Source organism: Papilio machaon, chromosome 1 (assembly GCF_912999745.1).
Source record: "Papilio machaon chromosome 1, ilPapMach1.1, whole genome shotgun sequence".
Taxonomy (NCBI): Eukaryota; Metazoa; Arthropoda; class Insecta; order Lepidoptera; family Papilionidae; genus Papilio; species Papilio machaon.
This window is the reverse complement of record NC_059986.1, coordinates 10,412,555-10,525,653: the sequence shown is the minus strand read 5'-3', so window position 1 is coordinate 10,525,653 and position 113,099 is coordinate 10,412,555. Positions and strand designations below refer to the sequence as shown.

Genomic DNA, 113,099 nt, shown 5'->3' with positions numbered 1-113,099 from the left:
GCCGAGCTGTGGTCGGAGTACTCGGCTATTTACGAGTATTCCCCTACTAGGAATGCTAAACTAGGAGCGAGTAGTAATAGCTTAAGTTATCTGACCGCAGAAGACGTTAAAAGTTATGCCTCCGAAGGCGCTCATCTTCCAACTACTATGATTTTCTTTTAGGAGGGTATGTGATCCTTTTTTACCTCGCTGATTTTGTCAATCAGAATAATTTTAATGCTTCGGAATGTGAACATGTCACAGAGTGCCGGCACATCCCGCTAACGAGGCGTATTTGCAAGCGATCTTTACACGGCTTAGATTTATAGAAAATATCTAATAGCGGTGTACGCAGTACGATGATGTGAAATATAGGTAACAAGTTGAAGAACAAATGACAAACTCTGTTTTAAACTTTTATAGTGATGGATTAAATGTTATAAACTAATTACCCTGATTATTATCCAGTAGTTGGTGAACACGTATAAAGTTTACGCTTGCTCTGATGTAATAAAACTGTGCCGCGTCGCGGCCACTTGTCACAATATATACCAGTGGGGCACGCGACCGCGAGCCTCGAGCCGCGTGCCGCGAGTCGCGACCGTCGCTCGCCGCGCCGCCGTGTCCTTACATTATGGGTACATTTACGTCGTTGTTATACTTAATTAAAAGTTTTGATTTAACAGAAATAATGATATGGATCTAAATATTATTATTATTGTACATAGCAGTATCATGAATGACACGTATACCTGCTTCAATTTATTCATCTTGATCCCACCGACTTTTTATCTTTTTCAGTAGGAATCAATAATACGATAAGAAGACTGCCAAAACTTCATCAACGAATAAATTTTATTAAGATATAATTTGATAAGTATAGATGAAACAGAATATGAAATTCTAAGAAAAGCCAAATATAATAAAGTAAGAAACCAGTTGGTTTAAAAAATTAAACAGTTTGCTTGTGTACTTTGCACTAAGTATATGTTAACAACAAACTGTTCTCGTAATAGGAACTGATTATGTTAATGCGTGTTACTTGACAAAACAACTTGTATTTTGCTTATTTAATTACAACTCCTTTTTTTTTTTAACTCCGTTTGCCTCATAGCTCCTGTCCCAGTGGAATCGCTGGTGATCCGTTTGCTGGAAGCAAAATCATTTAAGAAAATAGGTTATTATTTGTATTGATTTTTGCTACTATTTTAACTAAATTTAAACTTTTTCGTACATTAAATATCACGTTTCAAAAAGAAAAAAACTACAGAAAATAATAAAAACTAAATTACAAAATTAGTAAGTTATTATAAATAGGAGTAAGTATACTATATCAAGTAACAAGAATCAGCAACTCTGTCATATTATTGACAAAATTAACTATATGATCTCGTACAAGTAAACGGTGCTCGTGATGAAAATATACTGCGTTCGTGGACGCACGCGCCGCTAATTAAATTATATCATCTCTGCTTTGTAGTCGCAAGACTACAAAGCAGAGATGATTCCGCGTAATCTAATAGTCATTAGCCGATCCTTTTGTGTGATGTTCCGGCGGTATTCATTATTGATACACGAATGAAGTAGGCTGTGCCGATATCGCGAGCCCCTTGTGAACCCGCTTCGATATTGTTGTCAGCAACATGTCCACCAAGTGGGAACAGATCAAGCTGTTTATAATTATTTATTCTAATTAACTTTTGTACGTCGCCAGTGATCTTACTAATATTGTAAATACGAATGTTTAGATGGATGAACGGATGTTTGTTTGAAAGTATCTCCAAAACGGTACAACGGATCTAGCTGAAATTTGGCATAGATGTAGAACATAGTCTGGAAGAACACAAAGGCTACTAATTGCGTTTATTTTTAATTCCACGCGTACGGAGTTGCGGGCTACAGTTAGTTATAAATATTTATACTGAATGAATGAATTCAACAGGGTAACAATATATGGCAGAAGTATTACACATAAACCTTTTTGACTACTTTTCTAACTATCCCTTTTAAGCATTTATATGAAAAAATTACATATTGTCTACCTCAAATACGAGTAGCACATCGGGCAGGACATCGTGAGTCTATTGGCACTTCAGTGACGTTTCTGGCTGCGTAAGGAAACGGCCTAAATTAAAAGTGGATCGTGCTCTATCGCCCGCCACAAATAACGCATTTAATGTACTTTACTCAGGGAACCTTCCTCCCGCCCAACAAATTAAACCGTAAAATATTTTGGAAAAATAACTTTAAATACAACTTTTTATATCTTTTATTTCATAATATTCATTCAGTTCATATCAGTTGTGAGTGTACTCGTATATGTTTACGACATCATAATGAAGTGTTGTTTATAACATTAAAATAACCCGTGAGTCAAAATGACTGGGACTGCATTATCGCTACATGTTTTTGTTGTTCCTCATTGACGGGCTAATAGCTGCGAAAGTAGGGGATTTATTTTATGACGGCGACGGGAAAAGGCAAGCGGACCCTTCCCCGCGGACACTCCTGCTCCCCCTCCCCCTCCACCCCCCCGGCACTCATTACACCTTCATAGCATATAAAAAGGATTTAGTCGGTCACAAATGTCGCTACTAACGTCCTAATGGCACACTAACTTTGACTTTGTGACAAATATAGTTTTTTTTTCCTAAAGGTTTTGCATTGCTCATTCTTAAATGTTATTTTTAAGTTTTTGTTTTATTAATGTTTAAATTTCATGCATTTTTACTACATATGTTCTAATCTGATGGCTCAGCCAGTAAGCAGAAACTACTTTAGTACTACGTTACGTAACGTAAATTAAGTGAATTCTTAAAGTCGTATACCTAATAATTGTTACTTATTCGTGGATATTATAATCTTTGTACATATAGCATACTGTAATTAAACATTTCATGTTTAAGTTAACGTGACTACTGTTATAAATAATTAGTATTTATAAAACGAGAACTTAATTTATTACTTCTATTGACAAGATTGTAGAAATAACTTCAAGTTAAGATGCGAGTGGAATCCGCCGAAGTTAATCTGATGTTAGCCGCCGCGCCATATGTAACTTTTTATAAACTGTGCGTCTCATAAAATAACTGTAAAAACCGGAAGGCTTTTTGCAGCGCCACGCGAGCTTCTCACGATCTCTGTTTTTCTTTATTTTCTATCGTAACCTTATAAAAAGGGAAGTTGCAAAGCTAAGCTTTGTCGAGGTAAATAACTTTTTTCACCAGACTATTATTGTGGCTCGATTTACACTTCTTTTATTACATTCGTCTAACTTGAACTAAGACAAGACATTTCGTGTATTGTTTATTTAAAAATATCTGAATGTTTTAGAAGTAACGAGACAGATGCTATCCATCTATGTATTGAGTAAGGTATTTTGAGATCTCTAGAAAAACATTTGTATAATGTTACCAACATGTTACGATGTCTCTGGCGAAGCGGCGGTGCGGCGGCGCGCAGTCCTGCCGCCTCCGGCCGAGGCTCATCATTACGCATTATGGTACATCGTTTAAATACAAAGTACATTTTCGTGTAACGCGCATTAACATAACGAATTTTATTTCGCAAAACCTCGATAAAAGCGTTTACGAGGAATGTGGGTCCACTAATTCAATTTGATGGTTAATTTTCTTTGACAAGCCGAGCATTTTATGGTCATTAAGTGATTGTGGAGTAATTTGGTACTTAGCGTTAAATTTGACTCTGGTAATGTTTGCTGAGATATACACGAGACAGCAGCAAGCGCGGCACGGGATACACGGGGTAAGCCAGAGCCGTCAGTTCACCCACTAAGTTTTACTTCCAACACGTATAGACTACTTTGCACAAAATATTGAACATCTTTAAGGTGAAATAAGCCCTGATAAAATTTTGCTGTTGCAACAATGATCCGAATTTTCTTAATTTTTTCCTAAGTACGAGTAGATATTCTCTCTAACAGCTTTGATTTTTTCCGACATTGTTGCAAAAGCAACCAAATTTTATATTACATATTTTACTATAAGTTTTATCAGAGGCAAATGTTAAGTAAGTCGGCGGCGGGCGAGCAGACGAGCGGGCGAGCGGCGGCCGTCTGAGTTGTGCCTCACAATGCCGACAGAAGCAAAGACGCCAAATGAAAAGTAAGATGTGCACTCACTCCGCTGTTTTCTTTTTAAATTTCATTTTGAAGATGAGTCGTGTTGTGCGGCCGCTCCCGCACCTCCCCCGCGCACCCCCGCACACGCCCCGTGCCCCGCGCCCTGTCGCCCCAATCTACAGAGCTTCCATTTGTCGATTGATGTTTACGAAGCGAAACAGAATTTCAATTGATTCCGCTTTAACATTTTTTATTTAGCCTCTTTGAAATCGTGCTCTTTCTCAGAAGTAAACCAATAAAAACTTCGCGTCGTTGAATCGGACAACAAATCATACTTATTGAATTTAATATTTCTTGTATTTCAAAATATTTCTAAGAACTAAATACGAAGAATTCTAAGAAAGTTTATTTAGAATGAAATTTTCGGAAGTACTTGCAGTAAAGGTGACAGACATAAAAAAACGTATCGTAACAAAAACTGTGTCACCGCTCGTATACTAGTAGTATGTCTACACCTCACACCTCACAGTCAAATGTTCCGATAGCATTTGCAATAACTTTGTACATAAAGGCACCTACATAATACCCGTATTAACGCCTGTGAGGGCTGCGGAGTGCGGGGTGCGCGGTGCGGGGTGCGCGGTGCGGGGTACAGGGTGCGGGGGTTGCTGAGGGCGGGGTGCGGCGATTTACAATTCAGTGCCGGTGCGCGTAACGTCTCATCTGACCTTTTTCAAACTGCTGACCATAAATTTACGTACGGGATGAAATATCACATGTAAGTTAACGCGGCCCCGAGCGAGACCACTTTTTCCTTTGTTTTATTATGTTACAATTTATGCGTTAATCGGATATTATAAGTACCCAAAATTCTACGAGTAAATTCGGAATATTTATAATTGTACAATTAAATGCTAAACGCGACAGCTCACTGTGTTTTATAGCAATCCTAAGTAATGCTCTAAGTCTTTTAAAATTCTTTTTTGTATCCATTTTTAATTAACCAGATGTAAAAGAATCGTTTTAGCTCAATGTTTCCTTAGCATTTGTATCACTGCTGTGAAGATAGAGTTGGAGGTATTACGAATAAGTATTTATTTAAAATGTATTTCCGAACCAAAAATACGTTGCGAGCGACAACATAATTATTATGTATTTGCGTTAGTGAAATTCACATAATTATGGATATTAATATGCCGCGATCCGCTCACAGTAATAATGTTACCTTCTACGATAATCAAATTACCAAACTAACTATCGGACTGTGTTTAGCTAGCGGAAGACATGGCACTATACGCGTCTTTTCCTGTTAGTTTATCCATCTACATGTCTAATCTAAAACATATTTCTAACACGAAACTATGTATATGCGAAAGGATACTAAGACAGCAATCAAATAGTAAAATAATATTAAATACTTACCTTGAGAAAGCATATTGAAAAACCATATTACGTATAAACATATTGAAAGTTAATTTACCTTATTCGTTGCCTTCGCATTGAATGTCAGTCCAATTGGGTTTCGATGCTTTAAACGGAACCGGCCAAAATAGCCCATATCCGCTCAATGCTCTCTGGCATTTTCATTTTGCAGGTAAAAGAAAATTACCCCTATCCATCTACAGATAAAGCTCACAATTCTTTGAAAAAATACGCTCGCGTTTACCAATATCATCAATATAATCAGACGGAACTGGTAATAATCACCTGCGTTTTATCTGGCTGATTTATTGAGTGCGGTGGCTGTTCTCGTATCGTTATTCATTTGGCGCAGTGTCCGTGAAATGTTTTCGTCATTGAACTTATGTAAAACGTACAAACAAACATACACACCCGATGCCGCCGCCGTCCACTGATTTGACACCGAGACACACACAGGTAAACACAGGGGGCATACTTTGCTTCTTCAAGTCAGGATTATTGTAGTGTAGGTGCAAATTACTGAATTTGAAGAAAACGATTTTTTAATTGATATCATTTATAAATACAAATCTTTGCCTTTTAATTTTAGTATAATTTATAAGGTATAATTTCTTATTCTCGTAAGAGCAAAGTACTCGTAATAAGATGGCACCTGCATTGACCAGTGTCTATTACTGGTCAATGCAGGAGGCGTTGAAACAAATATTTTCAATAAAACAAAATTATTTTTATTCCGTATCCTATTTGTGTACTTTGAGTATTTGTGTATCCTTCATTCGCATCTGAAGAGCTCATTGTTGTTCCTTTTAGAGTAAACATTATTATCCAGCTGGGTGTGGATGTGGGCGTAGAAATGTTTATTTTTATTTTCGGCAACAACCAAGGATTAAATTAAGGATTATTTATGTTTCCTCCTCAAAAAAAAAATATTTTTGAGGATCTGTATCTAATATATTTTATTTTTGTTATTATCAAACCGCCAATTTAAATAGAACGTCTGAAGCTGGCTTGTGGTGCAGAAAAGACCCAAAACCGTACAAATTACCCTGTCGAGTAGAAAACTGTTAAAAACTAGAACATAACGTCAGCAAAGCATTACAAAGTATAGTATTAAGAATATACTATGTCACAGGTGATGAAGTAAGTGTGACAAGTAGATATTATGAAATATACTTGATGAAGGATCGCCGTTTTCAAATTAAAAGCAATAAAATTTCGTGAACGTTAAACAGTAGCGGCGTAAATGTGAGCCTTTTCACGCCACCTTTGTAACTGTATGTCTACAAATGTAAGACTTAAAACCTTTAGAAACTTTGAATTTTAAAATGCTTAGTAAAATAAAAATTATCTAATTTTAACTGTAATATGCTCAAATTTATTTTCCTATTAAATTCTTATACTGGGACACTTTAGTGAGTAAAAATACTCAAAGAAAGAATTCAACTTTATTATTCATGTGTGTGTAAGTGTGAATACCAGCTCATAATCGCAGCACGATCGCTGCTAAATGTATAAACAGTGATATAAGTAAGGTGAGCTATTCGGTTTGGTAACATTGACCTTACATAAAAATGCCATGAAAATGTTAATGGCGTCGTTGTTCGCACTCCACGCGGCCGCTGGGGGGCGCTGCGTACGTGCGATATGATGTATTGAACGGAAAGTTCTATAACAACCTAATCTAAATATCTTAGTTTCGATCACATGCTTTAATTTGCAGTATAATTATGGAAAAAAGTGTTTTTTTACATAAAAATTCAGTTAATCGTCTACTAATCTTGCTACTCCTTTTATTCTTCAACACCACTACGCCAGCGCTGCGATCACAAAAATCGGCGTAGGTACGTCAATAAGCATTAAAACGATGATCTATGTAAGCTTATTTATGCTTTTTTTACAGCTGGATCTAAGAAATAACCTGATCTTACTCAACAGGGAACAATTTAGTTAGTTAACTGCTGCTTGCTATTGGATGTAAATTTGATTCGTCAGAGGTACAATTCTAACAATATACATTAAGCATACATGCAACAGCAACTGCTGAGTTAACAGGTCCGCTGTGCGTGTGCTCGCGCGGCTCTACAGTGCGGCGCTTCACAACACAGGTGCGACGCAGACGTTTTTGTCTCATGGAAACGTTGTGCGGTTTCTGTAATGTACTACAGCAATTGATGGCTCGTTTACTACTTAATCTATAAAGTGAAGTTTTAATTTTATTTTAGTTTTAATAATAAATTTCAATTGTAATATTAAAATAATACCCTTCATTAATAAGGTACAATGTTTCTTGTTTGCTAAAATTTCAACTATAGAAAAAGGATATTATAGAGGTCTTTGTAGAGAATATGAAATAGAAGCTATTAAATTAATATGAGGAGTTCAATAATGACTTTAATTCACAACGATAGGACGAACAGAATGTCGCCACAATATAAAATGATGTTCATAGACTCACCCAGGGGATAATTATGTTTACAAGCTACTGTTTGACATCGGAATTACGTGTGGCTGCATTACCCACACTGATAGAATTTTTGTATCGCGTTTACTTATCTCTACGGCATGTAATGTCGAATGTATTTTAAATAGTGTAAGGTGTATTTTAAATAGTATATTAATCTCTTACTCTTACACTTTAAGTAATATAATAAAGCGGTAGATATATTTCATTAGAAGTAATGTAATTGAATATTTATTTTAGCAGCGCTGCGTACGTTCCGCCACAGTTCCGCAACATGGCAGTGCGAGCGCAGTCGGACTTAGAAAACGAAGTTCTCGTTAAGTAGAAAATTTTCAACAAACAGATAAATGGGGTGACCCAGTTTGTGCGGCGGAATTTTCTTCATGTTGTTCGCAGTACACTACCAGGAAGTGCCGCGAACAAAGCGCTCTTTATTGTTATTAGTCGCTATGGCAACTTACACTCATTGCAATTAATGTGCTCTTACTTGTACGTTTTTGTGAAAGTCGTTGTTGTTTAAATAATATGAAATTAATATATGTATTCTATTAGTTAAATATCCTGATGATATCTTTGTGATTTGTTTGCGTATATATCAACTAGGGCAGATACAGATGTTGTTTAATAAATATAATTAAATAACTGTACTCAATGAAAAACAATAACATCAATACTGCTTAAATAAAACTTGAAAAGTAGTGTAAAATATTTGTAGCTTTTTAAAAACTCACTTCCTAAAAAAATACTATTTTCATTGTGAAAAAATAATTACAAAATATGAACAGAATTTGAGTCTGCACTTGAAAATGTTGCAAGTACTTCTCGACCTACTGTGAGGAGTGAACTTATCTACGAAACTAAATTCTGCGTGCCTTCGGCGTGGTGGCGGGGCATTTGTTGCTGAGAGAAGTTGTTGTGATGTGCTCGCTGGCTCCTGTACAATTATCACTTATGTTTTGTGAACTATTATTTACTTAAGTGAAACATAACTATTTATGAGTCAGCTCAACAGTGCTCCTTTTTAATTTAAAGTATTGCAGGTAACTTGTGGCCACGAACTAATAGTTTTTTTTTTTACTAAGAGGAGTTTTTCAAATGGTGACGGAATATGTTAGTAAACGTTACTTTAACGTGATGAATTACATAAAAATATCATCAGATATTCCTATTTTATTGTATGTTATATTGAAGTACACAGGATTAGGGCGTTGATGTGGACAAAAGCGATTATGGTTATTTACATCATGTTAGAGTCGAGGTGTTCTGTTTGTGACGTCATCCAACCTATGTAATCTGTCGCCGTGTCGGCGTCGTGTCGGGAGCTGTGTCAATGTTGTATGAGACACCACTCCGCCTGATTGAGTCAACAATTGCTCTGTGTAATTTGCTAATGCAACACTGATTCCTGTATAGTTATAGTTAGTACAAATAAAAAATGTTACGCTACGATATTAAAGGCTCAGGATAAAAAAAAAAAACTGTGGTTACTGAAGTATTACTAAGTATCATTCCACTGCAGAGAACGCGTCACAGCCATGCCTGCGTTAGCTTTTCACCTCCAAGCATTTGCCAACACCGTTCCGGTCATCTAGTAAGCCAGTGGCCTCTATAACTTTGTCCCGGTGGCCAGCGAGCGGCTAGTAGCCCGTCCTGATACTTCTGTAACCTTCCGTCGTCGCTAACAAGAAAGTGGATTCGACATTGATATTGGAGATAATATCTCAATAAAACAGAGACACGCTAATATTTTCAAAGTAGACAACAAAGGATGAACATAGAGCTGGATATAAATATCATAGCCGGCCGCGGCGGTTGGTTCCGACATTCATTCGGGTGATCATCAAAGGCCTTCCATTAATATCGTATGCAATGAATAATGACAGGGAAAAGGCTCGGCGGCCATTAATCAGTTGATGCAACGCAGGTGATTGCTAACAGCGCCGTTCGATTAACATTAGTTCATCTGTAGAAGCGTTTTCAATCGAATCATGTACAATTTAGAACCTAAACTTGTAACACATAAGGTCGAAATCGACTCGGCAGTCAATTTGTGAGGGTAAATTAATAGCTTTAGGCCGATACGGAGTACAGTAGTTGCCTCCGCTTAAAACATCAAAACCCAATCGTGCTTATATTCGATACGGGCTTGTGCAATCTAAATTTAACCCCTTTGTTTGGTGCTCTAGTGCTGCAGCCTCGTTGCTTAATCCAACATCATGGACCACCAGGTTGATAAATATTTAGTCGACCTATTGAATCTAAAAACAGACCTTTGTTAGTGATTGTGCTTTAAGTTTTGTGGAACTTTTGTCATAATTAGCAAATAACAAGTGCTGTGTAATGTTCACGACGAGGCGTAGCAGCCAGCGACATGATGTCACGGAGAGCACATAAAGCAAGCGCTATGGCCGGCGTAGCAGCGTAGCGCGGGCGGCGTAGCGGCCTATCTAACTGCTATAAATCTTCACATAATATGACTGCTATTCGCGAACACATCGTACATTAATTTTATTCGCCATCACGTGTTTCGATACAGAAATATTAAATATCCTATGCAATGTACCAACGTGTCGTGTCGTCTACGTTAGTAATATTTTTACAACATCAATTTTAGGGTTCCGTACCTCGAAAGGAAAAATCGGACCTTTATAGGATAACTTTCTTGTCTGTCCGTCTGTTCGTCAAAACGCGTGGAGGTATCAAGCTGGATTTTTTTTTATTTCATAATCACGTTGTAAGAATATAATATCCCTAAACCATTTATTCAAGTACTCTCCGCTAGCTTTTTCCCTTGTGAAATAACAAATACTTCCCCCAAGTTAAAGCAAAACTTGAAGCGTCACAGTTCTGTATACCAATACTCATTCCTGTAGCTCCGAAATTTAAGATCGTTCCAAAGAAATAAAATTGGAATTACAATTGCAAAAAGACTTCGTTTTATTGCAGCCCAGCTGGTTTGCGGCACTCATTTGATCGTTTTACGATATCGCCCTTACTTTTTTAGATGCGTACTCTTCCTTGTCGGATTTTTATTGTTATTTTACTTTGTTAAATTGAGTCTCAACCATAATTCTTTTTGTCCTTATTTAGTTGTATCCGTCAACTTGTTATTTTAACATGTTCCGGTCGCTGTGGTATATTTATTATTTATAGTTAACAACTTTCATATGTTTATAATGAACAAATTTAATAATTAGAAAATACGTGAAATGCATTTAGAGTTAAAAAGTAAATTTTCATCAAGCTAATATGAAATATTGTGACCTTTTGCTAGTGGTAGTGGCTACGACTATAAGTAGGTTACGCGCTACTCGCAGTCTGACAGTTAACAATACCACATTGAAATAACACGTTGTTGTACATTTTTAATGATGTGGTTTATACAAAACAAACACGTAACATAACCTTCTCTTTTAATTTGAAAACATTCTAAAACTTGTTAGTGTTGCGTCACATAATTATTACGAAATGGAACCGGACACACGACCACGCGGCTGTCTTCTTTGTTCCCGACCCAGTGTAATTGTGTACAAGAGATAACGGTGGCCTTCAGGCTTAATTACATTCCATGAATTATATTTAAAATTTGAATCTATCAAAATTCTGATCTACTATTTCACCAACGTTTGTAGAGCCTTTTTATAATTAGAATAAAAAATAATTCTGCTGATACTTTTTGGCTAAAGGGAACAACATTACGTTATCTATGCTCTCATGTTTAGAAATGACATACTAAGAGTAAGAATGTATGTCTATATTGTTATTACTTAAAGTAGAAAACAATTTGTTGGCGACTTAATAAGCATAAGTTCAACTATATTTATTTTGCTTTCATATATTTAAAAATTTGAAATGAAGCAAGTAAGTTCACTATAACTAGTAGGCAGGCTAAGACAAACGTTTCCCATGAACATGATTATACGTCGACGTCGCTTTATGAATCGTCTTATGTGCGCCTGATCGCTACGAGAGGCTCTCTGCAACTGGGCTAAGTGAACACAGACCACCTCCCCCCGCGCCCCATCCCCGCGCAATCACCCACTACTAAACTAAAGTGCCTCTAATTTTGGACGTTACCGCATACAGATTTACGTATGAAATATTCACCCCACGAATGAAATAATGATAGACTTAGCCTTATTGTGATTATTATCTTTTTGTTTGTCGGCTGTGAAAGTGTTAATTACGTGGTTGACTTTCTTTCAGCTTTGTTCCGTTTTAGTTTAGTTTGATATATGTGATTTTCGTAGTAATTGTCGTAATAAAGTGTCGTAGTAATATTTCGTTCTGAAGGAATCTATGGTGCTTTAACAAGACATATATCATCATCATCATCATCATCATCATCATCATCATCGCCCTGTCCTTGTCCCAATTACGTAGGGTCGGCGCACCAGGTTTCCATCCTCCAGTTTTATCTATCTTCCGGTATCTCAGACCTACCTTTACCGGTGTACTCCTCTAAACTTGTCCTTGTCACATGCGAGGCTTTCCTCCTTATAACATGCTCATACCACTCTAACCTTTTACTTCTCAATATTTTTTATTACTGGTGTTACTTTCAGACTTCCGCTAATATACTCATTACTTATCCTATCCATTCTTGTTACTCCACACGTCTATCTTAATATTCGCGTTTCTGTCACATGTACTCTATTTTCATCCGTACATTTAACGACCCAACATTTGGATCCATACATTATGATGTACTATGTAAGTAGTTATCGTTTGACATATATAACGCAAATATGTCAAACATTTACCACTTAGCTTTTTGTTTCACTAAGTTTAGAGTCACCTGTTGTTATTGTGTTTGCACTTAAATAGGTTTTGTTAAAAAAGAGGAATAATGATGTAGAAACAAATAATTTTGTTAGTGTCCGGGCGGATGTCGTCAGTAAGATGTGGCATGTTTGGGTGCGTGTGTGCGCGCAGATCGACCTGATAGCGTTGAAAAGGTCCCGGATTAAAATTACAGCGTCGACCAAAGCTTGTGTTGTACAAATTAATATAATAAAAGTTTTATAAACATAGATTATACGGCGGTACACAAATGTTGCGTCGGCACGCAACCAGCTTGTGTAATTAAAATTGTGACAAGATAATTAACAAACCTATGTTACTTTATATTGCTGTACATTAGTAGTAGAGGATTTGGGGATTTCGCTTACAAATTTGAAGGTTAGTTTTGAGTAGGTTTTACTTTTTTAATGGTTAAAGAAAAAGTTTTTTTTATAATAATAATTTAAATTAAGTGAAACATAATAATTTAAATAAAAATTAAGCAACAGACTTTTGTAACTTCCGGTCACTGTAACAGATATCAGTTGGGGATAGGCAGCAGTGACTCGCTATCCCGTCTATAACGGGAACATCTTCGCGTCGTGAAGGTCGTGCGCCTATCACCATAGGCAGCTTCTCGGGGGAACGCACCTCTCTACTTCGACAAATGGGAAAGTCTTGTGATGAAAATAACAACCTATCCCTTTTATATAATGAATTCTGTGAAATCCGTCTACATAAATCTAGAGTTCAATTTTCTAGTTTCGTTACCGTTTCTATACTTACATTAAGAGTGAAGTAAAAAACTTATTGGGGTGCAGGATAATAATAAAATTTTTAGAGCAAATTTGAAATTATTATTTCAAATGTTTATTTAAATTAGTAAATCATGTAAAGCTGAAAGGGTGTAGATAAAGTTTCGTAAGTACATTAACTGAAAGTTGCAGCAAAGGCACAATTAAGTGGAGTCAATGTAACATGGCAGCCGCCGGCCGTCGCGAGACACGCAGGAACACGACGGCACAAAAAATCTGTTTCAAATCATGTTATATTTATAAATTAGAATGTAAGAATTTTTTGAATTTCAAATACAATATTGTATTGAATTTAAGTATAAAATACATTTAACAGTGTAGGAATACTTACATAGTTGACGTAATCATACATATCACCTACTGAGAGCGAACAATACACATCTAATAATGCTGAGCGCTCCGAGTATAGTCTAGAAAGAAAGTAAAAGTATACTCAGTATTATTTAGAAAGTATTGTGTTTAAAATATGATATGATAAGGCTTCTTTTTGCTCTTAATTAGGAAGATGTATTAAACCATAGGTAGACAATAAAGATGTTAATAAATGTCCACGTACAGAAAATGGTTTCAGTAAAACTAAGCATGTACCAAGAATGGACAGATCAAACGGCCATCGAATAAGTGCCGGCGGCGGCGGTGGTTGTTTACTTGGAAATCGTCCTCATTAACTAAATCGTTCAATAAATTTGAAAGAGGCCATTACTCCTAATTCACTTCACGCAAACGGCCCAGAGTCGGCACCGCCAATTTTAACGAACCTTTAAATAGAATTTGTGATTTCTGTTACGAAATTAAAATTTGTTTCAATAAAAATAAATCCCGTAACATTTTGTACTCCGAATTTTATTTTAACTATATAGACGTATAATCCCGTTACGTTTCAAGTTGTTTCATTTCCTCGTTAAATGTTCACGGTTCATACGACAGCGCCAGCGACACGCCAGCTACACGCCAGCACCACGCCAGCACCACGCCAGCACCACGCCAGCACCACGCCAGCACCACGCCCACTGGCTCGAGTATAATTTGGGAAGACACAGGGACAGGCCACATTTTCAATAAGGCATAAATAAAAAGCGTCGGTGGCTCGGGAGTTTAAGCACTTGACTTGCAATCTGCAGGTCCTGGGTTCGAATCCCGCCATGTACCAATGTGTTTTTCGATTTTCGATTTACATATGTACATTTATCCGACGTTCTTACGGTGAAGGAAAACATCGTGATGCAACCTGCACATGTCTGAGAAGAAATTCAATGATATGTGTGAAGTCAACCAACCCGCACTTGGCCAGCGTGGTTGACTATGGCCTAGTCACCCCTAACTTGGGGTAGGCTCCGAGCCCCTCGGTGGGGACGTATAGTGAGCTGATGATGATGATGATGATGATGATAAATAAAAAAACTGTTGATTTTATTTTTGTTTATGTTTGACCACCAAATTACAACCGGCTGCATTACCGTGAAAGAAAACAACATACAGTTTCCTGAAAAAAAAAAAAGGTATTAAAAAACTGGAAGGAAATATAGGATTTGAAATGTGCACTACAAAACCACCGGCGGAACGAGATTATTTTGACAATGAGCAATGGCGAACGTTACTGCTGCCAAGGGCCGTGGAGGAAATTAAACGTCCGTAAAAGAAATTACATGTCCCCAGGATGCAGGCGCCAGTATATTACATTTACTTCAAATATCGTGTGTTTACTCAGAGTTTTATTAAAAGTAACTGCGAGTTAATATGATGACTAAATATAGTTCCACTTTCACAACATCTATGAAAACGTTTATATGATTAACGCTATCTTATATAATGAGGTAACGACAACGGTTTGTATTTTGTAGCCTCCCTTCGTGTGTTGAACAGTCTGAGCACCAAATACATAAAATTTGCAAGTTAGTCAAAGTCGCACCGAATTCTGACTTAATGAACCTCTTAACATATGTGAACATAATTTTCTATAAGCGACGAGATGTAATCAAGTGCGGGGTTACGCAACGCGAATGGTAAATATTTTTTCTTGGTTCAATAAACGAAATCAATCATGAGTATGTTTGTGAGAGCGGCGGGGTATGGGGGCGTGGGGCGTGGGGGGGAGGGCGTGGGGGGTCACGTGCTCGCGAGGAGTTCTCAATTGACAATTCGTTTTCTCTACGCCAAATAAATTAATTTAAAGAAATAAATCAATATAAAGAGTGTTCTCGAACCGTACACGAATTTAATTTGTGTTTGGCACAATGTAGTTCAGAATTAAACAAAATTGAATATTTGCAGTATTGCAAATATATGGTATATAACTACTGCTGAAATATATAATTACATTACGTATATAATATATACATCGCAGTAGGTAGGTGCGGCCTACATGTGGTGACGTCGACTAAGCGGCCACTGGCGCAATTACTTGCCCCACTGGCGAAGTGCTTCTCGAAATCATCGAGCGAACGCACTCTGCTTCAGTCACTGACGCTTATACAAACGATTACATAATAATACGTATGCAATATATATACACTAGCACATTATTATGTATTTTTTCCTATTTTCCGAGTTCAAATAATCAGACTAAAGATGAGTTTATACAAAGTTTTCTTAGTGGGCAGTGGGACAACTGGTTTAGATAAGTATTGTGTGAAGGCTGTGTAAATCTATATATATAAAAGAAAGTCGTGTTAGTTACACCATTTATAACTCAAGAACGGCTGAATCGATTTGACTGAAACTTGGTGGGCAGGTAGCTTAGAACCAGGAAACGGACATAGGATAATTTTTACCCCGTTTTCTATTTTTTTTTATTCCGCGCGGACGGAGTCGCGGGTAAAAGCTAGTATGGATATAAAAAGAACACAACAAATCCAGGATAGTGCACGAATTGGCCGGCTCGATCGGTAAAATACCACGACCACACAGAAGACAGGCGTGAAGTGGAAGTAATTCCGCGTTTCGTGTGAGTGTGCGTACCGGATGCCGTATTTTTAGTTCACCATCCCTTCCAACCCTCTTCTTCTAAGGAAATGATGGGAAGGGAAAGTGAACTTGGCAGTCGACACATGAGAAGGGGAGATATTCTCTTTCTGTGTATTCCTTCCTCCGCTGAGTAAAGGTAAGCAACGTATCTGCTATTGCGGCTGTCTATGAGCAGCGGTCGCTTCGCCGTTTAGACGAATTTAGGTGACCGCTTGCTCGTTTGCTACCTTATAATGCATTAAAAAATCATTACTAATTTAAAAAAAACAACATATTTTCAAAAAGTTTTCTTTTGCTACGCTCGTACTGACTTGAGTCGTAGTACTATAATTTTAAGCGGTGATTCAATTTTTAGAGTTACCGTTGTTTAGCTAAATTTATTGCAAAGCATAAAAATTGTTTTTATTGTCTTGAATTAAAAAAAAGAAAGAAGTCGATGTTGGAAATAACATTAAATATAAAATCGCTACTCATTTTGTATTTTCACTGAAGACTGTAAAAATGTACAGGTTATTGTCTTTTTTATTTTGTCATAAAATTTGATGACAGCACTGTATTTTACGTCATGTTTTAATTCAAAACTTTGCGTCTGCATTAGGTAAAGACAGTACATCTAAAAAACTCTAAATAGCGATGATTTTAGCGACATTTGCTAAAATAAAGAGTTAGGTTTTAAAATAAGAATTGGTTGTACATAGATATAAGAATTTTGTATTTTAATCAATGGATGTTGAATTACTCGTAAGTATGAGCAATGATCTTATGTTGAGCGACATGACATATTAATTTGTAACATTGTGGTACTGTGACGTGACGTTACTCGTCAGTCATCGCGCACGAGTGCGAGATGTCGTGCCGCGCTGTTACTGACGCACGAGCACTGGCACGAGTGGGACGTGTCGTGTCGTACGAACTCTCTCCTGAGCTGCACTCGAGCGCGATCTGCGACTGACACATAATTTCCTTCACGTTCGCCGTCTGATGTATACGTGGGCGAATAATTTCTCGACTGGGACCAGCTTACGTTGTAAAAATGTAATTTGTATGTTAAATTAATTTGGGCATTACACTCAAACATAAACGCTTCGTTGATTTTAGCATTACGCGCGACTTTTGCTTTTCACTAATTTAATAATGGTTCGTGACGGATATTTTTACATGTACCGGTACAAGTTTACATTGAGTTTTCACTGCTGAAACATGTGTACAAAATCATTCCGTAATGTCTGTCATTATTTATTTTATATTGTGATTCCAGCGAAGTATTTACAGTAGTCGTTTATGTTCGTGACACGTAATCTCTGTATCTGTGTCACGATTACGTTGTACTCGTATATAATTTAAATAAAACTACATAAATACACAATACAGCCAGGAGAGTTTCAAGAATACATCCGTTAAATCCACATAACTTTGAAAACCACCAATAAAAACGTACTTACTTGAAACAAATTTGCACAAATCCTCGGCTAAGGCGCTCCCCCGCGCACCCGCTCCCCTCTCTCCGGCCGCCGCAAAACTTTTGATGGTCTGATCGAGATTTTTCATCTCGGTATAATTTGAAATTAAAATTTTGCCGCAAAGAAATCAAATCAAAATTCCATTTAAACTCGGAATTTCAATATTTGTTTTGTACACAGATGTTCGTTATGGTAATGCCGGGTCCACTTGCCCTCTTTGATATGATGCCTTTCATTGTTCCAACAACTCACTCTTGTCGTCTTAACTACGAGTATTGATGAAAGTGTTATTGGCCGAGTACTATGTAGACACAAGCAGAGAGATGTTCTATCTGCATACATGCATGTGTTCACTTGTGCTAAGCGGCAACCTGTGTAGCTGACGGCTGCAAATATTAGTTTATGCACCGAAATAATAGTAAGATAGATTACGACAGAGGTCAGGACAGGACAACCTCTTAAATATTACTTTAAATCTACTGCTGGTATGTATGAGCCTTTGCGGTATTAATACGTTGAAGAAATTATAATGTGATCGTTAGCTTTTGCCGTTTCTTAAACTAAATTGGTTTTAATTTATTTAAATGTAAAAGGGGTAGTTGTCCGGTGTGGTGTTAGCTTAGCGGAGTAATAATAAGCTGAGGCAGTGAGCCGCGCGGCCCTCGCGTATCCCCGCGTATGCCCGCCTGCCTGGCCGCGCTCCACTGGGTTATCGAAACCGTATTTTAGCCCAAATCCATTAGACTGGCCCTCGTTGTGTTCAATGGCAAATAAAGATACTAAAACGCCTTTTTTGGATCGGATTTTGCGAATGGGATTAAATAAATGTTCGGACAATTTATTTACGATTATGAGGCGAAAGAGAAATGCGGCCACTGATAAAAAGAATAGAAAATACGGATTTTTCTCACGCACACGCCTCTTCTGTCGGTAGCAAATTAACACCAATTTTAAGGTGAAATTCAACAATAAAGAAAAGTATTTTTTATTTTGTTTTCTTAGTAATGGGTTATTTGTTAAATTCTTCACCGGGATATTTGCTCCAAGCAAACGTTTCAAGAAATATACTTCGATAAAACATTCTATGAGAGTTGGACTTGTCTGGTTTAAAGATATACTAAGACGCTGTGTAATGGATATTTTCAAATGTTCATTTAATTAAAATTCAAGAAATAGCTGTGTTATTAGTATAAAGTTACGTATTTGTTACTATTATTGTGTCATATTGGAATAAGCAGCTGATTTTAGAAAATACCTCGTCACCGGTTAGATGTCCTGATATTGTTTTTTTATACACATATAGCTGTCAGTTGTCATTTACCATGTTTAGTAAGAATGACACAAAGATAACGAACAGCATTGAAAATATAAACAACGGTATGAGTATCTCAGTGTTACAAAATATAAGATGACTTTGTTACATAACGTCGTGTTGCGAGAATTGCGTAAGCATATATTACATTTATTTACCAAACCGTATCATCTTTTACCGCATACTTGTTAAGGAAAAAAGGCTAAAATAAATTTAAGCTCACTATGAAGAAAAAAGTTTTTCCTTCCAAAAAATGACAGCGCATTTTTACATCTTATAGCCGTTTACATTATTTAAGGTTTGCGCGCAGGCCGCTATCCGCGGGGGCCATTATGATTCATTTCAGCGGCGCCGCCCTAACGACTCTCCTCGTGTCCCTTCCTATTATTATCCACTTACCCTCAAAACAAAGCAATAGCGCCAAGCTAAACTAGACCTTATGGATTTGGGAAACCTTTGTTATCTTTGATACTTTTTTATAAAGTTTTATATCATCCTCTGTGGATCTAACGCTAGTTATGTAATTTAAGGCTGAAAAGCTAAAATAGTTAATGATGTACCGTATAAAGCGGATTTTGAGGCCCGGTACAAGTTGCAATCACAGCGGCGCAAGGTGTAGCGATCATAATTACAAGAGCAGTGCAATTCTCATTTGCATTATATACACTCGTCCGAACTGGCGAAGGGAAACGACACCAATGTAACTATATATCACATATTATGGTATACACTCCTCTGGACGACACAACAGACCACCAGATACCATCCACACCAGATGGTTGGCGTTTTCGCACAGTCGCTTTGTGGAATGATCTGTCTACGGCGGTATTTTCAAACCTTATGAACGGTATTTCCGATATTTTGCACCCTTCTTATATGAAAAAAGCGTTTCGCTATTTCTTTCGAGATTTCTTATTTCGTAGCGCGAAGACAGTTTTTCTAATATTTAAAAGTCAACTACCTCTTATATTCATAAATTATTATTAACCTTTAGTTATGTTAGTGCCAAAGTAAGGAAACATAATTTAATTTCTCTTCTAACTACCTTATTTCGGATTTAGTAAAACGGACTTATCTATTCTATAAATTGTATATAAAAACAACATTCTCTTCCAAGACAACCTTTATTCTCTTCAAAAATAAATAAGTCAACAGTAGGGCGAACTCTTTGAGTTTGTTTAAACTTTATAATAACAAATCACTTCTTACTTATAAATAAAATTACCTAAGGATAGTTTTAATTCGCTATTCCCACCAAGATCAGTCGGTCGACATCAATTGTGTCTCGAGAGCGCCTTCGCCTCCGCCTACACCTTGATATGATCGACAACGATATGTTAGTCTGTGGTCTGTTACAAAATGCACGAGCCACTTCAATATGCAACGCATGTAAACATGATATGTGAAACAAATTGATAATGAATTAGGACACTTTGAACTTTGACATATCTGAGTTTAATGCTCGAATCTGTAGGACACAATATTAAACTCAACACTTTGTTTCCTCGATACTTGATACGTTATTTATATATCGCTATATATATTTAAGTCTGTATGAGGTCAAGGTAAAATATTAGATTTTTGTACATACTTTACAAACTCGCTTTTTGCGATAAAACGAAACTGGCGTGGTTGTAAAATAAACCCCAGCCATTAAAGTTTGCGGATAAAGGAAAGTATTTCTTACTTCTTTAGCTCGAGACAATTTGTAACGAGAGCTGTCTGTCTGCGCCTGTACCGACATCACTTTGTCTATTTGTAACTCTCTCGAGCCGACTTTAAACTATCAGAGTCAAGTACAAATTCTATTTACAAAACAAAATATTCAATATTTATACAGATCACGACGAATTCATTCACGTATTTTTATTATTATTAATTAACTAATAATATTATCTAGAGTTCACTGACATGTAAAAAAGTGGCAAAGTATCAGTCGCTTACAACCTATTATTTACATCACAAAGAGTTTTTAAAACAAAATTACAGTTTAAAGTCTTCAATTTTTACAAAATAACATCGGGAGAATCCAATTTCGCTCCAATGGTTTCGTTTAATCAAAAAGATTTACTTCCGGAATGGATCGAATGGGAGAATTTTTCGAAATTGGATACTCAGTAGTGTTAGGGGGGAGTTGTGACGAATAACCTCATCGGTAAAAGGCTCTATCTACATCTCATTTACATAGGACAGTGTTTAGGACAAAACACGAGTCGAGTTCCGCAACGTGCACGCGACATGTCCGCGATGTGATCGTGACGTGCCCGTGACGTTCCGCCGGCTGCCCGCGCACTAGACGCAGGACTCGGGGATCCGGTTGTCCAGCAGCTTCTCCTTGATGGCGTCCACGTTGAGGTCCGCGGCGCGCAGCGAGCCCGACGCGCTGCGCGGCGCCCACGTGCTCACCTGACACAACACCCACGCGCTCAGTGTCAATTATATTAAAACTTATAATGCTATCAACTATTATATAATCTATACTACGAGTATAAGCCACTGAGTGCCTTACTACGAAAAAGCCACAGGTTTAATATAAGAAAGAAATTGTAAGATTACCTATGTGTCATTTTAAAGTTCAATAAACAATATAACAAGACTAATAATTCCATAACTCTTATATATTTTTACAACGCATGTCTTTTCATTGAACTAATAAGTTTTTTTTTGTATAAAACATTAAGTGGCACAGTACTTAGCATAGCAAGATACAATAAAAGTGTGTCGATGGTCCTAAAGTGTCCATCCAATCAGTGGACGCTTCAAGTTTATTTTAGTGCGGGAGTGGCGGGAGTGGTCGCAAAGCCCGCACGATACTGCCTCGATATCGGGATATCGCATCGCTTATTCTAAACTAACTCAGACAGACACGCTAAAGGAGTGTCAATGGGTAGTTTCCAAAAAAATAACAGCAACAAAGAATAAAATATGAATTTTCTCCGTCGCGTTGCGCTTCTTTTTACGCATTGCGTATGGAATTATAGTGCCATTATCTGTGGGTATGACTAAACAAAAATATTGAAAATACGAAAGCTATCGCGTAAATGGCGACCTCATTTTGGAGAATGCCTTCACTGTAGAAAAGAATAACGTTTTCACAGCGGTGACGAAACAATTTAAATTAAAACTGTTTTTAACGTATTTTGTCCTACATATTTTTTTGTTAAATGAAATAATTATAAGAAGTAAATAACGTATAATAAGGTCGTTTATTTTACTTTGTGGTTTGCTTGCTTAGTGTACTATGTTACTGTGATCAAACATATTACGTAATTAATATATCTTATGAGGGAGACTATAATACGAGTATAGTTAAACTTATTCAAATAGAGAATACGTGAAAAAATAACGGTTTATGAAAAGACAAGCTTAGCCGTCGTCGCATTATTCGGGAGGTGGCTCCTTTATTTCCTTTCTATAAAAGTCTAAAGAAGAAGGAAATCTTTTCTTCCCGCGAACAACAACCATTCAAGGACGACAAAAATAACGTCAACGGAGTATAAATAAGGAAAGCAAAAAGGATCTTAAGAGTTGGAAAGACGTTCGTATACAAAAAGGTTGTTGACATTTTGTAATGTCGATGTTAAGCAAATATTGAGTTGAATGTAATCTTGGTCCCACCCCCAACCACGATTTGACACTCTACATATTTATGTCGATGTAACCGTGAAAATCCACTGCTACAAAAATTGTGATACTTATATTTTGGGGCATTATTCATTAATTGAATATACATAAGGCGCCCGAGAGTAAAATAAGCCCTCAAACCTAGTACATCCATTGGTTACGGGACGTACGGTACGGCGACCGGACGTCCCGCACCTCGTGTACCCCTGCGCGAAGGCTCACTGGTGGCAAAGGTCCCTGGTAACTGGTTAATTTATACGTACGGGCGTAGCAAGCGGCGTGGTGAGCGGCACGACGAGCGGCGCGGCCAGCGGCGCCGACAATGACGACGGCGTGTTGCGAGCCGGCGCGCTCGATGACTCACCTGACAACATTGACATTTGTATACTGCATATCCTGACATTATTAGAACAAATCTTGTAAGTTATTGAATGTTTTCACACTAATTTCGAACAACAACAATAACATAACTCACGCCCGTAATTCTGAGGGGCAAACAGAGACCACATTTGCGCGGTCCTACATTCATATATCTATGCTTACATGTACGTTACGAAAGTAACACCTGCTTCTCTAACAAAAACAAGTCAATCTTAATCATTGATATATAAAATGGATTATAAAGAGTATGATTCTATGATAGATACATTATATATGAGAAATGCTCGGCTTATTTTATAAGTTTTCAATACAGCATAAGGAAATTGTGAGATTGGAAAGATAGGGAGAGATCAATACGATTAATCCGTCGCCGCGAGGCTTCCGTTATCTGGTGTGTAGAGCGGAGATGCTCTACAAATGTGCCTAACATAATATATTACACAGTTGTAGTTTCATACAAATGTATAGTAATAAGCTTTGAGAACTATATAAGTCGTACGGAGGCAGATAAACTTTATCATGCAAAACCGGTTGTAGACTTTTTTATTCTGTACCCCTAGTTTAATTCAATCACGTCGAGTGTTTCACTGAACATTTTGTAGACATTATCCCCATGCCGCAGAGTAAACCTCTACAATTTATATTAATCTATGCTCCGGCGTATTTGGTATTAAAAGCTCAAGTACTTCAGGGAAACACTTTCGGGCGCTTTAAAATTTGATGTTATTTATACGTCGGACAAGTCTTGCGCTTCGTGCCGGTCGCTCTCTAGCGCAGCCTGCACTACATGACGTAGTTAACAATATGCCGCTGACGTGACCTGATCTATTTTTAATTGATAGAGTAGTTTTATATTACAGCTAAGCATCAAATAATTTGTATTGTGTTATAAATATGGCCAACACAAGTGAGGTGAATCGCTACGAATAGAGCACAGCGGATTATTATTATAAAGTTTTTTTGGAAAACAAGGTGCTCCATTACAACCTTTGAGAATAATATTTGGCGAGAGTAAAATTATGCGCCTCACATACACCCCCCGCTCTCCCGCTCCCCCGCAGGCCCCGCACTCCATCCGGGCGCGATATCTAATAACTTTTATTTGAGGAAAATTGCTTCCATTTCGCTAATAACACCCTTGTGTTTTAACCAGAAAATATTTGTTCGCGAAGATATCGCTTTCAAATGATACAGTTATTGTATTTCTGATATCAATACTAATACGATAGCGAAGGAATGTCCCGCAATGTATTGTGTCCAAGATACTTAGTTATAAGTTAAGTTATAACTTGAAAGTGTTACTATGACAAACTTTTACATAAGAAGGAGAATAAACTATTTGCCTTCAGCGTGGTTGTGTTTGTAAGCTTGATGAAATCTTATGTGTTTAAGAACAGGCCTCTAATTTCATCATAAAACTATAAATTTAAAAGGCATACTAAAAATCTGTAATACTCTTTAGCATATAGTTACTAGTATTTCTAATATGTACTATAGCAATTCTTACAAATCACCAATAACACAAACCATGGAATAATGGAGGAAGCAAACAATAGCATAAGAATATGTATCGCAGCTGCTGCACAATTTTCAAATTGTAAAGCAAAAAATGCTCATTTTGGGCTTAAATTAAATTCAAGGAAAATCTGTAGACATTTCATCTCAAATCGGTGAAGTTCGATTTCATTACATAGCAATAGTGTGCGCGTTGATAATTGTTCCTTTACAAATTGTAATCTGTATAAAGAATGATGCCATCTTGAAGCCAAAATCCTGAATGTTATATTTTGTACAGGTTTTGACCAAAACGTGACATCTCTCATGTCACGAATTGTGGCAAAATTAAAAAAAGAAATGTGGAATTTTAGTGTCTTTGTTACAATTCTACACCAGAACATAATTTGTTAACATTTGTTTAATGCTACCTCACCTTGGCTCAGGTGGTTTAAAATGTACTTTTTCACGATACCATGATAGGCCCACGATCATAGTACAGAACCGCTCCACTCGTCTGACGGAATACGACTGTCTTGGTCTGACACCGAAAGTGTACTCAAGAGACAACTAAGACAGAAGTCACTACAATGATAATTTGACAGAAACTAATCTATCTTACTCGTATAATGGTCGTGTTCCCTATACGAGTACTTACAACCTGAATACCAATCTAAAAAAGAAACTATTGATGATACAACTCGTGTCTAATGCAAACGAGAAGTCATAAGATAGTAGCATATTGGCTTTTGTATCAATGTTGGAACATCTCTATCGCTCCGAAGAAATTGAGAGAGACAGAGCGCAGCAAAATCAATATAGTGTGTGTACGCTATGAAATAGGAAGGAAGGAGTAATGCGCGCTGTCTTCTACGAGATGAAGTATATTCCAGTTCCAGTAAAAAGTTTCATCTTAGCGAAGTAGCGCTCTCGAGACCGCCTGCAACCTTTTATTTACTTTGTATCTTTGAAACGTGCGGGTAACGAGAGAAACTTTTTAAAAGTATGCTCCAATTTTAAGTTCACGTGAGAATAAGTTGGACTGAACGCGAGATTTCACTCTATTTTATTCCAATATCTTAAAGATTCTCAAATTTTGATTTAAACTACGGTCTGGAACAATATTTAATACCGGAATAGTTCTGAAGGAAAGGTTTGAGTCTGTTACTTCTTGTTAATTTTATATGATCGTTTATTAACTTTGATAAAAAAATACTAAATTCTCACATAATAAGATCTTTGCCTTTTTCAAACGTTAAATAGACATAACTTGACGTTACAAAATGTTGACAGTTAACTGCTGACGCCTTTATGAGTAATTATTTTCGACTACAATCTTAATCTTCTTCCGAGCAGAAACGAGCGTTTTAACCTCAAATTCTTACTGTTCAAATTTTCTAGCAACGTCAAAATTTCGACTTCGTTGCGAACGTTCATATTTTTAATATATTCATAGATCTATACAGGAAACACGGGGAAGTTGGAAGTGAGGTTTTTTTAAGCAAAACACAGTTTGGCGGATACGAAGTTTCCGAAAGAAATTTTGATTAATATCAAAGTAGCGGTAGTCAATTACACCAATGAACACGCGTAGAAAGTTAATTGCTAATTATATTATACGAGTTATTTTTTTAAGTAGACTACGGCACAACTAGAGTAGATTTTTTTTGACATTAATTTGAGAGCTTTTTTAAATTTATAAAGGCAATCTTGAAATTTGCGTCGAGATCTATATTTGAGTCGAGTTGAAGTGCGGAGATGCAGTCGACTCGCCACTCGCCTTATTGTACTACACAATTAACTATTTTATCATGAACATTTCTATTTATCACGACCTCATATACTCGTAATGTTTAAATAAATCCTTTCTCTGTCTTAACATTGCAATTCTGTAATAATTATTATCCGACTAATTTGTTACAAATCGTCTTCTGTCAGATCAAGGCAAAAACCTAGTTAAATTATTATGTAAATAAAATTAGAAGTCTCAAGGCAGTTTTGAATCATTTGTCGGCTGAGGAGCGAACCTGTTTGTTGAGGTCTATCTCACGATGTGATATGAAACCGGACTCGCACAACCTTTGTTTGTACTATTGTGGTACATGACAAACGTAATTATATTACAAAACAAAGGTTCTGTCACTTTTGTTTCAATTGTTTTATTGTTAATAATCCCCATAAAATATTTTTGTGTTTAAATCTTACTAATGTTATAAATGCGAATGTTTAGATGGATGTATAGATAGATGGATGGATGTTTTTTTGAAGGTATCTCCGGAACGGGATAACAGATCCTGATGAAATTTGGCACAGATGTAGAATATAATCTGGTCCAACACATAGGCTACTGATAATTTTTTTTAATTCCCGCGACTCCATTCGCGCGGAAATTATCGGAGTCTAATAAGCCCATTTAATTGAAGAAAAACTAAGTTAGTTTTGAAAGATAAATGGAAGACGCAAGCAGTACCGCTGTTGAGTTGTAACTGCCTCACTTATCGATTTGATGCTTGTCCAAATACCTTATATGTCGTGGCAGAGACTGTTATACACTATCGTTTAGATTATTATTTGTCACATAAACGTTTTTGTTTGTGTTAAATATTCGTAGATAATTACATTGTAATGTACCAATATCGTATATTATGTATTTTAAAATAATATAACAATAGCGAAGACACGTGCACAAATGCTACTCCAGTGGCGTGGACTGTGACAAGAATAAGTCAGCTGAAGAAAGCGAGAGGACGTTGTTATTTCATAGGTCGCGATCGCCTCACTTTGGCTCGGCACGGCAGGCTTTGGTGCGGAACCTAATCACTACTTATAAAATTAGTACTTACGTTATCAATTGTTACACAACATACTCGAATAATGTAGTAGCAAGTTACAACAAATATTAAAGTGTTGTAAAGATATTTTTCTATAACTAGGGTCATTAAAACATGAAGAAAACGTGTCCGAATACAATCGTTTAAATTGATTTAAAATAACACGTGTCATCGTTTGTACAAATGGCAAATGTAGGCTGCTTCAATGTCGTAGTGAAAAGCTAAAGAATATTGTAACTTTAATCCTCCGGCTCCGGTGCGACGTCGGCGCCTCGGAGTCTTAACAGCTTAAGTACTTTTGGGAACCGTTTCTATTCGCGTGAAAATCTCAACGTTAAGCGGAACATCTGTGAGACGTCTTTAACGAAATCGCCTTTACACCGATCTCCTAGTAGCCGACTATTCTCTCACACTCGCTGTTAACAAATGAATTTGAAAATAAATATAAAAATGTATGCATTTACTAAAACTAACATTATCTTTATATTAAGATAATCGGTAATAATATAATAAATAAAACGTAACCGTTAAAAGCCCACAAAAATTGATATTCAAGCATGATTTTTATTCATTTTTCTGAAAATGTATTATTATAAAAATATTCTAACTTATTTCTAAGAAGACTGTAACAGTATAATCAAAAATAGATTGCTTATTTCAAAGAAACTATCACATTATCTTCCAAAATATTGTGGCAATACAAATAATAATAAACGTAACAAATGTATGAGATACACGAGGTGGTTGTGTTCAATAATAGTGCTCTATCAGAGCCTCAGTAGCGCTACTCGCAATAAAAGCTCACATTAAACTAATGCCGCCTCTGCGTCGCGGTGCTCAACACAACACTTCTTCATTTACAAAGAGATGAAGTAGAGATTATTCGGTACATTCGCTAAAACCATGCTTTATAATCTCATGTGCAATAATATGGACATAATCTAAGCTCAGAGCTTTCATATCCAATAACTGAGATGAAAGGATTTATCTTCATAGTAAACCGTTATTACGAAGTCCGTACTTTGGACATTAATATGATCAGCAAAATAAGTTATCTTGTAATAATGTTCCCTAAAGTAAACCTGAAATATTCTGTTTCAGGAAGTTTGAAAGAGGGTCACTGCTGAACTTCCGAACAGTTTCAAAAATAGAACTGCTTTTAAATCAATTACAGTCAAGTTGGTCAATCTGAAGCTATATTAGAGCGAACGAAAGCCGTCAGCACCATTAATGTTCGCTTCCATACGTCACATGACATGTCTGTCGGAAATTCGAAACTGACAGAAGATTTGAAATAGAAACAGTCGAGTGCGAGCGACCGCCTGCCGCGCAGCCCGCCGCTGCCGCCACCGCCGCCGCTCGCTCGCTCGCGTGACGCACGCCACTGCGACGTTTCTATTAACTTAATAGCCTGATTGTAGCGAATTGAATCTCGGTTAAAAATTATATAGCACTGCCGCTACCGCTGCCGGCACTAGCGGCGCAGTCAGCCCGCAGTCGACTTTGCTCGCTGTATGCAGTCATAAGCATTTAGGTAGCTGTACACTGCCACGTGCAGTTTATAAAAAGATGCAATTCATAGGAATTTTTGAAATGTAAACTTAGAAAGACACGAATGCATTAGATTACATATTTTCTCGAAGTATGAATAAAGAGTGCCGACTCAGAAGTATATAAGCGGAAACTTGTAAATATAACTTGAATGCATGTATGGTTGTAATGCACGTATGTGAATGAGAACTACATACAACAATACGAGCATGTAAAATATTTTATATAGTAGAAAAAACTAATGGTAAAGCGGTTAAATTACACGCAAGTAAATTCTAATCGTTATAATTGCAATTAACGTTCTAGTGAAGTCAAAGCTAATCATCTGTTAGGCAAAGTGAGTAGCGAGCGGTCGACTAGTGACTGCGACGGAGATTCGCTGGGAGTTCCAGCCAAGGTAGCTGTGTTTATCCAGGCGGTAAACATCCGCGCGGCAGTTACCCTTCACTAAGTACCGCTTACGTTCGTTTCTTGATACTTAAACTTGATTTAACACGATAGTGGATAGATTCTCTAATGCCACTTTGGCTATGAAACTAACGACGGATTTTCGTAGCGCGTGCATTCTACGGAGCTACGGAGATTACTTAACGGAGCTTAACAATAAAATGAATAAGTATAATTAGTAGAACTGTATCTATTCGGTCGGATTATAAATTGACGCTTAAAATAAATGTTATAAAATTTAAAATGACACACGAAGATCCAATTACATAATAATTATTACACGAAATATTGAAAACACATAAAAATCAGAGACCACATCAAGAATTATTATTACTAATAACATTTTAATTAAATTCGAATGTAATGTACAGTATATAATGTAAAGCATTATGTAAAGGCAACAAAACGGGCGCGTGTAATTAAATGTGACGAAAATACCATTTCAATGTTAATACTAATTACGTATTCTGGAAACAGACAATTTTTTTTTATTTCCATGATTACTAGGTTTTTATGCATACATTAACTATATTTTTTTTGGATAGACATACATTTTTACACATTAGTTTCAGTTTAGAAGTAAATTTACAAAGTTACAAAAATATTTTTGCATACGCGTGGCTATCATATGTGACTTGATAAAATATTCCTAAGAATAACGCTAACGTTACGTTTCAAGGCTCACCAAAAACTGTAACATATAATACAAACTGTAACATATAATACAAAATACACACGCAAAATACGCGCTAGCCGTGGAGTTGCGGAAAACGAGCCCTTACAACATAATACAAAATCATACATCGCCTCACTGAAATGTAAGAAATGAACTGTATTTGTAAGAGCTACTTTTTAATCAATTTAATTAATTTTTGTGATCCTAGTCCAAATCCCCTGCGGAAAACAGGTTCCGGGAGGGATATGTAAATGTTAAATACTCAGTGCTACTTGTACAGTTTGCAATGTTCAGATTTAACCAAAAAACAGATGTAACTGCGCACTGAATGCACCAGTTAAAATGATTGTGTTGTGAGAACGAGGTCGTAAATGCAATCAAAGCCCCGATTGGGGAACGTTATCCGACAAATATATTTAAAGGCCAATGAAGATAGCGCGCGTAATACAGCGAATGTGTAAACTATTACAACAAAAACTGACTCGGTAACGCGCGAAACGTTTACCCTCGGAATTGCTGCATTTAAAACATCCTTCGCTTTCTACACGATATTTGCAATTTGCAGTTAATCTGTTTTCGATCAGCGGCCGGCACGCCAGCGCCGCCGCTCATGTTATTGGCGATTTCATTTTAATTTTATTCACGTTTGAAAAACACATTAGCATTTAGTTTGGATGATATTTCATCGGCACAAAGCGCGCCGCACACATTATATGTTAATTATGAGGCTCGAATCACATTTATGCAACAGACTGATTGCGCGCTTTCAATTTTAAGCCTTATGAAATATTTACATAATATCTTTACTTATTGTCAACATCAGAACAATTTCCCTTTTTAACTCTTTTTCAATTTTATTTATATTAGTATATATGAGTCGTAATAATGGTTATATCGTTAGGGCCTTTAAGAAGAATTATGAAGCTTTAAATTATGGCTGGCGACAATCATTTCTCGCGGGTTGAATCAATAACTAATTTGTGGTATCGATAGCAAACAAAACTTGTTGTTAAAACTTACAGTAATTATTGGGTATTAGGTCGGGCTCGGCGTCGTCGTGATCGCTGGGTTTGTGTGCGCGGGCGGTGTGCGTGGCGTGCGCTGGGTGTGCGGGTGGTGCGGCGGGTTTGGCGGGCGGAGCACGTCGGCGGCGGGCGGCGCGGCATGCACACGCCAACAACGCCAGAGCCGCGCCCGCGCCCGCCGCGCCAGCGCTCGCCGCCCCCGCAGCGCCCGCGCCTAGCCCGCTCTCTGATGCTGCCGACACAACTCTCTGTTACTCCTTCTACGTCATGTTTTATTTATTAATATTATGCCTGGTTTACATTGTGCTAGTGTAATAGGACAGTATCAGACTCAAAATCTGCTCTAGCATACAACTGGCATAATCTAAACACTAACTGGCGCCAGTGAGCTCATACAGTCCATGCCAGGCCAGCGCTGTCCTTATCACTGGGTGTATCTTACTTTACGTCGAAATGAGTTACGACTGCAATGTAAAGAAGCAAGTAGCAGCATGCCTTGCGGACCTCGAGAATAGTGTTCGCATCAATCTGGTGTCGACCGATAATAGTTTAATTACATCGAGCGTCCAGCCTTTGACCGTCGGCCGAGTTCCCGCAGCCTGCGCCCGGTTTCACACACATTTTATTAATATTAATATCGGCTACAAATTTCATCATGGTATTATGTTTGTGTGCGGAACTATCACATAGTAAATATATAATTTTCGAAGCATGTATAGTATAGTTAATTTGTATTAAAATATTTTATGATGATGAACAAAATAAAAAAATAAAAACTATTTAGAACTTAACATACTTTAAAAACATTTTTGGCTCTGTACTATAGAAATGTATTTATAGTGAACTATACTCGAATGTGTAGAACAGGGTGCAGGTTGCAGGGCGTAGGGCGAGATGTCTGGGGACATTATTGAAATTTTTATGTGAATGGAGGAACGTAACCCGAGTCATAAAACGATCCGTTTATTTGATTTGTAGCGAGCGACCTTCATAATATATTTTGACAGTCGACTTGCGGCGCGACGCCTTTTATGTTTCATTACTTTTCTCTAAATGGATTTTATATTAAATTGATAGGACAACTAAAGGGTTCCTTACTCTATCAACTGTATTTTCGAAATGGATATAAAAAGCGGCATTTATAAAATAAGTGTTTGTGAATAATCGACTTGTAGATATTTATTTCTCTGTAACGAGTTGTAAAAATTACATTTCACACTTTTTTGCCTAATTTTAGAACAGCTTTAATAAGAAAGTAAGTAACTTAAAGTAAACTCCTTGGCTCCTTTAGCACTCAGATTAATGCCAGAATAACACTACACTACAGCAACTTTAGAAAAGACGCCAAAACTACGAGATGATAAACAAAAGCGATAATTTTGTAACACATTTTTTTTAGCGGTAACAGGACTTTTAGTTTAAAAAGTAGCACTAGATCACTGTCAGCTGGAATACGGTGACGTCACGACAGCCGATATATCAACGCTATGATTGTTGATGAAAAATTCACAACTTCCCGTCAATACACATACTACCTTACAATCATAACTTATAATATATTCATGAATAAGTAAAACTTGTGAAAAACTTGCAACACTTTACTCAATTTTTCTTGTATGACTTTTAAACTACTTAAATTGATGTCGGACGGACATTGCTCGTTACGTCATGTCGCTAAGAAGTTCTGAATTGATCATTGAGTGACGTAAAATAACACGGCTTACCTGTTCGTTTCTCCGGGTCCCTGAAGAGCACATCATCTAGTAGCGCGGGGGGCGACCGACCCTTGGCGTTCACGGCCACGGCGGCCAGCCGGAAACGCACGTCCCACTCCAGCCCTCGTACCGTCCACACCGGCTCCGACGACGACAAATTCACTCTGCGGTACAATGAAGCTTTGTATTTGGTTATTGATACGCTAGCGATCATCAATACTGGAATATGTTTTCTCGAAGTTAGATTATTTGTGTATCTTCGAGTAGAATTCTCCTTACTTTAGTAATTGCACTGAGATTGAAATGCCCGCTATAGGTCTCTAGGACTGTTATCGGATCGCATTAACCATTCTAAAGAAAAGGTTCTCAGTATTTATTTTCAAATTGTATATCATAACGAAAGAAGAGAATATATTTTTTTTAAAAGTTTCGTGTAATTATTTCTTTATACAAACAATTATTTAACTCAGCAACAGATGGATTACATGTACAAGGAGTATATTACAGCTGCGGCGGTGGTCACATTGCGAGCACGACATTGCTGTGTATTTATTTTATGCATGATATAGTTTGAAAACTATTTAACATTTTTCTTGTTTAATTTCTGTTTTCTTTTTTATAACCTCTAAGCAGGTAATATGATATTTTTGCAGTAAATCCATGAAAAATGTTCATAAACATTTTTGTTCCAGTAGGAGGTGATATAAATGGTACAAGAACCACTCCCCCCGCCCCCGCCCCCGCACCCGCACCCGCGCATTCTCCGGCAGCTGGTGCACGAGCATCGTAACAACTTCATCTCAGTAACGGCGCGTAATTACTACAATCCTCATTTTTAAATTTAAGCTTCATATAAAAATGTTTAAAGAATGACGAGCCTTCACAACTGTGTAGTACTAAAGGAAGTAAACATAAGTACATGACATTTCGAATGGCTGCATCATTCTTATTAAAGCTTGATGTGCCGATTTAAAAAAGAAAAGGACAACAAGAGTAATTAATGATGAGCGGTGTGTTTATTTAAGCTAAGGCGGCGGGCAATTCGTAGCCGGATCATTATGACGAACAATTTCTCCACAAAGGATCGTCGTTAATAAAAATTACACGACAGAATTTCTTTCGTTGCCAAATTTGTACGGAGCTCGCGTCGAAGGACAAAATAAAACTTTTGCCATTTTTATTCTTCACAAGAATGAAGGTCGAAATTCCTGAACACATCTAAATTCTCGTTAGGAGCCATTGTCCGTTGATGTACCACCGTCATCGTCGTATTTATCCCGTGTCCCCCGCATAACGCCCGCCGTCCCCCGCTCAAGGACCCCCGTTATAACGCTTAATATTAGATGGAACCCTTTTTTCATCCCAACACCTCCGACGAGACTCGTAACTCACGTTTATTTTGCAAGTTTCCTTCGCGCGGACCAATTTGTGAGCTCTGCGATTCGAGCGGGGAATTACTTTTAAATTAAGCTGCTCTTTTGAGATTACTAATCTTCTTTGCATGTTGTTTCGACACAAATAATTTAAAGCCAAATAGAAACAATATTTTCCTGCAAATTTTTCTTATAGAATTTGTTTTTGCACAAATAAAAAGCAATTTTAACCCTAAGGGTGGCCTGCGATTACCTGGGCACGGTGTCGTCCCCGGAGTAGAGCTCGAGCAGAAAGCGCTGCGGCAGGCCGCCGTCGAAGCCCGGCGCGCACGACACCTCCACTGAGTCTGCCGTCTGGTTCCACAGCGAACAGTTGCGCGGCGCCTGCGGCTTGCCTGTGCACCGCGCAGATTAAACATATAAGAAAACCTCGATAATCAAGTATAGCTGTATAAAAAAATCGGTAATATCTGTTAATATGCGTGTACAAACAATTCAACGCGTTTCAAACATATTTATGTTTTTTTTGTTAAGTCGAGCAGATAATACTTGTTATCTTACCTGCAGCCACCATTTGAAAGACGCAGGGCGCGAGTTGACTGCCGACTTCATTGGATGCGGAACATGACAGCGTGCCATAGTCCAAGTCCGCTACTGGGGTGTACCTGATTATGTTATCATTATTTAGTAGAGTTATTTCATTATATATTGTATTTATTTAAGACTCGGTATGGTTGTGTGGTTGCAGGTATATTTAGTATTTCAGAGTGGAGGAGCGCCGCGCCGCCGTCTCGCAATAACCCGCACGTACAATCTCGTACAAATATAAACATCAAATACCCAGAAGCGGATGGCACTCGACTAGAAAATACGGACCAATTTTAAATTCTGCATTTCCTATTCAGGGGAAAAATATTGCTTTTTCACATGGATTAAATTTGAGTTTTCGAAAAAAGGTATGCATGAGAAAATTATAAAATTTTCTTCTATGTAATTGTTTTGTTACGAAAGTTGATTTTACTTTGACTAGATTTCATGTTCTGCGGCAAATCATGTTCACTTAAATATGTTATGTCACTGGATCAATGGAAACAGATGACTCGATTATTATAGGTATAAAAATTTCCTACTACTTATTTGTAAATCTGAATCGCAACAAATTTATTGTCATGTCATAAGCATGTCACAAAACACATAACGTCAATGGAAAGCCTCGTATTGTATGTTTAGTACTAACAAATTTCAAAGGATTGTATTGTAAGAGAAAGCATTATTACATAATGTCTCCCATCTCCGCAAAACTCGTTACAACTCGATACACATTCCAAATCCTAAATTCAAAGGAGTGCTCCTGTAAGAAGCCGCGAGCCACCGCCGTGAGCACAAGGTTGCCTCCCTCATGAACCTACAGCTCGTTGTACACGTTTCAAATTACGAATGTCTCGATTTTTCTGCCAGGATCGGAGCACACGTAATTGACGAAATAAAATTACGTCTCCATTTCATATCGTCTTCGAAAATAAGACTGGAATGAAAAGGAGAAGGAACTAATCATTATTTTGTGAATTTGTAACTTCTGTAAATTGAAAAATTTCTGTAAATTGAAACTGTATCGAGATCATGGTACTTCTGTTACATTGGTTTAATAAAAGTCAAAATTAAATGAAAGATGAGACATGATGGTAGGGTATTAGGGGGGGAGCAATCATTTACTTGAGGCTGGAGGCGCTTCCGTTGGAGGTGTATCTGTCGGCGGCGACGTCTAGAGTTTCTCCGGAGTTGTTGAACTTCCATTTGAAGACGGCGGCGGGCGGGTCTGCGTCCACCTCGCACACTATTACCACGGACTCGCCGCGCGCTGCTCCAACCACCGCCACACCTCCGCTGCGGCACGACGGCGCGTCTGTACACACCGACTCGTACAGCAATCATCAATAACATCTTTAGACAAAAATGTGTACACACCATTAAGTCTTTTTGGCTATCAAGATGACATTGCTTGACGGTAAAAATCAAATCTTGGGAATCGTTACGATGAGATGAAACTGTGCATCCACACCAGTATTATAGTATCATCATACAAGCTGTGTGTTTGCATTTACAAAATATCGCTTCCTCCTGTTGGTATCTAACAAGCAATCTATATATCCACTTTGTAAGCGTTTAACGCCTTTGTGGAGCGGAATTGCGGTATAGGTTACATCAATAAATCTAAAAGTTCCCAGAAACAGTGTGAAAATGATTCTTTAAAATGCAATAAGAGACTTGGAGTGTGGTGAGGTTGTGGTGCCGCGATGCAGCTGTTTGCTAACCTTGTCACATATAGGTAAAGAGCTAGAGTACATAAAAATGCTTATGTTTTTGTAACACAGAAGTATACGTCGAGTGTTTTCGCCTTTGCATAAAAAAACAAGATCTAGGTTATTCAAACATCACGCCACAAAAATATTCCAGTCACAATATTCTGGAGTGGATCGGGAAATTTGAATTTTGGTGACTGCTGAAATATGTGTCTGTTACATAACTTTACTGTTTATATAAATTCTCCCCACTGTGTACTTTGAAAATGACTTAGTGTCGAACGTTGATCAAATATAATTTCTATCTTTCAATGTTACATTACGTACGGATATTGTTGAACATAGTGCTGACTATTGCAAAAAAGAATTTAGGTATTTGTGATGCAGGGTGCGAGGTGCGGGGTGCAGGGTGTGCGGAGGCTACGGCGATATGTCCACGTGACGCGATGTCGGGTCATTGGCGAGCTGCGAGCTGCGAGCTGGTGCTGATTGTCTGCTTGCCGAAACATGTCACGTGCTCGCCGCCCATAGCCGCCCCGTAGCCGCCTCGTGGCCGCTCGCAGCTTCTCCCCAGCCAAAAATTGTTTCTGATATATTGTTAGGATAGGCTTTGACAGCTTTTTATACGATAATTCGTTGCATTATGTTTGTAAAATAATCATAGCGTGTTTTTGCATTTTAAGTTGATCCAATCCCACCTTTCTATACTGATTTCGAAGTAAATAAACAAGTATTATTAAACTAGTAATTAATATTTTATGACTTTTTTCATTTAAGAACAAAAATTTTATAATAATTTCACCGCTGGACAATAAAGCGGTGAAACGTGATCTAAATTATAACAAGAGTACAGTTTTAAAAATATTCCTATAGTATCGTCTTGTTCTTTTTTGTAGTAGTTCATTTACAACTCAAATAATATTCTTGTCGCTACTGTTGTTTTTGGACAATACATGTTGATCTAATATCGTAGGAAGCTTTGCTGCTAATGTACCGTCGTCCACAAAGCGCAACGTTCACCTGGGTATTGATCACTCGTGCGCTCATGCTTCATAAGTCTCGTTCAATTCATGCTAATGTATTCAAGTCCCGGCAATCTTCGTAGGCGCGTTCTTGCCGGCCATTGTTAGGTCCTCTTTTGTTCGTTAATTTAAGGCGGGAAAAATTATGTTTTTAAATTAGGTCATTTTGGAACGTCACGGTGATTTCATTGTTTAATGACACAATTTTCCCGAGCGAAATTTTAAAACGTGTTTGCACTTTTACTTTTTCTTTGTTCGTTGTTTGATTTAAAAAGTTAAATAATTGAATTCCGATTATTGTTGTAAGAAATAATTGGATTATGATTGAATTTTAATTTAAATTCTTTGAAGCTCTCCAATTTTTTAAAAAGCATCAGAATGTATTGTTGCCGAAGTCAGAGTTGATGTGGCTATCATAACAATATGACGGTGATATTTGACAAGTCTCGATTCAGGTAAAACAATCCGTACTGAGGTACTAGCACGAATATACATGAGAACGTTTTTGTAAATCAAAATTTATGCAGCGCAGATATATATATATATATATTTTAATGTTATTGTCACATTAAGATAACTTCTCATTCATCAAGAATTTAACGGTATGCTAAAGATATTCACGACTTACTTGTACATACATATATTTTTGTTTATTCTTTCCTTGAATATATACAACATGTGAATAATATACCATTTTGACGAGCCTACTGTATTTTAAGTCGGTTGCCTTTGTAAAAATTAAAAATAAAAATATTTGAAAAAAGGACTTACACTTGACTCTGAAGTACAGCTCGTTGGAGACGGTCTCGCCCTCGGCGTTGAGCGCGGAGCAGGCGTAGCGGCCGCTGCTTCTCCGCGTCACCTTCTGCAGCACGAGGCTCTGGTTGCTGTGGAATACCCGCGCGGACGCGTTGTGCACCAGCGGCAAATCCTACAACAAACATAACTACATCATAAAGTATTTGTAAGGTTACTAGGATAAAGAAAATATTTCCATATTCATTATAACACTGAAAACTGATGATGTTAGAAATGTAAGAAAGATGATATGGTTAACGAGAGAAATTTAAAACATTACCATCGTGATGAATATGACAATGTTACTTTTTACTATTAACATACTACTTATTGATAATATAAATGCGAATGTTTACATGTTTGTTACTAGGTATCTCCAGAACGATAAAATGGAAAATTTGGCACAGATGTAGAACATAGTCTGGAAAAACACATAGACTACTAATGAAGTTTTTTTTCTACTTCCGTGCGGACGGAGACGCGGGCGAAAGCTCAACTAGCTTTAAATAAAATAACATCTAATACAACTATTAATGCTATGTAAATTAGTCATGTCTTTGTATAATTTGTAATAGCAATAAGAGTTAATATGTTAATACAACAAAAGTAAAAAGCCGTACAAATCGAAATTAATTAAATCTGAAATAACAAAATATGATTCGGTGTGCTGACAAAGGAGGCTATTGTGCCTTGAGGGACTTACTATTCCCAGTACGGAATCAAGTAAGAGGATTAATAATTGTTAAAGCAGTTGCAACTTGTCCAGATGTATAAATTCGCGACGAGCGGGGCGGGGTGGGGGCGGGCGGGGGCAACTAGCATCTCCCGCCGGCTCACAATGTTACTTGGCTTTGCTTAAATTATAATTTTATGTTTTTTTACCGCTTACAGAGAAATGACATTTTTGTGATCACTATGAAATTACTTCGAAAAATTGTTATTGCAACATTCATACATACATACATACATGCGCGCTGCATAGGTCATGCCAAAACTATGATGGTGACAATTTACTAGAAGAAATGCGAGCTTCCGCGAGAAGCGATTTTAATTCTTTGGCTGCAAGTTACGAAAATAAGTTAAGAAAAATATAACTTTATTTATTTATTGTCAACCTTAGAAGTAAATTGGATTCGTTAGAGAATAGTGCGCCGCCTAGCGTCGAGTGCGAGGCGACGGCATTAAATGTTGTCGAGTGCATCAAATTCGAACGTCCATTAAAACCGCAACAAGTTCTATCGCGGCACTACATCTGGCAGACTATCATGCCGATGGCTGAGGGCGCCACTAGCGACGCGGTTGGCTTCAACACACCATGCTGATAAATATTGTAACTGTATACATGACAACATCGTTAGCGTGAAATTAAAAAAAAAAAACTGCTTATGCTTTCCTCTTTATAAAATGTTGTTTGCTTCTGTATAAATGTTTCGTGTAATCGAAATAATACTGTAGGTATTTATTTCATTTTGTATTTGTAACGGTCTGGAATAGTTTGGTCGAAATACAAAATATACAGTTACATACTCGTATATATCAAGGCTAGTTTCAAACTACTCTATTCATTATGTGAATTTTTTTTACAAAAATCAAGCTTTGGAATTGCTCAAAAAACTATACATTCGTTAGACCGCGCTTGTTTTCGTCAGCTGTATCGAAACTGAAATATCAAAAATACTCCAATTGTATGTGTATTCATTTCTAACACAAAGCTTTATAAAGCCAAGGTAGAAACTAACGTCCAATTTTGCTATGATTTCCAATATATAGAGTGAGTGGTTTTTGTAACAACTAAAGTTTTGTTCGAAGTTGAATTGAATGAAACCAAACCACGTGAAACATTATAATGAGCATCGAGATGAAACAAAGAAAATGGTTCATTTATGGACTAGACAGCGACAGTCTGGTGACACTAAAATACTACAAACTACTTATAAAATGAGAAATAACCGGAATGTTTCAGTAACAATATTTAGTTAGTTTTAAATTAAATTAATGTATTACACGCCGTTTTACAATAAACGAGAGAAACGAGGTAAATGGTTACACGTTAGGTATTAAGGAATTCGTTTTCCCAACCCATGATATTGATATGAGCGAAAATTGCGCATACTTTTGTATCATCAAAACTAAAAGCTGCGTCGTTTTCGCGGCCGCAGCGATCAAGAGGCGGAGGCCGACGAAAGCTGCACAAAAGAATGTAAATGTTTTGGTAATTAGTGCGCGAGCGAGATGAGGTGAGGCGAGGCGGCACAAAGAGTTTGCGACAAGTTACTCGCCCCTTCGCTTTTTTTGTGGGCCTATTATCGCTCACTCTCTCTTAACGCCGACAACTTATTCCAATAATTTGCAATACGCACAAAGGACAATGATTATATGATCTATAAACAATTCGTGAAATACATATATGTTCTACATATGTAATATGTATATGCATATTTATGTCTAGAAAATAATAATTATCTTTAAATTACACAAAAAAAAATATAAACCTATCCAATTGTATTCGTCTAAAGTTAAATCTACGAAGATAAATGGCGTTAAAGAAATAAGGAGGGCACCGGAACATGTGTCTAGCGAGAGACACCCCGCGCCCGTTGCGACTGCGACTGCGACATCAACTACAATTGTGACTGCAACTGTGCAATCTATTTTTCATGCAGGAGGACGACAAGTAGGTGAAAAAGTGACTAAAATATGTATCGCCCGCTGCCGCCCTGACGCTGTACACAAAGGATCACCTTGTAACACTCCAGTCTTTTCTATTTCTAGAATTTCGTATTTTTCACTGTCTTGTTACATTATAAGCAAAGTTTTGAACTGCATCTTTTATATTTTACTTTTCAAAATACTAGAAAATTCTAAGGAAAGTATCAACCTGAATTGATTGTAAAGGGCAGCTGCCTACCTTACCTACTTTTGAAATATCGCGATAACTAGTCAAACATTTTGAATAGAAAGTAATTTAATAGTAACATCATAAATTACATATTCAGTACGACGGAAGGTAGAAAATCTGAAAATCAAAACTGTTTCACGTAGCCTTATTGAGACGTGTGTGCTCAGATCTCGCAAAGTGCTTTTCGGATTAATCATACACAATAGACCACGAAATTGAACATCGCTCGACATGTCGTACTCCAGTGTTTCGATACCGAGCGCTTTGTTGAAGGCTCATGGATAGATAGCCTCTATACTTACGTACTTACTTGAAGCTGCCTTACTCTATTATTTGATATTTCTTTAGTTATGCCGCCATTGATATTTATTATGCATGCTTTTAGGATTTTACTGTAAAACATTATTTTTGATTTACAATGCATCTATTGATGTAACATTCTGGTCTATTCTGTTTTAGTGTTATTAAAACATGTTACACATAGGATAATTACACAAATTATTGTTTACAATAATTCGACTTATTGACATTATTAATTTTCAAATAGGCATCTTTGAACTCTCTACTTTTAAGGTAAGATAAAATTATGCTCGTTAAAATCTTTCCACTTTTCCCATCAATTTTAATTTGGGGTCCAATTTGGGTGCTGCAGAGAAATATATAAAGACATTTCTTATTTAAATCCAACGGTAACCCTAAATCCGTTGGATTGGAGTGCGGGGCGGGGGCGAGGGGGGGGTATGAGGGGCAGGACAGGCGGTAACGAGGCCACCTAATCCAATTTGCATTTCTTTTCATTTTCACAATCTTCAGAATTCACTCGACATCTGCGACATCAATTTTATAAGACATTTTATCTCGTTAGAACATTGTAAAGTTACTATACTTTACATAAAAACAGACTAATCGTATAGTTTAAAAATCTCAATATCTTCTAAATTACCTAAGAACTAAATATCTTTTTATATGACATTTAATCAGCTCACATAGCTCAACAATGTTTAATAATGTATTTAGTGCCATTTTTACATACTTATATTTGATACTATCTCCTCAGGTTCTGATGGCAACTTACAGCCAGTTTGACTGAAAGCAATTTTTTAGATACTATGGAATATTCCCTTCGTGTACTTGCTGTACTATTATTGTTAAAAATGAGAATACATGTTTTTACAGAGATTTCTTTTGTGTTGTTTATAATTTTCTGACTAAACAGTGAGTTTTAATTATCCGTCTATTATTATTTGTCGTTTATGTCACAAACCATTAAAATATTTGTTTCAAACATGAACATAACATATAACAATTTACAAATAAAATCTTTGCCAATTAAAGAAAATTATGTTGTTAGTGATTAAAGTACCTAACGAGTGGTGTGCGTTGGCGCGCGGTAGAGGCCTACTAATTGCCCCAAACACAGCAGCCGCGCTCTCGATCCGAAATGAGCGCAAGATATACCTTGATAATTATAATAAGTAAGAGTTTTTGCTGTGTATTTATTCTGGCTCTTTTATCCTTGTTATATAAAATTTTGTCGAGGCCCTAATTTAATTTACTTATCTCTTCTTTATGTTTTTCTTTCTGTACTTGTCCCATTATAGTTTGAGTTGTTTCATTTAAAGCGTAGTGAGTATTCGAAGTACAGACGAGTAGTTCACTCCTTGGAAACTAAAAGTGAAAATTGTAATAACAAAATACAGCATGAGACAAGTATCTACAAACTTAGTGTAGGTATTCCAATTAATGACGAAAACATATTGCACCGCATATGAACTTCGAGAATGGCTAGAGAGGCCATATTACGTGGGGATGATTTTTGTGCATCTCTAAGCCACTTCAAATTTGGGGAGGCGGCAGAGTGTGACGACTTATGTACGTACTATGTATTGCTACTCTAATTATTTTTTTGTTTGACGTGTGGTATGTTTGAGGGATGAGGTACGAGGGATGGGGGATGACTCACGTCGTGCAGCCAGGAGAGCTTGCGCGCGGGAGGGTTGGCGCGCACGTGACACTCGAAGTACACGTCGTCTCCCTCTTTGATGTCGCCCGCCGCCAGCGAGCTGCCCAGCCGCAGGCGCACCACCGGCGGGTCTGTGAGATTCCCCGTGTATTAGTGTATATATAACAATTATATGTGATATCATAATGTTGGTATCAATTACCGGAACAGCTCTGCAAAAACATGTTGTAATCGCTCTCATGTTCTCTGGAAAAATAGCAGAGTAACAATATGTTTTGGCAATGGAAACTGCTGTAAGTTACGGGCGAATAGTTCAACAAAAGATTAATCACAGGTTAACTATAAACTGTTTCTTCAGCATTATTGTCACATAGTTGGAAATCCCATTAGCCAAATAAAACATTTTGGTATCTAATATTTAAAAGGGTATATTTGGAGTATAAAATTCACTGCTAAACAATCAGTTCATGTTCAAAAAAGGTGTGATACTGACAGACGACGCTGATGAGCCAGGAGGTTTCGAGGAAGAGCGCGGAGACGTTGGGGTTCTGCGCGCGGCACACGAGCGGCTTGCCGTCGTCGTCCAGCGTCGGCACGAAGCTCATCACGCTCACCGTCAGGTTGTCGCGCAGCTCCTCCTGCACCCAACATACATTACTTTTAGGATCGCCACTGTAAAGGAGTACCTATCAAAGAATGTTCGTTCTTTTATATGTGCACTTTAACTTGTTTCTTCACGTTCAAATAACTGTTAATACCATAGTAGTCATCGCTATTCAATTTCACCTGGTGCAATGCACGTATTCACAGTATCCATACACACAAAGTTGTATTCAATGATTTAGTTTGAAACTCGGCCGCGGCTGCATCATACAATAACCATACAAACAAATCTGCGCTGAACGATTTGGAACAAAGGAAACTTGGCGCCGAGGCGATATTGAAAGTTTAGTGAGCCGAGTAAACGTTCGCTGCACACATACATACACAAATATGTACATACATAGTGTTATGAACGTATATGATACGTGGAGCTTTATTCAATTTTACTCAACATTTCGTTTTAATCTTTATATTTACTTCAGGCGCATTGAAACAATGAATACAGGAAATGTACAACAGAAAGTTATAAAGAGACATGCGGAGAGGGAAAGGAATGTAGAAATAGGGAGAGAAGTGTGTCAGGAATAGGCCAAATATCTGTGCTAAAATCGCGGCTGCTCTTTTTATTACTTTTTGTTGTTTTTTAAATAACAGTTTGGAAGTGAAGCTTCCAAACGGACCATTGGGGCGTCTGCAGGACGAATTCATTCGAACGGGTTGCGAGGGGGGAGGGCTGGATTAAATGGTTTTTTTTTTTGCAAAATTTGCTGAATAAATTACTTTAGTATTTGCACTAATTTACGCTTATTTTCTACACTTTATACTATAAAGCTTCGCTTTCTCTTTCATTATCTGAACGGAACTATTGGTACATCCGCATGGCATGCGTTCATTAGTGTCTCGTGTATGAATGATGGCGAGCGCGGGGCGAGAGGCGCGGGGTGAGGTGATTCTATTAACTTTGCTCCGTTAGTACTCTCACGTAATTGATTATCCGGCATTGGCCGGCCCGCGCTTCACTATTTGTAATATTTTTATTTTACTACTCTATTGAAAAATACGAATGAAAACGATGCATCTGATTGCATAACGTATTACTACTGTAAAATCTGATTTTCAGTACTCGTATTATGACATCTTTTCAGTTCAGGTTTGTATTTAATGTATTTTCATGAAGTTGTGAATTGGTAAAGAAATATTTTTTTCCTACATAAATGTAAAATGTAGCGTGATCTGAGATAATGGCAGTCTCAATGCGGGCTGTGCACCTGTGCCGGCTCACAGCTCGCGACATTCATAATAATCGATTACTTTGAGAAAATTTTGCTTTCATGTTTATAACAATGATAACAGAAATATGGAAATCATGATAATTTCAACATAGAAATTCTGTCAACCAAATTTATTTATAGAGTCGTGGTCTCACAAATATACAAATGGTGTATTTTTATAAATATGGATGATGGACTATAAGATGAAATCTGGAATAAGTTGGTGCTCCGCGACACCACGCGACGCAAATCGCCGTCACGTTCCAGTGTGGACGTGTACAGTCGTTGATTCCCAACTCGAGGACGAAATCTTATTTGAATTTTACTACACCAATTCAAAGACAATTTTGACGTCGTAATTTTTCGAATTGTAAGTTAACAAAAAGTGAGTTTTTTTTAAAAGCGAGATAATCTGTCAAATGTTATATAACTCACTCTTGTGAAGAAAACGTAATGAAGTGGACCGGTCGTTAAAAAGAGTTAGGGTTGTTGGGATTGTAAGGGCTATGCGGGGCACGTTGGGGGTGTGGGGAGCGCGCGGGGTGTGCGTCAATACAACCTCCTTGACCGCATATCGACGTGAGTGATGGATTGTTCAGTTGACCGTCTCCACGGAGGCGACTGCGGCGGGCCATTATATTTCATGGATTATATACGAAAGAGGCAAACATTGTTATCACCGGGGAGTGCGAGTGTGCGATGATGATAAAATTGACGGACATCATACTGTCTCGAACTCTATTTTGTTAAATATTTACTTACATACATACAGCTACTTAATATTTAGACTCAAAGTAGATTACTAAATTAAAACATTTTTTTTTAAATTATAAGGTGGCAAATGAGCAAGGGCCCACTTGAATTCACCGAAATAGCGAAACGAACGCTGCCCATTGACATCCGCAATTACAGAATCGTTGCCTACCTTAATTTAGTGGAGGATCGGACATACAGAAAGATGATATTCCTTTTCGTAGTCGTCCCCTCCTCCCCCAAATCCACTTCCCTTTCCCATCAAAAGAGGGTCGAAAAGATAACGTAGACATAAATATTGTTTACTCAAATCTTCATAATTCTATTACAATAATCTACAAATTCAACATTTAAACAAAAACGGGTATCAATTACAATAACATACTTGGCATGCAATGTTCAAAGTGCGACCTCCTATCACCAGTCTCATCGCGAAGCTCACGCGCGCACGATAAATTGTCGCTTTTGCAAATTCGAGTGCGAGTGCGTGTTTCATTGTTACGTTCAATAGGACCTCCATGTCATTATATTATAATATTAAAATATATCCTAACTCTGATATAAGCTTTTATAGTTACATTATAAACATTAAAATACAAATATTCTAAACACAAACAATGAAAATATTTCACACAACAATTAAAATATTTTTTTAAAGACATTTTATGAGATTCGAGCATTGCTATAAAGTGAGACGTCACTTTGTAACAAACTCGCGACTTGTGAACGCGTATAATTAAAGTAAATTCGAAGTAAAGTGTAACATCTTAATTAGAAGTAATAAATACTTTTACATATTTTAAATGAAAAACACTTAGTTAAAGAGAAATTGCTCTCCATTAAAAACGAAATGAGGAGGAATATTTTGTCATGGCAACGCTCGCTAAGTTTTTGAGCGGACCGCAGTGGGCGGACCCCTTAAGCCGCTCTGAGAGGCTTCTTTCTCTGGTTATAATCCTTTCTGAGGTAAGTAAATATTTTTACAAAATTAGAAATATCGTTGCCATTTATTTAACAGTGAAATTTAATAAGTTTAGTTTAATAGCACGGATTTTGAAATATATAGATTATAAAGTTAATCTTTTAAACATTGTGTTTTTATTATAATTTAAAGTTTTTAACTGAATTAAAATGTTACAAAATACAAAACTAACAAAGCACACAAACTAGTAACTCTTATTAACGAGTGCGCGTCGGCAAATGGATTGATCTGTATGGTAAAGAGATAAATGTACGTGTAACATTTGAATTGCAAATCGAAGTTGATTGTGGCCGCGGACGCGGACGCCGACAGCTACTTACTCTATTTTGTTTAATTACATTTTTGTATTAGCTATAATTTACATCTATTAACAACATGTTGAACTCCTTAAAATGAATTCTGAATGTTTATATGTCTATCTACGAGTATACATTTACATATATTGTTCTATGTACCTATACATATTACAAAGTAAAAACACTCTAAAATCTATATCATTTCTTGTAGTAACGAAAGCTAAAGAAAATATTAAGTTACCTTACATTTTAGAGCTGCTATCAGTTACTTGAGAAAGACAAAGACAAAACCATTAAATGTAAATTTCAGCAACAATTTCATTTCAATTGCCGTTGTAGCCGGCACGGTTGTCTAGAATTGTTTTACACGACAATGGAGTGTCTTGCATTCCGATAGAGGGCGCTACATCGCAGGATGCTCTTAGCAGGGGCAGGGGCAGTAAATAGCAGTGAGAGAGTCGGCCGGCAGAGCTCCGGCGGGCGCCGGGCACATGTCAGTTAATCAGTGCTCGAGGACAGGTCCCGTAATATACAGACTGCCACCATATACTGTCCAATAAAATAAATTGAAAGTAATAGAGGGAATTGGAGAATAAAGAAAAATAAAATTTCGTTTTCATTTAGTACTAAGGAAAGTTTAAAATATTATGTACATCAGGACTTAGCAACCGAGTTGTTCTAAGTTTTTTAATGAAAATGTTTATCAGTTTTCTAAGGGTTGTTTTCTTTTTGGCCGACTTCAAAAAAAACGAGGTTATCAATTCGACTGTATTTTTTTATGAGTGTTACTGCGAATCTCCGCCCCTGGTGGTCCTTATTTTGATAAAAATTATTTTAATCGAAAGGAAGTGCTTGCAGATGGGTCCAATTTTTTGATTTTTTTTAAGACTAGTAGACTTTTTCTAATAGGTATAATTTATTAAATTAAGATTTATGCGTGCAATTGCAATGGTAGCTTGAGCAATTCGGCCAATTCGAACAGAAGAGATATAATCTATTGAAGCACGTGTTGAGAGTTTGGTGCTGTTCTTTCTAAGCGCGGGCTATAATTCAGCTGCTTGCTGGGCACGAGACACCAGACACAAGGCACATGGCACGTGGCCTGTTGTGGCAGTACGTGCTTTCGTGTATACTTCACTAGCGAGCGTTACACGAAATTTTACAACAATATTGTTTTGTAGAGATGCATTTAGGGAGGGAATAAACGTATCGTATTTGTCCATTCCCTCTGCTTTTATTCGGGTGAAACATTAAAGCGCAGAGGTTCACTTGGCAAATTCGCTTTTATCCCTCGGGCGGTGTAATGTTGGATTTCATGTTAGAGTGATAAATGTGCATGTTGTTTCTAGATACAATTCTAAGCCAAGAATTGCTACACAACTGAATTTGAAATTTGTTTTATTTTAATAACATTTAGTGTATCGTAAACTTTGACAAGAGTTTTTGCAAAATAAAGAAGAATTTTTACATTATTTGTCATAACATTGAATATTGATAGAATTAATGTTGGCCAAATACAGAAATATGATCATAAGAATAATAGTTATCTAAATATGCTTTATCTATAAAGTAAACTAAATATAAAGGAACAAGCTCCTGCTATAATTGATAAAATAAAGATTAAAAAGATAGAAGATAAGAAAAGATAGATGTTGATTAGCATTTCCAAGCCGCGCCGTCATAATTTGCTATTGGTTATGCAAATTTGTTGAATAAACATTATACAGGAAGATTTTGCATGAATAAAATGTATTGAATATTTTCTTAACAGAATATTCTTATTTCTGTCAGTTATTGTTAGTTCGCTTCGTTTGATAGGTAAAAGGAAATATGAAAGATAAATGTGCGCCAAGTACACAGTAATATATACATACTCTAGCTCTAGACTGTAAGAGATTATTTAATAATCGCAAACATAATATTTTTTTCTGAACATATCTGTATCATTGATATTGAAAAGTTTACATCCAATGGTTGAAGACAAATTAAGTTCATAAATAAATATAACTAGATCACTAAGATATTATAATTTTTACATGTGAAATAAATTTGATTCAATCATTGGTATATATATTATGCGTAGTAATTATAATTACAATGTTAATGGGGTCAATAAACACTAATTAGCTTCAATTATGTGTGATAACGTGTGAGAGGTGGTGAGGGGTGGCGAGGGGTGGAGGGGGTGGTGAGGTGGTGAGATAATATCGTCAATACAGTGCGTATTGATTGCGCCGAACATGTTTGTGTCGATCGTATCTTTGACAAACTGCGCCTCGTCCCCTCTGTAAACATACTCTATGTTTGCTTGTTTGTGATCGGACTGAATTATTAGAGCAATTCTAACACCTCGAGATTGTAATTTAGTCATTGTTATAGCTTCTCATTAAATCTACCGAATTCTCATAAATTTATATTTGTAAATACGCAAATGTTGTTATAATATTTTATGAAAAGTCTTTGAAATATTGCGTACTTATACTTCATTTCCAACTTTAGCAAACATTTCGAGATCAAGTTCCAATAACTAGTTCACTGTTTGTACTCATTTGCACTAGGCGAGCTATTTGTAATCGTAGTGTTACTGGGATATCATTGTATATCCTTTACATTGAGCGGCGGTACATTCACATTCAATGGCCGCTCCGGTAGCGAGGTGTCAGTTAATCAGGAGAACACAAGCTTTGAAACATTTAACCTGCATCCGAAGTGTCTGAGATAACTGATCAATCCACTGCATTAAATGCAGGATATGAAAATAGAATCATTTGCCTATTTCTAGAACTATCTGGGATCGTAGGAATATTTTCCACGTGATAGCATCTGCAAGATTGCCATTGTAATTTTTTACAAAACAGTTACTTTCCGTTCATCCATAAATTCGACGAAAAATAATTTTTTAAGGCGCAAATAATTTCTAGAATTATTATAATACGTTTGATAATCTAAGCTTGATTAAAAAAATCTCTGTAAGAATAACACTAATATTAAATGAAATAGCGGAGAGGCTGAACAAGCAAGCAGTGGGCTATATAAAGTCATATCGCCCCTTTGAGAAGCGGCGCCACCTAATTGCATCCGAACGTAAACATACACGTATGAGAGCCGAGTTCCTAAACAAATATATTTTATAGGTATAAAACTTGTTGGTCTACGATGTTTAATATATATAATTACGATGAACTACTATTTTATTGATAATTTCTTGAACGAGATAAAGCCTGAAAATAGATTTTTAGTCGCTAAATTCGCGCACACTAAATTATCTTCAGTGTTATGACGAGATATTCTTCATGTGTTGTATAAAGTCTTCTTGCACATCTCTGTTAAACATGTTTCCCATCTTAAGAATACGACCAAATTCCTCTTAAATGAAGACAATATTTCAGTTGTATTGCACGTGTTACGAGGCCTGCACTTCGTCCCAACGACTCTCACAGTTTACAGCAAATGGCGCACGAATAAAATTGTCCCGCTGACTTACAATTGGCGCGTGACGCGACGCCAGCGCTCCCGCCACGACCCCGCATTGCAATGCTCAACGAGGAATATTTTTTTAAATAAATTCAGTTCAAGTTTCTTTTTAAAAACTCCACAGTTGTAAAGGCTTGTCTCCGTCACTACGTCGTCATCGCTGTGCATTGCACGTCACGTCAACGTGCCAAGAAAACTAAGTAATGTTATGTAAAAACTGAAGTAAATAAAATCGTAAAATTTAATAGAAAAATCATACAAATTTAATTTATCATCGATAGATGCTGAAGAATACGTTGGCAGTTGCAGCAATAAGCTCTTGCAATACGCTTTCTGTTCCTGCAATTCGCCTGACTGTTGGGTGATTACTCTTGAAAGAGCGCTTCAAACGAAAACATCAGCCGGGGAATACTCAGTCGCTTTGAATGAGTTTCTATTTTAATCGTGAAGCCTGTAAAAAACGCTAATTAACTATTTGTTCGTAGAAATTTTCTTTTAAAGGATTGACAACTAGTTTATGTATAAATTCAAAAGATACAATAATTCTAATCTGAATAAAACAGCGAATAAAATTTTCCTTGCACTTATATTGATGATGAAATAGACGTAACGCGCTACAAATCGCCTCCATTGAAACTACCTTTGTATTAGTTGCTTTCAATAAGTTTTTACTTAATTCCTACCTTGTTTGATGACATATCAATGAATGATTCTGATATCCATCAGAATAACAGTATTTTATACAGTCTATGTCGTAAATATAGGATCTGTATACGAACGAATGGTCGGATATTCAAATATTAAGTACAATAAGATAAGATAATATGCGTAAAATTAGTTTAACTTTCATAAACGTTGTAATATCTTAATAGCAATTATTATGATTAATGAATATGGTTATTTAGATTAGCTCGGACATTCAGTGTACAGTCAGCTTCATAAATATAGTGGCAGTCAAGATATCCAAATATATAGTAACACCTAAAGTGATCAATTATATAAGTACAACCAAAGTTATCAAATTAATTGAAGCATCCACTCTGCTCAAAAACACCGGAGCGTTCACATCGTCATATATATGAGTACATTCAAAGTGCCCATAATTATAGTAACAGACATAGCGTCAATAGTAACGAAGCATCGAAAGTATGCAAAAATATCGTAACATTTGACAAAATTGAACTCTATCTCTATTTACTTAAGATACACTTTGAAATATACTACTTCTGTTAAATTCATTTGACATTTTATATCAAAACATTTTTTGCTATTTACTTCAAGTTTACGTCCCGCATGACAGATAGGTACGAGATAGATAAGCAATATCAAATTTTGTCACCATATATGCCAGTTTGGCCTTACGGCTTAACTGTTCGCTGTAATACGCAGTTTTGGCGATTCGAATCCCAAACTTATTTTTACATTTTTAAGGTTTTTAATTTTTTTATCAAAGCGTTATATAAAATTGAACTTTATCGCAACAATTATTGTTTACTATTCGACTTCTTTAAAAATTAAGGAACCACAATATTCCTTGTCCCTTTTTTTAATCGAGACGTCATTAGCATGTTTTTTTATTGTTCACATTTGTAATTGTAAGTTTCGTCATTTAATTCCGCGCGGACTGTCACTGGCGACATCGAATACGTGTAATAAATCTATGCTTGGAAAATTCTACTGCAACCGGACTGAAGATACCTAACAGGAAGAGAAAAATATTTTGATACAAATTGTCAATTAATTTAACAGAAGTTGTGTAGATGGCCGAACCTAATCGTTATTAATTTTATTTAAATATTTAATACCCCAAAAATAAAAATTTAAAATTGTTTTTGTTAAGTAAAAAACATATTCTAAGTAAATTACTAGATTTTTCCTTTTCATTAAAAATAAATCAAGCTCTATACATATATTGATAATATTGAAAAATAAAAACCTTGTAAGCCTGGGATTCGAACCATTAAACTTACGTACTGCGGCGAAAATAGTAAAACAATGAAACTAGCACATATTGTGACAGAATAAAATTTGATATTACTTACTAGCTTTTACCCGCGACTTCGTCCGCGCGGAATAAAAAAAATGCTCACAAGATAAAAAGTTCTTATGTCCGTCTCCTAGTTCTAAGCTACCTCCCCATCAATTTTCAGCTAAATCAGTTCGACCGAACTTAAGTTATAAACAGTGTAACTAACACGACTTTCTTTTATATATATAGATAGATAGATTAGGTATCTGTCATGTATCGTAAATTTATAAATTTTAAGCGTTTATAATAAGAAGAAGAAAAATGTTGGGTTGTCCGATAAGTTCGTGCCCATTTTTAAGGGAAATTTTAAAGGCCCTTAAGTTTTGGCATACGTCTTCTAAATTATATTTGTTCGATTCTATAGCAAAAAGTCTTATGTATTTCGGCAAAAATTAAGTCAATCAGTTTTTATAAAACTGGTAGAAAAGAACGAATCGTGTCCTACCATTTGTCAAAATATGGCTGAAGTTAAGCTTTTCAGTATGTATGTGTTATGTAAACATGTCATATGTTTTCAATAATTGTAATATATTCGGGTCTATTCTAAGATACCTATTGAAAATCGGAACGAACTTATTGGACAACCTATTATGTTGATACAAAGCGTCAAATGAATTTAACAGAAGTAGTATATTTCAAAGTGTATCTTAAGTAAATTGAGATAGAGTTCAATTTTGTCAAATGTTACGATATTTTTGCATACTTTCGATGCTTCGTTACTATTGACGCTATGTCTGTTACTATAATTATGGGCACTTTGAATGTACTCATATATATGACGATGTGAACGCTCCGGTGTTTTTGAGCAGAGTGGATGCTTCAATTAATTTGATAACTTTGGTTGTACTTATATAATTGATCACTTTAGGTGTTCCTATATATTTGGATATCTTGACTGCCACTATATTTATGAAGCTGACTGTACCATCAATATATCAATATCAGTAATAAGTATTTGCAAACAATGTACATAACCAATTTTATTTAAAACTAGCTTTTACCCGCGACTCCGTCCGCGCGGAATAATAGATGTTGGCTGATTCTCAGACCTATTGAATATGCTCACAAAATTTCATGAGAATCGGTCAAGCCGTTTCGGAGGAGTTCAAGTTCGAACCCCGTGACACGAGAATTTTATATATTAGAAGCTAGATTAATCTAATAAGATATTGTAGCACACAGTAAAAGTCTGTTATTTAATAGTATTCGAGGAAAAGCAATTTTAATTGGTACACAAAAGTTTGTCTGTGTGTTTGTTTGTTGTTTAGAGTCGGTTGGTTTTAGTAAGTATGTTTGAAGACGATTCTTCCCGGGAATGGGTTGGCAAACAGGTCGCGAGGGGCATGCGGAGCGCGGGGTGGCGTGTTTGCCCGCTGCTCAGAGAGCGACATCGGATTCAGGGATTGCCTTCACATAGCTCAAGATTGCTTTTAAATTTACAAATGTTTGCATTTAATTTAGTTTTCACTCGGAATTGATTAAAGTGTACTTTCGGATAATCCTTTTCGGAGGTTTTACTCTTAATTCTATAATTTACAATGTAAATGCGTTCGTTATAAAAATGAGCTTACAAGAATACAGGTCGCGATTTTCTCATAAAATCGTTTTAGTTTAATACTATCTGAAATATTATATAATCTTTAGGCGCTTAATTTAAAGATTCCATGAAACAAAAGAGAACGTAATTTAAACATTTTAACATAATTTAAAGAAAAATATCTATTAATATGGGATATATCAGGTTTTAATTTTGTTAACAGATGGCGTTAGGAGTAAATTAAAATACAAACGCAATATAGTTTTTGAGATAGATAAAAAGATATAAAGTGAAATTACTGAGCCAAAGCACAAATGTGAAAGAGTAATATTTTCTTATTAAAGTTTACGAAAAAAGTGTAAATAATATGTACAGGGCACTCTTCGCTCGCCCTGAGCACATCAACTTTTGTAATAAGGTAAAAAGATTGTTGTCTACGGAGACGCGACATTGCAGTGCTACAGTCGACAGTGCCGAGGCGCTGGCGCACCGCCAACCAACAAAAATACTATGTTTTCCAATGCAGGTACCTGATTAAGTTTTAAACTCAAGATTATTTTTTCATGGCATTTTTAAATAAGATAACATAGTTTTTTGAAAAAATGTCAATTTGATGACTTTACACTAGATATTTTGCTACATAGAGCACTTGATACAAATTCATCATTAAGATAAAATATTATAACATGCGTTGAATTGTTTTATCATTAATGAACATCAATTATGGCATCGAGCCATCAAATAAACAAAACTCAAAATAAAATAAGAATGAATTAACTCTTATATTTAGTACAAACGAAACGAAACATTGAAACAAAACAGACAAACCTCAAACAGTTGTCGAAGATATTATTAGTAGAGCAACAATGTTATTATATTACCTCGAGCAAAAAGTTTCCCATCGTCGACGTCTTCAAAGGAAACGAATTCAATATTAAAAGAGTAAGTAGGAAAGGGAACACTTCCCAGTTCGACGGTATTCCAATATTTACATGATTTAAAAGCATCGCTGTCTCGTTGTGTACATACCTTAGTACAGGCAACTTGTTTCTTTACCTCGTTACGAGCGCAAACGTTCGTCATAACTTTGTGCTAGAGGCGAGGGCTACTGCCAAAATAATGAGCATATTTTGATTCAAAGAAATGCTACAAACTTTGTTTACAATCAGACCTGCTGATATCGATTATGTAAATTTTGAAAATAGTTTTTGGAGAATTAAAACAATACTCAAAACTAAAATAAGAAACCGAATTTGAAGTTATATAATATTTATATATTGAAAATAAATTACGATAAAAAATTACAATACGAGACGAGAGACATTTTAGTGATCACGCAAAGATCAAACTTCAAAGCTTAAAACCGGAAGTTAAAACACCCCTAAGCCTTTAGAAGAGATAAATGTGACTCAAGCTATAAATATGTATATGCGGGGTCATTATTATTCATAGGCAATTTTCTTGTAAAAGAGCATGCAATTTCTTATGTGGTTTAAAGATAAATGTTGTATTAAAAAGAAGACTCTTTCTACACGTGAAGATTAACTCGTTACAACCGCACTGCTCAAATTCTAGACATAGTTGTTGTTTGCTGAAAATGCTTAAAATGAACCCGGTAAACTGACAAACTTAGATGCTGCCTTATTTTCTAAAACTTTAGGTGAAGTTCAGGTGAACGTGAGCAGTTTGAAATGGATAAATAAAAACCGATTTAAAAATGTAAGGTCAGGTATTAATGTAACACAAGATCCCACGGTTGAAATAGATCGAAACAGCAGTGGACATTGTACGAATAAAGTGGCGATGTAAAAAGGCACGTAAAATTAACGTGATTCAATCTGGATACACGTATAAATGTAGACCAACAACATAAATCGAATTTATCTGATTTTAAATTGAGTTAAAGGAAGCTAACGGAAGAGATATGTAGCAAAGTTGGAAAAATGATACGGCTATTACGAGATCTGAGCGGGGTTAATAACGTCGATAAGGAATTGGCTGCTTTCATCTCGCTGCCGCTGCCGCTGCTGTAGCCGCGGCCGCCGGTACCGGTTGCCGGCTGCGGGGGATCGATCAGGCGTCGCGCTTGGCAGTTCGCCAGCCGCTCCCGTCACCTCTCTAATTACACCTAACTACCGGACACATTCAGCGTATTATGTAACCAGGACTTTATAAACCGCACTGCCGTTGCATTCGTCCGATTTACTTACCTTGTTATCTAAACTCGTCTCTTAATTTACTTTTTGATATCATTTTTTCTTGTGAATACGAAAATTCTTTGAAGACCTTTTAATGTAACATTTTTATTTATATTTTAACAAGCATGCGGCCACCTGAAATTGCACCGCTTGAATAGCGACCACTGCACGTGCCCATATTCTATAGGAAATTATGCTGAAGATCTTGTCCGACCATCAACTTACCTTACTTACGATGTCAAACTTATCACAAGGATTTTACATTTATGGCAATCATATTATATCATTCATTATTGAAAAAATTGGCATCTGTTTCATGATAGAGCCTGATGAAGCTGTATCTAAATTTAACAACAATTTGGATTGCGGTCGAGTTCTGGAATTGGTATTATAAAAAGATAAACTTATTTCATTATCAGACAATTTATGTGAAGTTGAACGCGCGCCAACTTTTGTGCAAAGCTCGTAATGTTAATAGCGTTTAATTCAGTAGCATTATCTACCCAAAAATATTTACTCTAGTAATTTATATACCACATTTAACGCTAAGTTCAAGTTTTTTTATTTTGTTTTACATGATCTAACAGTTACTTTGGAAGAGAGGTTAGTTAATCAGTTTGACAAAGATTGTGTATAACTAGAGGATGGTGGTAATCAAACAAGCAGGTACGAGCTGCTTGCTATGTATACTAAATTTTAAAGAGTACTTGCACATTTATGTCCAACAAGTTCACGTATCTACTAATAAAGGGGTTAGATTAGAGAGTAGGGTCGCTATTATGACGAAAGGGAACATAAAGTGTGAGTACTTTACTCAACGCTGGTTTTTGTGAAATTTGAAGTATTTCCATAATTTTTCCAGTTACACCAAATGGATTATTGGTTTGATGAATTATTTTATTTTCAGTGATTATTTTTTCGTTTGAATAGTCATTTCAACTTTTAGCCATCTCCATGAAATAATAAAACAGTGACGTAGAATTAAAATTAAAAAATACGACAGCTCTAAAAAGACTATAATGAAGCTCTGTGGCAATCCTGCGACCTAGTTCACAATATTTTTACAATTAAAACCGGCATGGGCACTGACCGTGATTCTTTTGAGTTGCCTCTTGCCCTTGTGCCAGGTGAGGAGTGCGGGCGGGCGGCTGCCAGCGGACTCGCAGGCTACCTCGTAGCGACGCTCCGCCGTCAGCTCACCCCCCTCGCCCACCTCTGCCGGCCGCCGGATCTCAACGGTGAGCGGCCGCACTGCAATGCCAGCTGTCTCATTAAACCCGTTCGCGAATGAAGCACTTGAACTGTTAAATAGCCGCTCCCGGCTTTGTTGCGCTCTCAATTGCTGCTGTTTTGGAAGTATCATTTCGTAATTGAATACACATTGAGAGTCGGTTTTTCCTGTGCAGACTTTTTCAGCAATACTTCGAGTTGCCGAGAGATACAATTATATAAGCAAAGATATTTAAGTTACATACGACATTGTACATTAATTAAGGATATGACAATTTTAATCTATAGTAACATTGCAAGTGCTAAAAACATTTGTTTTTTAAGTTAACACGTGGTTTTTTAAGAAAGAAAAAAATCTTTAGAAACTCTTTTCGTATCATATCGTGATCTCATTTATAACTTACGGAACATATCGAGCACTAGCGAGAGCTCTTTAGGCGGTACGAGGTGTGAGTTGGCAGCCTGGCAAGTGAAGACGGCGGCGTAGTCGGCGCGGCGTACAGCCGGCCAAAGCAATCGGTTCTCGATCACGTCGCCCGTGTTGTGCTCGTACTCCTCATCCACCAGCACGCCGTTAACTAGCCACCGCACCGACGGTTCCGGGCGACCTGCGCCGTCACAACATCGAACAAACGTTAAATCCTCTAAAACATTCCATCTATTCTCTCGTTTCTTTAATTTTATAATTATTCTGTTTGTTTGCTGTTTTACCAAACGTCTTTTTTTGTTTTATTTTTCAATGATACATAAACTTTTTGATAACGGATGTAAGTAACATTTTTTAGATTACTTCAAAATTTTATTTTGTTACTAAAATACTTCCATGAAAAATACCTAAAACCTAATTAAAAGCGATTCCAAAAAAAATTGGGAAACTTTATCGTATGTCATCAGACACCCGTCAGTTACGCGAGAATTATTTTTTGCCAGCCGTCTCTACGACGTTGGCCGCAATCAATGTTTCGATTATGTAAATTCCCAGCCCCGAGGGTCTAATCTTGTTTTGATATTTATTCAAAAAATATCGACTTTACTTTTACGGGTTTTCATAAAAAGACATGTTTATCTGTTGTCTTTCTTAAAATATAATCAGTCAAAGTAAAATATATATAAAAATAAGAAGTGGTTGCGTTGTTGAACAAATGTAACAAGTTATGTGCGCTAGCGCTTTAATTAATCGAACTCTACTCTTGTGCTCCACTTTAACGGAAATGGTTACTCGCCAAAGGCGATGCATGTACTTATGTGGTGTTGTAATGTTGTGAAATAGAATAGGACTGACCTCCGAGCACCCGGCAGGTGAGCAGCACGTCGTCGCCCTCCTCGTGAGGGCCGAGCGTGGTGGTGTTGATGATTCGCCCCCATCGGTCTACCACGACCGGCTTCTCCGGCGGCACTGCAATCAAATTACTGGTGTAATCGTAGCTTTGAATTATAAAAGCGAAATTCGAGAAACAGTCAATGTGCTGTTCCTTTTACGCTATTTTCTGTAATTTTTTTAAATGTTTTTTTCTTTTTTATTTTGACTCAATTTACAGCAACAAACGTAACATGAAATCAGTCGTCCATAAATGGACGACAGGCTGTTACGTAAAGCGCGAATTCGAGTAACGAATTCCAAAATCCGAGGAGGAATCGAAGTGAAAACGAACCGAGAATATAAAACAGGCAAAATAAATGTTCCGGCCATAAGGCTGAATGATCAAATTTCAATAAAGAAATGTCGAGAGAGTGAGCAGAGAATAAAACGACGTTATTTAATTAAAGGGACAAGTGGCGTGAAGACAACCTGATCCCGTTCCAGGAGGGACACGATGACGAAATGCAAGTGATGAATTCAAATAAACTATGAAAAAGTAACTTCGACAAAACTATATATTTTTAAGATAAATTACCAATTAAACACGTAACCGTAATTTTTTTCAAATAGGCCTTTATTTAATTTAACATCTTATAAAAAGTCGCTTTTTGTGACCTTCGTTGGCTTGTAAGTTCTGCTTAGCCACAAAACTGATCAAAATACGATTTTCACCATCTTGTTGATTAATTATTACAGATGCGTCGTGTATGTTTTTCATTGTGAATAAAGTTTATTATACTATGAACAAAAACGTTAGCGATGAGATCTCTATCTTTTATGGTTTTCTCACAGTAACTTTTTTTGTTAATCGCACTTTACTTGCAGCACTATTCTTTGCTGTTGTAAACGTATTCGTTGTGAGGAAAATTAAATGTAGATTAAAATTAGACAAATAGTTGTGAAAATATTACGATCACAAACTATAAGCGTAACAAAAAATAAACAGTTCACGGTTGAAGTGCGGCCGTTTTACAAGGTTTTTGCTAATCGATGAGAGATCACTGGCAGGGGTAACCGGAAAAAGTCAGGACGGGTAGCTAGTATTTAAAAAACTATTTTTGATAAGAGATAGATTTCTAAAACCTAATTGGTTGTGTCGTATCGAATGAACCGTCTAAAATGATTATCGTTACATTTGGGATTTGACCCGCGGCCGCACAATTCCCACGAGGATTAACTAACTGGCCAGTATCATGACTAAATCCGAACAACATTTATAAAAGCTCAACTAAAAGCTTGTATAAATGTTAAACTGGTCACAATTAAAAGCAACGTATGCCGATAGTGTAAATAAAGTCACATATATGTATCAGTAAAAAGCAAGCGAATCATTGAGACGGATAAATTGATTTGCGCGCAAGAAGCGAATGTGCTGTCGTGTCAAAATTTAATTAATCACAGTTAGCGTCGGGGTAACGAGTAGATACGTAACGATGGGTCTGATCAAATTATTGAACATTTCATAGCGGTGTTAATGAATATGGAGCACCTCGGCGCAAGTCGGCGTCGGGCGGTGATTGAATATTCTGCAAGAAACTTTAACGACTACAATGCTCTTGACACCCAGAGGACTTGTTAAATTATACATTTATATGAATTCTACAACTGTAAAGAGACCCAACTAATTAGTTTTGGGACTTGCGACGATAAACTACAGTCAAAATTTGATTTACTTATTTAAAGTTTAATCAAAAACTTGAGTCTTGCGTCTCGTCTCGGGTCCAACGGCTTCTATAATTTGTATAGGCTGATAAATATTTCATTGCAAGCAAAGTATGAAAGTAGGATTGTAAGATTACATGAAGAGTATTTCTGCCAATCATCATAAGTAAGGACAAAAAATGATGGAACTGAGACTGGTATTTCAATCTAGTATCAATCATGTCAACTAAACTTGTAAGTGGTAGCTTGAAAGATAATTTTCGGTGAAGCTGGGTGATACGTTACCGACGACAGTGAGGTTGTATCGGAAGCTGGTTGTTTGGGTATTGCGGAAGTCGATGCGGCAGCGGTAGACGCCCTCGTCGCGCCGTTTTACGTCGCGCACGAGCAGCGCGGCGGGCGGTGGGGAAGTCGAGAAGTGCGCTCGCGGCCCGAACACCTCCGGCGCGGACCAATGTCGCGCCTCCGACAGGTGCTTGCCGCGCACGTCGAAGCTGCAACAAAACATCATGTTCTATATTGACAAGGAATGACGTTATGTAAAAAAAACGAACTAGGAGCTTTTTATCTTAATGTTTCAGAGAAAAACCACTGGATAAAGCTGGAAGTCAACCTTTCTCAACAATAAATGGAGAAACCAAAGAAAAGTATTCAGAATCCCGTACCAAAATGAAGTTATTTTGTATCAAGCAATGATAGCGTAAGCGCACAAAAATAAGAGAAATGCCATCGCCATATTTTAGCGCTCAATTTTCGATCAACGAATTTCTGAGCTAAGCTGCGAATGGCTTTCATTTCAAATGGACAAAATCGCATCACACGTGCACAATATCTGCCGCCGCCGCCGCTGGCCGCAAACCGCGCCTCTGTTCGACCAGATTCACGTCGAGATATTTCTGATATTGGCCGGTAGTCGCAAATAGCTATTGTATGTAAGCTCCTCAGGTATGTTCGCTGGCTATCGACGATATTTTAGGTTTACTATCGTGATCTGAAAATGTCAGAAGCGAATAGAATCATTTATCCGATACCAGACATCGACACGTACAAAAACTTTCCTTTGACATTCGATCTTGATAGAATATCGACAAGGGATCACGGAAATAAATTTAAAAGTTATTTAGTTTTTGTGACTTTGCGCCTTCTCTACTGAATGATGGAGCGTTTACACATGGTAATTTATTCTATAATGACTCTTGTTCATGATGTCAGATTGAAAAAATTTAATGACAGAACACAACATACTTGTCATGAGACATTTTCTATTAAATCTCATAAGTCAAAGCATTTATTTTATATTCCTGCTACAAATTTTCATGTCATCGTAAAGGTAATAACAATGATGATAAATTAAAATCAAGACAGGTGAAATTCGAAGCTTCGTGTCAGTTGTGAAAAACCGTTGTAACGTTTGGTGCCCGCCGCCCCCCGGCCCCCGCGACCTCACTGCTTGCCCCTGCACGACCGAGCCCCTGTTTGCGCAAACCGTCGCCGTTTCAATTTAATCCGTCATCACTCATAACATTTCGACGACCCAAAAAAATATTGAATAGTTTATGGGTAGGCCGCAACGGGAATTCGTATGGCATGAAAATACGGGTAACTCGGATCTCTGGCAAATTTGCTGACTATAAAAAATATTATTTTCCTGCACAAGTATTCCTCGTGAAAACGTTGGATTACTGTGTAACGTCATATATATTTTATGTACGAGTACTTCATAATTCTGTATTTGTTTTATGTTTTTGTATAACATGCGAAAAGTGATCGATGTCTTGTATACGTGTAGTGAATCAAATCAATATTTTATTCAGGAAAGTAACGAAGTCAGTCAATGTGGATAGTCAATGCGGCGTTTGAAGTCTAAAGAAAGGCTGTGCAATAACTAATTAATCGTAAATAGTTACGTTGGCAAAACAATCCGGTCCACAAAGTGTAATCCAAGACTTTCTCATTCAAAGGTTTTCTCAACATTTAATGATATTCAACGATCTTAAATTTAAACTGTTACAATTGTATACACAGTTATTTGTGTTTCCATACGAAGTTTGCGAATACATTACACCGGAGCCCTCAGGGTTGCCACAACTGCTGACGTCACGTCAAGGCAGGGCGGCATCAATCAACATATTAAGTTTAGTCGAAGTCTTACTTTGCAAAGATATAAATTAATATCAATATTAGTTAAAATTTCTTCTTCTGCTAAAATAAATTCTTAAAATGATAATGTTGAATGGTATTCTGTAAGTTGTATAACAAATAAGACTTTTCAACTAAAATAATAAAAGCTCTTACGAAGGCCTGTAAGCCTTACCCTTTGGTTAAGCTTCGTCTTTTATGATTTCTCTGGCGGATAGAAAAGTAAAGACATTTTATTTCGAAAAATAAATATTTGATTATTATTTCTTTTACCAAAGTTACGCAATGTGACCTTATTTACACCAAATAAAGGAACATGCGAATTATTTATTTTATTTATCACGTCCTTTTACAGACAGTTTTAATATGAAATTTTCAGATAAATTTTTGTCATTTTCCGATGCATCGAGCAATGGAGTTGGAATGACTACGAAACACATCTAAATAGCAACAAGTTTGCGCTGCGCTGACAGTTGACATGAAATATTTTGCCAAGTTGGATGCACCTGTTTCTACTCGTACTGCTTTACTAATGCACGATGTTTGTCGCTTACGACGGATATGTATAGGATAGTGGCAAGGAAATTTCTAGATTGTTTTACGTACAAAAGGTTACAGTTAAGAGATTCGTTGATTTTGTTTGATTATAACGGCAGAGAATTAATTATATGTGTGCATAATTTGTAATCAATACATATTCTTCATAATCGGTCGAATTGCGTCTCTTACCGTTGGTTTCTGAGACCAAAATCTCCGTTTAAAACGTATTGTTATCTTTGTTCTGTCAAAGATAAAATATCCTTGTTATTTTGTTACATTATCAAAATCGTGTCATAATTTAAAGATAGAATTTTATTGAAAGTTGTTAGTATATACAGATTGTTATGATTATAAAATCAATATTTTTTTTATGAATAATTTTCATTATATTCACAGGCAACATTTACCTAGGCAGGGCGCGACAGATTTAGGCTTAATTCAATACATCAAAAGCAGCCGGCGTGTCGACAGATTTATGAAGGTAAAGTATGAACGAAAACACTAGCAAACTTTTTTCCGCTTTTGTGTAAAATATGACGAGGTGCTATTTTTTTGGTATATGAGCTTATCGCGCCAAAACGAAATGAGCCCATGAAAGGAAAACAACGACTCGATTTTCCAACTTTTGACGTCTATAAAATAATTATTATATTTTTTTAATAAACAAAAATAACAAAAATGCTAACTGTGAACAAAACTTAATAATTTACTTGATTTGATGGCTCCCAATTTTAATTACCGCCAGCTGGATACTTCGATCTAGTTCTCACATCATCGCATCAATTCATTTTTTGGTTAAAGTATTATACCTATTTTACTTTAATTTACATGAAAATGAAAGCCTTTAAAATTCCCTCGGCAAAGTCAAAAATTACCCTAAACCTGCTTTGCTCGACAAGGTTTTTAAGTTTGTAAAATGTTGTTGCCTGCCAGCGATGTCTTTCAAAGTTTCATTGAATTTCCTCACAGTCTTTTGAATCTTTCATTTCAAAGTTATAATACTATTTAAGAATACACTTTTGAACTTAACTTATACTTTTAATAATATTTTACAGCCTAAATACAAACTTTATATTGGTCAACTTGTTGAATTTTGCAAGTTTTACGTTTAAAAGCTTATTTACAAAATACAATAAATAAGTTACACTTCAAGATATTTAAAAAGGTTAAACAATTATGTGTGTCGTGATTGGAGACAATTATCGTTATAATATATTCAATATCACGTGCAAATTTAGTACACATTTTTCAAAATAATTCTTACGAATGTAGTAAATGATATAACAACAATATAATGTGTGTTTTATCATGTGATTTAAACATTTTCTCCTTTTATTTTTGTACCCTTATAAATCTGTCACATCGATGGCCGCCTTTGATATATTGGATAACATTCAAAACTTATTGCTGCTCCACTCTATGCCAACGAACTTGAATCCTTTCATAATATAGTCAGATTTTATACGACTTATTAAGATTAAATTAAGATAAGCAATGCACATTAAGTTATATTTGTAAAGCAAATGGTAAATTTCAAAAACAGATTACAGAAACGAAACCGTTTTTGTAAAAGAACTTAAATTTATAAAATCATTAAAGAAAATCCATAGTAGAAACGGCTAACGTATAAAATCTAATTTGTATAAGAAAGCCCAATATAAAACCAAACAATACAATAGTTGAGAAGTGTTTGCTGTGAAGCTCGACGAGGCGAATCGTTTGCGAGCTTCACAAATTCTCGCTGCGGTTGCAATTTTTTGACTGTTCCATATTTTGAAACGTGAAAATGTTAAAAGTGCTGAGTGATATAGTGATACAGCGAGGCGCGGGTTCATTCAATGGATCTCGTATCTGGTCTATTTGTTCTGATCGAAAATGAAACTTTTTCGTATTGTTGCATGGAAGTATCGCGATGTTAAAACTGGGACTCAATTCTCTGCTCAGGTATTCTGGATTGATTACGAACTTTGATTTATACTGACATTTTTGTTTATCATATTCATTTTTAAATTACAAAGGAACATACATACATATTTTCTTATTGGTAGTATTTAAAGGTGTCATTTTAAAACATAATATATTTAATTATTAGAATTATACTCTTAATCCGTGAAGTATCGACCGTGAAGGTATCGATTTAGTGTGGAATTATATAAATAATTTACTGGGGTGTCCCAGAAGTAAAGAGACAATTGAATGAAATTTTTTTTGTATGAAAAATTGTAAGTCAACTGTTCAGTGTGTCATTATAAATTATGCATAATAATAATAAAAATACAATCTATATCAAATTTGATCCTGCGATGCCTTTATAGCCGATTTTTCTCAAATTAATGCATGCACGTCTCATGACTGCTTTTCAAGAAGTTTTTTAGCCAATATAGTCCATCTTTGTTTGAAAGATGTCAACATTTTTGATTTTTCTGAATACTTTATATATTCCTTTTTACACAGAGCCCAAAACATTTCGATATTTCGAGCTTGAGAAACATTTGGAGTATTGTTTTGCGTCGATATGAATTCGACGCCTATAGATTGCAAATATCGAGTGACTTCAGACTCATAATAACACGAAGCCATATCCGGCTAGAATACAACGTCTACCCTCCGATAATACTTGTCTATAAACGGTTTTAATCGCATCATAATACAGTCTCGAAAATAAATTTGTGAGTTCATAGACCGTGTTCAGATAAATGGTTCGGAAACATTGCCGTTTTCGTCCATAGCTTGCCAACCAGATACTTCTTAAAAAATTTAGCATTTGTTTTAACTTTTTCACTGTAATCCAACTCACCACGACTGTCTGTCTGTCGAATATCAGAGGGTCAACCGGTACGTAAATTTCATCAACAATTATGAGAATTTTTTTCAAAAATTTTTGGTAAACTCGACGGCAACCTCGCTTAGCACGCACTTCTTGGTCTTTCACGTACAATCGCGGAACTTCCCGGTGTTCCACCTCTAGGGCTATAGTCGTTTCGTACGCATTGAGACTACGACGCGGAAACAATAACCAATATAATATATATCGATGGCCCCAACGAATAAACGTGTAAGAGCTCTTACCCAAAAATTTTTTTTTCGTATTTTTCGTTTGCTTGGCCTATTATACACCTATATTTTTTTTTTTTTAATATTTTAGACTTCGAATAAGCCTTTTTATAGCACAATATTTCTTTATTGTACGGAAAAAAAAATTTACATATCACATGAATAATAAAACATGCGCTTATTGCCGATTATTAGTTTATTTGAGTTCACCAGAATAAACTTGTTAAATCAATCTGTCGCTCGTGTCTATCCTTTCCTTTGGGTAATAACTCTTGCACGATTTTTCGTGTAAAAACGCAAGCGACTTTTATCAGTAATGCCTCATTGCAGGCGGCAAAACTTTGAATATAATAATTACAGCTATGCTATTGTCTTTTAACATTTTCTCTTGTTTTTTCTACTATTGTAAAGGTTTAAGCCCTAATATTATTCGATCATGAATTTGAAGTTATTGGTAGTAACCGTTTAATAAACGGTTACTTTCCCAATAGTGTCTATTGCAATCGCTCGTTACAAAAGGGGCGAAGCGGGGGCGGGGTATGTAAGATGCGCGTGACATCGCTAGACCCCGTAAGGTCAGTCCGGATGCGAACTTGCTCGAGTTATTACGTAATTTCGTATGTTTACTGGGCACATGCATTGTTGTTAATATTCATATTAAATCATTAATGAGTGATAAGTATAATTATGAATAGACACAGAGGTACTTCAAGTCGTTGCAGAAAGATATTAAAATTGGTGAACTATAAAATACACGGTATGTATGTACCTACATATTATTGATTAACTACTTTTGTAAGTAAGAGGATACACACTTTAATCAATGGAAATTGGATTCTTATTATTCTTTCCCTTTATAACAGGTGGTACCATGTTATGTGGACTCCGACAACTTTTTTAGTTAAATGTAATAAGAACGAAAATCACCTGACACAGGCACCGCGCGGCAGTTGCCCATTATTTAGCTAATTTATTGTCTTATGTATTACCTATGTAACTATTCGCTTTAGAAGGATTATTTGCTTTTACAGGTTCAGCTGATATTGTATATATATTGTATATTGTATCGAGTAAACATTTTTTGATCCATGTTAAGTACTTTTTTTTTTCAGACAATATTATTAATGAAGACGACAGTAGTATTGAACTTGAAAAACAAAATGAAATTAAAGGTGAGAATGATGAAACTTTTTCTTTGGTTGTTGGTTAGATATAATCCTCCTATAAGTTTTATATATATATATATATATATATATATACTTACCAAGGGCTGCGTAAGGGGTGAGGGGCTGAGTATAAATGTAAGTAAATAGTTATTGAAAACATAGTAATGTAGTCATTTGAGTAATTTGTTTCAGAAAATTTCACATATCTTTCGCGAAGTTCTTTCCCCATTGATGGCATATCAGACCTAAAAGAAGTCAACTCAGAACCTGATGATTTTATTACACCGGCTCCACTAATAGTAGTAAATGTATCTCCACATGATAATAATGCCTCACCACCAAATGTACCAACAAATGACATTTTAGATATTTCTCATAATGTTATTGAATCATTACTACCTGAAATGGAATACCCTACTCCATTGCAATCTGTAAATAATAATGATGATTTACATACTACTGATAATTCTATTGTAATGACTCCATCAACCCAACAAAAAATAGATTTTGTAGCCACGCCGACTGTTTTATACATTAATAATGATTACGATCTAAGAAATATTTCCGACTTAGAGGGTTTTTTACATAGTATTGAAACACAAAATATATCACAGGATATTGTAACTACAGAATCGGAGGAAAGACCCGTCACTCCTATAGAACCGCTTACGAAAAAGAGAAAAATAGATCCTAATTTATGGAAAGATCGCAAAAATAAAACTCTTAAAAATTCTGGTAAAAGTTATGAAAGTGTTAGAACTAAAAAGAAAAACGTAGAAAAATCTATAGGTCCACCATGCAACTGCAAACTGAAATGTTACGAAAAGATACAGCAAAATATGAGGAGTAAAATTTTTAAAAATTTTTGGGCTATCGGGGACCACGAAAGACAGTGGGATTTTATTAACCGCCATGTAAAAAAAGAAAACGTCAAAAAAATTACAGTTGAACGTAAAAATAATCGTACTCAAACATTAACATATCAACTATTCGATGATACTAATTCCATGATTAAAGTTTGTAAAATTATGTTTTTAAGTACCTTGTCTATTACACAGCAAGTAGTATACACAGCTATTGATAAATTGGGAGATGACAATTATTTAAAAGATTACAGAGGAACTCATAAGAATAGGCCAAGAAGAATGTCAGAAGAGACTGAGAAAAGTATAATTGACCATGTAAATCTATTTGAAAGAGTTGAATCACACTATACTCGTAAAGATAGTCAAAAGCAATATCTGTGTGAAACATTGAATGTCTCTAAAATGCACCGATTATATTTAGAATGGATAGATACAAACCACCAGTACAATGAAACATGCAAAGCAACTAAACGGCAATATGAAATAATATTTAATACGAAGTTTAACCTATCCTTTCACAAACCTAAAAAAGATTTATGTGAAATATGTTCAATTTACCAAAATTCTGATGATATTAGAAAAGAAAAGTTAAAAGCTGTTCAGGTGACAGTGTTGTAGCATGTTTTGATCTGGAAAAGGTGTTAAATATCCCCCAAAGTGAAGTAGGCATATTTCATTATAAACGAAAGTATCCTGTATACAATTTCACGATTTATAATATCTTAGAGAAGAAAGGTTACTGCTACGTCTGGCATTGTCAAATTGCGAAAAGGGGTGCGATAGAAATAGCTAGTTGTCTTTGGTCATTTATCCAGGCACACGTTGAATTAGGAATAAAAAACATATCCTTTTATTCTGATTCATGCGCAGGGCAAAATCGTAATCGTTTCGTATTCGCCATGTTTTCTTTAGCGGCGAAGAAATACAAGATAAAAATAACACATAGGTTTTTGGAGAAAGGTCATAGCCAATCGGAGGGCGATTCTATGCATGCTGCTATTGAGCGTTCTAAGAAAAAGCATACTATCTACACACCTGACCAAATGTATTCCTTGATAGAGAATGCCAAAGTTACCGGGCATAAGTATCAAGTAAAACAAATGACGCAAGCTGATTTCATAGATTTTAAAGAATTAATTAAAGGGAAGAATTGGTTAAAAGATACAGATGGTAATAAAATTTACTGGAGCAAAATTAAAGAAGTAGTTTTTCCTTATAATCAACCTGATACAGTTTACTTTAGATACAGTTTTGAAGACGAATTACAAGAGATGCAAGCTATTACGAGGACTAACTCACGAAGGCGACGAGGGGAACCTATAGAACACGCTGAAAACCTAAAACTCGCATACACTGGAATGCTACCCATACCTCTTCCTTTATATAGAGATTTAATAAGTCTGTGTGACTCGGGAGCCATACCAAACCATTACCAGTGTTTTTACAGAAATCTAGTGCCATTAAATTCCACCTCAGTTACCAACGATAGTGACGAGGAGAATTATTAGTAACCACTTATTAATTGTTTTCTGCTAGATTTTTCTTGTTTTTGTTTTAGTAATAATATACTTGATAAGTACCTACTTCGTTCTAAATTGGATAAATAAATAGTAATTATTCTTATTAACAATATTTTTTATTGAACCTTCCACAAAAAAAAATAGCTAATTTACATTATTTACCATGCACTAATAAAGTCGTATTACATAAATATTGAGTCGATCTTGTTAACACAAATATACGGGCCTTTATCTTTACAAAAATGTAAAAGCAACAAAATATACAAGAATAAGTGTGTAGATGACCAGAGCTAGGCTCAGGGAAAAAAAAATATACGTGGAATAACCATGCAACATTTCACTACACTTGTTTAAGCTTCATTTATGACACGAATAAACGTGCAGTGATACAATAATGTTAACAAGTCACATATTATTCACTAGAATAATAATTTAATACGGTTTTTCTTAAATAATGTAGTAAACCGATAATATTTCATTTATAATAAATATATGAGCTGAAAGATATCTTTTTTACCTTTAATTTCATCACACATTATATTTGTCTATTTATTATGTAATTAAAGTTATGTGATTCCAAACGTTTTTATATCTTCCTGAAAAGTTGTCGTTTTTCGATTGCACGTTTATTCGTTGGGGCCATCGATATATATTACCAATATAATATATAATAATAAGGGTGCAGTCTTTAACTCTAATGTTCGAACACGGTCTGTGAATGGTCAGCGTTGTAATAATAGACTCAATAAAAATATTATTTTCTTTGTTGTCGTTCGAAACGAAAGCAGCGTTACTTCGGACTCCATTATTTCATTTTAAAATTATTCTGTTTTAAAATAAACAACGTAAATCATCTGAAGTTTTAATTTTTTTCTACCAATATTTTACTTAGTCATATGATAATTATGAATTAAAAAAATAAAATATGTTTTAGAATTATAAATAACAATAAATATTTATCATTTTAGCAACATAATATTGTATAATTTACCTTGTGTTATCTTTCTTGGAAACATAATTATGATTTCAAATTTAACCTGATTTAATGAATTTATTTGAGTTCATTTAAATTACTTTGTACGTATTGTTCGTACTTTGGAGCGGACAATTTCACAAAAGTCTTCATGCCCAGATCTTGAACTTTAATTCTGGATATGATTGACTTAGATATTTTTAATTTGTGAGCCGCAGTCCTCACAGATGTTGAAGGTGGTTCTTTAAAAACCTTTTTTATCTTATCTATGTTTCGATCAGTTGCCGTGGTACTTTGCCTTCCCGGAATCTTCTTAAAATCAGTCTCTCCTGATTCTTCATACGTTTAATTATCCTGTAGATACTTGTTTTTATAACCCCTTCTTGTGAAAAATTACGAACTGCATCGGTTTACCCTTTATTAAAATTGGACTGAATTACTCTTTTTTCTAACGATTCACGTTCGGTCCGCTTCATGTTAGAAAAACATCGACAATATTTGCAAAACCACGCGAATTTGACAGATTTGTTACCGGTGATTATTATGGCAAGAGTTATTTTATTTTTTGAAAACCTTTTTCTCGGCCGATATGAACACTCAGTTTTGTCTCTTTACTTATGGGACATCCTTTATAAGACATTAATCACATTTACTCAGACATAAAATGACGTATACCTAACGTCCGGCGCATGAAAACATCTAAATTATTAATGAAAGCGATTTCCACCGCGTACTTAATAATTACCTATACATATAACTGCCAATTTATAACAAGGATTTTATGTAAGTGGTCGTCCGTCGGCTATTACTCCACGGTCACAGACTATCTATAAATCATAGAGTCTTCGAATGTTACGTTTCACTTTGTGACCTGATTTAACGACTCTTATTAATATGTAATATAATTTCAATGTTATACATTTCTAGAAATCATTGTCTTTATTTTCTTTTTACATACCTGAGTAAATAACGGTAAACTGTATGGAAAATAGGAATTAATGTATCTAACTGCTCGCAATTCAACGTAATCAATAAGTAGAAATTAATATTTACAGTCACTAAAATATGGAATGAATCTATGACAAATAGACTAATTAAAGATATTATTCAAGTCTAAAAAATAGGTGGAAATTTTTAGGTGACTTTTTACCTTGATAACTAAATAAATTAGGCTTGAAAGTTTTTATTACTCTGGCGAAGAGACAGTTCTGCCGGGCGCTTAGTATGCGACACCGGGTACGTAATAAAGTTAAGTGGAGCCAGTGTTTAGACAGAATAAAGTAAGATACAAAGTTCGTAAACGTATTACCAAACTGATTAAATTTAAACATTGTTCACACTGTACTAGAACTTTCTATTATACATAATATTAAAACGAGCCAAGGAAAATTGGGCATCAATATACTAGTTTAAAGAAAAGTCTTTAAAAATATTACAACTGCTATTTACTTTAACAGTATTATGTACATGAGATTTCAACGTCTAAATTAAATATAAAACAATAGTATATAGACATTGAAGTGTCAGGTTATAAGGATGTGTCTACAACAAGACCTATTAAGACATTACAGTGGTAGACGCCAGGAACTATAACATCAGTTGCAAGAATTGGCCGGCTCGCCCGGTGAAATACCACGACCACACAGAAGACTGGCGTGAAGTGGAAACAATTCCGCATTTCGACTGACGAGTGAGGTACCGGAGGTCTAATTTTAGTCCTCTTTCCCTTCCCACCATTTCGATTAGAAGTAGGCAACGGATCTGAAATTGCGGATGTCTATGGGCAGCGGTCGCTTTGCTATTTCGGCAAACTCGGGAGACCGTTCGCTCGTTTGCCACCTTTTTAAATATAAAAAAATATATGTTCTCATAAAAAATACTTGCATAGAGCTTCTGAAAAATGTTTTTGTTTTTATATTTTATTGTTACGTTGAATAAAACAGAAAAGTACCTATAAGGTAAAATATTTACGATGGATGTATTAAATTGATAGGAATGTGTGGCGGGTGGGCGTGGGCGTGGGCGTGGGCGTGGGCGTGGGCGTGGGCGTGGGCGTGGGCGTGGGCGTGGGCGTGGGCGTGGGCGTGGGCGTGGGCGTGGGAGTGGGGCGTCACGTATCGACAGAAATACAATCATACCGTCAGCAATTCGTTTGACAATCTCCGGCGACAAGCCGCCAGTCAATATGTTGAACGTTGTCGAGAACTCGGGCGCGCGGGAATTGCGCAACCCCAAAGGTCCGTATTGTGACAATTTCTATTGAATTTTCAAACGTTGGAACATCGTCAAGTTTATCAATGTAATAAATATATGAAGATATGCTAATGTATTAAATATTTTGTGTTTACATATAAATTGCCCCAAAGCGGCTAACAAGTACAGGAATGTAAAGTGATGTGAAGAACTCTAACCTCTCAAAGAGTAGGCACACAAACACAAAGTTGCTGTTATATTTTTATACGACTGTCTAATTTAAATGACTTAGAAATAGAACGCAAAAAAATAATTTAAAAAAAGTCTACAATAATATAATGTCTTCGATCATATTATAAATTGTAATCGAATACCTACGTTCTATTCTAACAAACATACATGTTATATGGTTACAGTCGGTTTCAGAACCTAAAATCTCTGTATAGAATATACCGGCATCCCTATCATTATTCAACACAGATAACAATATGTTTTAACGGAGATTTTGGTTTCTGAAACCCACGATTAGCTTTGTAAAGTTAAAAAAATACTGTAAAAAGAAAGAATTTTAGAAGGCATTGTTATGTAAGCAGTTCGAGGACGTCTACGATACAGCAATTTTCGTGCAATGCACAACGTATTCGTTGCGAGTCGGGTATTAAGCTCATGAAATATGATGCACTCTACTGACGTTTCATTAAACTAACTAATTTAATACTTGTTTTAAAATATTATAATATTATATGTATTTAATTTTAGCTAAGTTTTAGTTCGTTTTAATGATTATAAACTTCGTAGTTTTTGTTGTGTATAAAAGTATCTCTAATTTTTGTATTAAACTCCAAAAATTGAAAATATTTTGTCTATAATCCAAAAATATTATAGAATAAACCTCTCAAAAGCCGTTGTCATTGGATCGTTTGTCAAATATATGGCTTTTCCTCTCTCGACATGCTTAGATAACGCTAGTCTGAAAATATTGTCCCGTCTCCGGCAACTAGCGCACAATACCTGCTCCGAACGACCGCAGCCGCGCTAAACTTGTCCATGTCGATGTCGACAGCCATACGCTCCACTCGATATATCGACAGGCTTGCGGTTGTCAAACAAATTGCCGACAATACGGGTTTTTGTCGATAACCCTAACCGACAGCCAACACTGTTTTTTGTTGCACCGTACATGGCTTTGTCTTCGCTCAGTGATTGCCTTTTACAAACCAATAGTCACTTTTTCTTTTATTTTACTACAAAAGTTATAATAGATATTGTTTTTATGACGGAGGATTTAAGGTGTTCTTTGTAATCAAAATCCGGATGTTAAAAATGTTCTTTAGAACCGTACAGGTGACATTTCGGCTGTAACAAAGAATTTAATGACACTGCCGGTGCGCTTTAGAACTTTGTATCTCTTGTCGTTGTACAAACGCTGGGGCCACTTAACTTTATTACGTGCTCGGCCTCGAATACTAAACACTCTCCTCTTTTGTTTCTCCGTCACTGTAATAAAAATATACGGACCAATTTCTGTAGTTTTAGAAATAAGCAAATTAGGTACAGTAGAATTCTAGAAAAATTTCGTACTTATAAGTATGTTTAATTATTATTTGTGGCATTTAATTGAACTCAAGTACAATATTGATCATGATCTGTTAAACATAAAATATTTTCTTTACTAAGTTTTTACATTTGTCACCAATTAAATGTAATAAAACGGAATAATGTAATGCGTCGGCACGATGATCTCCTAAACCGAAAGGTGAAAATTTTCCGAGCAATAAATATAGCTGAAAGTTTCCGCTGACGTGAGCTGAGAAATATTAAAGAAATACATCTGACGGCGCTCGAGACATCGCTCTCCTCATCCACGAACATACAATCCTCATCATGGATTAGTTGTGAATGACATATGATCTTATATTATTTGATACTGTTATATCGCCCTATGATGTGTTAAAAATTTATTATTTCAATTATTTCAATTATTGACCAAACATGTACCTACATAAATATCGACTTAATTAATAATACTTTTAATGCAGACTCATGTTTTGGACGATATCAGCTGGAACTAGTAATTGTTTACTATAACAAGAATAAATTTGCTTCTTGCTTACATATTTCATTTAGCCTTCAACGGCTTATGTTAATTCGTACTTAAAACACTTAATTCAAAGGCAGCGTAACAAAGCATTTAATCAGATTATTTAACGCCTCACAACTTTATATCTTTCGCTTTTGTCTAAACAAAGGAAGCGTCTAACTTTATTATGCTTTCTTCGTTGCATAATTAATGAAGTCTGCAGGCTGGCTCACCTTGCGCTTCCGACACGACGAGACGCGACGACACGACGGGACGCGATCGCCTGTGCTACGGCGAGGCTAAATGTTTAGGTCTCTACTCAGTAAACCGTATTATCCAATGCTATCGAAACAAAAAGTCATGATTCTAGTGATATACAGGTTGTTACACTTTTTGTTTGGTGGATGGGATACAACAACGAGTAAACACACTCTAATATACAATTGTAGGCTAAATTAATTTTAACAGAAATAATTTGAAAATTTCCATTTATAAATCAAATCATGGCAATCATTTCATTAATAAAATTACTTACTTTATATTTGATTAGTAAAATAATTACGACGTCGTCGCTGACAAATTCAATAATTGTCAAATGATTTTAATTGTAAACGCAATCAAGTGTTGACTCTCGAAATATCTCGAAATATCGATTGTGCTGTGTGAAAATCTAATATTATTGTGTATTCTAAGTTTTTATATTATATTAATGTAATAATACGTCTGATATATACATAATAATCAAAATAAATAATAGATGACCCGAAAGATCCTTAGGGTTTATTTTGGCAGTAAAAATGAAAAATAGATATTTACAACAACTCATTAAGTTTAAATTTATTACGAATAAAATCTTCAACAAAGTATAAATAGCGCTTGAAATTTCACATAAGATAAGATGTAGAGTAGCTACAACAGGATGGTACGTTGAAGCAAAGAAACACATGATATGGGGAAGTGACAACAAGAACTTTGCTGACGATAAATAGCAGTAAGTTTGTGCCGACACAGGACATGCGACAGCCGACAGGGGGCTATGCTTGTCTCACGACATTCGAGAGACGATATTTCAAACTAACGAACAACAATGCGGATTTACAATTTAATATACAGCTTTAAGTCTATCTTGTTCTATTAAAAAATGAATTCTTGCTCGACAATTATTTTACACTTTCTTAGATTTATTATAACTTAGAAAGTGACATTTTTATGTGCAGATATTTTGCAGCGATAAACCGTTAAGATAATTTATCTGAAAATAAAAATGCAATCAATTCGACCGATAACAATCGCAACGTCATACAAATCGTTGTGAGGTTTCAATGTTGGATGTCATCGTAACATTCGTGTCAACTGTAGACTGTGTGCGTGTTATCATGACACCAAGTAATGTCACGCTTCATTCGTTACGAACAAACATCAAAATATTATACTGTTTATGTGATAAAATATTTGTTGTAACAACATTTATGAGCAGTACGACAACAATGGTTTTTGTAATTGGTATCGGCAACATGTGTGCTGCACTGTACTGTAATGTACTCATACAGAGGTACACTCGCGCACGTAATTACAAGCCTGACAGCAAATGAATTACGTTTTCAATTCTGTCATTGCTTAATTGAATGCCTATCAAATGTGCGTTAGGCGAGACACAGACGTAAACATGCTGTAGCAAATATATATAATTTATTTATTTATTTACAATTTTATTACATAAGAAATCAATTTACATAATAATGACTCATTTAACATCATTTTTTATTGACAAATATGTACGAGTATCATATACTTATAATTAAAAAAAGAACTCAAACAACTTTAACATTTAAAATCGCGGTCAACGGTTAGTAAAGTATGGTAAAAAATTGTGAAATATTATTTTTCTTTGTGAAAACAAAACGCTTTATGTCACAGATAACGTTCATAAAATTGCAGGTAATTTTCAACAAAGAAATAGTGTAGCAATTTCATCCAAGTTGCCTTTTTATGTTAATAGGAACATTTATTAGCAGTAAGATGAAAAATTATTCTTTATTTGTTTCTCAGTATTTTCTTACTTTATTTAATTTTAAGGAAAACTTTGAAAAAAAAAATCAGACATTTACAATTTCACGTATATTAATTAAATCTTAACAACGCTGTTAAACTCATTACGGAATTTACATCAATTACGTAGTAAAACATGATAATTTCAAATGAAGTAATAAATTCCATATGAAATTAGAACCTTATCTTTATTCAAACAGGCGAATAATGATTGGCGGTATGTATAAGAGATTTATGACGTCACCAAACATTTCCTTAAGCATAAAATATACGAAGTAATCCAATTCCATTAATCATCGGGAAAGGAAACGGGAGGCTCGACAACCCGACGTAACCCAGAACGGACCTTGCGAATGAATCAAATAGGTTTCCAACGCATACGTCGTACAAATGTACATACTCGTCTATACACTTAGAAACACATCAATGTGAAGTCAGGCAAAAATTGAAAAAGGAATATCTTACTATCGTACTAATAAATGCGAATGTTTGGATGTTTGTATGAAAGTATCTCCAGAACGGATCAACGATTCTTGATGAAATTTGGCACGGTTGTACAACCTGGTCTGAAAAAACACATAGACAACCTATTAAGTTTTTTTAATGCTGTACGGACAGAGTCGCGGGCGATAGCTAGTATGAAAATAAAATCAATTAAAGCTACGACGATTGTAAACAGCGTTTAATAAAAAAAAGTATAATTTCATAGAATATCATTAATATTATGTTATATCGCGTGTGGAAAAACATGACAGTGTAATTGATAACGCAGTGATGTTATAGTCGTTCTTGTATAATGACAAGTTGTCTAATTAACTTGTAAGTGAATAGTTTGTAATGAAAAGATTTCGACAAAAATTATATAAATTAACCAATGAGAAGGTTACAAGCTTGAAACTTTAAAAGAAAATGGGAAAGTATTTTTTTTAACTAACTGTTGCATAACATTAACAAACGAAAAGAAAATAGAAGTGAAAATAAAATGCACAATTTTGCCGTAAGCTGTCGTTACCGATGCGACGACAGTCAGTTCCCGCGGGAAGTCCGGAACAGTTCGCCGATGAATCTATAATGTTACGAGTTCAAAACGGATGAATCAATATCAAATTGCATTTGCATGAAGCATACCAATGTCTAATGAAATTGTTTTGATAACATCTAATTGTTTTAAGACATAACATGAATAGTTTTGATTAAATTCGTCTCTCTTGCTACATTTATAATATTAATCAAAGATTTTGCAATTCAGAACTGGAATACAAGAAATTTAACTTTTCTTTTCCTTTCGTGTGAAATTATAATGAAAATGTAGAGGCTCAAAGCGGTATTATAAGTTGTAGAGAAAGTCTGCGCGAGTATTCAATATAACTTACGAAAGCGGCAAGAACTAAATATAAAAATGGAATAACCTTAAAGTTTCCTAAGTAAAAAAGTTAATATTTAAAGATGGAGCTTAAAGTTTTCTTACATCTGCGGTGAATGGGAGACGAGAACCTACTTAAAAATAACTTCTTTTACAATACACACGATCACAATACACATGTGTCATCTCAAATTAGACTGTCATATTTTTCGAGTTTTGACTTTTACTGGGAGGTGGCTGATGTGGCTTTTTCCCCACACTGGTGAACTCGCGAACAATAGCAATCTTACTAATATAAATGCGAATGTTTGGATGTACGTTTGTTTGAAGGTATTTCCAGAACGTATAGATGTAGAACATATTCTGGAAGAACACATAGGCTCCTAATTAGGTTAATACCGTACGGACGTAGTCGCGGGGGACAGCTAGTTGTCTTATAAAATAATAACAATGATTACATTGAAATGTATCATTGTGAACGTCGATAAATTAGTATTAATTTGAGATAAGACCGTTATTTAGTTCTATATATCTTCTTATTCGTTTAATGATGTATCAAGTTAAGGATGCAGTGCTATCCTTTGTCACGGTTCCATGTTTTTCTTCTTCTTTTAGACTGTTAATGCAATCATTAAAGGAAACGCAGAAGTACATAAATAACAATATCATAAGAGGAAATTATAAGGCAGAGTAATATTAAAAAAAGAACTATCAATTTAAAGCCCGTACCATTAAAGCAAGTCACGATATCAAGTTACAAAATAACGAAATACAAATTAAAAAGCTTGTAATAAATTTATGTTAAACTGAGCACGCGTGTGATCCGATACGATTTATGTTCCAAGTGTGACGGTGACGTCTAATTTGGTTCGTGTTTGTGTGGCGACGCGACGCGACGCGACGCGACGCGACGTCAGCCACCACAATTTCACGATTCCCAAAGAAGCGTACGATATTGTAACTATACGAATCTTTCTCAATCATGTTGTTTTAAAGAAGTTAATTTGGGAATGCTAATATATTTGTAGAATAGTTCGAATCCAAGAAATACTCTTTAAATACATCAACTGTTCTGTATAGTTGTTAAAATTATAAATATTGGGAAAGTAAAGCTTTGAAGATAAAAACATATCATAATATTTTAATAGAAAATTGTAAATCATTATAAAATATTTAGGTTATATCTACTTATACGGATCTGGTGCAGCAGCTCGTATATAAATTTTATAAAAACAAGTCTTTTGATAAACTTAGAAATTGTTCTTGTATGTTTAATTGACTAATTAAAGAAATCTACGTAGATTTAAAAGTTTTCGGTTGCTCTATCAAATATAATACATACTATATTGTAAGTAATATCTTATTCAGTCTATTAGTATCGTTGTTTACTGGTATTCATATGTAACTATAAACAATAAACAGAATTATTTATTAAGGAAATAATAAAAATTAGTAAAGTGACACGAAGGTACGTATATCAGGATACAGTAACATGTAATTTTCTACAAGGAAAAAACAATAAATGTTTGGGGTCCATATTGTCTTTTATGTTAATGTACACATAAATAACAAGATACTAGAATTCTTTGTAATTTATACGTGTAATTGTTCTTTTTATGTAAATGTTCCTTTTTGTTGAGAATGTACATTTTGTTTTTTACGGTCCTAAATATTTATAAAAAGTTCTTTGCTAATTTTCATCGTGTTTGATATAAAGTCACTCATATAATACGGCTTTTAGAGAAAGTTAAATACGACAAAGTTAACAAACTTAAATGCCGTTTAACAGTGGTAGATCGGGCAACAACAATAATCGGCCGGTGAAATACCACGACCACACAGAAGACAGACATGAAATGGAAGCCATTCCGCGTTTCGTCTGTTGAATGTGCTTGCCGTGCTTGAAATTGTGAAGACCTAATTTTAGTCCACGTTCCCTTCCCACCCTTTTATTATAGATAAATTATGGGTAGGCGAAGTGGATCTGGCGTAGGAGGAGACGGATAGGAAGGGAAAATATCTTATTTCTGTGCGTCCCCTCATCCGATGCAGATGCCGATGGGCAGCGGACGGCTGTCCATGTTTGGCAAATTCAGTTGGCCGCACGTTCGTTTGCCACCTTGTAAAATAAAAAAATAATGCCAAATGAAATTTTGATATCTAAGTGGGAAGTTTTATTGGAAATACAACTTTAAAGAATCATAAACATAAAAATCAATTTACAAAAATTGTATTGCTTGACTCATTCACACGTGATGTTTTCCCACACGTAGAATAGAAATTAACATCTTTATTTAACTTTCATTAGTAAGCAAGTTTATTAACACATTACATTCTCCTGACAGCGAATTCTAATTATATAATTATACAAAAATAAATATATAATTATACAACGCAAAAATGATAATATTCGTACAACACACTCAAACAACATGCTTCATTAAAATTATATTTGGAAAAATATGCGTGCATTCTTGACGTGGAACGGAAATCTTGCGTCAACATACGTGAAAAATATGTTGAAGATATTTACTGAGCTCTAATCACATATACATTTAATTATATAATAAGTTAAAAATATCACAAGCTCAGAACTTATGAAGTTATAACTTAACTTATAGTTGTCGCCGCGACTCTGTACGCACGCATTTAAAATAATCTAATAGGGGTATGAAAAATAGATAGTAGCCGATTCTCAAACCTACTAAATGTGCAGACAAAATTTCATAAAAATCGGTCAAGCCGTTTCGGAGGAATATGGTAACTAACATTATGACACGAAAATTTTATATACGAGTATAAGATAAGAATTAACATAACCTAAAAAACATTGTCTTTGTCAAAAGTAATGTTTTATGTAAACGTTTCAATAACGTGAATTTACGATAAGTGGGTATGTATTCTTTGAAAAACAAAACTGTTTCTTCTTACATTTATTATTTTGATACGGAGTGCTTATAATGTTTATACATATTAAGGCATAATAAAGTGTTGCTTTAGGAAAAATTAATGTGCGTAATAAAAGTGATTTAGGAGGCGTAATAGAGATCCATCAAGTGTTTGCTCGCGTGTCATTAGTTTTGTCTAACTTTATGCGATAGGCGGCTGGAGGGCGGGGGGCGGGCGGCGCGGCAGGCAGGGGACATGGGGCAGGCGAACTGTTGCCAGGGAAGAATATTATCATGCTAAGCGTTGAAATGATCACTAATTTTTTTTTTAATAAAAATATAAGGATTGTTGTAACTGCTATAACTAAGTTCATAACTACGTGCGGCTCGAAATCACAAAGGGAAAGATTAATATGGCATGCGGTGAACAACACGAATAGCAGGTAAACCGTATCAATCATTCGGCATAACATAACCGACATTTCCTACGAGTGCTCAAAGTTCATTCCGCGCAACCTTGGTGCTGCTCGCGCCCGATTAATCACAGCGCCCCCCGCACCCCGCATCCCGCACCCCCCAACCCTGCTACCACCGCGCCCTCTAGCCCTAGCCCTCGGAAATCACAACAAATAATAATCAAGCAATATTTGTAACAGGGACAGATATTTCACTTCCACTGCAAAACAAATCGACTCTGCTCGGAGACGCATGCGGCGAACTGAAAATAATTTTTTTCTGCTTTATTTTATTTTCATAACAGCCTTTATTTTGTTATCGCTGTGAACACTATCTAGGTGTATACATCGACATACACTTTGAAAAATTATATCAATTGTTTCGGGGTAAAAGTATAATAAATCATTTCAACAGTCACAACACAACAGTAAATTGAAAAATATTATAAGCCACGAACATACAGAATAAAAAATTTGCTTGTTTAATCAAATTCACACAAATAAAATAAAATGTAAATAATCCGATTTCCGTGATTTACTGCAAGTAATACCCTTGTATTAATAAAACCATTTATCTATTTAGAGAAATCCGTGTTAGGGGAAACCGTGGTCCTTAAAGCATAATTAATAGTCTAAAGGATTAATGGTAACCTTCGTCCCTGAATTGATGCGGGTTAGATTAACGTGCTGCTGGATACTGCTCGCTGCTGTCTACCTCTGAATTATAAAACAATGGAGAGCGCGCGAGACAGATTCTTTAATCGCTGCCGAGTCCGAGTACACCCCTCTCCTATTCCCGCTACTGCGGCGATACAGGAATCTAATGCGGGGTGAATTTCGTATTTATCAAATGTGGAAGTCGTGCCCTTGAATACATACTCGACATTTAGACGTTAATGTAACCTTATCCACAAATGTTCACAAATACTGCCGAATACAGTTAACAAAATTTTATATACAAAATTTCGTAACAGCTTTAATTGATTAATGTCTGGAATTAACATATTATCATCTGTAAATAAGGATTCAGCGTTGAAAATGAGTTACGAAATCTAAAAAGTTGGCTGCCATTTCAGGAAATATATTAAATTTATTTGAAACATGTGTCCAAATGGCTCCATTTATCGTCGTTCCCGACATGTGCTCGGTCACTTCCCAACTTCGCCAACTCATTACGACCCCGCCCCGTACCCCGCACTACCCCGAGCTCAAGCGCTCCCTAAATATTCTAAACGGTCCGCAACATCAAATCGCTTATTTGGTCTAACAAAGCCGGTGCCGTGCCCGTGTACCGCAGTAAATCCAGCGGTGGGATAAAACAGTGCGCAGTACTCCAATGTCAGGAGCGTCATCCTCTGCCGACTGTAATCCTGACGATGAAATATTGCGTCCCTCCGGCGACACTGTTTGAGGATTAGAAATTACTTCGCGCGTAAATAACAAGTAGATTGATGATTCCACTTAATTTAACGATTCCATGTCCTTGGAGAATTTCGCTATAAAAATATCGTAAGCACAAAAGTTAGTGTCATCCATCAAAGCGATCGCCGTCGCCGTCGCCGTGAATGTGTAGACACGTCTATAGTGATATCTTTATAGCATACGCTTAAATATTTAAATATTTTTTTAAATAATGTGACGTCAGAAATAGTTGTCATCATTATGCTGACGAAAGCAACATTCAGATTTTTAATTATGACTTACTTTTCAACATAACTTTCTACAGCACTACAGAAGGAATTAACAATATCACAAAACACGTCGTGACATGGGTAAGAATTTATTTTGCGGAAAACAAATATTCGGAGCCGGAACAACGTAAACATTATTACTAAGAGCGAAGCGCTGTTATGTTCGAGCGGCGCAAATTCAGCACAAAACACAATAGCATTGCCCAAAAGAGCAGCGCTTCTCTTCGCCCGCCGCTGTCATGGTTCTAATTAACAGTGTTCTATTCACTACAATTCGGATGTTTGGAACAAAATCTTACCTGTCATAATATGATATAGAACGTATAGGTATTGTAAAGTATCTAATATTGGGAACGTATCGATTGTTAGAACATGAATTAACATTTAAGTGTGAAAATATAATATTTTAAGTTAAACGTTTTTAGAATTATTATTATGGCTAGGGAATACTCCACAATACTACCTAGCTGTAATTGACTTGCAAGATGAGAAAATAAACCAACTTAATTGTCTTAAATTAGTCATTTGTAGAATGAAAAGGAAAGACGTAAGAGTTGACGTTCATTAAAACACATCCGTGTAATTGTGAATTCTATTCAAGACGGCAGGTTTTGCGTCGCGCGTCACCGCTGAAAGATTTATGTGTGTACGGCGCAACTTGCCCGCTCTATGCCTGCCCGCCCGTCCTCCTGCCCGCCTGCTTACCAGCCCGCTCGCTCCACACAATTAGCGCGCGCGAGAATTAGAAGAAGCGTGAATAAACCAGCTGACAAGTACACCTTCACACTTCTTATAATTGTACCTTTTATTACAGGAATTGTAAGAATACTAACTGTGCGCACACTTGTCTATATCATTTAGTTTTTTTATAGCAACATGTGAATTATATTACTGATCGAGGTCATGATGTATTTAAAATGAATATTAGGATTTTTACGATTAATATAATATCTTGTTAGAAAGTAAAATACGATAGGCGGATTCCGATTTTCGGATGGTACAGAATCTTTTCGCGAAGAGCCTCTATATCGGAGGAATATAATGTTTACGCACGATCCAATAAACCTAATCCTTCGCGAATGGGATATTCAAATAGCACAATCACGTGACTCCGGGCGGAGTTTATTTTGTGCCTATCCGAGCAGCCAGAACCGCTTTGCGCCGGTTTAATCAGGTTCTGTGATTGCATCGCTACGTCTTTTCCAATTAAACTTACGACACGACCTGAACATTTAAATTAGCTCCAGCACCTTCAGTAGACAACTCTCCCGGCTGCCACGAGTGTAGTTCACATTGAAATGACTCCGTGCATGAACTGAAGTTGTTATTAAAGTAGAGCTAACAAGTTTTATAAGCTGGTTCAGTAAATAAAGTGCGACTTTGAACTAATTACCTCCTCACACGGAGCCTCGAGCTTAGTGCACTGGCATATTAAAACGTTAACGTATACATATATCGAAATGGATTTCAGTAGGTACATAAAAATCTTTGAAACGACTTTAAAATCTCAAGGAATCATATCCTACTAATCTTAGTATTATTATAAATGCAAATATTTGGATGGATGGATGGATGTTTGATTGAAGGTATCTCCGGAACGGTTCCACGGATCTTGATTAAATTTGCCACAGATGTAGAGAATAGTCTGAAAGAACACATAGGCTTCTAATAAAGTTTTTTTAAATCAGCGCGGACGGCGTCACGGGCGACAGCTAGTTTTAAATAAATGAATAATATTACTATAGAAAAATTGTGGTAATTTAAAAATACATTTCTTTAATCGTTTAATTTCGTTTCAGCTAAAATGTTTAAACCTTTCAAGAAAATAGCATTAGAACTCGTGGCCCGCAGCAGTATTTTAAAAAAGCTTGTAAAGTTATTTGCTAAAAAAGTAACCGATAAATGTAAAATTACATAGAAATAGACAGTTGTTATTCAATATTACATTATAAAGTTATACGTATATATTAAAGTAAGAGCTTACCTGTAAAGAGGAATGCCGGCGTCGTCCCTGAACCAGAAGACCATGTAGACCTTGTCGTTGGCAGCGGTGCCGAGGTCGCAGGGGAACTGCGCCACCATGCCCTCCACCGCCTGCACGTCCACAGTCCTCACGCCAGCTGCACACAAATGCCACGTTCACACATTAACATACAATTACATCATGATTTAATAACCCTTTTACAATGGTGAACCTAACATAAGAATAAAGGCACAAAACTTATGAGTTTGATCCGCCGCAGAATCCATTCTTTTTCTCTTACTTTAAAGACATTATTTGCATTTGCATCTTGGCGTGATCATCTAACTAATGTAATACCAAATTTGCTAAGAGTATTTAAATTTTTTAGTACAATATCTTAAATCGTAAGACGTACGGTCTACAATCATTTCAAAAGCTCTCTGCGAGTTATATGAACGATAACTTGCGATGACTTCCAGCCATATCCCTTGAGGAGCCATTAGAGCGATAAAGTGGTGCGGAAGTCGCCTTTCGAAGGCAACCTCGTGACTTGGTAGGTTCGGGTCGCACACTTCCGTTCAACCTAAAGTCCAAAGTTGTTGCTTGTCCATTTATTTCAACGCTAGTATTTATAATATCATATCTTCATATTAATATATATAGAACGTAATCTTCAAAACGGGTAAACGAATTTCAATTAAATTTGGCACAGATGTAGAATATAGTCGCTTAATAAAGTGTTACGTTACTTTACAGAAAACGCGCCAAATACATGTCTAATTGCACATCATAAAGTTAAAAAACTTAATTTTATTTTATTCGTAAAAGTAACTAATATGAATCGGATTAATTTAAAAAAGGTAAAGGACAATTGATCCCCGGCTAGCAATAAATCAGGCGGGCTTATTGGAGCGCGTGCGGCCGCGACTGTTCACATTTAAATTGTATTGGCAGTTATAACGCTACCGTATTAAAATAGCAAATACTTAATTTACGTGCCTTTACCAGGATGGAATAATATTTAATATATCTACTGAATAAAACATCTTACAACTTGTACAAACAACATTATATTTCAACGCCTTTTCATTTGCTAGCTATAAATTGTCTTTCAAATTTGTACCATAATGTTTGGCGTTGTGGGGTTATCCGTTATAGTGTTATTTTTATGTAATCAAGAGAAGTAGCAAACGAAGCAGGCGATTGTATTGTAAACAGAATCATTAAAGAGCTTAAATGAAGCGTGGTCGGCGCGCCACTTAGGAAATTGGGGCATCTGCTTTTGTTGATCATAATGGTGGAGGGCGCATTGTGTTGATGATAATTAAAATATAAAAGAGAAAATTATTCTTATAACCGCTACGGAATTGCTACTATTATTATTGAAAAGATTTATGACTCTTGATAATCACTCTCCTTGTTTTATAATAACAAATTTGAAGGCCAACTCTGATGACTGTGGAATAATATTAAAATTGAAAAACAGAATATCATGTTCATGTTGATAGTTGAAAAGGGAAAACATTTAATTTTGATATGTAAATATGAATAAGTAAATCAATTTATATATAACGTAAGTAAGCACAATAAAATAAAGGACCAAGGTGAGAACCCTGGGGTACCCTGTACGCTTATGGTGACAGCAACAGAACGATTTGTTAAGTAAGACTGTATCCACCTCAGAAGATCTCCGTGGATTCCTAGCTGAAGCTTGTTTAATATGATAGTATAATCTATACGATCAAATGCTTTTTCAAAGTCTGAGTAGATAATATCAATAATCAATACCGTTTAAATAGTAATCTCAAAATAACAACTACCGTGATGTCAACAAAACATACTGATTTTGTTAAACACTTTGTTTTTTAGTAGGCTACATTTTGTTGTAAAGAAGTAATTCCGTTAGTTTGCGAAGCACTAAATCAAAATAACAAAAAACCGATCAATTAATAACAAGTATTTATGTACAGATATAATCCACTTACATTGTATTGTAACTGTATGTAAAGTGGATAATAATAAAGTTGTATACTTTAGGTTTAGGTGATTAAGCAATATACATAGATGGAAACAGGTTAGTCAGTACATGCGACCATTCATGTTTGTTAGGCCCTAATTAATTAGACTTGGGTCCACGGAGCGAGACGCCCTTTGCCCCTCTGACCTCCATTCAAGTGTCAAGCGCTCGTGCAAATTACACCGTCATTTCACAACAAATTACTATGTTGTAAAAATATACGTTAATAAGAAATTAAACATTTTTGGTGAAATGTGGACGAATTGTTTTAGATTCAAATATATTGTTTTTAATCAAAAGTTACAAAATATATAAATGTTAACGGTTGAAGTGAGATAAAAATGAACTCGTTTCGCGGTAATTTTCTACACATCAGTAATTGAATGAATGTTTGTAAAAGAAAAGATATCAAAGGAATTTCTAGTTGTTCCAGGAACGCTATGAGAAATATTTAAAGCAATATTCTTTTTCTTTACTCTGTACATCGTCTAAAATACATTCTATAAAATTATATTATCCTTTTTATTGTCGATTGAGGTACTAAATAAATTTTAATTAAAATTAATAATTTTAATAAAAAAAACATTCAAACTTTTTACATGTTTTAGTACATGTCATAAACTGCAAAATTAAATACTTTCTAGCTTTGAACATCTAGTATATTAGTTCATTGTGCCTTGATTAATTAACATAACTACTGTACAATGATTAAGTGTTAACACTATTCAGAGCAGAGATCAGATCTATCGCAGCTGTTGTAATTGGTGCTTAACACTTAGAATGCAGGTATGAAGCACTTATTCGCTTTTGTCTTGAAGATTTCTCACAAAGCTAAGTCATAATCGACCTCTGCTCTGAGCGAGTGAAATGACGTAAATTAGCAGCAAATTGCAGGCTCTCAGACGACACCCACTCCGCCGCCCTACGCCGCCCTCCGCCGCCCTCCGCCGCCCTCTGCCGTGGCTCGCGACGAGTGTCACATCATTGCGAGAGGTAATTCCTATCATTAAAGTTTCCAAAGTGTACTTCACCACATACTTTATGTCTCATGCAAAGAGCAGGTCGACATTGTGCTCAGTTTCGCCTCATTATGATGCATATTTACTACGAGTAAGAAAATTAATGCGTGCTGCTATGTATCCACACGGATGTTAGAGATTTTCAAAATGATGTGTTAATTATTACCAGTTACTTGTGATGCGGCAATGTTATAAGTCATTACGTGACAGCGGCGATACATGCCGTTATCATGGCGATGTCACTGACAGCGACAGTAGTGTCCCCTCTCTCACTTTCATGGTAATTGTAAGAAAATGATAAGCCCTGAATAACAACAAACAAATACTATTGATCGAATGATTTGTTTGTTCATGTAACCTCAATTTCTATCATAGGTACCTACGTTTCTAATGGGTTGAATTGTGAAGATAAATGTATTCATCTTATTTTTAGACTGTTTGCTTACGGTTGTTATGATTTAACGTAATTTTATAAATCTTACAGTTGTTAATAGTTACACATTAATTTCGTAGTAATATTCGTACAAAGTACACGTAAAGTGTACTAACGAGATGAAGAACATAGTACATATGTACTAGATGTTATGTATATACATAGATCAAGGTATTAATGACACAGTAAATAGGATGACAAAGTAAAGGAAACCAATCGGCATCCGGTCCTTGGTGCCCGGTACCTAGTGCGCGGTTGCCCGCCTCGCCACGGCTTTGATTCAGTACTTGTAAAGAGGACAAGGGATAGGACGCATATGCTCATAACAAGTGGCGTTGGCTTATGTAACAGAATCCTTCTCTTTTCTTTTATGTTGGTAGTAACAAATACTTGTAGTAACGTTTCAACTTGTCATCCGTATTTTTTAATTGATATGCGAGATTTCACTGTAATGTCCAAAACTTCAAAATGCGAAAATCTAAGTGACTTGCAATTATAACCATCCACAGAAAGAGTAAAAGTAACAAGATAAAGTCGTTTGGTTAAAAAAAATATCCATAGTAGGTATAATATTGGCACTGCGCAGCGGAAACTCGTCAATGTGACGTAGCCGGAGTGCGGTACAATAGCACCAGTCTATCAGGCTGATTGACGCTGCGTCGCGTAGCTTCGTGCCAAAACGAAGAAAAATATGGCTTTGGAGGTTTTATTAAGATTGATAGACGACAGCGACGAGCCGCGCCCGATCAACTTTGCATTATATAAATATGGACACATCGATTATAATTTAGGAATAAATAACATTTGCAAACAGACCGATTAAGGTTGGCGATGATATTTTGTTTTTTTTATGCAAAGAAAATATATTTTCGGAAATGTTTGAATAACTGACAAGGGGAAGTCTATAGCTAGGTCGAACGGAAAGGTATCGCTATGAACTAGGCATTTTGCTGTTTTGCCTTTCAGACAATGAAAACGTCATCCTATATCACAAATTTTATACTTTTTTCAAGTTACAGTTTTTCTTTTCAACGTAATGAATTTGAAGATTCCTTTTTTGTAAATTTAGCTATGTTTAAAGGTGACAGTTGTAACAGAGATTTCACGAAGTCGAGAAATATTTTTAGCTGCTGTTGAATAATTTATATTTATCTCGATTCAAACTTAAATAGAATAAGTAAATCAATTATTTTGATTTTCCTAATGTAATTATTCAACAGTCCGTAATTATTGAGACCTAATTAGATAATTGTGATTAATTTTTAAATAAGGAACTGAAAAGAAAACCATCCGACTAAAAGCAAAGCGAAATTGGAACAGTTCTTTTAGTTATTCTGTTTTCCTTTTCAGTTAGTTTTGCCATCGAGCGCCTCGTAGAGGAAAGCAATTAGGAATCTCTTGAAACGTTAAAACTTTATAAGTCAACAGAGGAGAAGATATAGTGGGGATTCAGGTCAGGTGGACGAAGATCGAGGATTTTATTTACAATTTCATGATCAAATAACTCCGTAATATAAAGGTGTACTTCGATCTACCAAAATATTCACTTGCATCTTTACATTTTTTCTAAACATTATATAGTTTGAATTTAAAGTTAAAATTGTTTGTTGTCAGTTGCATAGCATATTGCCGATTTATAGGAAAATGCGTGTGTGCGCGGGAGAAGCCGCCCTAATTAATAGGCCCCGCCGCCGCCGGCCGCGCTGTTCTGCAGTCCGGCCTTCGTTGTTCAATTATTCCGGCGACAAGTGATTTGACATCAAAGGCTCAACCGCTGCATTTACTCCAATTATCTCTCGCAATCAGGTTCGCGCTCCACCGCTGCGCTGGAGCTCTGTTATTTCCTTATCATTATCACAGCCATAAATTAACCTTAAATTCGTTTCCCGGCAAAATAATATATGTTCTAGAAACATTTTTGCTTATCCAAGGTATTTAAATTAATTCAAAGATCGACAACTACGATCGAAAAACAAAATTTTTATACTTTGTTTCACACTAATTAATTGAAATAATATTTGGATCGATCTTAAAGTTTAAATATGGATTTCGGCTGTTTTAAAGCACAACGCACTTTTATATCTTACTAATATTATAAATGCAAATGTTTGGATGGATGGATGGATGGATGATGTATGTTTAAAGGTATTTCAAAAACGGCTCAACGGATCTCGATGAAATTTGTCATCGATGTATATCATAGTCTGAAAGAACACTTAGGCTACTTATTATGTTTGTTTTTTAATTCCGCTCGGACGGAGTCGCGGGCGACAGCTAGTCTTGAATAAAGCAAGAACTTGTCACGAGTGTATTTATATGTCTAATGATGTCTGTGTGTAGATCAGATAAAGCGTACCGACCCTGCGTTAGCTAATGGACTAGTTATTTAGTATAGTTGATCAGCACGTGACCTCGTTAAATGACTATCACCATATTATTTCTCTATCACACAAAATGTTGTGATAACATGAATAGTAAATGAAAAATTAGATATAATGAGAGATATGTCAAAGTACTCACATCAAATGGTAATTTTCCGTCTTAACAATAGAAAGAGTTCAACAATTTAACATTGACCCGATTTTGTCCCTTCACTTTAACATTCCAAAAGCGTAACACGAAATTTAATCAAAATAACTTTCTCCCAAATAACAACTTCAAAGAGGCCATTATCTGTACATAAATTACACAAGTAGGGAACTTAAATATGTATGGGATGGGGTTGTTATTACTTATTCAGGGTTGAATGAATTAATTCTCTCAGCCCTGTCACTGTTGCTTCGAATATTAGGTTATGAAATCATCGCATAAAGGCAAGGATTTGCAAAAAGCGCTTGTTATCCCACGCCGCGCCGCGCCGGCTAAATGAATGACATGTGTCGTGTATTTCATGAAATATTTCAACTCAATTTATATCTTAATTTAAGTCGTCAGGAAAGTATAATATTAATATCAACTAAATAGGTTTGGAAGCTTTTTATATTTAGATAAATAGATTATATTAAAAATTTAAAGTTATGTCACATAATTGAGGTAAATTTTGGATGTTTGTTTTTTATTTTTCGTAGGTTTTTAACGTTTGGTGTTATTTGTACGAGGTATGAATTTGAGTGCCTTAATTGTCACAATTATACATGTACTATGCTTTGATTAAACAGTTTCATGTTATAAATATATTTTCTTTATAACAGACAAAAAATACATTGGCATTACGACGGTCAAATAAAACTCCGCGTTCCCACGTTAAGTATAACGTTGGGATATTTTTGATATAAATGTCAATACATATTAGAGAGTAGACTTTTGGCAATATTACGTTACGGCTTCTCAAATATTCCGACAGTTTCTCGTTTGTATTGATTGAATTTCTCAAAAGATATCAAATGCGAATCCAAGATACCACAAAAGGGAAACAATAAATATAATGTAATTATATACTCGGAAAAATCATAACTTTAAGAGAAAAAATTTAAAAAATTTATAAGTAATAAAAATGTAACTTGTTAAACGTAGCCAAATATATAAAAGTAATTAAATATTGTATAAGTAATTAGATAAAAGTAAAATTATAACATAAGAACTAATATAAACAAGATAAAACATAAAGTCTCATAAGATCTCTGACCAATACTTATCAGAGGTAAAATGGAATATAAAAATATATATAATGTAATTATGCCTAATATAATGCAATTTAGCTTCAAAAGGTCACAAGTATTTATTTCAGCCAACAAAAAAAATTAATTGTAAAATTATAGACCAGCAAAATTATGTCACACACTTTTATTCCGCAATATGAATACTTCTCGAAAACAAACGTAAATCGCAAAGTGCTTAATCATTTAAAGTCCATACTCTAGAATTTCAATTAAACATGAAACTATTTTCAGGTAACATGTCTGGGCTAAGATGAGTGAGTAGTGAAGTGATAATTAATAGAGAAGCGTTGTTGTCGCGACGGCGTTTCATTATCTCGACAGGTGAGGTGACATCACAGCTTTGAGCGCCGACGTCACAACAATTATTGCTATAAATTGAACTTTGACGACGGTTGACGTCCCTCGCGTAGTATACCTATAATAAACACTAGTAACATTGGTTTTCACTGATTTATATTTATAATGTTAAAAAAATTGCTTGTGTAACATGGGATGTGCGTAAGGATGTAGTTAATTCAGATATACAGTAAGTAGAATTAATTTAAAATTACTCAAATTATTATTGAGTACCAAGTATTTTTTTTATTACGCAATATATAGGAAGAATCTGTACAAAGTATTAAATTTGAAAACAGCAAAAAAAAAGTTTACGCAAGCTTATGCAAGCCGCATAACTGTGGATTTGCAATCTTACAAAAATACGTTGACAAGGTCCTTTCTTTCTTCTTGAAGAAATCGCAATGGTATGTTTAAAATGCAAACGTAGCCTGTTTTGTCATATGTAAGTGCGTCTAACTTATACTATACACTGACCACGAGTGAGCGTCGGGCCGCGTCCGCGAAACAATACCAGTCCCACTCACCCTCATAAAGGGCCCCCGATAGGCTCAAAACTCGTCGGTGCCGACACCAGATATACTCGTATATACGTGAGTGTTTTAGCTGTTCCTATATAAGTTAATGATAATGTTTCACGAAAGTTTGAATAATTTAGTAAGTGCGTCTGTTTATAAATTACAACTTTTGTTAAAAATACTAGCAATATATTATAATATACATGGACAAGGCTAATAGAAAAAGATCAAACAGTCAAGTTGTAAGGTTTAATAAGCGCGTAAGAACATTGGTATCGAATCTATGAACGTAGAGCAGAACTTATAATTGTCATCCGGGGCAATGCGCCGGCCGGAGCTCTCCGCGATATCATGATTTGTTGGGAGTTTATAAAAGATGGCCATTCTATCGTAAAATATAACGATCTCCGAATATGAAAATAAAATTTATTTGAATGAAGCACACGCTTTGTGACCTCGGCGCGGCTCCCATTCGTTCCGATAAGGACATGCAAATTGGTGAAGCGAATAAAAGTCTCCCGACAATGTTCTCCGTTATTATTTATGGAAATAGAGTCGAATCTCGACCGTGCCGCCGCCGAGCCGCCGCCGCGCCACCGCCGCACCGGGCCCGGGGTCGTCTCATATTTTTCTTTCGAAAAATAAAATACTTCGATGCGACACGCATTTGTCATGCAAATTTATTCAATCCCTTTTAGCGTTCTCTTTAAACCGATAGTGATTTGTAACAGAATATTGATTCGCTGAATGAATAATTTTTTATCAGAGAGAACCGTTCAATTTATTTGTTAATGTGTATTTTTCGTGTTGTTAGTCATTTATCAATAAAAGAGAAACGAGAACACGCATACTATGTTGTGTTTTATTATCAAAGCATTAAAATTTTTAATTCAATCACCATATTAATGTAACATACCGCGTTGTACATAGTTATGGTCTTTTATAATTTCTATTGGAGCCGGTGCTTGAACATAAGGTTACAAATTAGATACTAGTATCTAATTATTTTTCATCAGGTGTCTGTTTTATAACTATGTTATACTAGTTGTTCCTGTGCGGTTTCTTATTGGGTAAATTTTCAAGTTATATCATTATTATCAAAATTCAAATGCAGACAACGAAGGCCTTCGCCATGACAACCATCCATCTTTGCTACATAACTATTTTTTTTAATTAACTCACCCTATTTAAGCTTAATGGCGTGCATATATATAGCTTAAAGCGTGTCGTGAGCATAGGGAATTTTATTACAAAAACAATCATTCAAAAATATGCTGTGATTACTACGATTCTGCGTTATAAATAAATGTATTTTTTGTGACTGAATTTCCACTGTTTGCTTCGAAGAGGCATTTACAGCTTCACCGGGCCGAGGGCAGATGAAGCTCAACTTAAATCTCGATGAAGAGTAAGAAAGAAGTATGTTTTTACGCTTTATTATATTATTGTAAATTAGTGTATGCAGAAATTTCATTATCGAGAGTAGGTAACTATTTAAACAATGACTGGTCTTAGCAGCACGTCGGAGCTCGTACCTGTGTTAGAGCATAATTTGCATCGTTAACAAAGATTGTACAAACTTAAAGCACTTTCAGTGACGTCACTTGATTTCCGAGCGTCGCCTTCGTGATTTATTCAAAATTACTTTCTCTTTGACAACAAGCTGTAAGATTCTGTCCCCTAAGTTAAATATAATTAAAAGCGAATGCCGCAAACAGCCTCAGAATTGTTTATTACGAGTATTTCTTCGACAATGAATAAATAGAAGCCGTTCAGTTTCAACTTGCCTGGGACCCGTCTCCTCAACTACTAAATACAATAACTTATTGACAAAATGTTGTAGGTTGTTGTTATGCCTTGTTACTTAATATCCATACATAATACATTTGAAATACATCAGAATATACATCATTTTGGTAATTTAATAAACATTATTTGTAAATGGAAACTAAATTGTTTCCGAAAAAAAAATGCTAAACAAATTTTCACTTCCTAGACGGTATAATAGTTTAATAACATTGCTTTATTTTTTTAACATAATTTAAGTCATTAACGTAAAAGTTTTATAACAAATAACAGATGTGTTTGGGGCGCGTGTGCTCTGTGCGAAGCTCTCGATATTCTAGGGCATCGATTTAACAGCTTGCAGCTACAAAAAGTGTGTTAAGTTGCCTGATTTGGGTCGAAATCTCTGTAAAGCCATTATCTACACAAGCTTCCATTTGAGCGGTCAAAGTGGTGCTTGTTATTGCTAGCTCCGTGCAGACACTTTGTGCAACAACTAACTGCTCAGACACGCTGTACATCTTACATATGTAAGACAATGTACGTGACAATAATAATTTTGTTAAATTTCACAAATTTTGAAATTAAATTATTTTAATCCCTAATGTTAATTACACGTTCTTTATCGATTCTGTGATGAATGTTGTTTTAAGTTACTCCATAAATAGTCACGTTTACTTTGCAATATCGTAATCCTATAAATCTGTATAAACACAATAGTAGGGGAGCCCACGAGGCTAAATGGGGATTTACTCGAGCATCGTAGAGACCTATTGGGATGCAAAGCTTAAATGATAAGAAGAAAAAAATGTTATATGATATATACCTTTACATCAGTGGGGGAAGCGGCTATAGATTTTTAAAAATGTAAAAAAAAAAATTTTTATCGAGCGCGTCAGATTTTCTAAGGGAGTGTTAAGTGCACCAAAAAAAGCTCTCATTCACTAATCTGACGATTTCGATGGGTCGCAAACTCGCGGTCATTTTTATAATGTGCAAAAAAATTCGCCATTTTGAAATACTCAAGCGCGTCAGATTAAGATATATATGGTTTATCTTTATGTTCTAAACGTACTGTCTCATTATCTGACGATTATGTAGAGGGATTCGCCTGATTTGACAAAAAAAAATTAGAAAAACGGTTCGGCCTTATACATGGGCCCCATGTTTTGTGGAGGTACTTAACCGGGTACAAGGTATCCCCCTGTATATTAATCTGCCGTGCTTTAGGAAATCCCGAAATCCCCGCTTGGGCTCCCCTACTACAAAATAATAAAATGTAATCCATTTGAGTTTGACTCTTTCTCTGTTCGCGACGAGTAAATTTATTTTACAATTTAGTAGTATTACTATTAGGCCTTAAAAAACATTCGATGCAATGCAGTAACAAGAACTTGGGTACAGACGCGAGGCTTGCGCTCCAATAAGTAGCGGTACACGAGGGCGCTCGGCTGACGGTGGCCCCGCGCGCCGGCAACCAAATTGCATTTCGAAATGTACACGTATGCGCATTATATTGCAAAAATAGTTTCTCACTTTTCACTCTGCACAAAATAGTCATGAATAGTCTTGAAATGTTATCTAGACTTGTTTTGTTCCGTTTATTTGTATTAGGTGTTCAAATATTTTATTTTTTTTGGTAAAAATGACAGTGTGTCCTAATAAATAATACTCAAGATTAAACTCTTTTTAAAAAAAAAAACAGTCGTATCGTCAAACAAGTCCTTACCTCTTCCTTTATAGAATTATCTGTATTCTGATTTCCGAACAATGCAAAACAAATCGTTTGACGCAAATTTGGGCAACAAATAAAAGACCGAGTAAATAAATCATGTTCAAACAGCGAACAAAGGATTGAATAGCTTCCATGAATAAAATATGAACGGATGGCATAATATTATTATCGAGCTTAACTCGGAGGACAATGGACAGGACCTTCCCCGGCGTCGGCGGGCGAACGGTTGAAAGGACTACACGGTACAGGGTAACCCCTATGCAGCCGCACGCTGCCGCATCGCATCTAAATGTACGTATTGACACCTTTGTGTGCCCTTTAAGGAAATGATACATTTCACGCTATTACCTTTGCCGTGGAATGCATGCAAACGTGAGTGAATTCGGAAGTATTATAGATATTCCGCTTTCAATACCACTCTTGTGATAATCTAATGCGTCTTTTACCCTCACCATGGAAAAGGAAAATTGTAATCGCTATGTATTTACCCGACTGACAGGGGGTCTGCAGGAGGTATGGTCACTTTATAGTGACCGTATAAAGCTTTGACCAACTGTGAAATGTAAGGTGTAATTTTTTCTTTCTCCAGAGTGTTATTGGAGAACAGTCAGCCCAGCTTCTTGGTTTGGCTGCCGTAGATTAATTACGAGCGAAAGTATATTCATTAACATTTCTCTATTTTCACAATTTAATAACATTTACTATTGTATAACTGGAATGGTGCATTCAACAAAGTCTTCCAGTAATAAAATGTTCCACCGATATGTAAAGCCGTTCTAAATGAATACTCTAAGCTGTTACAAAGAAACGAGGTCACACTTTACGATCCATCAGAGACCATGCCTCCTCCAGCCCCCCCCCCCTCGCTCGGGCCCACTATTGTTCAAACGGAGTGGCCGCAGATAACACCTTTAAAGCATTAACGGCGGACTCACTTATTTTATGATTCATAAAAATATAGATAAAATTTAACAAAACGTAAAATTCCTTGCTTGACGTAGTCGATGTTCTCCAATTTATTGTAAATTTAAGGGTAATTTAGTAATGTTAACAAATTTTCTCAGTTTATAACTTGAAGGCACTATGCTTAATAGCACAAGAGCGATGTTTTCGACAACTTTAAATCGGATTTAAGATTCCAATAAAATAATTATAGGCGGCCTAAGCGGACCGGTTCCCTCTACCGAGGCTCGGTTGGATAACGAACGACGAATTAAAAAGAAATGAAATGATGCTTTAAATTTGTTTTTAACTGACGCAAATGGTAATATTTTAACAAAGCGTTTAGAATTAATAGATAAAAAGCTATGTCGTCGTTAAAGCCTGTGTTTATTCTGAGCAGTTCTGTGGAGAGTTGAGAACGGACGAGGAAATGCGCGACGCTCGGGGAAGCGCTTTGTACGTTATTGGGAGGAACGGGAATTACGTTTCGCCTTTCGTACACTTGATTTGTTTTAATTATTGTTCCCCTTTTTTCCTGAAGCCGACTTTAAATGTTAATTGTAATTCGTTTGAGGGAAAAAATGAGACAGTCTTATGTTTATGATTTTAATTTTAATACACTTCAATTATTGTGAGGACTCTGAAATGGGACAACTAACCTGACACTAACCTCGATTATATGTAATAAGATCTTAAGACATCTGGTAGTCTCTAACAAAGTAACGCTATCTGTTATGTAAAAATAATAAGGTAAATAACCAATAGATTTCCTAAAATAATATAAATAGCGATTTTAAAATATTATGGGATCTGAAATACAATATTTCGGAGGCGTGTGTATGTGTGTGTGTGTTGTGTAGTGTTATGTAGTGGACACGCACCCAGCTTGTCCTGCAGCAAGGTCTTGGTATCGCAGCGCACGAGGCACAGCACAAGAAGCAGCGCGATGTGCGGCGGCATAGCGGGGGGCCACACGGTGGGCGCGGCGTTGGGCCACGCGGGGAGCGCGCCGGGTGGCATCACGCTCGCGCCCGCACACCGCAGCAGCAAAGCCGGGACCTCCAACGACCCATGCTGCGCAAATTCTGCGAACAGACACTTGTGATTAGTATCCTTAGATCCTTTTTTCAATATAAACGTGACTGGCATCGCGCTAGAGTCTGCCTAGTAGCATACTCTAGCTTTCCGGTATATTTAAGGAAGGTAATAATTAAGGTAATAATAGGCATAATTTCATAATTCACAACGAATCATGGCGGCGATCAGTAGCGAGCCAAACATTGACCCTATTTGCTTTGAAAATTTCATAGAGCGCGACTCAATCGTAAACTATTCGTAGCCTAGCATGGTCGAGGACGGGGACAGGGCGTTAAACGGAGGCGACCCTTCATAGCGCCTGCTTTTAGACCATCGAGGGCGCCACACGATGCGGCCAAGGTTCGTGTTTCCCGTCCGCTAATATTTTATGACAGTCAGTTGTTCCTTATCTTTTCGTAATCGGTACTCTCGCAACCCACTTGTTTACGGCTTCCTCTACTGAAGCTAAGCAAATTAAATTCCTTACATTTCTCTGTTGTTTATGGTTCTATATTATATTTTCCCTATTGTAGACAGTTACAATATCAAAAACATTTTATGCATCATAAACTTACACGTCACACATTTCGAGAAAACATTAATGAGTGTTACGAATGAAATATATCACTGCTTGAATCTTACTTCTTATTAACATTATAAATGCGAATGTTTAGATGGTGCATCCATCTATTAATGGATGGATGGATGTTTGTTTGAATTTGTAGGACATAGTCTGAAAGAACACATAGGATTCTAATTAAGAATTTTTTTTCTAGTTCGAGTAGCGAGCGATAGCTAACACGATATGAATTGAATTGATATTTCATAATTCGGGGGATAAAGTTTTCATGACGCGGCCGTACTCTATTGAAACGCATTTCATATCGGTGTGGATTAAAAGGCTAGTTGTTGAAAAAATGAACCGGTTTTTTATTGCCCATTTCATTCTTTCAATTTATAACGGCCAGTTCGCTTAATTTTTCAAAGCTGTATAAAACTTGTCATTACCTTTTATTCAAATACACTGCTATTTTTAATACCAACTTAATTTCACGTGGCTGTATTTATGCCAGTCATAATAAGATTGCCTTTGGTGCCTAACTCAAAGTATTCTTTATTGTAACAATTGTAAGCATAAAAGACGTGTGATAAAAAACTAAATTAAACAAATGCAAACAATAAGAATACAATGTCAACCTCAGTCCTGTGAATTATCTGTAGGATTGAGAGTTTATTTTAAAGGTAGCATTATTAGGTGAGGAAAGCCATCCGTTATCTCATAAAGCCGATGTTTACACAGCGGTCACGAAGACGGATTGTCTCACTTCGCGTCGCATCGACACCGCCCGGGACACCTCCTCGCCGCTTAACCTGCCGCTGCCGCCCCAGTTCACCGCCTCACCGCTTTATCTGAGCAAATGCTCTTCGAAAATTTACTCACTCAATTGCAACTCTATTTAATTATCATTCACTCATTTTAACTCGACTTTATTATATAGTTATGTACAAACTAAAACTTTCTTACTTTACAAGAATTAATATTTGTATTCATTGTATAAATATGACAACAATACAGTTTCTTATTGTACGTAATTTTTTTTTGTATGTATGCTATAATTTTACGGAATCTAAAATAAAATTCTCCTGCAATGTCAGTAATGTGTTCATGTAATCTTTAGGTGTAATAATATAACGTACATCCTTATTTATTTTAACATATAAATCAATTAGTTTAAAGTAAGTTTAATGGTCCGTCTTCATTACATTTGAATCAATTAAATATAAATCAATTTGAGTTTTTGTTAAGTAAAGTTGTAATGGCTCGACAAATTCTGTCTGCCAGAGATACAATCACTACTAAATTGAAGTTAATTTACTAAATCGTGATACAAATAGTAGTAGTAAAAGCTTTTGTGGAACCGACATTGTTTTTTAGTTATACCAATTTGATGGATATAGTTTTTTTTCTAATTAGAGAGAAGTAAAGCATTTTTTTAAACAATAGAACGTATCAAGTAATAAATTTCCAAGCTATTTTCACTCACTTCTTAAAGCTACATATTTGTTTAAATAAATAAGATGGGCAGTTAAACGCACGAAAGAGTCAATTTTTACGTACAACTGGCGAATCAGTTAATCCAAACAGGGTTTGACGCGTAAACTCGATTTGATCGTGTATTCCATTTTATCGACTGGCTGATAAATTGAATGAGATATGATCAAGGCTATGAGGTAGTGCGAATTCAATCTAAAAATAAAAAATACAAGCTCACCTCGGCAGTAATAGCTTTTTGATTAGAAATGTAAATTGAATATCCAGTTTTTAGAAAACGTAACACTTTGATCAGCTCATAGGGACTGCAGGTACGCTAGTGAATATAATTAGGGAATAAACTAAACTTAAGTAATAAAAACCGACTGCGGACAGATAAAAAATTATCAAATTTATTTTAAGGAATAGTCGTCACTAGCTGTCGCCCGCGACTTCGTCTGCGAGGAATTAAAAAAAATAACTTAATAAGCCTTATGCATTCTTCCAGACTATCTTCTACATCTGTGTCAAATTTCATCAAGATCCGTTGAGCCGTTCTGGAGATACCTTCAAACAAACCTCCATCCATCCATCTCAACTTTCGCATTTATATAGGTATATATTTTAGTAAAGTAATTATTAGTATAATATTCTAAAATGAATGATTCACAATTCCTGTTCTTAAGGTGCACAGTATAGAGCCAGTCAATTCAACGCCGACATTATTTAAATACTCGGGTGTCACTCGGCTGTTTAAACTCATATTAAATGTAAATTAATTAAAACCGGGAAATAGTTTTTCATAAAACTAAATATTTATCCCGCTAAACCGTGAAGGCGGAATATTGTAAATAATATTAGTAAATAATATATTTCATCTTATGAAGTATACAAAGAAATTAAGACTTCCAGACTACAAGCAATAATCTCACTAATATTAAGTTTAAAATAATCCTTACAGTTTAAAGAAGTACACAATTAAACACTTTGCTCGTACTACAATTTTAACTCAAAAGAAAGGAACAAACGATTCAAAGAGAATGAAATAAAATAGTACATCGAATTAAGGTGTAGTTGCGGTGGACTAAAGCACAAAAACACACTCAGCGACGTTGACTTGAAAATTGGGTCGCTCGTATTTTACAAAAATGAATCTGATGCAATCCGCTCTAGACTGTTCTTTTCGAGCATCATCAATGACACTTAATTCGCTTGAATCGCTACGAAATTTTATGTTTCAATATAAGAGCTGTTCTTTACGTCATGTCATGAATGTCAAGTGTGCTATTTATGATGATAACTTTTGTAATATTATTCCAAATAGCTGAATTTTAACAGCCCTTCAATTGGGTCCATCTCAGTTCATTCGATGAATGTTACTAATCATATTTACTTTTAATTTTTGTTCTTTTGAAATTTTAGGGCATAAAAATCATACACAGAAGCCAACAAAAACCATTACAAGACGTCAAGTAAGTAGCTTCTAGAAATATCAGATGCATGAAGTTCGCAGGAGAAAGACCGATAAATCAACAAACAAATAAACACATCAACCATGAAGTGAATTTATTAATCCAAATCATGGTGAATTTTGTTACTCAGAAGTTGTATTATATACCTATATCTGTGCAACAACATGTATACATGTGAATATTTTATTTAGGTTAGTAACAAGTTTGGTTAATCGGCCGATGTGAGCGGGTATAGTCTAATAGAAGCCGCTCTCAGCAAATTAGTCGCGCGGGATCGGGGGCAAGCCTTTTATCAGGTCAATGGTTAGGTGTGGGCTCACGCGACTTGCCCTCTCTTTAGGCTCACTTTAGCAGCGCGTCATCGTGCAGTGTTTTACACATGTCTAGAGGTACAACTAGCTTCAGATTTGATATGAAAAGACCTGCAATGGCTATTGATACAATTATATTATAGAAGTTCGACATTGAAATAACTTCACCTTAAATTATTATGTGATAGAGAAAAATTTGTAAAGTAAACGCTTTATGAGGTTTCGATACATCAGTACGTTCTTTTGATTTTTAATTTTCCTCCCGACCCTTTTTTCGAAAGTTGTATATACTGTTCTAAAACATCCAGTCGTCGGACTTTTTTACTTTTGGTGTGCACTTACTTATGAATCGCAGTTTAATTCCTTATTTTTATGGTTCTAAGTAAAATTGGTTGCTAAAATGTCAAAATTGCTATTATTGGTTGTTCAAAATTCCAAGGAAAACAAAATTACCAAGAAAATTAATACGCTCTCTACTCGTTTAACTCTTATATCTACACAGTTCCTATCTAGTCTTGGCATTCCAATCATAAACCTAAATTGCTGATAACTCAAGAAGCCAAGTTAAAAAAGAAAAAACTATTTACTGAATAAGTAAGATGAGGTAAAAATAAAATTGCAAACAACCTAACCTCCATTAACCGAGATTTTCTAAAAGTTATTTTTAATCGCATTCGATACAATATTTAAAACTTAAGTTATTTAGTTTAATTGATGGTATAAACATGTATGTACGAGTATGTACATATAACTTGATGCTAAAGGTGAATTGTTCTGTGGGAGCACAAAGCTTGTCTGGAGACATTGCGCGCTGTGATCAGTAATTAATCTAGCTATGCCCCTTCCGCAGTGGAAACAACCGATCATTGTTTAGCAGATAGCATAAATTTATATCTACATGCAATTCAAGTTAGAAATAGATTTGAACAAAGTGATTTTAGCTTTCACAGTAGCAATAACATTTTAGCAAAAAGTAATCAATGTAGCCAAAAGTTTTTTTCCATCTTAAGACTAATAATCATTACAATACATTCCTCATTTATAACCTTTAATTTGAATCCGATGTTTAACACACATTCTGCAACATACTTAGTTGCGAGAAGAGGTGAGTTAAAATTAGGTGAACCAATTTTGTTTGCTTTTATAACCTTCTTTCACAGAAAGCCACGAATATAAATAAAATATCATCAAAATTCAATAAAGTCGTGAGAGGGGTAACTTTGCTCGAGTTGGAGTTTTAAAACAACCTTTTTATTCGTATTTGCATGAATCAAAACAAGGCGCCGTGCGGGGCGTTGCGGGGCACGCCGGTGACGCTACTCGTACCAAAGCTGCGGACTAAAATTAAAAAAGTTTCGAAAGGTGAAGTTTAAATATGAAGCACCGCGCCTTAATTCCCGCTGCAACTTGTTAACGAGCAAATTTTCGAATTAAATTATTATACTAAAAGAATAGCATAAAACACTGAATTTTTACCATTAGATCCAAAGTTATCCAAACACCGTTGTGTCATCCATGCTTGAGAAAATCTAAATAAGAGGTAACACGGAGCTAAGTCATTTCACAAATAAAAATAAATGCTAAGATTGTCAATATCACTAAATGAAATCAATTTAGTATATTTAAATCGCTTGTACCGCTCAAAGGGAGTAAAAGTAGGAGTTTTTTGAAAGGTATCCATTATTCCCCTTAGCGGTTGCAGAGAATTGAGTAAAGCAATCAATCGCGCATAAATCTTGCAAACTCTACGTTTTCAGTTCCAAAGCTTTCCGCACAAATACGAAATAAACATGAATAAAAAGGCCCTTACTTTGTAGTGAGACCGCAAAATTTTATACAACGACAAGTTGCAGACAAGTGGAATTTTTCTAAATCATTTCATTTCACGATTGAAATTTCAATTGATATCTTCCTTCGAAAATTATTATAAAGTACGTAAGTATGTGCGTGTTTAGGTAAAAATTACCCAATTTTTGATTAAATTGAATACAGTCCAGAGAATAGAAATTCCAAAGTTTATTTGTTACCTAAATCAGTGAACTATCAAACACAATTATGAATTTGTGAAAACAATTACACTTTATATTTTATGTCCTCGGTACAAGTTCCATTTATATATTTTTAAAACAATATTCACTGAACATAATATAATAACATATAAACAGTGTATAAAATGTTTTATCCAAATTGTTAAGAACACAGCTGGTCTGTGCTAAACATCCTAATGTTCATGAAATAATTTCAGATTAATGTTCATGAAATAATCAGGGTATTGTTTTATCTCAAAATGTTTTAATATTAAACACACTTGTAAGGGTAAAAATAATTACTCCAATGTCATAAAACCTAAGTAATTGTTTGTACAAAATCGCGAGCAACAACTTTTTATTTTCTAAACAAAAGTAGCTCTAAATAAAAACTACAAAAGACTACTTAAAATTATTAAATAGAAAATGTTTTCTAACTAAATAATTTAAAAGCTTTTCTGATCTGCTTATCTATCATCAAAGTGGCCTTACCACTTAGCAGATTGCTTCGCAAATTGAAAATTATATCGTAAAAATCCATGAAGTACATGAAAATCTTATTACGAGATAGATGTACGTTCGGGTTCTTTGGAAGATATATCCAGCGTATAATTCACACACAACACAATGAAATATATGAAAATCACAAAATTCTTAATTCAAATTCTAACTACATGGGCCAAAAATAAAAAGAACGCTATGATAATAATCCGACCAAAGAATTATTGAAAGTTACAGTAACAAAAATGTAAACCACACACGTATTTTCCGTCAGTTGGACTTGAAATATTCCCTCACACTTTTGAATATAAATAAGTGATAACCGATCACTCAACAGCTCATTGAGTGAAGCACCTCTCCTCGATTCGACTCACGTAGCTATTGAAGATTTGCTACGTAATAGAGACACATCCAAAGATATACGCGCGGCCCTGGGGCGCCCCCATCCTCGCCGCGCCCGCTTTATGTTCTGTTTATTAGGGGCCCAGACCTTCGCGCACTATCTGATCATTTCGCGGGCAAAGGTCATAATAGGAATGGTACTGGTCGTATCTAATACTCCCAGTGTTATTCATAAAAAAGGAAATAACTTTCTGAATGTACCGTCTAGATATAAATTTCATTTTCCCCGACATTCATTTTTATGTATTGCTTGACATTTGGACGGGCCGAGTCGTTCCTGCAGTGAGAGATAAAGACCTGCGAATGCAGATTTCTAACAAATCTGGCAACAAGTGCAGATGTCTATGGGTGTCGGTTCACTTAAAAAAGGCGAGCTACTATGTTTTTGTCCATTTATCCTAAAAAAAAGTTGTGAGAGAATACATGTTCCAAAATAGGGAAAAGATAGCAATAATATGGAAAAGTTTTCTTTTTTAATTAATTGCCATGTCATTTTAAAAAAGTAGACAAGGATGTTTATTTTGTTCTAGTTACCATGTTTTTGAGCTCGTAACATAATATCTTACACAAAACATAGCTATGAATATTACATACACATATATATTTTTGGTAAATATCTTATTACTTAGAATAAATTATGTAATTTTACTGCACTTTTCATAGTCTGCGGGTACATCAGAGATTAAGTTTTATAATTTTGTAACAAAATTTGATTTTCCATTAACTAGCCGAAAAAATTATATAAACAGATGTAAGGAAAGACACTCACTTTCAAACTGAACCGCCATAAAAAAGATCAAAGTTGTTCAGATTGTCGTATTAAATTGTAAAGTACTTCAAACTTTATTATTGTATTAATATCAAGAAACCGTAATATTCTACGATAAGTTCATGTTAACAGATTTCATTTAAAGTGAAATCAAATCTGTTTTAGAACTAATTTATTTTAGAAACCATTTCGCATAAAGCTTAAAACAAAAAAATAATAAATAATACAAAATGATCGCTTTCACCGCTAATTCAAAATTAGCAACAAAGGTGGGTTGAGTGTGCGGGTATCTCCTCGCAGCCCTCGCAGCAATCTGTCGGAGGAGAGAGGACAGAGGAGTGCGGAGAGAGAAGCCCTCCGAGACAATGGCGTCTTCGATGATTTATGCACGAGACCGCTGCTTCACTAATTATCGCTAAACAGCCCTTCGTCCTTAAGGTCCCCTTTTATGTTTTGGGGAACTGTCAAATTCCAAGTTTATATAGCGAAGTGCGGGCTCGAATTTATGAACAATGCCAAAGTAAATACACGTCTATATGTAAATGATGTTATATTAAGACTAATAAAGCGATTTGAATTTCTCATTGAAAGTTTACCAAAGCCTTTTATTGTTAGAACGATGTTCAACTTGAGATTGATAATTATAATTTGTAAATTATGCACAAATTATTTACAGATTCAACAACCTTACGTTAAATGATCAATTAAAGATTTTTTTAAACCTATTATTTTGTATAATTCGATTCTCATATTAAGAAATATCTTGCTGTTCTTTCATCCATATGAACTTTTGCGTTAATTATATCAATAAACATTTTTAAAGAACAATTTTTCTATACTATATAAATATATACGCCAGTATCGATGTTATTTCGAAAATTAAGATAGAATTAATTGAGAATTAGGAACAATATTTTGAGAGCAAATGTTGATACAACGTGTAATGGGCAAAGTTTCATTATAATTTTGTTCACGTTCCGACCCACTTAGGTTCTGTTTCACAAAGACGAGCACGTTTGTGTATCAGCCTTCCTTTACTTTCTATAAATGTGTTTCAAGTTTTACAACAACTACTTCAAACAATTTATTGTTACTTCTATGTTACATAACATAGTACGAATAGATTTTATAATTATTTTCGTATAACTTTACAATAACTTAGATTTGTTTGTTTAAAATTAACAAAAAAATAAAAGACCTACCAAAACCCAAATAGCGTGAAAAAGTATTACGGTATAACATCGAGAAAGACTTTATATAGCATTTAATATTGTTTCCTAGAGCATTATTATGAAGGTCTAATTGCGGCTGTTTAATGTTTTTTACAAATCAATACACAGTTTGTAAGGCAAGTTTTAATGAGTTTCACCGAGGCTCCGGCACTTCGGTAACGGATGTCAAGTTTTGATCCCGAACAGAAGCAATATCAATTGAGAAATTATCGAGGAGCCACAAACTCGGGTTCAAGTCGAATTTCAAAGTAATCAACTAGGTGCGACCCTTCCCCCCACGCCCCCGCCCCGAACTCCTTCCTCTGTTACCACTTTACAACTAACGTAGCTTTTTCTGTGACGATTTTCACATTAGTATTTTTAATTCCAGTAATCCTACAATAAATGAGATGAGATGCATTTTAATAGAGTCCTCCGTCTTTTTTAATTTTAATTTTATAACACGGAATATCTGATTTGTTTAGGAAAAAAATCCAACTTTATTAAATAATAAAAGGAAGGAAATCGATGTTTGAGACAAAAATATTGTTATATGTGTATCATTAAAATGATTATGAAAACTGCCGAGGATTTTAAGGATTGGTGTAAGAAGTGGAACGAGAATTGATTTGCAAAGGGTATGGTAACAAGATAATATTCAACATTCAGATTGAGGGTTGAATGTAAATTTATCCGTCAACCTTCATGGTTTCTAGCTAAGAAATTTAATCCTCTATAGTAAAAAGGAATACAACTAAAACAGCGAACCAAAGGGAAAAGTAGAAAACAAAAATACAAAATCCAATCCGAGCTTATTTTATTTTAAAAAAAAATTCTTTTCCTTTAGTTTATTTCTCCTTTAAACTTTATTGAGTCCACCGTTTCTCACCGTAATAAAGGTCATCTAAAAGCGAACACTAAGCAGAAACTACGAGTATAACCTTTTACGATAGATATTTATGTTTTTATAATCTTGCCACATAGCACCCTTCGTATTTTATGTATCAACTCTCATTACTTTAATTAGTTAAAAATTTTGTATAATTTTCAATACAATTTTTTCATCATCGTAAAGAGTCACTCCGTACTTTGTACAATATACCTTGGATTTCTCGCAGTGACTTATAATCTCAATGGTATCAAGCTTTAATACTCTTATTACAGTTCCCAAGTGACTATAACAAAGCAAACGAAGCGTGGGACAAGTCGCTAACATCGTAAGCACCCTTAACTGAAACGAGGAAGATTTAGTGTAGTTATTATAAGAAAGCTCGTTAGCGCCGCTGTGAGTTCCCGCGTGTTGTTACCACTCTGTCATAGTGCGTACATCGAAACTGTTTTAGTTTACATTAATTGAGCGCGTTACGTGTAAAACAGATTACGTACAACAAAACTCTGTCGGCGTGAAATGTTCACTCAAATTATTGATAAAATAAAATTGTCCTTGGCTGTAGAAAAATAATTTCTTCATTATCTCATACATAAAATGCTTGTTAGTTACCATACTCCTACGAAACGGTTTGACCGATTTTTTATGAAATTTTACATACATATTCAGTAGGTTGGAAAATCGGCTACTATCTATTTTTCATACTCCTAAGTGATGAAGGTTGTCAATTTGGCATAGATATAGAATATAGTCCGGAAGAACACATGGGCTAATTAATATTTTATTAACTGCGCGTGTACTGAGTCGCGCTCTACAGCTGTCTATAAATCTCATCGTATCCACCTTATAAACTAGTACAAAGGTTTAAGTGTGTTTATTTAATTAGACAGTCAAGTGTATAATTTAATTCACTGTTATATTAAGAATATTATTGAAGGAGATGTAACTTAGTATGTTACGTCACAAAAAGATTCTTTTTTAATTCTTACATTTCCGGATGGGTCGAAAATGTCTACTACTGTGCACCCGGTTCAACATACTGTGATTGAGTTACTAATTTACTACTAATTTACATAAGCATACTAATTTAAATATACACATCCATATAATAATATAAATATCTTATATTATTATATAGATAAATGTGTATGTTTTAATAAATACAAATATGATGGAATCACGAATACACGCCGATTTACGTTACGTTTAATAAAATATAGGTCTTTCTATCTACTGCGTTAGCATATGTTGTAAAATTCTGTTAATGTAATTCAGAAGTAAATTAAACTCAACACGATTGTCGTTTTAAACGTTAACAAGTTCATTGATTTAATTAAATCCGTCAAACTTTGTAAATTTCATAATTACCGCATACACATACATAAATATTTAGAACTAGACATGCGTGTATGTGAAATGTTCAAAATATTTCATCCGAGTGACGGACAAACATTCCAATAGGAATAAATTCCAATCCGTACACATTTTACATTATATTTTACGTTATATTTTAATATGTAGGTACGGAAAAGAGGCTTTCCTCAAATGCTTAAGGTCAATATTTGATTTTCTATTCCTGTTACAATTAAATCCCAACAAACTATTAGTGCCTAATATTATGTAACTGAGAAACTGTTTTCACTATAACTAGTGTGGGTCAAATTAGAAATATTCAAAATACTAGATTATTTTGTCTTGTAATTTTAGTTAAGAAACTGTAAATATTTAACATAATTTTTAGATAATAATTAAAAAAAATGTAGTAAATATGTACTTTGAACCTTCTCTACTCATTATATAGACATATTTCTGTTTATTTATAATTAATAAAATACATATATGAAGCAAAATATCTATCTTAATTAATAATCCCAAAGATACGACACTTACCAACTAAGAAATACTCTATCAAAACATCAGCTCATGATGTTATTCTGAACAAATTGAAATCAGACATCGTTTTCATAAGTCAACTGTTAATGTGTGAGGTGCGCACAAACACCAGATATTCAAGCTTATCACTTATGTTTCACAAATTCCCACCAACACGGCACTATCGCGATTTTTTTTTTTTGGTTTCGTGATCACTATTTACACGTTAGCGCAACACGCATAGACAAGACACGTCCTCTCATCACCGCGGCACGGCGGGTACTAACTACCCTGCGAGCGATGAGGGTTGAGGGCCACGGCGCACGCCTCGGCCGCCTCGAACAACATTTTCACTGCCCCCATTGCCAGAATACTTTGACGTTAGACTCATTTTCAACACTATTTCGAAGAACTAAGCCGTTCATAGTTTTATTGTTCATATAAAAGGCTTTTTTAAAAAAAATATTATCTGGTTTCAGATAAGTAAGTATTTACTGAAATATATTTTTCCCAGAAAAATAGATGAATAAAATAAAAAAACTTATTTAGAATCCGTGAAAACAAATGTGAAATCTCAACAAAAAATCTGGAGCAAAATATCTACTTTAAATTTAATTAGGTGTGGTTTGCAGCATGTTGATTGCCACAATTTATCAAGCAGCTTTTTTAGTTTTCAGAGGTGATAAATATAGGGTTAACTATAAATGTGTTGTAATCTTCAATATTGTTTAAGATTTATATTTATATTTAATTTGTTAGACATTCACATGATAGTAGATAGATAGAGTAGATTACGATTAAGTTAGACTAAGACACTATACACGATACATTCAGATTTATCCATACAATTGTTAGCAGTGGGCCTAGCACGAATATTTGTGAGAATCGCCATCGTATCGTTATCGACAAAATCTGTTTTAAAATTAATTTATCGAGTGTAAAGTACATCAAAAATCATATTCGTGCTTGGTCCACAGTACAGATATTAATGAATTTATGTCGTAGTCTAATCGTACCTTTACAGTTGTAGATTGGAAGCTGAATTTTTTACGACTGTACGCGCAACCGTCACTGTTAATAGCTGACAGACGAAATAACTCATAAGCGTCAACACTTGCATTAAACACCACCTTCGCACACGTAAGAAATGGACCAATCAAAGCGCCATATCTCCTGAACAACACTCACACATACAAAGATGTACTCGGCACAACGTTTACAAAGTACTCTGCAAAGTAAGCATCGCAAACGTGCAAACGCCGGAGATAGGGCTTTTCTTTGACTCCTTTTATCTGTCCGAGGGAGGCCTAAATAGGATGCAAACAGAGATAAGGTCAGCAGCCGCGTTGAATGGAAAATTAGTCGGCACAACTGGTGGGCCGCCCGCGCCGCGCCGCGCCGCCACCACCGTTGAAAAGAAAGGGTGTACAAACATTTTTATTGCGGTCCGTTTCCGTTTGAAAAACTTCAAAATGTAAATAGATACCGTATTTTATGAACATGGTGTTGGACTTACATATGTGTAGGGGTTTTGAACACGGATATTACACTGTGTTATTTAACTGTGAATTTTTTCCTTACCTTCGCTGACATTATTTTTTAACGTAAATTTATTTTTGCTAGTGCGAGGCGCCAAAGAAGTAGTAAAACAACACCAAAAGGAGGCTTGTAATAAAAATAATAATCGCGCTGCGGAAAACTAATTCTGTCCGTGTCTGTAAGGAATACGCACGGATTACGTTTTTAAAAATACTTGGTCGTTCAATGAACATACTTATAGTAAAATAAAGTTCTTTTTTACGTATTTTACCAAAACTATTCTGTTTCTTTGTATAGCTTAATTCGTTTCAAACGCTTAGTAATGAAACACTTTAGTCGAATTCAATAGAAATGAGAGATCATGTTCATATATGTTATGTGTCACTGGCGGACAATATTATTTTTAATAAGGTTTTATTTTGGAACGTTTTAATTTTGAAATTTATGTTAACAAAAAAACGGCGCACATACGCAAACGGCGCACAAGGCGCAAATGGCGCACAAGGCACAAATGGCGCAAAAGGCACTCAAGGTGCAAACTAAGTTAAGCTTTCTCAAACAAATAATTCAATTTGTTAAAGATGTATTAGAGGAATATTTTACCAACATACATCATAAAGTTATTGAAACAAAACTAGCAATTGATTACAATCAGTTCTTACAAAATCAACTGTTCAATTACAAATGCTGATTGATTTCTGTGAAATATGAACGACACAAGGCATTATTTGTGCGTTTCTATCCCCGAGGTAAACATACCGATCATTATCGTGAACGAATAATTACTCGCAATCGCACTGTGACATGAATTCATCTCTAATTGAAAATTCTCTTCCCAACTGA

At 35.6% G+C, this 113,099-nt stretch overlaps 1 protein-coding gene across 1 annotated transcript; it reads right to left on the bottom strand.

Moving 5' to 3' along the window:
• Positions 1-20,390: 20,390 nt before the first annotated feature.
• On the bottom strand, positions 20,391-110,897 carry LOC106719228 (nephrin). The gene is made up of 17 exons (XM_045684483.1): positions 110,736-110,897; positions 99,036-99,239; positions 85,732-85,867; positions 61,056-61,264; positions 59,031-59,144; positions 58,153-58,356; positions 57,609-57,769; positions 43,869-44,013; positions 43,376-43,506; positions 38,487-38,646; positions 36,107-36,296; positions 34,955-35,058; positions 34,647-34,788; positions 33,030-33,184; positions 31,301-31,537; positions 23,164-23,264; positions 20,391-21,682 (listed from the first exon to the last, which is right to left on the bottom strand). Exons 2-17 carry the CDS (start codon positions 99,172-99,174, stop codon positions 21,569-21,571), a joined length of 2,442 nt encoding a protein of 813 aa, XP_045540439.1. The 5' UTR covers positions 99,175-99,239; positions 110,736-110,897; the 3' UTR covers positions 20,391-21,568.
• Positions 110,898-113,099: the final 2,202 nt, after the last annotated feature.

Bases quoted from the DNA above. Each gene is read 5' to 3' on its own strand.
- LOC106719228 (XM_045684483.1), bottom strand. From the start codon at position 99,174: ATGCCACCCGGCGCGCTCCCCGCGTGGCCCAACGCCGCGCCCACCGTG. The intron at 61,265-85,731 runs GTAAGCTCTTAC...GTTTTGTTGCAG, and splicing joins GCCGGCATTCCTCTTTACAG to CTTCGACGTGCGCGGCAAGC. The intron at 36,297-38,486 runs GTAAGTCCTTTT...CGGTGTGTACAG, and splicing joins GCTGTACTTCAGAGTCAAGT to ACGCGCCGTCGTGCCGCAGC.